The 144,179-nt window shown below is 47.8% G+C and overlaps 2 protein-coding genes and 2 long non-coding RNA genes across 6 annotated transcripts in view; 2 read left to right on the top strand and 2 right to left on the bottom strand.

The window, feature by feature from the left end:
* Positions 1-2,222: 2,222 nt before the first annotated feature.
* LOC140389224 (uncharacterized) lies at positions 2,223-58,793 on the bottom strand. 2 transcript variants are annotated; one of them, XR_011934296.1, is made up of 4 exons: positions 58,309-58,793; positions 56,464-56,608; positions 39,720-39,892; positions 2,223-2,638 (listed from the first exon to the last, which is right to left on the bottom strand). It is a non-coding gene; the product is annotated as an uncharacterized lncRNA (long non-coding RNA). The 2 variants fall into 2 exon arrangements; XR_011934295.1 differs by lacking the exon at positions 56,464-56,608 and having other exon boundaries at positions 58,309-58,783.
* Positions 58,794-59,464: 671 nt separating this feature from the next.
* Positions 59,465-66,427, top strand: LOC140389208 (uncharacterized). The gene is made up of 2 exons (XM_072473383.1): positions 59,465-59,587; positions 61,027-66,427. The coding sequence occupies exon 2, from the start codon at positions 61,424-61,426 to the stop codon at positions 62,609-62,611; it is 1,188 nt and encodes a 395-aa protein (XP_072329484.1). The 5' UTR covers positions 59,465-59,587; positions 61,027-61,423; the 3' UTR covers positions 62,612-66,427.
* A 33,442-nt stretch (positions 66,428-99,869) lies between these two features.
* LOC140389229 (uncharacterized) lies at positions 99,870-106,030 on the top strand. The gene is made up of 2 exons (XR_011934305.1): positions 99,870-100,264; positions 105,563-106,030. It is a non-coding gene; the product is annotated as an uncharacterized lncRNA (long non-coding RNA).
* LOC140389195 (uncharacterized) overlaps positions 103,563-144,179 on the bottom strand; it is a 43,971-nt gene continuing 3,354 nt past the window's right edge. For both annotated transcript variants that reach the window (XM_072473358.1, XM_072473360.1), the window contains exons 3-5: positions 107,190-107,969; positions 106,303-106,459; positions 103,563-106,074 (exon numbers count right to left, since the gene is read on the bottom strand). In XM_072473358.1, the coding sequence (XP_072329459.1) occupies positions 105,401-106,074; positions 106,303-106,459; positions 107,190-107,969 (1,611 nt within the window). In that variant the 3' untranslated portion in view covers positions 103,563-105,400. The remainder of the gene's footprint in view (positions 106,075-106,302; positions 106,460-107,189; positions 107,970-144,179) is intronic.

Raw genomic sequence — 144,179 nt, forward strand, 5'->3', positions numbered from 1 at the left:
GAAATGGCTGAGGAACTGAACAGGTTTTTTGGGTCGGTCTTCACAGTGGAAGACACAAATAACATGCCAGTGACTGATGGAAATGAGGCTATGACAGGTGAGGACCTTGAGAGGATTGTTATCACCAAGGAGGTAGTGATGGGCAAGCTAATGGGGCTAAAGGTAGACAAGTCTCCTGGACCTGATGGAATGCATCCCAGAGTGCTAAGAGAGATGGCTAGGGAAATTGCAATAACACTAGTGATAATTTACCAAAATTCACTAGACTCTGGGGTGGTCCCGGCGGATTGGAAATTAGCAAACGTGATACCACTGTTTAAAAAAGGAGGTAGGCAGAAAGCGGGTAATTATAGGCCAGTGAGCTTAACTTCGGTGGTAGGGAAGATGCTGGAATCTATCATCAAGGAAGAAATAGCGGAATCTATCATCAAGGAAGAAATAGCGAGGCATCTGGATGGAAATTGTCCCATTGGACAGACGCAGCATGGGTTCATAAAGGGCAGGTCGTGCCTAACTAATTTAGTGGAATTTTGTGAGGACATTCACGGGGAGCCAATGGATGTGGTATATCTGGATTTCCAGAAAGCCTTTGACAAGGTGCCACACAAAAGGTTGCTGCATAAGATAAAGATGCATGGCATTAAGGGGAAAGTAGGAGCATGGATAGACGATTGGTTAATTAATAGAAAGCAAAGAGTGGGGATTAATGGGTGTTTCTCTGGTTGGCAATCAGTAGCTAGTGGTGTCCCTCAGGGATCAGTGTTGGGCCCACAACTGTTCACAATTTGCAGAGATGATTTGGAGTTGGGGACCAAGGGCAATGTATCCAAGTTTGCAGACGACACTAAGATAGGTGGTAAAGCAAAAAGTGCAGAGGATACTGGAAGTCTGCAGAGGGATTTGGATAGGCTAAGTGAATGGGCTCGGGTCTGGCAGATGGAATACAATGTTGACAAATGTGAGATTATCCATTTTGGTAGGAATAACAGCAAAAGGGATTATTCTTTAAATGATAAAATATTAAAACATGCTGCTGTGCAGAGAGACCTGGGTGTGCTAGTGCATGAGTCGAAAAAAGTTGGTTTTCAGGTGCAACGGGTGATTAAGAAGGCAAATGGAATTTTGTCCTTCATTGCTAGAGGGATGGAGTTTAAGACTAGGGAGGTTCTGCTGCAATTGTATAAGGTGTTAGTGAGGCCACACCTGGAGTATTGTGTTCAGTTTTGGTCTCCTTACTTGAGAAAGGACGTACTGGCACTGGAGGGTGCGCAGAGGAGATTCACTAGGTTAATCCCAGAGCTGAAGGGGTTGGATTACGAGGAGAGGTTGAGTAGACTGGGACTGTACTCGTTGGAATTTAGAAGGATGAGGGGGGAATCTTATAGAAACATATAAGATTATGAAGGGAATAGATAGGATAGATGCGGGCAGGTTGTTTCCACTGGTGGGTGAAAGCAGAACTAGGGGGCATAGCCTCAAAATAAGGTGAAGTAGATTTAGGACTGAGTTTAGGAGGAACTTCTTCACCCAGAGGGTTGTGAATCTATGGAATTCCTTGCCCAGTGAAGCAGTAGAGGCTCCTTCATTAAATGTTTTTAAGATAAAGATAGATAGTTTTTTGAGGGATTAAGGGTTATGGTGTTCGGGCTGGAAAGTGGAGCTGAGTCCACAAAAGATCAGCCATGATCTAATTGAATGGTGGAGCAGGCTCGAGGGGCCAGATGGCCTATTCCTGCTCCTAGTTCTTATGAAATCATTGTTCGGCCACTGGACCCTTGTCTGCCAGCTGGACCTCTTACCCTCCCTCTTAACCTCTGAAGATCTTCTCCATCTCCTGAATCAACTCCCAGCTTCTGAGCCAGTTTCCCATAACCTTAAACCTCATCCAGACCTTCAGATCAATCTCCACACCACGGAATTTGTGAAATATCCTTAACTGTGAATGGTTAGAGTGCTGACACTGTGGGATCCCTGTCTTATCTCAGGGCCTTTCATGCATCAGTGCAGACTCACCGGGGCCGAAGAGCCTCTTCTTCACTGTAGTATTCTGTGATTCTGAGATCTCAGTCCATTTCTGAATGACTTATTCTGAACTTTCAGTGTTTCCCTGCACTGACCTCCCCATCCCAATTCCAGGAATTCACACATCTGTTCCCTGCTCATTCCACCCTGGCACCTTTTTCACAGACACACTGATCCTAAAGAGAAACAAGACAGGGATATGAAGCTGTGATCAATGCTGTAAGTTTTATTTCTGATTACACCACATTATTCAGAGAGCAGTAATACAGGGTCAGGGGTTAGGGGAGTGAAGCAATCAAACAGAGGCTGTTTCCCAGGAATTAAGCTTTCATTCAGTAAGAATGTGGAGAGTTCGGGCTGCTGACAATTCCTCACTGGATCTTCCACCTTTACCTTCAATTGGGTGATGAATCATCGTCGTTTCTGGCAACAAGAATGTCAGGTTTCTCCTCAGCGACTGACACTTCACTAATGTCAGGTTTCTTCTCAGCGACTGACACTTCACTAATGTCAGGTTTCTTCTCAGCAACTGACACTTCACTAATGTCAGGTTTATTCTCAGCGACTGACACTCCACTGTTTCTCGCCAGGGCATCCAGCTCATTCCTATACCTCGCTAAAAGTAAAAGAAAATATGAAGACAAAATTAATTGTTGGTTCTTCAGCTGGAGGGAGAACAATGAGAAAACATGAAGCAGAGTCTGTCAATGTGACAGGGACAGACTCGGACAACAAAGCAACATTAGATTATTTGTATTTAATAAACTCCCACAGCTCCCTGCCTCCAACTCTCTTGCTCGTACAGCCTCACTCTCTCCCTCCCACTCCCTACCCTGTACAGACTCTCTCCCTCCCTCCCATTCCCTGGGCGAGTACACACTCCCTCCCAGGCCGATACAGACTACCTCCCTTCCATTCCCTGGCCTGTACAGACTCCCTCCCTCCCACTCCCTTGCCTGTACAGACTCCCTCCCTCCCACTCCCTGGCCTGTACAGACTCAGTCCCTCCCTCCCATTCCCTGGCTTGTACACACACACGCCCACTCATTCCCTGGCCTGTACAGACTCACTTCCTCCCTCCCACTCTCTGATCTGTACAGACTCACTCTTTCTCCTCCCACTCCCTGGCTTGTACAGACTCCCTCCCTCCGTCCCACTTGCCGATCAGTACAGACTCACTGTCTCCTTCCCACTCTCTGTACTGTAGAGAGGCTCTGGGGGTTACCTCAGGTTGGAGACCACCACACCCACTATCTGAGACGAGAGACAGGGAGATCAAAGTTTAGATATTTATATAGAACCTTTCCCATCACTTGAAGAATCTGAACAGTTTCACAGACCCAGTTTCTTAAGATCCAATGCTGTTTAATAGGAAACACTGCAGCCAATCATCTCACAGAAAACTCACACGAACAGCCAATGAGATTTGACAGTTGGAGGAGTTTCTGATCACCCTGGTGCAGACAATGATGTTGGTCCAGGTCACTGGGAGAACTCTCAGCCATTTCACAGAATATCCCATATAAAGAACAAAGAATAAAGAAATGTACAGCACAGGAACAGGCCCTTCGGCCCTCCAAGCCCGTGCCGACCATACTGCCCGACTAAACTACAATCTTCTGCACTTCCTGGGTCCGTATCCTTCTATTCCCATCCTATTCATATATTTGTCAAGATGCCCCTTAAATGTCCCTATCGTCCCTGCTTCCACTACCTCCTCCGGTAGCGAGTTCCAGGCACCCACTACCCTCTGCGTAAAAAACTTGCCTCGTACATCTACTCTAAACCTTGCCCCTCTCACCTTAAACGTATGCCCCCTAGTAATTGACCCCTCTACCCTGGGGAAAAGCCTCTGACTATCCACTCTGTCTATGCCCCTCATAATTTTGTATACCTCTATCAGGTCGCCCCTCAACCTCCTTCGTTCCAGTGAGAACAAACCGAGTTTATTCAATCGCTCCTCATAGCTTATGCCCTCCATACCAGGCAACATTCTGGTAAATCTCTTCTTCACCCTCTCTAAAGCCTCCACATCCTTCTGGTAGTGTGGCGACCAGAATTGAACACTATACTCCAAGTGTGGCCTAACTAAGGTTCTATACAGCTGCAACATGACTTGCCAATTCTTATACTCAATGCCCCGGCCAATGAAGGCAAGCATGCCGTATGCCTTCTTGACTACCTTCTCCACCTGTGTTGCCCCTTTCAATGACCTGTGGACCTGTACTCCTAGATCTCTTTGACTTTCAATACTCTTGAGGGTTCTACCATTCACTGTATATTCCCTACCTGCATTAGACCTTCCAAAATGCATTACCTCACATTTGTCCGGATTAAACTCCATCTGCCATCTCTCCGCCCAAGTCTCCAGACAATCTAAATCCTGCTGTATCCTCAGACAGTCCTCATCGCTATCCGCAATTCCACCAACCTTTGTGTCGTCTGCAAACTTACTAATCAGACCAGTTACATTTTCCTCCAAATCATTTATATATACTACAAAGAGCAAAGGTCCCAGCACTGATCCCTGTGGAACACCACTGGTCACAGCCCTCCAATTAGAAAAGCATCCCTCCATTGCTACCCTCTGCCTTCTATGGCCTAGCCAGTTCTGTATCCACCTTGCCAGTTCACCCCTGATCCCGTGTGACTTCACCTTTTGGGATCAGGGGTGAACTGGCAAGGTGGATACAGAACTGGCTAGGCCATAGAAGGCAGAGGGTAGCAATGGAGGGATATATTCCCTATCCAAGGAACATGCGAGGTTTCTGTTTAATGTTTCATCTAAAATATGAACCCCCCCCCCCCCCCAACGATGCAACACTCCTGCAGTGCTGGGCTGTGTGTACTGGAGTGGGACATCAACCCAGAATAGTGCAGCACTCCCACAGTGCTGGGCTCTATGTTCTGCAGTGGAATATCAATCCACAACTTGTTCATTCAACCGCCCCCCCCACCCCCAGTTACTGACAATGAATCAATGCACCCATTGTCACATCTACTGAATCCACCTTCTCACAGCCACATCCCTTTGAAAGCGACCGTGTTAATCCAGTTAAATTAACAGGGTTGAAACTATTTAACTTTCACTTCCCTCTCGTCATCTTTTTCACTTTATTCTTTCATGTGATGTGCGTGTCGTTGGTCAGACCCAACATTTGTTGCCCACTCCCTGAACAGAGTGGTTGCTGAGGGTCTTGGGGGAGGTCGTTTTTCACTAACTTGATAGAGTTTTTCGAGGAAGTCACAAAGATGATTGATGCAGGTAGGGCAATGGATGTTGTCTATATGGACTTCAGTAAGGCCTTTGACAAGGTCCCTCATGGCAGACTGGTACAAAAGGTGAAGCCACACGGGATCAGGGGTGAGCTGGCAAGATGGATACAGAACTGGCTAGGTCATAGAAGGCAGAGAGTAGCAATGAAACGGTGCTTTTCTGATTGGAGGGCTGTGACTAGTGGTATTCCGCAGGGATCAGTGCGGGAACCTTTGCTGTTCGCAGTATATATAAATGATTTGGAGGAAAATAAAACTGGTCTGATTAGTAAGTTTGAACCTATCCAATAGCTGCTTGAAGGTCCCTAATGTTTCCGACTCAACTACTTCCACAGGCAGTGCATTCCATGACCCCACTACTCTCTGGGTAAAGAACCTACCTCTGACATCCCCCCTATATCTTCCACCATTCACCTTAAATTTATGTTCCCTTGTAATGGTTTGTTCCACCCGGGGAAAAAGTCTCTGACTGTCTACTCTATCTATTCCCCTGATCATCTTATAAACCTCTATCAAGTCGCCCCTCATCCTTCTCCGTTCTAATGAGAAAAGGCCGAGCACCCTCAACCTTTCCTCGTAAGACCTACTCTCCATTCCAGGCAACATCCTGGTAAATCTCCTTTGCACCTTTTCCAAAGCTTCCACATCCTTCCTAAAATGAGGCGACCAGAACTGTACACAGTACTCCAAATGTGGCCTTACCAAAGTTTTGTACAGCTGCATCATCACCTCACGGCTCTTAAATTCAATCCCTCTGTTAATGAACGCTAGCACACCATAGGCCTTCTTCACAGTTCTATCCACTTGAGTGGCAACTTTCAAAGATGTATGAACATAGACCCCAAGATCTCTCTGCTCCTGCTCCTCCACATTGCCAAGAACTCTACCGTTAACCCTGTATTCCGCATTCATATTTGTCCTTCCAAAAAGGACAACCTCACACTTTTCAGGGTTAAACTCCATCTGCCACTTCTCAGCCCAGCTCTGCATCCTATCTATGTCTCTTTGCAGCCGACAACAGCCCTCCTCACTATCCACAGCTCCACCAATCTTCGTATCATCTGCAAATTTACTAACCCATCCTTCAACTCCCTCATCCAAGTCATTAATGAAAATCACAAACAGCAGAGGACCCAGAACTGATCCCTGCGGTACGCCACTGGTAACTGGGATCCAGGCTGAATATTTGCCATCCACCACCACTCTCTGACTTCTATAGGTTAGCCAGTTCGTTATCCAACTGGCCAAATTTCCCACTATCCCATGCCTCCTTACTTTCTGCATAAGCCTACCATGGGGAACCTTATCAAATGCCTTACTAAAATCCATGTACACTACATCCACTGCTTTACCTTCATCCACATGCTTGGTCACCTCCTCAAAGAATTCAATAAGACTTGTTAGGCAAGACCTACCCCTCACAAATCTGTGCTGACTATCCCTAACCAAGCAGTGTCTTTCCAGATGCTCAGAAATCCTATCTTTTGTAAGGGCCACGAAGAATCCAGCACGAGTTTTAAGGATACAAAGTAATAACATTTATTCTCAATAACATATATATATATAACAGCAGCAGCAGCAGCAACTTCCCTTGCTGCACACTCCTTCCTGCTGGTCCCAAACTGGCCAGCTTTATTTATACATGGAGTTTACTAATGGTTTCTCCGCCCCCCTCATTGGGGGGGGGCTTCATACTCCCACAGGATTGTGAGATTGTCATTAGTCCCCAGCCAATGGTAAGCAGGCAGGTTGTAACATCCCTCCCCCCCAAAGTCCAAGGAATCCACCGAAGACCCTGGCGAAGGAGGGCGTCGGACTCGTTTTGCCGCAGGCCGGACACCATTTGCACGCGGCGCTGGATCAGGCGGCATGTAACGAGACGGAGACCGGCGTGATGAACGGCGTAACGGTTGTACATCCACGGCCCGTGGACCCGAAGATTCCCCCTCTGATGCGCCCTGTGTCTCCATCTCGGAGTCAGAGTCTGCTGCCTCCGTCATGTCAGCGTCTCTATCTCCATTCGGTTCTGGAACGACCTGCGCAGGCTTTGAGTGAGGCACCAGAGGAAGATTGTGAGGACTACCTTCCATTGTCTCTGGTCTCTGCGGCTGTAGAAATGAGCTCCGGGGCGGGGAATCTTTGGAGGGGATAGTCCTCTGGACCGAACGTGGTCTACATGTTTGCGCTGGAGACGACCCTGGGCTTTCACCTGGTAAGATATAGGGCCCGTTTGGCAAAAGATTACACCAGGAACCCACTGGGCACCACTAGCAAAATTCCGAACGAACACTGGGTCACCGGGCGCAAACTGCCGAATCGGCCGATGCTGAGAAAATCTCTGTCCCTGCCGTTCTTGTGTGCGGCGTACTTTTGCGCCAATGTCCGGGAAAATCATACTAAGGCGGGTGCGAAGTCTCCGGCCCATTAGGAGTTCTGCGGGAGCTACCCCAGTCACTGCATGGGGGGTGGCCCTATATGTAAACAAAAAGCGAGACAGTCTCGTGTCCATTGATCCGGAAGACTGCTTCTTTAGGCCTCTTTTGAATGTCTGCACTGCGCACTCTGCCAACCCATTTGAAGCGCGTGGTAAGGGGCAGTGCGGATATGGCGTATGCGTTCATCTTTATGAACCTCGCAAACTCCTCACTCGTGAATGGAGTGCCGTTATCCATGACCAGCACCTCGTGGAGGCCATGCGTACTAAAAGACAAACGCATCTTTTCAATTGTTGCGCAGGACGTTGTTCCCTGCATCTTATGCACCTCTAGCCATTTAGACTGGGCGTCGATTTATAAAAGGAACATGGATCCCTGAAAAGGGCCGGCGAAATCCGCATGCAAGCGCGCCGAAGGTCGCCCTGGCCATTCCCAGTGATGTAGGGGCGCGGCCGGCGGAAGCTTCTGATGCTCCTGGCAAATGGAGCAGTTTTGGGCCACCTTCTCAATGTCGGTGTCGAGGCCTGGCCACCAGACATAACTCCGGGCCAACATTTTCATTTTGGTCACACCTGGATGCCCATTGTGCAAGTCTCTTAATATCAGCTCCTGGCCTTTTTCTGGGACAATCACACGCGTCCCCCACAAGAGGATGCCGTCTTCCACGCTGAATTCTGACAGCTTGGAGGAAAATGCCCGCATATCGCCTGGGAGCTGTCTATGCTGCCCACCATACAGGACTATGTGCCGAACCTTTGACAGGACTGGCTCCGTCTGGGTCCACTCACAGATCTGTGATGCCGTGACAGGCAAGGTGTCCATAAAATTCAGGGTTGCAACCACCTCACCGGTCGTGGGGGTCGACATGGGGCCGGTCGATAAAGGCAATCGGCTCAGTGCATCGGCATTTGCTATCTGCGTTCCTGGTTTGTGCTCCAGAGAATACTCGTATGCAGCGAGCAACAAAGCCCAGCGCTGGATCCGTGTGGAAGCAATGGGCGGTATTGGCTTATCCTCTCGGAAAAGTCCCAACAGAGGCTTATGATCAGACACGATAGTGAAATGGCGGCCATACACGTACTGGTGGAAGCGTTTCACCGCAAAAACCACTGCCAGGCCCTCCTTCTCGATCTGCGCGTACGTTTTCTCCGCTGCAGTCAATGTGCGGGAGGCGAAAGCTATCGGTCGCTCGGCCCCGTTCTCCATCTTGTGGGACAGGACGGCCCCAATACCATACGGGGATGCATCACATGTGACGAGCAAAGGCTTTCCAGGATCATAGTGGGTTAGTAACCCAGACAACGACAATTGTTGCTTTACCCGCCGGAAAGCAGTTTCTTGCGGCTGACCCCAAACCCAGGTGTGATTTTTCTTTAGCAGAAGGTGCAACGGGGCCAGCGTAGTTGCCAGATTGGGTAGGAACTTCCCCTTAATAGTTTACGAGACCGAGAAAAGAACGAAGATGCGAAGTGTCAGTCGGGGCGGGGGCCTGTTGAATCGCACGCACCTTCTCTGCAACGGGTTGCAAACCTTCGCGGTCCACCCGATAACCTAGGTAGACTACTTCCTTTGCCTGAAAGACGCACTTTGTGCGACGTAAACGGACTCCAGCCTCTGAAAAGCGTCTAAGGACAGCCTCCAGATTTTCCAAATGTTCCTGCTCCGACGTCCCTGTAATCAAAACGTCATCTAAGTAGACACGTGGTAAACCTCTCAAAATGCACTCCATAACACGTTGAAAAATAGTGCAGGCAGAGGATACTCCAAAGGGCAACCGTGTATATTCATACAGGCCCCGGTGTGTATTAATTGTTACATATGGTCGGGGGGCAAGGTCCAGCTCCAACTGTAGGTAGGTGTGACTCATATCTAATTTTGTGGAGAGTCCGCCTGCAAGCTTCGCATAGAGATCCTCTATGCGAGGCATTGGATATCGGTCGAGTCGGGAAGCCGTATTCACTGTAAGTTTATAGTCGCCACACAAGCGAACTGTGGCATCTGGCTTCATTACAGGTACAATTGGTGCTGCCCAGTCAGCAAAACGGACGGGCCTGATAATACCCAAACTCTCCAAACGAGTGAGCTCCCCATCTACCTTCTCGAGCAAGGCGTAAGGCACCGGGCGCGCCCGGAAATAGCGCGGCGTGGCTCCTGGTTCGACTTGGATACGGGCTTTATTTTCCCAAAACCAGGCTGGAATATATCTGGGTATCGTCCTAGCACCTCAGTCAACCCTCCAGAAACTGTTTGGAGGATGTGCTGCCATTGCAACCGCAAATGGCGCAACTAGTCCCGCCCCAACAGGCTGGGCCCCTGGCCGCGCACCACGATAAGTGGGAAACGCCCCTCCTGGCGTCCATAAACAACAGGGGTCATTGAAGTTCCTGCAATGTCCAGTGGTTCCCTCGTGTAGGTGGCCAACCTGGCCTGTGAGTTGGTTAATGTAAGGGTCTGTATACCCTGCTTGATGCGGTCAAATGTCCTCTGGACGATCACAGAGACCGCTGCGCCAGTGTCCAACGCCATCTCAAGCGGGTGACCATTGACCCGTACCGTCACCTTAATGGGGGCCACACGGGGAGCTGCCACACAATGCAGCTGCAGGCAGTCGTCCTCCGTCTCCACGTCCTCAGGAGTAGTCGGCGCAGGTTCATCCACATGGAAAGTACGGCCCCTGGGCTGGACCCAGTTTCGGTCGGAACGACGGCGCCTCTGACGCCCCCAGGACCGGTGTCCGCGACGGGGTCGGCGCCTACAAGTCTGACACGGACATGGCTCCTCATCCATTGGTTCTGGAGAAGGGTCCCTTCGGGGAGGAATGTCCGACGGCCTCCGGCGTCGGTTCGGACGTCGCCTCGCCCAAGGTACCGCAGGAGTGCGGGGGGATGTTTTCGGACGGAAGGGGTTGCGCCCCAAGACATGCAGTTCCATTCCCTGTAGCTCCTGCAATCCTCGTTCTGCGCTCTCTCGGGACAATACTATTTGAATGGCCTGTTGAAAAGTCAATGTTGGCTCAGCTAACAACTTTCACTGGGTGGCCGCATTGTTAATACCGCAAACCAAACGGTCGCGTAACATTTCTGACAAGGTCTCACCATAGTCACAGTACTCCGCAGTCCTGCGTAGCCTGGATAGAAAGTCGGCAAGGGATTCTCCAGGGGTACTCTCAGCGCTATTAAACCGGTAACGCTGGACTATTGTGGATGGGGTTGGGTTAAAATGTTGCCCCACTATATTCACAAGTTCATCAAACGTTTTGGTGTCCGGCGCAGCTGGGTACGTAAGGCTCCTAATCACCCCAAACGTATGCGGGCCGCAAGCGGTGAGCAATATGACCACCTGCCGCTCTTTTTCGGTGATATTGTTTGCCCGGAAATAGTAACGCATCCGTTGTGCATACTGGTTCCAGCTTTCCAGCGCAGCATCAAAAACATCCAAACGTCAGTACAGACGCATGGTATAATAGAAAACAACTTCCAACCTGGATCCAACAAAAATCCAGGGAGGTGGCTTCAGTAGTGGAGACAGCTATTCACTTTAACCCTCGTCGCCAGTTTTGTAAGGGCCACGAAGAATCCAGCACGAGTTTTAAGGATACAAAGTAATAGCATTTATTCTCAATAACATATATATATATAAAACAGCAGCAGCAGCAACTTCCCTTGCTGCACACTTTTTCCTGCTGGTTCCAAACTGGCCAGCTTTATTTATACATGGAGTTTACTAATGGTTTCTCCACCCCCCTCATTGGGGAAGCTCATACTCCCACAGGATTGTGGGATTGTCATTAGTCCCCAGCCAATGGTAAGCAGGCAGGTTGTAACACTATCCTTCAGTACCCTTTCCATTACGTGCCGACCACCGAAGTAAGACTAACTGGCCTGTAATTCCCAGGGTTATCCCAAGTCCCTTTTTTGAACAGGGGCACGACATTTGCCACTCTCCAATCCCCTGGTACCACCCCTGTTGACAGTGAGGACGAAAAGATCATTGCCAAAGGCTCTGCAATTTCATCTCTTGTTTCCCATAGAATCCTTGGATATATCCCGTCAGGCCCGGGGGATTTGTCTATCCTCAAGTTTATCAAAATGCCCAACACATCTTCCTTCCTAACAAGTGTTTCCTTGAGCTTACCAGTCTGTTTCACACTGTCCTCTCCAACAATATGGCCCCTCTCATTTGTAAATACAGAAGAAAAGTACTCTTTCAAGACCTCTCGTATCTCTTCAGACTCAATACACAATCTCCCGTTACTGTCCTTGATCGGACCTACCCTCGCTCTAGTCATTCTCATATTTCTCACATATGTGGAAAAGGCCTTGGGGTTTTCCTTGATCCTACCCGCCAAAGATTGTTCATGCCCTCTCTTAGCTCTCCTAATCCCTTTCTTCAGTTCCCTCCTGGCTATCTTGTATCCCTCCAGCGCCCTGTCTGAACCTTGTTTCCTCAGCCTTACTTAAGTCTCCTTTTTCCTCTTAACAAGACATTCAACCTCTCTTGTCAACCATGGTTCCCTCACTCGACCATCTCTTCCCTGCCTGACAGGGACATACATATCAAGGACACGTAATACCTGTTCCTTGAACAAGTTCCACATTTCACTTGTGTCCTTCCCTGACAGTCTATGTTCCCAACTTATGCACTTCAATTCTTGTCTGACAACATCGTATTTACCCTTTCCCCAATTGTAAACCTTGCCCTGTTGCACGCACCTATCCCTCTCCATTACTAAAGTGAAAGTCACAGAATTGTGGTCACTATCTCCAAAATGCTCCCCCACTAACAAATCTATCACTTGCCCTGGTTCATTACCAAGTACCAAATTCAATATTGCCTCCCCTCTGGTCGGACAATCTACATACTGTGTTAGGAAAGCTTCCTGGACACACTGCACAAACACCACTCCATCCAAACTATTTGATCTAAAGAGTTTCCACTCAATGTTTGGGAAGTTAAAGTCACCCATGACTACTACACTGTGACTTCTGCACCTTTCCAAAATCTGTTTCCCAATCTGTTTCTCCACATCTCTGCTACTATTGGGGGGCCTATAGAAAACTCCGAACAAGGTGACTGCTCCTTTCCTATTTCTGACTTCAACCCATACTACCTCAGTAGGCAGATACTCCTCAAACTGCCTTTCTGCAGCTGTTAAACTATCTCTAATTAACAATGCCACCCCCCTACCTCTTTTACCACCCTCCCTAATCTTATTGAAACATCTATAACCAGGGACCTCCAACAACCATTTCTGCCCCTCTTCTATCCAAGTTTCCGTGATGGCCACCACATCATAGTCCCAAGTACCGATCCATGCCTTAAGTTCACCCACCTTATTCCTGATGCTTCTTGCATTGAAGAATACACACTTCAACCCATCTCCGTGCCTGCAAGTACTCTCCTTTGTCAGTGTTCCCTTCCCCACTGCCTCACTACACGCTTTGGTGTCCTGAATCTCGGCTAGCTTAGTTGCTGGACTACAAATCTGGTTCCCATTCCCCTGCCAAATTAGTTTAAACCCTCCCGAAGAGTACTAGAAAACCTCCCTCCCAGGATATTGGTGCCCCTCTGGTTCAGATGCAACCCGTCCTTCTTGTACAGGTTCCACCTTCCCCAGAATGCACTCCAATTATCCAAATACCTGAAGCCCTCCCTCCTACACCATTCCTGCAGCCACGTGTTCAGCTGCACTCTCTCCCTATTCCTAGCCTCGCGATCACGTGGCACCGGCAACAAACCAGAGATGACAACTCTGTCTGTCCTGGCTTTTAACTTCCAGCCTAACTCCCTAAACTCGTTTATTACCTCCACACCCCTTTTCCTACCTACATCGTTGGTACCGATGTGCACCACAACTTCTGGCTGCTCCCACTCCCCCTTAAGGATTCTGAAGATACGATCCGAGACATCCCTGGCCCTGGCACCCGGGAGGCAACATACCTTCCGGGAGTCTCGCCCGCGACCACAGAATCTCCTACCTATTCCCCTAACCATTGAATCTCCTACTACTATTGCTTTTCTATTCTCCCCCTTCCCTTCTGAGCCCCAGAGCCAGACTCAGTGCCAGAGACCTGGCCGCTAGGGCCTTCCCCAGGTAGGTCATCCCCAACAGCATCCAAAACGGTATACTTGTTTTGAAGGGGAACGGCCACGAGGGATCCCTGCAATGTCTGCCTATTTGTTTTCTTTCCCCTGACTGTAACCCAGCTACTCTTGTCCTGTACCTTGGGTGTGGTTACCTCCCTGTAACTGTTCTCTATCATCCCTCTGCCTCCCGGATGATTCGGAGTTCATCCAGCTTCAGCTCCAGTTCCCCAACACGGTCTTTGAGGAGCTGGAGTTGGGTGCACTTCCCGCAGGCATAGTCAGCGGGAACACCGGTGGTATCCCTCACCACCCACATCCTACAGGAGGAGCATGCAACTGGCCTAGCCTCCATCCCCTCTTACCTTACAGAATATAGCTGCCCTGTGAACCAACTGGACCTCCGCCCTCCGACCCTGCTCCCAGTCAGCTGCATTCTCTGTAAACTCCTGGCTCCCTTCTCGCTCATTGCGGAAATGTAGGAAACAAAATGAAAGGAGCGCCTTACTCCCTCCTCACCTAACTCCCTCAGTCACCAAACTCTCACTATAGCACTCAAATGCACCAAATTCAGCATTCCCTCAGTCACCAAACTCTCACGAGAGCACTCAAATGCACCAAAACAAGTTGGTGAACGGCTTCTACGCCTTCTTCTGATCAGCGGGTGGTGAATTTTATTTACTCCAGTGTGAGGAATTCCACCAGGTCGGACAGCCAGTCAAACAAACAGTTGTCAACTGCCCCAGCAGCCTCAGGCACACCCATACCTACTGTCACAGTCTCCGAAGTTAGCTTGGCCTTCTTGAAAATGAACTCTCGGGAAGCAACAGGTCCTGACGGAGTCCCTGGTCGTGCACTCAGACCCTGCGCGGACCAACTGGCGGGTGTGTTCATGGACATCTTCAACTTCTCCCTACTCCGTTCCGAGGTTTCAACCTGCTTCAAGCAGCCCACCATCATACCAATGCCAAAGAAGAACCAGGCAACGTGCCTCAATGACCACCAACCGGTGGCCCTGACATCTATTGTTATGAAGTGCTTCGAGAGGTTGATCATGAGACGCATCAACTCCATACTCCCAGAATGCCTTGATCCACTGCAATTCACATACCGCCACAACCCACAATGCCAGCCAAGCTTAATCAAAGCTCCAAAACTTAGGACTTGACTCCTCTCTCTGCAACTGGATCCTGGACTTCCTGACCATAGACCACAATCAGTAAGGATAAACAACAATACCTCCTCCACAATAGTCCTCAATACCGGGGCCCCGTAAGGCTGCGTGCTTAACCTCCCCTACTACACTCCCTTTACACACATGAATGTGTGGCAAAATTCAGCTCCAACTCCATCTACAAGTTTGCTGATGACACGACTGCAATGGGTCGGATCCCAAATAACAATGAGTACGAGTACAGGAGGGGGATAGAGATCCTAGTGGCATGGTGTAACAACAATCTCTCCCTCAATGTCAGCAAAACTAAGGAGCTGGTCATTGACTTCAAGAAGTGAAGTGTCGCACACACCCTTGTCTGCATCAACGGTGCTGAGGTGGAGATGATTGAAAGCTTCAAATTCGGCATGTCCACATTGACTCTTATCAACATCTTCCAATGCACCATAGAAAGCATGCCATCTGGCTGCGTCACAGCTTGGTTTGGCAACAGCTTGAACATAGAACATTACAGCGCAGTACAGGCCCTTCAGCCCTCGATTTGCGCCGACCTGTGAAACCACTCTAAAGCCCATCTACACTACTCCCATATCGTCGATATGTCTATCCAATGACCATTTGAATGCCCTGAGTGTTGGCGAGTCCACTACTGTTGCAGGCAGGGCATTCCACGCTCTTACTACTCTGAGTAAAGAACCTACCTCTGACATCTGTCCTCTATCTATCTCCCCTCAACTTAAGCTATGTCCCCTCGTGCTAGACATCACCATCTGAGGAAGAAGGCTTTCACTGTCCACCCTATCCAATCCTCTGATCATCTTGTATGCCTCAATCAAGTCACATCTTAATCTTCTTCTCTCTAACGAAAACAGCCTCAAGTCCCTCAGCCTTTCCTCATAAGATCTTCCCTCCATACCAGGCAACATTCTGGTAAATCTCCTCTGCACCCTTTCCTTTGCTTCCACATCCTTCCTATAATGCAGCAACCAGAATTGCACGCAATACTCCAAATGCGCCCGCACCAGAGTTCTGTACAGCTGCAACATGACCTCATGGCTCCAAAACTCAATCCCTCTACCAATAAAAGCTAACACAATGTACGCCTTCTTAACAACCCTCTCAACCTGGGTGGCAACTTTCAGGGATCTATGTACATGGACACCGAGATCTCTGCTCATCCACACTGCCAAGAATCTTACCATTAGCACAGTACTCTGTCTTCCTGTTATTCCTTCCAAAATGAATCACCTCACACTTTTCTGCATTAAACTCCATTTGCCACCTCTCAGCCCAGCGCTGCAGCTTATCTATGTCCCTCTATAACTTGTAACATCCGTCCGCACTGTCCACAACTCCACCGACTTTAGTGTCATCTGCAAATTTACTCACCCATCCTTCTACGCCCTTCTCCAGGTCATTTATAAAAATGACAAACAGCAGTGTTCCCAAAACAGATCCTTGTGGTACACCACTAGTAACTGGACTCCAGTCTGAACATTTCCCATCAACCACCACCCTTTATCTTCTTCCAGCTAGCCAATATCTGATCCAAACTGCTAAATCACCCTGAATCCCATGCCTCTGTATTTTCTGCAGTAGCCTACCGTGGGGAACCTTATCAAACGCTTTACTGAAATCCATATACACGACATTAACTGCTTTACCCTCATCCACCTGTTTGGTCACCTTCTCAAAGAACTCAAAGGTTTGTGAGGCACGACCTACCCTTCACAAAACCGTGTTGACTATCTCTAATCAAATTATTCCTTTCCAGATGATTATACATCCTATCTCTTATAAGCCTCTCCAATATTTTGCCCACAACAGAAGTAAGGCTCACTGGTCTATAGTTACCAGGGTTGTCTCTACTCCCCTTCTTGAACAAGGGGACAACATTTGTTATCCTCCAGTCTTCTGGCACTATTTCTGCAGACAAAGATGGCTTAAAGATCAAAGCCAAAGGCTCAGCAATCTCCTCCCTAGCTTCCCAGAGAATCCTAAAATAAATCCCATCCGGCCCAGGGGACTTATCTATTTTCACACTTTCCAGAATTTCTAACACCTCCTCCTTATGAACCTCAAGCCCTTCTAGTCTAGTAGCCTGAACCTCAGTATTCTCCTCGACAACACTGTCTTTTTCCTGTGTGAATACTGATGAAAAATATTCATTTAGCACCTCTCCTATCTCCTCGGACACCAAGCACAACTTCCCACTACTGTCCTTGACTGGCCCTACTCTTACTCTAGTCATTTGTTTATTCCTGACATATCTATAGAAAGCTTTGGGGTTATCCTTGATCCTACCTGCCAAAGACTTCTCATGTCCCCTTCTGGCTCTTCTTAGCTCTCTCTTTAGGTCCTTCCTAGCTAACTTGTAACTCTCGAGCGCCCTAACTGAACCTTCATGTCTCATCTTTACATAAGCCTCCTTCTTCCTCTTGACAAGTGTTTCAATTGCTTTAGTAAACCACGGTTCCCTTGCTCGACCACTTCCTCGCTGCCTGACAGGTACATACTTATCAAGGATACGCAGTAGCTGTTCCTTCAACAAGCTCCACATTTCCATTGTGCCCATCCCCTGCAGTTTTCCTCTCCATCTGATGCATCCTAAGTCTTGCCTCACCGCATCATAATTGCCTTTCCCCCAGATATAACTCTTGCCCTGCGGTATATACCTATCCCTTTCCATCACTAAAGTAAACGTAATCGAATTGTGGTCACTATCACCAAAGTGCTCACCTACCTCCAAATCTAACACCTGTCCTGGTTCATTACCCAGTACCAAATCCAATATGACCTCGCCTCTCGTTGGCCTATCTACATACTGTGTCAGGAAACCCTCCTGCACACATTGGACAAAAACGGACCCATCTAAAGTACTCGAACTATCGCGTTTCCAGTCAATATTTGGAATGTTAAAGTCTCCCATAACAACTATCCTGTTGCTTTCGCTCCCATCCAGAATCATCTTTGCAATCCTTTCCTCTACATCACTGGAACTTTTCGGAGGCCTATAGAAAACCCCTAACAGGGTGACCTCTCCTTTCCTGTTTCAAACCTCAGCCCATACTACCTCAGTAGACGAGTCCTCATCAAACGTCCTTTCTGCCACCGTAATACGGTCCTTGACTAATAATGCCACCCCTCCCCCTCTTTTACCACCTTCCCTACGCTTACTGAAATATCTAAACCCGGCACCTGCAACAACCATTCCTGTCCCTGCTCTATCCATGTTTCCGAAATGGCCACAACATCAAAGTCCCAGGTACCAACCCATGCCGCAAGTTTACCCACCTTATTCCGGATGCTCCTGGCATTGAAAAGACACACTTTAAACCACCTTCCTGCCTGCCGGTACACTCCTGCAACTTTGAAACCTTACTCATGACCTCACTACTCTCAACACTGGAGCTACAATTCAGGTTGCCAAGCCCCTGCTGAACTAGTTTAAACCCTCCCGAAGAGCATTAGCAAATTTCCCCCCCAGGATATTGGTACCCCTCTGGCCCAGGTGTAGACCATCCCGTTTGTAGAGGTCCCACATACCCCAGAATGAGCCCCAATTATGCAGAAATCTGAAACCTTCCCTCCTGCACCATCCCTGTAGCCACGTGTTCAACTCCTCTCTCTACCTATTCCTCGTCTCGCTATCACGTGGCACATGTAACAACCCAGAGGTAATAACTCTATTTGTCCGAGTTCTAAGTTTCCACCCTAGCTCCCTGAATTCCTGCCTTACATCCCTATCCCTTTTCCTACCTATGTCGTTGGTACCTATGTGGATCACGACTTGGGGCTGCTCCCCCTCCCCCTTAAGGATCCCGAAAACACGATCCAAGACATCACGCACCCTGGATGGTATGGCAACTGCTCGACCCAAGACTGTAAGAAACTACAGAGAGCCATGAACACAGCCATCATTTTGTCCATCATACAAAACCGTCTCCCATCCATTGACTGTCCCTACCTCCCACTGCCTCGGGAAAGTGGACAGCATAATCAAAGACCCCTCCCATCCGGCATTTTCTTTTTCTTGGATTGGATTTTGTTTATCGTCACGTGTACCAAGGTATAGTGAAAAGTATTTTTCTGCGGGCAGCTCAATAGATCATTAAGTACATGAAAAGAAAAGGAGATAAAAGAAAATACATAACAGGGCAACACAAGGTACACAATGTAACTACATAACACCGACATTGGGTGAAGCATACAGGGGTATAGTTTTAATGAGGTCAGTCCATAAGAGGGTCGTTTAGGAGTCTGGTAACAGCGAGGAAGAAGCTGTTTTTGAGTCCGTTTGTGCGTGTTCTCAGACTTTTGTATCTCCTGCACGATGGAAGAAGTTGGAAGAGTGAGTAAGCTGGGTGGGAGGGGTCTTTGATTATGCTGCCCACTTTCCCCAAGCAGCGGGAGGTGTAGATGGAGTCAATGGATGGGAGGCAGGTTCGGGTGATGAACTGGGCTGTGTTCACGACTCTCTGAAGTTTCTCGCAGAAGTTTTTCTTGGAGCGAGCAGTTGCCATACCAGGCTGTGATGCAGCAAGATAGGATGCTTTCTATGGTGCATCTGTAAAAGTTGGGAAGAGTTAATGTAGATATGCCGAATTTCCTTAGTTTCCTGAGGAAGTATAGGCGCCGTTGTCCTTTCTTGGTGGTAGTGTCGACGTGGGTGGACGAGGACAGATTTTTGGAGATATGTACCCCTAGGAATTTGAAACTGATAACCATCTCCACCTCGGCCCTGTTGATGCTGACAGGGGTGTGTACAGTACTTTGCTTTCAGAAGTCAATGACCAGCTCTTTAGTTTTGCTGGCATTGAGGAATAGATTGTTGTCGCTGCACCACTCCACTAAGTTCTCAATCTCCCTACTGTATTCTGACTCGTCGTTATTCGAGATCCGGCCCACTATGGTCATATCGTCAGCAAACCTGTAGATGGAGTTGGAACCAAATTTTGCCACACAGTCGTGTGTGTACAGGGAGTACAATAGGGGGCTAAGTACGCAGCCTTGTGGGGCCCGGGTATCTGAGTACTATTGTGGAGGAGATGTTGTTGTTTATCTTACTGATTGTGGTCTGTGGGTTGGAAACGCGAGGATCCAGTTGCAGAGTGAGGAACCAAGCCTGAGGTTTTGGAGCTCTTCCAACCTCTTCCATCGGGCAGATGATACAAAAGTCTGAGAACACACAGTAATAGATTCAAAAACAGCTTCTTCCCCACCGTTACCAGACTCCTGAATGACCCTATTATGGACTGAACTGATCTCTCCACGCATCTTCTCTACTGTGTAGCACTACACTCCATATGCTCATCTGATGTCTATGTCTCTGCATTTACATTGCGTATTTATCGTATGTCCTATGTCTTTCATGTATGGAACGATCTGCCTGGACTATACGCAGTAAAATACTTTTCATTGTGCCTGGGGACATGTGACAATAAATCTAAATCTAAAATCTTTAGGTACTGGCCGGAGTGACCTGTGGGCTGTCTATCTCCGTAGGTTTTGGGAAGCTCTCTCTTCAGACCAGGTTACTCAGTATTTGGGCCATATATTCCATGGGGTTTCTGCCCCCGGTGCCCTCCGTTAGGCCCACGATACGGAGATTCAGGTGCCAGTTTTCCTGGTCCTCGACCTTCCCTTCCAGTGCCCCTTGTGTCGCCACCAATCTTGCCACTTCTGTTTCCAGGGAGGCGATTCAGTCACTGATCGGTTGCAGCTTTTTCTAGGTCCCTGACTGCTGCCTTCTGTGCTTCCAGTCAGCGCTGTTTTCTCCAATGCCACCTTGAAGGGGGTCGGCGTGTCCGTGACCACTGCCTGCACTGTCCCATCATTTCCAGCTTGTTGGCATCTCTGTGTTTCTGGAGCTCCTGAGTCATGAGGTGCATCCAATCGCTTTTCGGTGGATAGTCCACCAAGGGTGTCGATGGCCCAACTCGCTCCTCGTGTTCGCTAGCTTATATTCATGACCCTTATTGTGTAACTGTGCCTCCTAGCTTATATACATGGCCGTTATTCTGTAACTTTGCCTGGTACTTCCCAGCTAGCTTACATACACAACCCTTACTCTGCACCTGTGTCTCCTGGTTCCCCAGATAGCTTATATACATGACCCTGAACATAATTTGCAAGGAGCATCCAGGAGGGCTTCCTGAAACAATACGTAATAATAATAATCTTTATTAGTGTCACATTAACACTGCAATGAGCCCCTGTGTAAAGTGTCCAACTAGGGAAGGGCCGAACTGGACCTTGAATTGGGGAATGAGCCCGGCCAGGTGATCGAAGTTTCAGTAAGGGAGCATTTCGGGAACTGTGACCATAATCCAGTAAGTTTTAAGGTACTGTTGGATAAAGATAAGAGTAGTCCTCGGATGAAGGTGCTAAATTGAGGGAAGGCTAATTATAACAATATTAGGCAGGAACTGAAGAATCTAGATTGGGGCCGGATGTTTGAGGGTAAATCAACATCTGGAATGTGGGGAGGCTTTCCAATTATTGAAATTCAGGATCAACATGTTCCTGTGTCAAAGAATGATAAGTATGGCAAGTTTTGGGAAGGTTGGATAATGAGGGATTTTGTGAGCTCAGTCAAAAAGAAAAGGGAAACATTTGTAAGGGTGAGGAGTCAGGGAACAGATGAAGCCCATGAGAAATATTACGGTAGATAAGTCCCCAGAGCCTGATGGGATCTACCCCAGAATACTGAAGGAGGCAAGGGAGGAAATTTCTGGGGTCTTGACAGAAATCTTTGTATCCTCACTGGCTACTGGTGAGGTCCCAGAGGAGTGGAGAATAGCTAATATTCCTCTGTTTAAGAAGGGTAGCAAGGATAATCCAGGAAATTACAGGCTGGTGAGCCTTACATCAGTGGTGGGGAAATTATTGGAAAGGATTGTTCCTGACAGGATTTACTCCCAATTTGAAGCAAGTGGACGTATCAGCGAGAGGCAGCATGGTTTTGTGAAGGGAGGTCGTATCTCACCCACTTGATCGGGTTTTTTGAGGAAAATGATTGATGAAGGTAGGACAGTGGATGTTGTCCACGTGGACTTCAGTAAGGCCTTTGACTAGGTCCCTCATGGCAGGCTGGTACAGAAAGTGAAGTCACATGGGGTCAGAGGTGAGCTGGGAAGATGGATACAGACCTAGCTCGATCATAGAAGACAAGAGTGTAGCAGTAGAAAAGTGCTTTTCTGAATGGAGGGCTGTGACTAGTGGTGTTCCACAGGAATCAGTGCTGGGACATTTGCTGTTTGTAGTATGTATAAATGATTTGGAGGAAAATGTAACTGGTCTTATTTGTAAGTTAGCGGACAACTCAAAGGTTAGTGCAATTGCGGATAGCGATGAGGACTGTCAGAAGATACAGCAGGATATAGATTGGTTAGAGTCTTGGGCAAAGAGATGGCAGTTGGAGTTTAATCCGAACAAATGTGAGATAATGCATTTGAAAGATCTAATACAGGTGGAAAATATAGTAAATAGCAGAACCCTTAAGATTATTGACAGGCAGAGGGATCTGGGTGTACAGGACCACAGGTCACTGAAAGTGGTAACGCAGGTGAAGAAGGTATTCAAGAAGGCATACTGCAGGGCAGCACGGTGGCACAAGTGGTTAGCACAGTTGCCTCATGGTGCCGAGGTCCCAGGTTCGATCCCAGCTCTGGGTCACTGTCCGTGTGGAGTTTGCACATTCTCCCCATGTTTGTGTGGGTTTCACCCCCACAACCCAAAAGATGTGCAGGGTAGGTGGATTGGACATGCTAAATTGCCCCTTAATTGGTAAAGATTAGTTGGATACCCTAAATTTAAAAAGAAAAAAAAAAGAAAGCATTCGGCATGCTTGCCTTCATTGGACGGGGCATTGAGTATAAAAATTGGCACGTCATGCTGCAACTGTACAGAATCTTAGTTACGCCAAACTTGGAATATCGTGTTCAATTCTGGTCGCCACACAGAAGGATGTGGACGCTTTAGAGAGAGTACAGAAGAGGTTTACCAGGATGTTGCCTGATACGAAGGGTATTAGCTATGAGAAGCGTTTGGATAAACACGGTTTGTTCTCAATGGAACGACAGAGGTTGAGGGGTGACCTGAAAGAAGTCTACAAAATTATGAGGGGCATGGACAAAGTGGATAGTCAGAGCCTTTTTCCAGAGTGGAAGAGTCAATTCCGAGGGGGACACAGTTTTAAGTTGCGAGGAGCAAAGTTTAGAGGAAATGCTTAAGGAAAGTTTTTTACACAGAGGGCAGTGGGTGCCTGGAACTCGCTGCCAGAGGAGGTGGTGGAAGCAGGTACGCTAGTGATGTTTAAGGGGCATCTTGACAAATACATGAATCGAATGGGAATAGAGGGATATGGACCCTGGAAGTGTAAAAGGTTTTAGGTTAGATTGGCAACACGGTCGGCGTTAGGCAAATTCGACATTCTGAATTCTCCCTCTGAGTACCCGAACAGGCGCAGGAGTGTGGTGACTAGGGGATTTTTTACAGTAACTTCAGTGCAGTGTTCATGTAAGCCGACTTGTGACACTAATAAAGTTTAGTATTACTATAGAGGTTGATGTGGGAATTGCCCTTGGGCGGGCCAAGTGATGCCTCATTTTCAAATTACGAAGTCTTACAACACCAGGTTAAAGTCCAACAGGTTTGTTTCGATGTCACTAGCTTTCGGAGCGCTGCTCCTTCCTCAGGTGAATGAAGAGGTCTGTTCCAGAAACACATATATAGAGAAATTCAAAGATGCCAAACAATGCTAGGAATGCGAGCATTAGCAGGTGATTAAATCTTTACAGATCCAGAGATGGGGTAACCCCAGGTTAAAGAGGTGTGAATTGTACCAAGCCAGGACAGTTGGTAGGATTTTGCAGGCCAGATGGTGGGGGATGAATGTAATGCGACATGAATCCCAGGTCCCGGTTGAGGCCGCACTCATGTGTGCGGAACTTGGCTATAAGTTTCTGCTCGGCGATTTTGCGTTGTCGCGGGTCCTGAAGGCCGCCTTGGAGAACGCTTACCCGGAGATCAGAGGCTGAATGCCCTTGACTGCTGAAGTGTTCCCCGACTGGAAGGGAACATTCCTGCCTGGTGATTGTTGCGCGATGTCCGTTCATTCGTTGTCGCAGCGTCTGCATGGTCTCGCCAATGTACCACGCTTCGGGACATCCTTTCCTGCAGCGTATGAGGTAGACAACGTTGGCCGAGTCGCACGAGTATGTACCGCGTACCTGGTGGGTGGTGTTCTCACGTGTAATAGTGGTATCCATGTCGATGATCTGGCACGTCTTGCAGAGATTGCCATGACAGGGTTGTGTGGTGTCGTGGTCACTGTTCTGAAGTCTGGGTAGTTTGCTGCAAACAATGGTTCGTTTGAGGTTGCGCGGTTGTTTGAAGGCAAGTAGTGGGGGTGTGGGGATGACCTTGGCAAGATGTTCATCGTCATCAATGACGTGTTGAAGGCTGTGAAGAAGATGACGTAGTTTCTCCGCTCCGGGGAAGTACTGGACGACGAAGAGTATTCTGTCGGTTGTGTCCCATGTTTGTCTTCTGAGGAGGTCGGTCCGGTTTTTCGCTGTGGCGCGTTGGAACTGTCGATCGATGAGTCGAGTGCCATATCCCGTTCGTACGAGGGCATCTTTCAACGTCTGTAGATGTCTGTTACGCTCCTCCTCGTCTGAGCAGATCCTGTGTATACGGAGCGCTTGTCCATAGGGGATGGCTTCTTTAATGTGTTTAGGGTGGAAGCTGGAGAAGTGGAGCATCATGAGGTTATCCATGGGTTTGCGGTAAAGCGAACCGGAACAGCAGACCGAGAGATCTGCAGTGCGGCAACCGAAGAGGAAAGAGTCGAATTGGACCCCTCCGGAAGGCCGCTGCCTCAGACTCGACATGTATGCTCAAGCCGTCAGGAGTCGCGTCAATGCCAGATTCATCAGTCGCATTCACAAGACAGCCCCGAACGTCACCCAAGCACAACGCAATGCCATCCGCGCTCTCAAGACCAACCACAGCATCGTCATCAAACCAGCAGACAAAGGGGGGGCCACTGTCGTACAGAACAGAACGGACTACTGCAAAGAAGTATACCGACAACTGAACAACCAAGAACACTACAGACAGTTACCCGCAGATCCGACCAAGGAACACATCCGCCAACTTAACAGACTGATCAAGACCTTGGATCCAGATCTTCAGAGCACCCTACGTGCTCTCATCCCACGTACTCCCCGCATTGGAGATCTCTACTGCCTCCCGAAAATACATAAGGCCAACACACCAGGCCGCCCTATCGTTTCAGGCAATGGGACCCTGTGTGAGAACCTCTCTGGCTACATCGAGGGCATCTTGAAACCCATCGTACAAGGTACACCCAGCTTCTGTCGCGACACGACGGACTTCCTACAGAAACTCAGCACCCATGGACCAGTTGAACCAGGAACATTCCTCGTCACAATGGACGTCTCGGCACTCTACACCAGCATCCCCCATGATGACGGCATTGCTGCAACAGCCTCAGTACGCAACACCGACAACTGCCAATCTCCAGACGCAATTCTGCAACTCATCCGCTTCATTCTGGATCACAACGTCTTCACCTTCGACAACAAGTTCTTCATCCAGACGCACGGAACAGCCATGGGGACCAAATTCGCACCCCAATACGCCAACATCTTCATGCACAAGTTTGAACAGGACCTACTCACCGCACAGGACCTTCAACCGATGATATACACCAGATACATCGATGACATTTTTTTCCTTTGGACCCACGGCGAAGAATCACTGAAACGACTACACGATGACATTAATAAGTTCCATCCAACCATCAGACTCACCATGGACTACTCTCCAAAATCAGTTGCATTCTTGGACACACTCGTCTCCATCAAGGACAGTCACCTCAGCACTTCGCTTTACCGCAAACCCACGGATAACCTCATGATGCTCCACTTCTCCAGCTTCCACCCTAAACACATTAAAGAAGCCATCCCCTATGGACAAGCGCTCCGTATACACAGGATCTGCTCAGACGAGGAGGAGCGTAACAGACATCTACAGACGTTGAAAGATGCCCTCGTACGAACGGGATATGGCACTCGACTCATCGATCGACAGTTCCAACGCGCCACAGCGAAAAACCGGACCGACCTCCTCAGAAGACAAACATGGGACACAACCGACAGAATACCCTTCGTCATCCAGTACTTCCCCGGAGCGGAGAAACTACGTCATCTTCTTCACAGCCTTCAACACGTCATTGATGACGATGAACATCTTGCCAAGGTCATCCCCACACCCCCACTACTTGCCTTCAAACAACCGCGCAACCTCAAACGAACCATTGTTTGCAGCAAACTACCCAGTCTTCAGAACAGTGACCACGACACCACACAACCCTGTCATGGCAATCTCTGCAAGACGTGCCAGATCATCGACATGGATACCACTATTACACGTGAGAACACCACCCACCAGGTACGCGGTACATACTCGTGCGACTCGGCCAACGTTGTCTACCTCATACGCTGCAGGAAAGGATGTCCCGAAGCGTGGTACATTGGCGAGACCATGCAGACGCTGCGACAACGAATGAACGGACATCGCGCAACAATCACCAGGCAGGAATGTTCCCTTCCAGTCGGGGAACACTTCAGCAGTCAAGGGCATTCAGCCTCTGATCTCCGGGTAAGCGTTCTCCAAGGCGGCCTTCAGGACCCGCGACAACGCAGAATCGCCGAGCAGAAACTTATAGCCAAGTTCAGCACACATGAGTGCGGCCTCAACCGGGACCTGGGATTCATGTCGCATTACATTCATCCCCCACCATCTGGCCTGCAAAATCCTACCAACTGTCCTGGCTTGGTACAATTCACACCTCTTTAACCTGGGGTAACCCCATCTCTGGATCTGTAAAGATTTAATCACCTGCTAATGCTCGCATTCCTAGCATTGTTTGGCATCTTTGAATTTGTCTATATATGTGTTTCTGGAACAGACCTCTTCATTCACCTGAGGAAGGAGCAGTGTTCCGAAAGCTAGTGACATCGAAACAAACCTGTTGGACTTTAACCTGGTGTTGTAAGACTTCGTACTGTGCTCACCCCAGTCCAACGCCGGCATCTCCACATCATTTTCAAATGGCAGCCGATTGTGGGGAGTGGTATGGTGGAGGCTGGGGTGTGGTGTGGTCGGGTGGTGGAGGGTGCGCGGTTGGTGAGATTGGGGCATCCATACAGCCGGTGGCACCCTACAGAACCACGTGCCAAGGAGGGTCGTCAGTGAGGTACGCAGCAAATGGCCACCTTGCAGGCGCGGCAAATGGCTGCCTTGCAGGCTGCGGTCATTGCCTGTGCACTACCCCAGTCCCTTGGGGGGTCACCCTGGCCAAATGGCCCGTCGCCCGTCACCCCTTCCCCCTCTCCTACCCCCACACCCCAGCCAGTGTCAGGAACGGCAGTCCACAGTCACGCCGCTCCTCTCTCTCGTACATCCCCGCTCTCCCTCTCTCCCTCTTCAGCCATGGCTCCTGTTTCTCAATTTTTAAAAGCACAAGTGAACCTCACCACCGGAAACTCCCCCCAATGGAGGCGGAAATCACAGAGGCTCCGGAGAATACCAGGTCATAGAAAACATAGAAAACATAGAAAATACAGCACAGAACAGGCCCTTCGGCCCACGATGTTGTGCCGAACCTTTGTCCTAGATTAATCATAGATTATCATTGATTTTACAGTGCAGAAGGAGGCCATTCGGCCCTTTGAGTCTGCACCGGCTCTTGGAAAGAGCACCCTACCCAAACTCAACACCTCCACCCAACACCAAGGGCAATTTGGACATTAAGGGCAATTTATCATTGGCCAATTCACCTAACCCGCACATCTTTGGACTGTGGGAGGAAACCGGAGCACCCGGAGGAAACCCACGCAGACACGGGGAGGACGTGCAGACTCCGCACAGACAATGACCCAAGCCAGAATCGAACCTGGGACCATGGAGCTGTGAAGCAATTGTGCTATCCACAATGCTACCGTGCTGCCCTTAAGAACAAATAAATCTACACTATATCATTTTACCGTAATCCATGTACCTATCCAATAGCTGCTTGAAGGTCCCTAATGTTTCCGACTCAACTACTTCCACAGGCAGTGCATTCCATGCCCCCACTACTCTCTGGGTAAAGAACCTACCTCTGATATCCCTCCTATATCTTCCACCTTTCACCTTAAATTTATGTCCCCTTGTAATGGTGTGTTCCACCCGGGGAAAAAGTCTCTGACTGTCTACTCTATCTATTCCCCTGATCATCTTATAAACCTCTATCAAGTCGCCCCTCATCCTTCTCCGCTCTAATGAGAAAAGGCCTAGCACCCTCAACCTTTCCTCGTAAGACCTACTCTCCATTCCAGGCAACATCCTGGTAAATCTTCTTTGCACTTTTTCCAGAGCTTCCACATCCTTCCTAAAATGAGACGACCAGAACTGTACACAGTACTCCAAATGTGACCTTACCAAAGTTTTGTACAGCTGCATCATCACCTCACGGCTCTTAAATTCAATCCCTCTGTTAATGAACGCGAGAACACCATAGGCCTTCTTCACAGCTCTATCCACTTGAGTGGCAACGTTCAAAGATGTATGAACATAGACCCCAAGATCTCTCTGCTCCTCCACATTGCCAAGAACTCTACCGTTAACCCTGTATTCCGCATTCATATTTGTCCTTCCAAAATGGACAACCTCACACTTTTCAGGGTTAAACTCCATCTGCCACTTCTCAGCCCAGCTCTGCATCCTATCTATGTCTCTTTGCAGCCGACAACAGCCCTCCTTACTATCCACAACTCCACCAATCTTTGTATCGTCTGCAAATTTACTGACCCACCCTTCAACTCCCTCATCCAAGTCATTAATGAAAATCACAAACAGCAGAGGACCCAGAACTGATCCCTGCGGTATGCCACTGGTAACTGGGATCCAAGCTGAATATTTGCCATCCACCACCACTCTCTGACTTCTATCGGTTAGCCAGTTTGTTATCCAACTGGCCAAATTTCCCACTATCCCATGCCTCCTTACTTTCTGCATAAGTCTACCATGGGGAACTTTATCAAATGCCTTACTAAAATCCATGTACACTACATCCACTGCTTTACCTTCATCCACATGCTTGGTCACCTCCTCAAAGAATTCAATAAGATTTGTTAGGCAAGACCTACCCCTCACAAATCCGTGCTGACTCTCCCTAATCAAGCAGTGTCTTTCCAGATGCTCAGAAATCCTATCCTTCAGTACCCTTTCTATTACTTTGCCTACTACCGAAGTAAGACTAACTGGCCTGTAATTCCCAGGGTTATCCCTCGTTCCTTTTTTGAACAGGGGCACGACATTCGCCACTCTCCAATACCCTGGTACCACCCCTGTTGACAGTGAGGATGAAAAGATAATTGCCAACGGCTCTGCAATTTCATCTCTTGCTTCCCATAGAATCCTTGGATATATCCCGTCAGGCCCGGGGGACTTGTCTATCCTCAAGTTTTTCAAAATGCCCAACACATCTTTCTTCCTAACAAGTATTTCCTCGAGCTTACCAATCTGTTTCACACTGTCCTCTCCAACAATATCGCCCCTCTCATTTGTAAATACAGAAGAAAAGTACTCATTCAAGACCTCTCCTATCTCTTCAGACTCAATACACAATCTCCCGCTACTGTCCTTGATTGGACCTACCCTCGCTCTAGTCATTCTCATATTACTCACATATGTGTAAAAGGCCTTGGGGTTTTCCTTGATCCTACCTGCCAAAGATTGTTCATGCCCTCTCTTAGCTCTCCTAATCCCTTTCTTCAATTCCCTCCTGGCTATCTTGTATCCCTCCAATGCCCTGTCTGAACCTTGTTTCCTCAGCCTGACATAAGTCACCTTTTTCCTCTTAACAAGACATTCAACCTCGCTTGTCAACCATGGTTCCCTCACTCGACCATCTCTTCCCTGCCTGACAGGGACATACATATCAAGGACACGTAGCACCTGTTCCTTGAACAAGTTCCACATTTCACTTGTGTCCTTCCCTGCCAGCCTATGTTCCCAACTTATGCACTTCAATTCTTGTCTGACAACATCGTATTTACCCTTCCCCCAATTGTAAACCTTGCCCTGTTGCACGTACCTATCCCTCTCCATTACTAAAGTGAAAGTCACAGAATTGTGGTCACTATCTCCAAAATGCTCCCCCACTAACAAATCTATCACTTGCCCTGGTTCATTACCAAGTACTAAATCCAATATTGCCCCTCCTCTGGTCGGACAATCTACATACTGTGTTAGAAAAGCTTCCTGGACACACTGCACAAACACCACCCCATCCAAACTATTTGATCTAAAGAGTTTCCACTCAATATTTGGGAAGTTAAAGTCACCCATGACTACTACCCTGTGACTTCTGCACCTTTCCAAAATCTGTTTCCCAATCTGTTCCTCCACATCTCTGCTACTATTGGGGGGCCTATAGAAAACTCCTAACAAGGTGACTGCTCCTTTCCTATTTCTGACTTCAACCCATACTACCTCAATAGGGTGATACTCCTTGAACTGCCTTTCTGCAGCTGTTATACTATCTCTAATTAATAATGCCACCCCCCCCACCTCTTTTACCACCCTCCCTAATCTTATTGAAACATCTATAACCAGGGACCTCCAACAACCATTTCTGCCCCTCTTCTATCCAAGTTTCCGTGATGGCCACCACATCGTAGTCCCAAGTACCGATCCATGCCTTAAGTTCACCCACCTTATTCCTGATGCTTCTTGCGTTGAAGTATACACACTTCAACCCATCTCCGTGCCTGCAAATACTCTCCTTTGTCAGTGTTCCCTTCCCCACTGCCTCATTACACGCTTTGGCGTCCTGAATATCGGCTACCTTAGTTGCTGGACTACAAATCCGGTTCCCATTCCCCTGCCAAATTAGTTTAAACCCTCCCGAAGAGTACTAGCAAACCTCCCTCCCAGGATATTGGTGCCCCTCTGGTTCAGATGCAACCCGTCCTGCTTGTACAGGTCCCACCTTCCCCAGAATGCGCTCCAATTATCCAAATACCTGAAGCCCTCCCTCCTACACCATTCCTGCAGCACGTGTTCAACTGCACTCTCTCCCTATTCCTAGCCTCGCTATCACGTGGCACCGGCAACAAACCAGAGATGACAACTCTGTCTGTCCTGGCTTTCAACTTCCAGCCTAACTCCCTAAACTTGTTTATTAGGTCAGGCACGCTAATGATATTAAATCAGCGATTCCTGTGCTTGCGCAGTAGAATACACTGGGGCCGCTGTCGGGGCATCAGAGAATTGAGATTTGGCATGAACCCGGCTCCTGCCACGATTTCGGCGTCAAAACTGATTCTCCACCCAATCGCCTTTCCCGATTTCAGCGTCGGCCAATGGAGAATGGCGCTCCAGGGGCGAAATTCTCCGTTATCGGCGGAAAGTCCGCCGATCGGCGCAAAAAACGGCGCAAATCCGACTTGCGTCACGTCAGAAAAATGGATCGATAGTCTCCGGCCGGAAATGGGCTAGCAGCGACGTAACGGGTTCCGCGCTTGCGCAGTGGTTCACGCCGTGCAGCGTCATACGCGCCGCACGGCGTGACGGCTCATAAGGCCGCGCTGCTCCCCCCCACCCGACCGGAACACCCGACCGCAACACCCGACTGGATGGCTGGCCGCCGCTCAGCCCCGAGGTTCGAGTCACACGATGTGGAGGCGCTCCTGGACGCGGTGGAGCAGAGGAGGGACGCCCTGTATCCCGGGCACGGCCGCAGAGTTGCCCCACGCCACAGCCGGCGTCTGTGGAGGGAAGTGGCAGAGGCCGTCACCGCTGTGGCCCTGACACCACGGACAGGCACCCAGTGCCACAAGAAGGTGAACGACCTCGTCAGAGCAGGCAGGGTGAGCCTCCCCCATATCCCCCCTCCCCCATATCCCCCCTCCCCCATATCCCCCCCTCCCCCATATCCCCCATATCCCCCCTCCCCCATATCCCCAAGTGAATCCAGCCCTAACCTTAACCTCTGCAATGCACGCGCAACCGATGGCGTGCATTCATATACCTGCCTAACAGTGTTGCCTTTTACCCCTGCCCCCCCCCCCCCTCCACAGGAGAAGCGCGCACACAACAATAGGGAGAATGTGAGGACTGGTGGAGGCCCACTGATGAGAGGCCACTGACCGAACACGAGGTAAGGGCCCTGGAACTAGCTGGCGGACCTGAGGACCGGGAGGTTGCTGATGCAGAGGTCGGGGGCGTAGTAGCAAGTGAGCCACCGACAGCCCGTCCCCATATCCCCCCTCCCCTATCTCCCCCTCCCCCGTATCACCTGATCACTGCCTGATGTCTAACCATGCAGGCTTCATTGTGTATCGCAGGACCAAACGTCCAGGCACCCATCCCCGCAGATGCAGACCGCCCGCAGGATGCCCCTCGGAGGCCACGGGAGACGGAGAGACCCGGACCCTCCAGCATGCGGCGCCCGTAGGATGCCCCTCGGAGACCACGGGAGACGGAGAGACCCGCACCCTCCAGCATGCGATGCCCGCAGGATGCCCCTCGCACACCACGGGAGACGGAGAGACCTGGAGCAACAGGGAGACGACACCCCCGTCACGTGCGGGAGCGACCACCCAGCGATGAGGGGGGCAGCCACAGGCCCCCGTCACATCCGAGCCAGGACACCACTACCCAGGACACCACTACCCAGGACAGCAGTACCCGGGACAGCACTACCCAGGAAGACGAAATACCGGACAGTGACTCAGAGTGGATGGGTGGAGACGAACCCCCACCCCAAAGTGCCATGGACTCAGAGTGGGACGAAGAACACGACACAACGCCACTGCTGTCACCAGCACCCTCCACCATCGCAGAAACACTCACCTCGGTTGGGCACTTTAGTGATGAGGCGTCGGGTGCACTCACTGGTGCGCACAACACAGCCGTCCCGGTACAGCAGGTGGAGGTAGGAGCAGCAGAGGGGCCGGGCGGTCGGAGGGCAGCCCAGCCCAAGCAAATATCTGCCGCCCAGATGGATCCCGGGTTCCTGGAGTTACCACACCCACACATAGATCCGATGCAACCACCAACCTGGAGACAAGCAAAGAGGGTGACGGGCGGCTTGCGGCGGCTGCGGTCGCAGGTGGAGGAGTCCACCCGCGTCCAGGAGCTGGGAGTGGTGCCGGTCATGCGTGCCACCCAGGCCGACACCGCACAGGTGGCGTCCGCGGTGGAGGCAATGGGTGCGACGGTGTCAGACATGGGGAATGGTTTGCGAGGCCTGGGGCTTTCCGTGCAGGCGGCGTCTGTGGCCCAGGAAATGGCTGCCCTCTCACAGGAGGCCATGAGCCAGTGCCAGCGCCAGATGGCAGAGGCGCTCAACGCCATAGCCCAGTCTCAGCAGGCCATGGCCCAGTCTCTGCAGGCCATGTCCCAGTCTCAGCAGGCCATGGCCCAGTCTCTGCAGGCCATCGCTGAGGGCATCGGCGCCAGTGGCCATGTGCGAGCCGGCGTCGCACTGTCACAGACAGGGTTTGCCAACCCCCTGGGCCCCATGGCTGCAAACCTGCAGACCCCTGTCGATACCAGCACGGGCCTCCAGGACTGGTAGCGCCAGATGTCGGGGGGGCATCGGATGGCCAGTCCGTTCGCATCCCCCACCCATGTAGAGGCCTGGGGGCCATCGGGCACCCCGAGGGAGGAGGAGGTGGTGTGGTCCGTCCCGGCTCCCTCTGTAGGGGAGGTCCCGGTACACCGCGACACCTCGGACTCCCCCCCTTCCGTCCCAGGTGCATCGGGTGGGCAACGGGCAGGACAGGCTGGCAGCTCGCCATCCCAGTCGCCCGGGCCGCAGCCTGGCCCATCTAGGCCAGGACGCCCCAGGAAACGGCCGCCAAAGGGATCCAGTGTCAGAGGGCAGGAATCACAGGAGTCCACCTCCAGTTCTGCTGTGCCGTCTGGGGAACCACGTAGACGTAGTCAAAGGGCCCGTAAGGCCAAACAATTAGACACTGAGTAAGTTGGCACGGTTGCAGGGCACAGATGAGTTTTAGGGGCTAGGGCACGTGCATGAACTCCTTTGGTTATTAAAGTCAATGTTACACCTACAGAAGCTGCCTTTGTGCTCTGTCCAAAGTGTGCGGGGGTGTCATGTACGTTGAGCGCAAGTGTGTGTGTGAGGGGTGGTCTTACCTCAGCCCCAGGTGAGTCTGCCCCCTTCCCCCTGGGCCGCCATCAACATCCCCCGGGCAGAGGACGGGACCGTGCGCTGCAGTGTCACAGCCGCATGCAGGGATGGTCCGGGTGGATGGTGGTACTGTGGCCATGGGTCAGACATAGTCCAACGATGTAGAGCCAGGAGCTCACTGCAGGGCGGGTTGTCATCATCCTCCATGGCCTGCGATAGACACGCGTCCACCCGCAACTGTGTGAGCCCGGCCCGTTGTGCCGCAGGTGGATCGGCAATGGGGGGGGGTGTGCTTGCGGGTGGGGTGGGTGGGGTTGGGGAGGGGGGTGAGGGTGCTGGGTGGGTTGATGGGTGGGGGGTGTGGGTGGTCGGCTGTTGCCATGGTGTGCGGTCTGTGGCCATACTACCCGATTCCCACGCCCATCTAGTCAGTGAAGCGGGCGTCTATCAGTCTGTCCCGTGCCCGCTGGGCCAGCCGGTAACGGTGGACAGCCACCCGCCTGTGTCTACCCCGTCTGCCCTGACCATTACCCCCATCCCCCTCATCTGGGGAGGACTGCGCCCTCCACTCCGCCCTCCTCTGCCTGCGGCACATCGCCCCTCTGTTGGGCTATGTTGTGCAGGACGCAGCACACCACAATGATGCGGCCGACCCTATCTGACCGATACTGGAGGGCGCCCCCAGAGAGGTCCAGGCACCTGAAACGCATCTTCAGCACGACAAAGCACCTCTCTATCACTTCCCTTGTCGCTACATGGGCATCATTGTAGCGGTTCTCCGCCTCATTGCGTGGCCTCCGTATAGGCGTCATCAGCCACGATCGCAATGGGTAGCCCCTGTCGCCCAGCAACCAGCCCCTCAGCCGGGGATGGCGTCCCTCGTACATGCCGGGGATGGATGACTGCGACAACACGAATGAGTCGTGTACACTGCCTGGGTGACGGGCGCAGACGTGCAGGATCATCATGCGGTGGTCGCAGACCACCTGTACGTTCATCGAATAGGTCCCCTTCCTATTAGTGAACACGGCCCTGTTATCTGCAGGTGGCCGCACGGCGACATGCATCCCATCGATCGCGCCCTGGACCATGGGGAACCCGGCCACGGCAGAGAAGCCCACGGCCCGGGCACCTTGGCTGGCCCGGTCCACGGGGAAGCGGATGTAGCGGTGCGCCATGGCATATAGGGCATCTGTCACTGCCCGGATGCACCGATGTCTGCGATATGCCGGACAGGTCCCCACTCGGTGCCTGGAATGACCCCGTTGCATAAAAGTTCAGGGCCACCGTAACCTTGACGGACACGGGGAGAGGGTGTCCCCCGCCAGTGCCACGCGGTGACAGGTGTGCCAGCAGGTGGCAGATGTGTGCCACGGTTTCCCGGCTCATCCGGAGTCTCCTCCTGCATTCCCGGTCCGTGAGGTCCTGGTATGACTGCCTGGGCAGGTACACACGGGGCGCCCTCGGGTGCCTCCGTTGCTGTGGGGCCGCGATGTCCTCCTCCCCCTCCTCGTCCTGTCGGTCGGGTGTCCCTCCAGCCTGGGCGGCTGCCGCCTGCCCCTCTGCAGCAGCCTGCGCCGCCTCTCTGGCACGCTCCTCCTCCTCATCCAGGGCAACATAGACATGAGCGGCTGCCGCCACGGCGGCCAACATCGCTGGATGATCTGAAAACATGACGGCCTGGTGGGGGGCGGGGAACGACGACATGTCATCATTGCCCATATCCCCTCCTCCCCCCAGCCAGGTGGCATGGACCGCATGGGTCCAACTGTTGGAGGCTGGCACCTGGCCAGGTGGACCAACTCACTTGCCCTCCCATCCCCCTCCCCAGCAGGGACACCCCCCCCCTCCCAACCTCCACCCCGGCACGGACCCCCCCATCCCCCTCCCCAGCAGGGACCCCCCCCAACCTCCACCCCGGCACGGCCCCCCCCCACCTCCACCCCGGCACAGACCCCCCCATCCCCCACCCCAGCAAGGACCTCCCCCAACCTCCACCCCGGCACGGACCCCCCCATCCCCCTCCCCGGCACGGAACCCCCCCCCAACCTCCACCCTGGCACGGACCCCCCCATCCCCCTCCCCAGCACGGACCCCCCCCCAACCTCCACCCCGGCACGGACCCCCCCATCCCCCTCCCCGGCATGGACCCCCCCCCCAACCTCCACCCCAGCACGGACCCCCCATCCCCCTCCCCGGCACGGAACCCCCCCCCACCTCCACCCCGGCACGGACCCCCCCCCCAACCTCCACCCCGGCACGGACCCCCCCCCAACCTCCACCCCGGCACGGACCCCCCCCCAACCTCCACCCCGGCACGGACCCCCCCACCCCCCTCCCCAGCACGGACCCCCCCCCAACCTCCACCCCGGCACGGACCCCCGCCCCAACCTCCACCCCGGCACGGACCCCCATCCCCCTCCCCGGCACGGACCCCCCCCTCCAACCTCCACCCCGGCACGGACCCCCTCCCGGCACTCCCCCGGAGCCCAGCCTATTCTAACCACCCCCCCCCCGCCGCACACACACACACACACAAGCCGAGACACACCTCTCCTCACGCATTCAGACTGCGGCCACGCCATCGCCTGCCCAGAGCCAACCCCCCAGGCCGTCACTCACCTCCACGCTGGTCGGCGTGAACCTGGAGCACAGGGTCACGCCGATGAAAAGGAGGTTTGATTCACGTCGACGTGAACGGTCATCACGTCGACGGGACTTCGGCCCATCCGGAAGGGAGAATATCGGCAGGCCGAAAATCCGCTGCCTTGCGCAGACCCGTGACATTCTCCGCGGCAGTGGCGACATTAACGCCCCGCCGACTTTTCTCCCTTCGGAGACATCGGCAACCAGCGGGGGCGGGATTCACGGCGGCCAACGGCCATTCTCCGACCCTCTGGGGGGTCGGAGAATGACGCCCCAGATGTTTCAGATTGTGCAACCTTGTTAGTTTATGTTAGGTGTTTGGCACAATGAATTTGTTGATGATTTGCTGCGCTGCCTGACATTACCAACCCACACAACTGGCGCAGAGATTTCTGAAGCATTGAGTAGTTACTTGGTTGGGAAGTGCGGGCTCAACTGGGTTCACTGCAGAAGGAATCACAAGTGAACAAGTGACTGGGCAAAACAGTGGAGTTATAATAAGGATTGAGGAGGCAGCTAGTCAGGACATTATTTGGAATTATTGTTTTATTCACCGTGAGGAACTCAACACCAGGCTTTTTGAGACTCTGTGTTCTGATATAGGGGCTGAGTACATACATTTATTGTTCCACATAGAAGTACGTTGGCTGCCAAGCGGTCAGGAGCTACTCAGAATTTACAAAGTGAAATATCAAATCCATGCTTTCCTTCTTGACACATGGTTCTCGCTGGCTGATTTGTTTGCTGATGAAACTTGGGTGCAAACTATGTCTTATCTTGCAGACATCTTTTCAATTTTAAAGGAACTGAATCTCAAATTGCAAGGGAAGGATGGTGATTGCTTTCGGTACTGTGAAGAAATCGACCTTTTCCAAAAGTCGTTGAAAGTTTTGCAAGTGCAAGTGCAAAGCCAAAACTACCACATGTGTCCCACACTGCTACGACACATCGACGAAAACTGTGTTAGTAAGGAAACTGTCAATAAACTAGCAAGCCTTATTCTGTCACATCTGGCTGCACAGTTTTTGTCGCAACTTTCCAGAGAAGTTTCAGATTTTGAAAGCGAAGCGGTGGGTGAAAAATCCTTTTGAGTTTGAGACCCAGAGGCAATTATTAACTTGCAGCTGACTCCAAATTAAGAAACTGAACTTCTGCATCTCACCTGTACCAGAACATTAAAAACATACCAGGGGCGTCATTCTCCGCCGGCGGGAGTCTCCGTTCTGCCGGCACCGGGGGATTTCCCGACGGCGTGGGGCTGCCCCACAATGGGAAACCCCATTGACCGGCCGGTGTTACGGAGACTCCCGCCGGCCGGTCGACGCAGAAATGTGGCGGGGCGGGTAGGAGAATTTCGCCCCATATGTCAATGAGGCTGTCAGCATTCGAGAGTAGTGTCTCTGATGAGTATTCGGTGCTGTGTAAAACAAACATTTGTTGCTTTTTCTCTTCCCAACGACCAACATGTGCAAGGTTGGATTTTCCGTCCTCACAAAGACAAGGGCAGCGCAAAGGCACCTGATATGGCATTAACCATCTCCTCCTGTGAACCTGATTGGAGTGAGATTGTGAGGACCAAGCAGGCTCATCTGTCACATTAAAGGTAAGAGAAAATGATGGCTCGCGAGTGTTGGCCGGCGTGAGTCCCGAAGGATGGGCAGTTGGTAAAAATGGGTCCCGGTCAAAATGTTTGAAAAACACTGTTGTACATTGATCCTTATTCGGTAGCTCACCAACTAGCTTGTATGCATGATCCTTATTCTGTAACTGTGTCTTCTAGTTCCCCAGCTAGCTTATATACACGGTCCTTATTCTGTAGCCGTGTCTCCTAATTCCCCAGCTAGCTTATATAGATGACCGTTATTGTGCAACTGTTTTCCTAGTTACCCAACTAATTTTTATAGATGAACTTTATTCTGCAATTGTGTCTCCTAGTTCCCCAGCTAGCTTATACACATGCCTCTTATTCTTTAACTGTAGCTTCAAATTCCCAGATGTGGATTTCCCATGATTGTCTTATTTACCTTTTAATTATTTCAGGGGTTCACTAACATATTTACCTCTAAATTATCTCCAATAATTATGCCTAAAAATGTACATGCACACCAAGGTCCCTCTGACCCTCAATGCTTCCTTATTTTCTTCTTGAATGCGTCCCACTGTTATGTCACAGATTTACCTAAAAGTATCTGCTCCCATCCACTCTGGCCAATTCACATCTGATCTTCTTAAAATCGGCCTAAAAATGAATTCGGTACTCTAAATTTATAAAGTTTTTAAAAACAAAATCGGCCTCCCGCAGTTTAGAACTTTGATCTCAGGCCCATCCATGTCCTTTTCCATAACAATCTTGAATCTAACGGAGTTATGATCACTTTCTGCAAAATGCTCCTTCACTGATACTTCAACTACTTGCCCAGTTATGTTACCGAAAATTAAGTCCAGGACCTCTCTTGTAGGACCTTCTGCGTACTGGCTTAAAAAGTTCTTCTGGATGCATTTAAGAATTCCGCTCCCTCTAAACCTTTCACACTATGGTTACCCCAATTAATATTGGGGAAGTTGAAATCCCCCCACTATCACTACTCTATTACTTTAACACTTCTGAAATTTTCTTGTACATCTGCTCTGCTATTTTGGACTGTTAGGGGGCCTATTGAACGCTCCCAGCAATCTGATTGCTCCTTTTGGTTTTTAACTTGTTTAAACTGACTCACAACCTCCCTCATCCGAGGGGTTGATGTCCAACAGGGAAATACACTCAAATTATTCAAATATTTAAGAACCATTTGCAAGTTGACACATCAGTTTCAGTTACAGAGACTGTCAAAAATAATATCCTCACCGGCTGAATATCCACAGCGTTCTGAGATAGAGAATTCCAAAGATCCCAAATCCTCTGAGAGAAATAATATTCCCCTCGTTTCAGTCTTTAGTGGCTGCCCCTTATTCTGAGACTGTGTCTCCTAGTTCCGGACTCTCTGGTTAGTGTGTGTACAGAAACGGGTGGACATGGCACTGGAAGATGAATAGTAAACATATGGGTAAAACATTAGAGCAGAAGGACAGTGTACAGTTTATGTGTAAATCATACAAACACACAAGAGTATGAAGAACAGATTGAATAAAAAACAGCCACAAATTCAACTTGGGGGTTACAACATGGCAGCCATTACAGAGACGTGGCCGCAAGATGCTCACAACTGTAAAGGGTGACAAAGCAGAGAGTAAAATCTACAGAAATGGGGCATGAAAATAAACTCACACTGAGATCAAAATCATCACAGAAAACCTTTACAATTAATTAGGGAAAGGAGAGTGGTCAGAGGGAATTAGGTCCTTTGTAAACTGATAATGGTTCTGTTGTCAATGACAATAAGGAGATGGCAGGCATTCTGCATAATGACTTTGTTTCAGTATTTACAATAGAGGAAGAGGTCAACATGTATGGGCAGCGCGGTAGCACAGTGGTTATCACAGATGCTTCACAGCTCCAGGGTCCCAGGTTCGATTTGCGGCTTGGGTCACTGTCTGTGCGGAGTCTGCACGTCCTCCCCATGTCTGTGGGTTTCTTCCGGGTGCTCCCACAAGTCCAAAGATGTGCAGGTTAGGTGGATTGGCCATGATAAATTGTCCTTAGTGTCCAAAGAAGGTTAGCTGGGGTTACGGGGATAGGGTGGAGGTGTGAGCTTAAGTAGGGTGCTCTTTCCAAGAGCTGGTGCAGACTCGATGGGCCGAATGGCCTCCTTCTGCACTGTAAATTCTATGAAATCTATGAAATGCCAGAGATCCCAAAAAACTATTATTGAATCAGGAGCAGGGACTGAACAAAATCACATAGTCAGGGTGTCAGTAATGGAGAAATTAATAGTGTTAGAGTGTGAGAGATCACCAGGAACAGATGATTCCCATTCCAGGGTCTTCAAGAGAGTAGACAGGCTCATTGCACATTCTCGAACTATAATCTACAAAAGCTCTCTGTATTTGGGAACTATCTCTTTAGAATTGCACGTGTTACTCTGTTATTTAAGGAATGTGACAGAGAGAAAAAGGGGAATTTTTGGCCAGTTATCCTGACATCTGTTGTAGGGAAATGATTGGAGGTCGTGATGAGGGACAGGGAACTGGATTCTCCGCAGCTCCGCGGTGAAATCGAGAAATGCGATCAGCTGGAGAATCGGTTTCGATGCCGCTTTCTCACCGCTTTCCGATTCTATGGACCCCCCAACACAACGGAGTCACGGCGCCTGCCGCGCGGCCTGGAGAATCGTGTTAGGTGCTCCGACAACCGATTCACCAGGGCCTGAGCGATTTTGCAGACTGGATGGGCCGAAGACCCAACGGCGTAGTTCTAACCACCTATAGAAAATCGTGAAGCCGGCATGCTGGCTGATGCGGCTGCAGGAGAGGGTATGGGGGGACCGCGGGCTCCTGAAACGGACACCGGCCGTGATTTCTGCGGGGTGGGGGAGCCAGGCCGAGTAGTCGGGGAACCCCCAACATGACATGGCAGTGCCCTCGCACCGAGCCCTGTTACGACGCCATCGTGTTGCGCGCCCCCCCCCCTTCCCCCCGGCCACCCCACGCCGACATCCACCGGGGGGAACACCCAGGGCCACACCTACAGCAGCCCCCATTGAGGGCAGTGCCATCAAATGGTGGCCATGGCAGCAGGGACAGGCACCAGGAGCGGGGACACTGGCGGGGTGGGGAACATGCGTGGCTGGGGGACGCGGTGCCAACCGGGGCGACCATGGAGCCCATGGTACCTGGTTGTGCACGGGTCCATGCGCCATGTTAACATGTCCCCCTTCATCCCCTGCAAATCATAATGTTTGGTCACCATCCAGTGATGTTGACCGCCGTGGGGGGGGGGGCACTGCCCTGCATGCAGCGCTGTGTCAGCGTGAGTGCATGCGGCTCAGAGACTCGGCGGAGGCTGCAGCAGAGGAGCGGGCTGCAGAGGGGCAGGTGACAGCCGCGCAGGCTGGAAGAGGAGGAGGAGGATGAAAGGGATGAAGGGTAGCAGGAGGGGGAGATACAGTTCCTTGTGGACCGCGGCCACCAGAATACCTGGGCAGCAGGGTTCGCTGCCGTCTCCGCGATGCCCCAGTTCCAGGGGGTAATCAATGGGGTTCATGTCACCTTGCGGCCACCGGCGGATAACAGGCCGATGTTCAAGAACAGGAAGGGATACCACTCCATGAACGTGCAGGTGGTCTGTGACCACCAGATGAAGATTCTGCACATCTGCACCAGGTACCCGGACAGTGTACATGACTCATTCATATTGCCACAATCATTCATCCCCGGCATGTTCGAGGGACGTGCCCCCCCGCCTGTGGGGCTGGTTGCTGGGCGACAAGGGTTACCCGTTGCGGTCGTGGCTGATGACGCCTATACAGAGGCCACAGAGCAACGCGGTAGTCGAGAGGTGCTTTGGGGTCCTGAAAATGCGCTTCAGGTGCCTGGACCGCTCTGGAGTGACCCTCCAGTACGAGTTAAGGAGGGCCGGCCACATCGTTGTGGTCTGCTGCGCCCTGCACAACATAGCCCAGCAGAGGAGTAATGTGCTGGCGGAGGATGAGGAGCAAGGGCAGGCCTCTTGAGACGAAGAGGATGAGGGGGAGGGGGAACAATGAACAGGACATGGGGGCCAGCGTACACGGGAGGCTGCACTACGTCACCGGCAGGGCCAGCGAGCATACGACGATTTAATCGCCGCACGTTTCACCAACTAGGTGGGGGGGGTGATTGCTGACTGGGGCACGGTCACCACAATACCACACCCCTTCACCACCCTCACCTCCCACACCACCTAACACACTCACCTGCCCCACCACCTAACGCCCTCACCTCCCACACCACTGAACACCCGCACCTCCCACACCGCCTAACACCCACACCTCCCACACAGCCAAACCACCTGCATGCACACCACCCCTCCATTATATATCCAGCTGCGGCACAACGAGCTGGGGGCACTGGGTTGCCAGTGACAGCGGGTCTGGTCTGTGGGATGGAGGACGATGACAGCCCGCTCTGCGATGAGCTCCGAGCTCCACATCGTTAGACAATGTCTGACTCATGCCCACAGTAGCACCTTCCACCTGGGTGATCCCTGCATGCGAGCTGGCCAGTCCATCACATGGCCCTGTCGAATCGTTGGGGATGGAGTGATGGGGACATTCGGGAGGATGGGGGAGGCCGGGCTGGGGGGTTGTGTGGTATTATCAGGTATTGCACTACCCGAGAGGCTGAAGTTCCATTGGTTAAACCTAGGGGTTTACCATTGGCTGTTTAGTATGTAGCTCTGCCCTGATAGGCGGGGTATAAGAACCAGTGCCGTCCCAGTAGCCCTCATTCTGTACCTGAGCTGCTGGGGAACAGTTCTAGTCTATTAAAGCCTTTAGTTGCGCTACAACCTCATTTTAGTAGTTATTGATCGTGCATCAATTTAATAGACAACAACTTAAGTAGAAAGGATGGATCTCCGAATGAAGCCGGAGTGTCTCCAACTCAGTCACCACGCGGCGAACCCAGCGGCGATTTTCAAGCACTGGCTGGCGTGTTTCAAAGGCTACCTTGAGACGGCTGGAGGCACACCCTCGGGGGAGCAGAAACTGCATCTCCTGCACCCTGGGATCTACACCCTCATCGAGGAGGCGGAAGACTTTGATGCAGCAATCAAACTTTTAAAAGGACTTTATATCCGCCTGGTAAATCAGGTCTACGCACGTCACCTGCTTGCAATGAGACGACAAAGCCCCGGGGAATCGTTGGGGGAGTTCTACCGCGCGCTACTGGTGCTGGGCAGAAGCTGTGGCTGCCCGCAAGTTTCGGCGAGCGAGCACATGGAACTCCTAGTCCGGGATGCCTTTGTAGCAGGTATGAGCTCCTTAGAGATCAGCCAGCGTCTTTTAGAGAAAGACACCCTGGGACTTAGAGAGGCACGGGCCCTGGACGTTGCCTCCAGGAACGCACAATCCTATGTGCCCGACCGCGCGGCGGCCCCCTGGGCAGCGTGGAATCCCACAGCGGCAGCCCCACAAACTTTCCCCGTGTCCCCGCAGGCCTGCGCTGTAAGGCGGCCCGCCAACTCGCTGTTTCTTCTGCAGGCAGGCAAAGCATCCCGGCCAGCGCTGCCCGGCCCGCACATCCACCTGCAAAGGATGCGGCAAGAAGAGCCATTTTGTGGGGGTCTGCCAGGCACGTGCAGTGGCCGCGGTCTCCAGCGACGACTCTGGACTGCCACAGCGAACTTCTCCTCGGGCCCCAGGCGGCCAGCAGTCACCGCCACCCCCGTATCCTAGGGCCACGTGCGGCCCACGGACACCACGCTGGACGGATGGGCGCCGCCATTTTGTTCATCCCCGACCACCATGTGCGACCCATGGGAGACGCCATCTTGGATGGGGCCCCAGGACCCCAGCTCGGCCAACTACACACTGCCCGATCAAAATTCACAACTCCTGCGTCTGGCCTCGGTGACTCTGGACCAAAATCGACCTCGAACACTCTCAACAGCAACGACGATGGTTTTCATCAACGGCCACGAGACGTCCTGTCTGATCAACTCTGGGAGCACGGAGAGCTTTATACACCCCGTCACGGTAAGGCGCTGTTCACTTTTTACCCACCCTGTAAATCAAAGAATCTCCCTGGCCTCCGGTTTACACTCAGTGGAGATAAAGGGGTTCTGCCTAGCAAACCTCAAAGTCCAAGGGAGGAAATTCAACAATTTCCGCCTTTATGTCCTTCCGCACCTCTGCGCGGCTACACTCCTGGGGTTGGACTTCCGATGTAACTTGCAAAGTCTGACCTTCCAATTCGGCGGCCCTATACCCTCCCTTACTGTCTGCGGCCTCGCGACCCTTAAGGTTGACCCGCCTTCCCTCTTTGCTAACCTCACCCCGGATTGCAAACCCGTCGCCACCAGGAGCAGACGGTACAGTGCCCAGGACCAGACCTTCATTAGGTCGGAGGTCCAAAGGCTACTGAGGGAAGGGGTCATTGAAGCTAGCAACAGTCCCTGGAGAGCCCAAGTAGTGGTGGTAAAGACTGGGGAGAAACATAGAATGGTCATTGACTACAGTCAGACTATCAACAGGTTTACGCAACTCGACGCGTACATTCTCCCATGCATATCCAACCTGGTAAACAGGATCACGCATTATAAGGTCTTCTCCATGGTGGATCTCAAGTCCGCCTACCACCAGCTACCCCTCCGCACTAGTGACTGCAAATACACTGCCTTCGAGGCAGATGGGCGGCTCTATCATTTTTTAAGGATTCCCTTCGGTGTCACTAATGGGGTCTCGGTCTTCCAATGCGAGATGGACCGAATGGTTGACCGGTACGGCTTACGCGCAATGTTTATGTATCTCGATAACGTCACCATCCGCAGCCATGACCAGCAGGACCACGACACCAACCTCTGAAAATTTCTCCAGACCGCTAAAATCCTTAACTTAACATACAATAAGGATAAATGCGTATTTATCACCGACCGTCTAGCCATTCTCGGCTATGTAGTGCGAAATGGAGTTATAGGCCCCGACCCTGAACGCATGCGCCCCTCATGGAGTTCCCCCTCCCTCACTGCCCCAAGGCCCTGAAGCGCTGCCTCGGATTTTTTAGCTACTACGCCCAGTGGGTCCCTAGCTACACAGACAAAGCCCATCCCCTGATCCAGTCCACAACCTTCCCCCTGTTGATGGACGCCCGCCAGGCCTTCAGCCGCATCAAAGCAAACATTGCAAAGGCCACGATGCACACCATCGATGAGTCCCTCCCCTTCCAGGTCGCGAGTGATGCGTCCGACGTTGCTCTGGCCACCACCCTCAACCAAGCGGGCAGACCTGTGGCCTTCTTCTCCTGTACCCTCCATGCTTCCGAAATCTGCCATTCCTCAGTCGAAAAGGAGGCCCAAGCCATAGTAGAAGCTGTTCAACACTGGAGGCATTACCTGGCCGGCAGGAGAGTCACTCTCCTCACTGACCAACGGTCGGTGGCGCCCATGTTCGATAATGCACAGCGGGGTCTTCCGGGTGCGGCTATGCAGAGCTAGGTCGCATATTCGGTAGCTCCCGCTTGGAACGGACTTTTGGGCTCTTTTACAGAGCCCCCACGGCATTTGTTTGACATTTCCCGGTGTGGGAAGACTGCAGCATTCCCCTGACAGTGTCCCCCAGGAATGTTATGTTTTTTGGCTACCAGACCCGGCAGAAACAGTAAAAGATTTGGCTGCAACAGGATAAACAGGGCCTCTTCCAGCATGCAGGCGAGGGAAGGGCAAGCTTAAAGCTGCAATCTGACTTGACTCTATCAAAGGTGAATTCTCGCAGCAGAGGGAACAACTGTGAAAAGATCTACCAAGGCCATTGAAGAAGCAGGGACGAGGCTTCCGGTGGCGGCCATGGAAGAGTAGGTCGCGCATTCGGCAGCTCCCGTCTGGAACGGACTCCCAGACCTTTTTCAGGAGTTTCCATAGACTTTTTGGGGCAGACTGGTGAAGCGAACACTGCCAAAAGGATTCCCGCTCGACTTCCGGTTGCAGCTATGCGGAGCTAAGCCGCACGATTCGGCAGCTCCCGCTACGGACTTTCGGGCTCGTTAGAGGAGCCCCAAAGGAACTTTTTTTATTTATTTTTATTTGACGCAGCCCGTGGGGAAGGGAAGAGAGAGGTCCCCCTCCAACTTCTATGAAACGGACCAGAAGTGTAACGGCCAAAAGAGCGCACTGGAGCAACGGGAGAGGCGAGGGGAAGAAAACAAAATGGCGGCGGCCAGGGACAAAGGGGAGCTGCAGGAGTTCATCAAGTGCTGCTTCAAGGAGCAGTGCGAGGAGATGCGCAAGGAGATGTTGGCGCCCATGCTTTCGGCAATTGAAGGACTCGGGATCACCCAGAAGGCCCACGAAGCTAAGATCCAGGAGGTACAGAAAAGAGTCAGTCAGAACGAGGACAAGCTCGTGGGCCTGGCGGTGAGAGTGGAGCAGAACGAGGCGCTACACAAGAGGTGGGCGGAAAGACTTGAAGACCTGGATAACAGGTCGAGGAGAAAGAATCTGCGAATCCTGGGTCTCCCTGAGGGAGTGGAGGGGGCTGATGCCGGGGCATTCGCGAGCACGATGCTCGAGGCGATGATGGGCACGAAGGCCCCTTCGAGGCCGCTGGAGTTGGACGGGGCACATCGGGTGCTGGCGAAGAAGCCCCAGGCAAATGAGCCGCCAAGGGCGATGGTGGTGAGGTTCCACCGGTTCACGGACAGAGAGTGGGTCCTGAGATGGGCCAAGAAGGAGCGGAGCAGTAAGTGGGACAATGCAGAGATCCGAATATACCCGGACTGGAGCACGGAGGTTGCAATGCGGAGAGCGGGTTTCAACCGGGCCAAAGCGGCGTTGTACCGGAAAGAAGTGAAATTCGGAATGCTGCAGCCAGCGCGACTGTGGGTCACATACAAGGGACAACACTATTACTTCGAAACGCCTGAAGAGGCGTGGACCTTTGTACAAGCCGAAAAGTTGGACTCTAACTGAGGGTTTGTGAGGGCCGGGGGGATGTTTTGGGGTTTGATGTGTGATGGTTGTTGTATATAGGGGGTCAATCGCGCGCAGGAAATGTTAGATGGGCTGGGGGATAGAGACAAGGCCGCGACAGGAGCTGCGCCAGAGGGGGCGGAGCGGGCTTTGGAAAGGGGAACGAAGGAATGCATATGGATTGGGAGACTCCCACGCGGGGAGGTCAATGGGACGGCGGGGGAAGCCGGGGTCAGCAGGCGTCAGCTGACTTACGGGAGTGACATGGGGGGAGCAAAAAAGCTAGATAGGGGTCTAGCGGGGGGGAGGGGAGGGGGGAAGGGGGGGGGGGAAAGGGTTGCTGCTGCACTGTCCGAAAGGGAATGGGACACAGAAGAGGTGGTCGGGACAAGGGTCCCCCTTCTGGGGGACTGGAGGGTGAGGGAGGCATGGACACGGGACTGGCCCAGAAAAGGAGATGGCTAGTCGGTGGGGCGTGGGGGGGGGGGGGGGGTGAGAGCCCCTCCAATCCGGCTGATAACGTGGAATGTGAGGGGCCTGAATGGGTCGGTGAAGAGGGCTCGAGTGTTCGCGCACTTAAAGGGACTGAAGGCAGACGTGGCCATGCTCCAAGAGACACACCTGAAGGTGGAGGACCAGGTCAGGCTAAGAAATGGATGGGTAGGACAGGTATTCCACTCGGGACTGGACGCGAAGAATAGAGGGGTGGCAATATTGGTGGGAAAGCGGGTGTCATTTGAGGCCAAGACTATTGTAGCCGACAATGGAGGGCGATATGTAATGGTGAGCGGTAGGCTGCAAGGGACGTGGGTGGTGTTGGTAAACGTATACGCCCCGAACTGGGATGATGCAGGATTCATGAAGCGCATGTTGGAGTCATTAACTAAACCCCGGTGGGATATTTGACCACACATAATCATGCCAGGTTGTTCTAACGGAATAGCACTCAGATCGTCCCTCATTGTGGTAGTTTCCTGAATCAAGGCTAAATAGTCGTGGCCAGGTGCGTCTTCATGGACAGGAGGACCACTAAGAAAACAGGCTGGATTAATAGTGGTACAGTGTTTAAATGTCACACGTGGATTGTTCAAAAGGTATATCTCATACCTATTCTGACGAGCTGCGGTAAGATGCTGAGTCTGCAGTTGCCTCAGTAGTGCTATGACCGAGTGAGAGCTATACACCGTAATATCCTGTTGGAGAGTGAGAGCATGTAACGGCTGTGCGATGGCATTGATTGAACGTAAATCCTGTACTAATCGGTACTGGTCTGGCTTGGCTGGTTTAGGCACAGCAAGTATGGGGGTGTTACATTCTGATTGGCAAGGGACCAAAATACCCTGTTGCAACAGCTCTCGGATTAATTTGTCTATAGACGAGGCAGCTTGGGGTTTCAGGGGGTATTGCCGAATGGAAGGCAGCTTTACATGGTCCTTAATCGTTACCTTAATAGGTGTAACATTTGTCTTTCCCACTTGTGATGGGTATTCTGCCCAGACCTGTGGATTGACATATTCCAAAACATCACATCCCCGGTGATGCTGCAGTCGAGTGTTAATCGTTTTAGGGACCTCAAAATATTTTAAAGCAGTGCCATCTGGCGTGACTTGAAGTGCGTACTCTGTTGGATCCGAATGATCTACTGCCCTCCTTACCATAGGCCCCAGATCCTTGGCATGGTACTGGTCGTGGACCTGACGTGTAATATGAGGGCTTACCGAAGCTGACTGTGGCCATAAATGTGGTGGTATTGTAACAAAATCGGCTGTACCTTCTTTTCCCGTGACTGTGGCTGTAACCTTGACTGGCCATTCAGTCCCAATTAATGGCCGGTATTTGTCCTCCAACTCCCTGTTTTGTCCGGTTCTGTCATAGGCCAGGGTAACGTGATGCAGTGAATGTTCAATGTCTAACGTCCACCACTGGGGAGTGATAGAAATATAGCACTGTTGTCTCATCCTCCATGATTGAACCGTTACCCCTTCGTCTCCGCACTTTAGCTGTAGCTGGAAGATACACAGTAAATCTCGGGCCAACAAGTTACAGTCCAATCCAGTAGTCACAAACTGATGATCTGCAGACTTATTCTCGTAAGTGACTGTCACAGGTTCAGAAATAGGATACTCACACACCTGTCCTTGGAACCCCGACAAATGCTGCGTGTGGTCAGATAGTGGTAGTTGAAGTTCTGATTGCACTGAAGATATGGCTGCTCCCGTGTCGATTACAAATGGCTGATGTTGATCTCCTATCTGCAGAGAGATAATAGGTTCCCTGTCCGATTGGAGAGTCCTTATGACTAAATTAGCTAGTCAATCCTGTGTTTGGAAAGGGTTTGCCTGGGAGAAGTCAGTGTACCTCGTCTGTCCTCCCCTTGGTGGGTACCCCCTCCTTTGGGTCGGGTAGTCTCCTTCTGCTGCCCGTCTTTTAAAGGGGCATTCCTGTTGCCAGTGATCTGCACGGCCGCAATTCAAACATGCATTGTTCCCTCTATATCTGCCCCGTCCTCTTTTCCCAGACCAATGGCCCCTCAGAGGGGGCGGCAGTTGTAAAGCTGTTGGTGCATACGGTGGGCCATAAAGAGGAGCTGAGGGTCCATTAGGGTGGGTTTGATATCCTCCCCCGTGTTGATCCACCCACCCAAAGTCACAATATTGGGGTTCCAGCTGGTAAGCCACCGTTTCTGCTGCTGGTTGGGGTCTCAGATCATCCTTTTTCATTACATACTCAGTCTTAATCTTTGTAACTGAGCCTCATTCCTGGCCTACCCCCTCCTTCCAATAAAATCTGACTGCCCTGGCCATTCGGGAAGGGTCGTTCTCTGTCCAATTCATGTTATTACATTTCACGGCAGTCGCCACGGAAGGTGGTAGGCAATGCATTAACATAGCACAATATTGAGGGGAATTCTGACCATTTTGATGTGGCAAGTCGCCTGACTGCCGACGGTAGATTTCATTAAAACGTTCCAGAAATTCCTCTGGCTCTTCAGCCTTTTTAGGTTTGAGGTCTAAGATAGCAGAGATGTTTATGGGTTTTGAAATGTCTTATTCAACGCATTCAAGATTTGTGTCCGTTTATCATCGTCCAACGCATGGGCTTGGTGAAGTGCGGTGTGGCTAGAATAATTCAAGTGGTTGAGGTAACTGCGGTGCTCTGCTGGGGTTAAAAGCTGCTGGACTAGGGCCCAGAGGTCCCTATAATCAGCTTGATAAACTGAGATGGTAGTTCTCAGATGATCCACGAAAGCAGCAGGAGATTTTTTCTGTCTGGGATTGCAGCCATAATAGCCATCATCTCACTGGGTCTCCATGGGAAATAAACGTCTATCATGGGCTGGGCCGCCGCCGTAACAGCGTCAGGGTTTGGTATTTTCCTAATCGGCAACTGTCTCAGAGTCTCACCAGGGGCACTCTAGCTGTTTCCTCTGGCTCTTCCAAGACTTCGACGTGCGTCCCTGTCACTAGAGGGAGCTCCAGCTCCTCAGAGTCATCCCTACCCTCTCCCTTTGTTTTCGGACTTTGCTGTCCCTCCTTATCGGTCTGAAGAGATTTAGGTGGTATGCGTGATTGTTTCTGGATAGGATCAGGCCCTTCTCTCACTGTCCGAGATCGGGTCCTAGAGCTAATTGGGCTTCTCTCTCAGACAGTGAAGATGGTACCGAAGGGGCTGGAGGGGCTGGCATGATTTGAATCTGGGGAGCAGTGACTGGATATAAATTATGATACTCTGGTGGTTCTCCGGAATTAGTGCAGACAATGCTACTGGTGCAATCGGGACCCTAGCCGACCTTGTCAAATTTTCAAAATCTTCATCCTCTGTCTCTGTCAATGCAAGGCCAGCCATTGAACTACGTAGCCCATTGGGGTTTTTTCCCCCCACCCTCTCTTTATTTGTGCGGGGTTTTTTTTAAATTCACACTCCTTTGTCAAGATGTCTAGCGTTTGCTTTTTTACCCTCTTCACTAATTGGAAACCCCATTTTAAGGGCATTTTCTTGCCAACTTATTAACATGATCGAATCCCTCTCATGTTGACAATATTGTCTCCATAATCTAATTAACTTTTATGCTTTCATACTTTGGCTCTCTTTTTTATTATTATTTTTTTTTTGCCTATTTATAACCAACGGCAATTTTTGCAACTTGGCAAAATTATTGAAAAGGTTTTAACAGTGTTCTTTTAAAACTTAAAATGTTTGTTAATGCAAATTGAATTACTGCAACCTGCAAGCTCAGCTCTGATCTCAACTCAGAACTAAATTTACGATTTGCTTATCACAAACTTGTATAACTTTTACAATTTAATTAATTCTTTATCTGCATACAAAATGATCAGGGGGTTGGATAGGGTGGACAGTGAGAGCCTTCTCCCGCGGATGGATATGGCTGGCACGAGGGGACATAACTTTAAACTGAGGGGTAATAGATATAGGACAGAGGTCAGAGGTAGGTTCTTTACGCAAAGAGTAGTGAGGCCGTGGAATGCCCTACCTGCTACAGTGGTGAACTCGCCAACATTGAGGGCATTTAAAAGTTTATTGGATAAACATATGGATGATAATGGCATAGTGTAGGTTGGATGGCTTTTGTTTCGGTGCAATATCGTGGGCCGAAGGGCCTGTACTGCGCTGTATTGTTCTATGTTCTATGTTCTATGTAACAATGTTTCTTTTAACAACTGTTTCTTACATTCACAAAAATGTTGGCTGCTATCAATGAGGGAGCAGTTAGCTGCGGTGATTTATACCGGAGCAAAGTCAACTGTCATCTCCAGATTTACACTTTTTAAAATGGTGTCAGTGTGTTTCTTTAAGTTTCTATTAATTCACAAATAAAATGAGATAAACATTATTTCAAGTAATTAAAACTTAAGATTCTGGCAATTTCAATCAATTGCTTACTAAAATAATTAACTTTTATCAAAGAGGTGGAGAAACCCACTGGTTTCCTTTAATTAATTCAAAACGTAACTTTGTTGGAGTTTCACTGACTCGAAAGAAAGGTATCCAATTACACCACAAGCTGCCTGTTATCTCAAGCTGCTGTTAACCCTTTGAAAGACTTCTGCTTTAACTAACATGCAGCATCCAGTTTGTTTTAAAATTTATCGTTTCTCGCCACTACAGTCCAAGGATACAATTTTAGCTTAATCAACTATAGATTTTAAAACACTCATTGAACTGAACCCTCATCCTGAGGTCGCATCATTTCCTCAAAACACTCATTGAACTAAACCCTCATCCTGAGGTCGCATCAGTTCTTCAAAAACACACACATATGGAATTAAACCATCTTTTTGATGTCACATTAATCCCAAAACCAAACCCAAAACCGAATCATAACTCACACATGGAATTAAACCATCTTTTTGATGTCACATTAAACCCAAAACCTAACCCAAAACCGAATCATAACTCACACATGGAATTAAACCATCTTTTTGATGTCACATTAATCCCAAAACCTAACCCAAAACCGAATCATAACTCACACATGGAATTAAACCATGGATCCCCAGACTGACCTTTGATTTCGTCGAGACGATCTTTCCGTACCAACCGCGAGTGACCAGACTAATCAGACCATAAGAGGGGAAAAATCAATGCGCGGTCATTTTCCAGCTATACATTGTGGGCCCTTTTCCACTCTCCTTTGTCCAAAATCAGTCTAATTCTGATTTTGCGGTTGGTCAGAACCATCTTGAGAAATCCCGGGTTTCCAGCACCAAATGACAAAGTCAAATTTCTTTACCCGTCAGTCCGGCCTCAATAAAACTCGAGATGGATTTGTAGGCATAGCATTAGTTATTTTTATTTGACTTGCAAGTCTGACTCGTTTCACATAGACACAGAACACAGAACCAGTCTCCTGGACCCCTGGGAAACGAATGAGGAAGGAGACAAAGGGATCTCTGCCAATACATTCAAATGGCATCAAGTTTCACATATACGATTCCCATAGGTCATCCTATACCCCTCCTGACCTGGCCATACATCCTGATTGGCTCACTTCTCATCATTTTCCCTGGCCTCCTATTACCCAGCATCCTTTTCTCCTCCTCCACTGGACACCCCATCCCCCCTCCTTTGCCATGCATTCTGAAATCCTTTGTCTGTGAACTCACTAGAATTAGACCGGCCTATATCTATATTACAGTAACTAATATCTTTAAAGTAACTATTTTATATCACATTCGTCATCAGCATGGACTTCAAAGGCCCCCTCCCCTCCACCGACCGCAACACGTATTTCTTGAACGTGATTGACAAGTACTCCCGGTTCCCATTCGCCATCCCCTGCCCAGACATGACCGCAACCACCGTCATCAAGGCCCTCCATGGTATCTTTGCACTGTTCGGTTTCCCCGCTTACATACACAGTGATAGGGGGTCCTCCTTTATGAGCGACAAACTGCGTCAATTCCTGCTCAGCAAGGGCATCACCTCAAGCAGGGCGACCAGTTACAACCCCCGGGGAAATGGGCAGGTAGAGAGGGAGAACGGAACAGTCTGAAAGACCGTCCTACTGGCCCTACGGTCCAGGAACCTCCCAGTCTCCCGCTGGCAAGAAGTCCTCCCGGAGGCCCTCCACGCCATCCAGTCACTGCTCTGTACGACCACCAATCAGACACCTCACGAACGTCTCCTGGTTTTCCCCAGGAAGTCCTCCTCTGGGACCTCACTCCCGACTTGGCTAGCATCACCCAGACCCATCCTGCTCCGAAAACACGTGCGGGTGCACAAGTCGGACCCGTTGGTCGAGAGGGTCCATCTGCTGCACGCTAACCCACAGTACGCCTACGTGGCGTTCCCTGACGGCCAACAAGATACGGTCTCCCTACGGGACCTGGCGCCCGCCGGAACCCCACGCGTACCCCAACCACCACCCCCACCCCATCCTCCACAGCATCTCACAGGAGGGTCAATCCTCCTGCCGCCCCTGCCTAGGCCCTCTCACCCACCGACACCCCCTCCAGGTGCCCCCCTCCCAGGTCAACCACCAGCGCCGTCTAGGGGTGACGAAGCTGCCATGGAGGCCGAAGTCACGCTCCCGGAGTCGCAGATGCCCGGACCCCCACCGGAATCACCACCGAGGCTCAGACGATCCCAGAGGACAACCAGGGCACCCGACCGACTGATTGCTTCAGTTTGACCGATCTGTAACTGTAAATAATAAACACTGACTGTATATATCTGCCATGACTGTAAATCTCCGCTAAACACTGTAAGGAGGTATCACGGTAACTCCATATCTGATCATACTATGTTGAATACAGTTGTAGCCGCTGGCCACCACCCCCGCCGGACTCATTTTTAACAGGGGGTCAATGTGGTATTATCAGGTATTGCAGTACCTGAGAGGCTGAAGTTCCATTGGTTAAACCTAGGGGTTTACCATTGGCTGTTTAGTACGTAGCTCCGCCCTGATAGGCGGGGTCTAAAGAACCAGTGCCGTCCCAGCAGCCCTCATTCTGTACCTGAGCTGCTGGGCAACAGTTCTAGTCTATTAAAGCCTTCAGTTGTGCTACAACCTCGTTTTAGTAGTTATTGATCGTGCATCAGGTTGCTGGGCCACCTGACCCATATCCGACACCGTCGCCCCCATTGACTCCACCACGGACGCCACCCTTGCGGTTTCGGCCTGGGTGGCGCGCATCACTGCACCACGCCCTGCTCCTGCACATGGTTGGACTTCTCAACCTGCCTCTGCAGGTGCTGAAAGCCAGCCGTCACCCCCTTCTTTGGTTGAGTAGACTGGGACTGTACTCGTTGGAATTTAGAAGGATGAGGGGGGATCTTATAGAAACATATAAAATTATGAAGGGAATCGATAGGATAGATGTGGGCAGGTTGTTTCCACTGGCGGGTGAAAGCAGAACTAGGGGGCATAGCCTCAAAATAAGGGGAAATAGATTTAGGACTGAGTTTAGGAGGAACTTCTTCACCCAAAGGGTTGTGAATCTATGGAATTCCTTGCCCAGTGAAGCAGTAGAGGCTCCTTCATTAAATGTTTTTAAGATAAAGATAGATAGTTTTTTGAAGAATAAAGGGATTAAGGGTTATGGTGTTCGGGCCGGAAAGTGGAGCTGAGTCCACAAAAGATCAGCCATGATCTCATTGAATGGCGGAGCAGGCTCGAGGGGCCAGATGGCCTACTCCTGCTCCTAGTTCTTATGTTCTTATGTTCTCTGACTGCTCCTGGACTATGGGTGGGAATGGATATTCCAGGAACCTGGGTCCCGTCTGGGCGGCAGCTGGTTGCTGGGGCCGGGCTGTCCTCCGACCATCCGGCCCCTCGGCTGCTCCTACCTCCATCTGCTGTACAGGAGCTGCTGTGTGGTGCACACCAGTAAGAGTCCCAGGAGCCTCCTCACTAAAGAGCCCAACCGATAGTCTCTGAGATGGTGGAGGGTGTAGGAGACGACAGTGACGGGGTCTCCTGTGTCATGTTGTGCTGTATGTCGGTCCCCGAAATGTTAGTCCTGTGTCGTGGTTTCCTGTGTATCGGTCCAGTGTGTTGGTCCCCTGTATCGTGGTGTGCTGTGTGTCGGTCCTCTGTTTCGTGTTGTGCTGTGTGTCGGTCCCCTGTGTTTCTGCCCCGTGTCGTGGTGTCCTGACTTGTCTCGGGCGGAGGGCTGTTGTTATGGCTGCCCTCCCCATCGGTGCTTGGGTTCCTGGGGGGGCACCAGTCCTGGCACTGGCTGGGGGCAGAAGGCGACGGATGGGCCTGGACCATCACCGGTTGGTCCTGCAAGACACAAGGCAGCATGTATGGTTAGACAGACGGGTGGGGGTGAGGCGTGCAGTGGTGAGGGGGTGGGGTGAGGGGGTTGGGGGTGGGGTGAGGAGATTGGGGGGTGGGGTGAGGGGTGGGGTGAGAGGATTGTGGGTTGGAGGTGGTGTGAGGAGGTTGGGGGTGAGGAGATTGGGGGGTGGGGTGAGGGGTTGGGGGTGGTGTGAGGGGGTGGGGTGAGAAGGATGGGCGGAGGGGTGAGGGGGTGGCCACACGTGTGTTGTGAGAGGCCGCATACAGGCAGGGGGTTCTCACTTGGTGGTGTGCCTCCGACATCCGCATTGGTGACCTCCCACTCATCCGTGTTGCGTGCCCTTTGCTCGGACACGGCGAGGGGACGCAGTTCTAGTGATCCTCCCCCGATCTTTTCTCTCTCCCAGCGGTTATGTGCGGACTTCTCCTGGGAGGGGGGGCGGGGGGGTGGAAACACAAACAGCAACGGTGTTAGACAGTCCAACGCATACATCCCAGCGGTTGGGTCTCTGACCATATCCACCCACGCATGAAAGATGGCGCCTGCTGTCCTGCCTCCTCTCCTCCCCTCCAGCGTCCAGGAGGGTGTCCAACTCGCTGTCCCTAAATCGCGGGGATGCTCGTCTGGTGGCCATCTTGCCTGCGACGCTGAGTGTGTGGGGGCGGGAATGTTTATGAGCAGCTGTGGCGTCGCGTCAATGACCCAACCAGTGTATTGGTGATCGCTCCCTCATGCGCTTCATATTCCACCGGTGCTAGCCCCCTGTGGGCTGTTGAATAGCTCCGACTGGGAGCCCGATGACACCGTTGTGAAACGCCACAGTTTTCACAACGGAGTCAACACTTAGCCCGTTTTCGGAGAATCTAGCCCAGGGTGTATGAACAGCTGATCCGAGAGAGTCAGCATAGATTTGGAAAGGGAGCTTGTGTCTGATGCACTTAATGGAATTTTTTTCGAGATGGAAATAAAGGAATGGACAGGGGAACGATTCTGGACGTTATTTATATGGAGTTAAAGAAATAATCTGATAAAGTCCCTCATCAGAGACCTTGAGTTAACATTGTGCTGATGTAATTGAATTAATAAACTTTCCTGTGATTATCATCTTATGGATTTTACTCATTTCACAGGTTTGGTGACATATTTTCCTCCAATTTCCTTCCACCATGAGACAATCTGTACAATGGTCTGTTCCATGTGATTTAACCTGTCTCTGATCCCCCTCCTCTGAGAATTCTGTCCCCTCGATGGAAATACACTCAGCAGATCAGCATAATTTATTTGCCAGTTACTCAAATGTTTCCCGTCAATGTGGAAGTTGATGGAACAGTTGAAAAGGTCAAATTTGAACTGAGGGGAAGGATGGAGGGGTTCTACAATTCATGGGCGTCATTCATTATGCACTTTTGAGAATTGGATCGGGGCTGGGGGGGGGGAAGAGGGACTGTATGTGTTAATGGTGACTGTGGGTGATTCCTGAATCCTTTTTGTCATGTGTTTATGTTAACATGTTGACTAATGTCTGGGGTTTGGTGGGAGGATAGGAACGTTGTTATTGATATTGGGATTGACATTACATTCGTTACTGATTATTTTTTATTGTTGGGTGTAAATTTGGGAGAAAATGTGGGAAAGGAGAATAAAAAATATATTTTTAAAAATTTTTTAAAATACAGAAGCTTGATATCTTTTTTTGATGATGTTTGGTGATTTGGTTAACGGTTAAATTGATTTTCTTGAAACAATTTGACTGATGATGGGAGGTTGGACACAGATCCTGCTGAGACAGACAGTGATTTGGAAGGACAGCTCCCCTGTGAGCACTGGAGGGTAAACACAGACAACTCTCAGTGTAAGGGAAGCAGGTGAGCTTCACACGGCATTAAGTCCGTGTGGAGATGTCGGTGTTTGGCGAGAGAGGAAGAGTAGGCGAAACAATCCTGAGACAAGTCACACTAGAAGGGTTTGTCTTCCCTGTTGGTTCACTGATGTTTCAGGTGGCCCAACAATTGTGTGAAGGCTTCATTACAGAACTCGCACTGATAGGGGTTCTCCCCTGTGTGTGAATGTGTTAATGGACCAGGAGATACACTGACTGTGTGAAAATCTTGCGACACATCTCATACCTGAAGTGTTTCTTCCCCGTGTGAAACCATTGGTGTCCCAGGAGGGTCATCAGCTTCATCAGAACCATCATACTTGAAGGTTTACTCCCTTTGTGACTCTGATGGAGGAGTTTGTGGCAGCTTCATCACATACTTAGCATTTAAACGGTTTCTCCCCTTACATCTGTGGTATCAGGCCCAATGAAGCCCTCATTTAATGGTTCACATCTGAACGGCTTCTCCCCTTTTTGAGTGTGTCGTTGTTTCATGAGTGTCACTGACTGTGTGAAGCCTCGGTCACACACTTCACAAATGAATGATTTCTCCCGTGTGAATCATGGTGTATCAGAAAGGACATCAACCTTGTGAAGCCTTTGTCGCGCAGACACCTCACACTGAAACATTTTCCCTCAGTGTGGATAGTAGGTCAGTGTTTCATGGGTGTTACTGGCTGTGTGAAGCTCAGTCACATCCCTCACTTGGATTCTTCACTGTGAATGTGATGGTGATACAACAGGCTCAATGATTGTCTGAGTTAATTCTTACATGTGAATGGTTCCTTTTCAGTTCCATTTCTTTTTCCCATCTCCAGCATCCGCAGTATTTTGCTTGTGTTTTCATGTTTCCTTCTCCCCTGAGTGAATTCGTCAGACTCGCCAGGTAATTGTGCAAAGTTTTTATTCCACAACTAACACGTGAACGGTTTCTCCCAGTGTGACTGTGTCGGTGAAACACCAGTGACCACGAGTGGTGAACATTTGGTCACCACTGGAACGGCTTCTCCCCAATGCGGACACAAGTTCCCGCCGCCCCAGCCTTAGGCACATCTCCAATTCCAGCCACGCCCACGTGCCAATCAACCGCTCGGGCTCGCGCTTCCAACTGCCGAACGCTGGGCGCCAACCGCCTCTGCGCGCTCCAGAACTACAACTCCCATCAGGCACAGTGGGCTGGCTCTCACCCGATTCCACACCGCCGCTCCTCACTGCGCAGCTCCGTGGCCACAAGCAATATGGGTAATGTAGTTCGGATCGGGTGAGAGGCTGCAAAGCGACTGCGCAGAACAGGACGGAGCCAGTGAGGTCTCCTCCCCCCCCTTCCTAAGCGATTGGCTGCTTGGAGCGATTGGCATGTCCGTTATAGGCGGGTTTACTCTTCCATCTGACTCTATGTGGCTGCGAGAACCGTCAATCACGGAGCTGTTTGATGTGTGTTGAATATTGAATGTGTTTATTGGAAGTATTTTCCTTCTGATTTACAGACTGCGTTTTGTTGATGGGTCATTGCTGAATATGAGAAGGTGAGGTGTAATTATCTGGGAGAGGCAGAGACACATTTATTGAAATGTCTTTTAATGTCTTTAAAGATTTTACCTGAAGGCCCCGGCCTTTCCAAAAGCCTGGGCTTGGATTTGATAGTTTTACCCAGTGCTGTGTCTGAGAGCTGAATTTGGGGTGTGGAGTCTGAGTGAGTGTCCAAAGAAGTGCCTGGCATAGAGAGGGAACTGGTGCGGTAAAACGGTATTGGCCTAGTGTCTGGGTAGTGAGTGAACTGCGGGAGTCATCAGTCTCTTGGTACAAAAACAATCATAGCAGTGAGATTACACACATAACACCAGCCATGTCAGATAAATTTTGGACTAGGGCCTCGAAGGTGACTCACTGTACTTCTGGCAATTAAATTAAATTGGTGTAAGTCCCTAAAGTTTCTATTCTGGAGAGAGGAAGTGGAGGGAGTTACCCCTAGGAGGTTGAAGTGAGTTATGACAGTGTTGGGGGGTTATCCCAAGAGGGTTTATTGAGCTGTGACAGGCAGGGCTAATTTCATAGATTTCATGATCATTTTGTTTCTCCCTGTCGGTGGGTGGAAGTCTCCAAGATTCTTTTTCCCTCTCACCGTACTTGAAGTTTTGTTTAGAGTATGAAAGTAGTTTTAAGTTGTTAAGATAAATGTTTGAAGAGGTGCACTGGATGACATCTAACCAGCTTTGGAATGTTAGCTTGGCATCCTGAATTCAGTGACCTTGCTGTTTCTACATACTGCTTAAAAATTGTTACTTTTACAGGGATTTTTAATTATGCAGACATTTTTTATTAAAGACCTTGAATTTCTTAATCATCCAGGACCAAGCAGTCTCCACCAGTGACACACATAAGAACTAGGAGCAGGAGTAGGCCATCTGGCCCCTCGAGCCTGCTCCACCATTCAATGAGATCATGGCTGATCTTTTGTGGACTCAGCTCCACTTTCCGGCCTGAACACCATAACCCTTGATCCCTTTATTCTTCAAAAAACTATCTATCTTGATCTAACCGTGACAGCAGTGCGCACAATCTACAATATACACTGCAGGAACTCCCCAAGGCTGCTTTGGCAGCACCTTCCAAACCAGCAACCTCTGCCGCCTCGAAGGACAAGGGCACTAAATGCACTGGAAAACTACCACCTGCAATTTTCCCTCCAAGCCACACACCATCCTAACCCACATTCCTTTATTGTTGTTGAGTCAAAATCCTGGAACTCCCTCTGTAACAGCACTGTGTGTGTACCTACATGGACTGCAGCAATTCAGGAAATCACTTCACCATCAAGGGTAATTAGGGATGGGCGATAAATATGGTCCGACTCAGCGACACCCACATCCCATGGACACATCAATTTAAAATTAAAGGTACAGCCCCTGCAACAGAGTAGGAGAGGGAGTTGGAGGAAATCATGTTTCCTTTTCCTATTTTACAGAAGGATTGCACCGTACTATGCCACAGAATACAGAGAGGATAGACACCGCAGATAGATCCTGACCATCACCCAAGGAACAACCGCACATCTGTGAGAAGACATCCAGTCTCTTCACAGCATTGCTCAATGCAGAGAAGGTTGGGCAGTCAAACCATCAACTGGAATTCGGTCGGCTGTGAGTGATCGGTCAGGGTGAGGCTGGGAAGAAGGAAGAGTGGGCTCCAAGTGCGGTGAGAGCTTCAATTGTTCACCACTGAACCACTGACTCATTCCGAAAGGTGAGAGGCTGTTCAAGTGTGAGGTGTGTGTCGGGGGCAGGGGGGGCTCCACAGGTTTGTAAAATCTCCGAACACACAATCTGCATCCGTTGTCCCACCAGCAACACAAGGACAGCCACATGGCAGAGAAACGATTCAAGTGTGAGGTGTGTGATCGAGCTTTCATACATCCATCGACATTCGAGAATCACCGACGCATTCACACTGGGGAGAAGCCATTCGAATGTGGGGTTTGTGATAAATCATTCTCACGATCATCGGATTTCTACGTACACCAACGAATTCACACTGGGGAGAAACTGTTCACGTGTGAGGTGTGCGCGAAATCATTCCCAAAATTATCAGCTTTCCGCAATCATCAACGCATTCACACAGGCGAGAAACCATTCGCGTGTGAGATGTGTGACAAATCATTCTCAACGTCATCATATCTCCATGTACACGAACGCATTCACAAAGGCAAGAAACTTTTTACATGTGATGTGTGTGGAAAATCATTTGCAGTATCAGGGTATCTCCACCAACATAAAAGGACCCACACAGGGGAGAAACCTTTCACATGCGAGGTGTGTGACAAATCATTCTCACAATCTTCTGCCCTCCGACAACACCGACGGACCCACACAGGGGAGAAACCTTTCTCATGTGAGGTGTGTGACAAATCATTCACACACTCATCGTCCCTCCGTGCACATGAACGCATCCACACAGGCGAGAAACGGTTCAAGTGCGAGGTGTGTGACAAATCATTCACACGGGCAGGCAGCCTCCGCTCACACAAACTCATCCATACAGGGGAGAGGCCATTCAGATGCAAGGTGTGCAACCAATCATTCTCACAGGTAGGGCATCTCCATGCACACGAACGCACCCACACAGGGGAGAAACCATTCATCTGCAAGTTGTGTGGCCAATCATTCTCACAGGCAGGGCACCTCCAGTCACACAAACGCAGTCACACCGGGGAGAAACCATTCATCTGCAAGGTGTGTGGCCAATCATTCTCTCAGGCAGGGAGCCTCCACGCACACGAAGGCATCCACACAGGGGAGAAACCATTCACATGTTCAGTGTGCAACAAATCGTTCTTGAGGTCATCAAGCCTTCTGGTCCATCAGAGGTACCACACAGGAGAGAAACCATTCAGGTGTGAAGTGTGTGACAAATCATTCTCGCAGGCAGGGTACCTCCGCATACATGAACGCATCCACACGGGGCAGAAACCGTACATTTGTGAGTTCTGTGACAAATCATTCTCCATGTCAACAAGCCTCCTGCTCCATCAGAGGAGCCATAGCCTGGAGTAACCCTTCAAAGGTGAGGTTTGTAATGAAGTTTTTGTGACTCTTCGACACTCCAAGGGCAACCAGTGGATTCTCACAGGTATGGAAATCATCACGGTCAACATCTCTCCTGATCCCAGAAGGCATCGATCCAGCAACGACATTGAAACTGACAGCGATGCTTCTTGCTCAGAACAAGGAAAACTACACAATGAGATACAACTTTTCAAATTCTACAGAAAATTGTGATGAAAGGGTGACCTGAAACCATCACATCTGTTGCTGTAAGAGAGCATTGGGCGGAAGATCACAAAGGGGGCAACTTGTACAAAGACTAGGGTCATTATCCCTAAAGAGATGAAAAAAGAGATGCTGAAGCACATTTACACAAACCATCACGGAATCTAGTCTAGCCTGAGGAAGGAAAGAGTGGTGATCTACTGGATGAACACGAGCAATGAGATTAAGGACAACATCAGCTAGCACAGTGCTTGTAATGAGCGCATCAAGCTAAGCAAGATAAAGTGCTGCTCATGACCACTCAGACAAACCATTGATGAAGCTTGGATCTGATTATCTCGTCACAGTTGACTGCTACTCAGACCACTGGAGTTAGACCAGCTGATATCCACAACTATCAATGAGATCATAGAACTGAAAGCACACTTCAGTTGTCATAACATTCTTGACATTGTGATGAGTGACAATGGCCCTCAATTCATGAGTGAAGAATTCAGAAACATGATGAATGATTGGGAAATTCAGCACCACACATCATCTCCACACCATCCCCAGTCAAATGGAAAGGCCGAGACAGCAGAAAATTTGCCAAAGGGATTATCAAAAAGTCAACCAGATGCAGCACAGATGTGTACAAATATTGGAGTGGAAAAACACACCTACTGAAAGTCCAGAACGTTGTGCACTATTCTTCCAACAGCTGAAAAACTACTGAGGCCAACAGCAGTGAGTGACAAGATCAAAGTGAAACAACAGAAAAACAAATTTCAGTTTGATAAAGCTGCCAATTGTAGAATTGGAGAACCGGTTAGAGTGCAAACATTCAACACACAACAGTAGTCAGCTCACATGACGTCCAGAGCTATCGTCAAATCTACGTATAACTGGAGAAACAGCAGACAGTCAATGAGACAGGAGAGAGCAGCACAGGAGTGAGGGAGGAATTTACTCTCCTTTGCTCTTTCTTCCCCAGCTCTTAATCTCCTGACGTTCCTCTCTACTATCCTTCACTTTTCTCCTCATCCTCTTTCCTACCTTTTCATTCTCTTCATTCTGTATCTCTCCCTCCCATCCCTTCATTTTCCCCACTTATTCCTTTCTGCTACCTCTCCTCAATTCTCTCCTAGCTCTCATTTTCTTGCCTCTCTTCTATCACTACTCTTCCCTCTCTCTTTTTCTCCTCCAGCATTATACAGATAAGAGATAGAAAGTTCACCATTTTAAACGATCACAAATGGAAAAACAAGGAGAAACCCCATACAATATTATTGATGTAATATTGTGGTGATGATTATATTAAACTATTAGCACAGTGGGCTAAACAGCAGCCTTGTAATGCAGAACAAAGCCAGCAGCGCATGTTCTATTCCCGTACCGACCTCCCCGAACAGGCGCCGGAATGTGGTGACTAGGGGCTTTTCGCAGTAACTTGTGACAAGCGATTATTATTATTACTCTTTCTGTGCCACATCTGTATAAACTATGATCTGTATAGACTTGACTGTTGGCGCCTGAATACCCAAGACCCTTGAGTGTAACCTGAACAGGCACGATCGGCAGACGCTCTCCACTCATTATTCCCATCTGGGCCTGTGGTCATTTCTGTAGTTGATAGTGGCGGCACATGGCACAGTGGTTGCATTGCTGCCTACGGCGCTGAGGACCCGGATTCAAATCCCGGCCCTGGGTCACTGTCCGTGTGGAGTTTGCACATTTTCCCCATATCTGCGTGGGTTTCACCCCCACAACCCAAAGATGTGCAGGGTAGGTGGATTGGCCACACTAAATTGCCCCTTAATTGGAAAAAAAATTAATTGTGTACTCTTAAATTTGTATTTTTAAAAAAAATTCTGCAGTTGGTACAATCTTCCTGGGTGATATTTAATTCCTGAATGCTAAAGATCGCAAAACTTCAGTTTACTTTTGACATCATAACTTACATTTAAAATTTTTGACACAGTCAAATTCAGCCAGATTATGCTGATTAAAGCAACAAGGAATTTTATGAAAGACATTTTTTTAAAGTTGTGACCAATTGAAACATTTTATCTCAGTATTGTGAACTGATCGGCTTCATGATCATGCAGTGTGTGATCGGTTTCATGGTCATGCAGTGTGTGAACATGGAGAATTTCTGCACTCCTTTTCCAATATTCCAATTGCTTCAATAAACAATGATGATGGGAGTGGATGGGATGTTTGTACATGGATTCCATAACTTCCAGAATTCTTAGTGTGGCCTTGACAACAACTTTAACCCATGTTCCTGGAATTATGCACCTGGTGTTGGACATTAAAGATCCAATGACATTAGGGTGTAGAAGAGTTAGGAAGTTATTTCCAACATCCTGGTCAATTGGACAATCAATATCACAACAGATTATTCGGTCATTATCACATTGCTGTTTGTTGGATCTTGCTGTTGCAAAAATCTAGTTCATAATTCATATGTTTTAGAAAATATGGTTTCGTTTTCGGAATTTAAATTTTTAACTGTCGATATCTTTGAGATGTAAATGCAATTTGAACAGGCTTAGAATTAATTCATGTAAAAAGCTAACCTCTGTTAGGTGAAGGGTAGTGGTGTGAAAGTACTCATTACAGAATGTCAATTTGAAGTTTGAAATGGAGCCAAAAGATCGAGCGTTCAATAAATTATTCAAAGAGGGCAGCATGGTGGCTTAGTGGTTAGCACTGTTGCCGAGGTCCCAGTTTCAATCCTGGCTCTGGGTCACTCTCTGTGTGACGTTTGCACATTCTCCCTGCGTTTGTGTGGGTTTCGCCCCCACACCACAAAGATGTGCAGGATAGGTGGTTTGGCCACGCTAAATTGTCCCTTAATTGGACAAAAATTATTTATGTTTTTAGTTATTCAAACGATGTCTAGTTTCCAGATGAAAAGAAGCTGAAAGCAGCTGAGTGAACATTGAGAATTTCTTGATGCACATAGTGAGTTTGGAGAGAGGACAATCACATCTATTTGTATTGTTAATTATTCATATGGGTTACGGAATTAAAGAATTTGGTAGAAGGTTGTTTATTTAATTTAGCTGGGTGTTTGCTCATAGAAGGCAGTTGCAGTTTTGCTTTGTTGTAGACTGCACCTTACTGGATTGAGAGAGCCAATCGGCCATCAGCCCTTCACGTTTTAGTCAAGACAATACTAACCTTACCATTCACCATATGAAATGCAGGCCTGACTCAAGCATAATTTGGGACTTTGTGAAAGGGAAGTAGTTGGAAAAATTGCTCCGTTTGTAGCTGGTAGAAAAGCAATCAGCAGTTAGCTTGGAAGCTGTGTGCAGGCAGTTTGGTTTCTGCCGGAAACCCAAACATGGAGCAGAGGCATTCATAGTTGTGAGGTATCAAGAAAAAAATGTCGGGTTTCTCTGTCAACAAGCTAATGGAAGGAGATTAGCTGAACCACTGAGGAGAATTAAAGATAATTTTTGATTACTGTGGCATGCCTTTGACTAGGTCCCAAAATAAGTGAATGAACCTTCACGATTCTTGTAATGTATAAAGGAATTGTTGTGGAATATGAAGTAGAACTGAGATTCACAGCGCAAGTAATAATAAACTAATGTTATGTTTCTAGTGCTTTCTTTGTTTTATTCACGTGTGTACAATAACATTTTTGATTAAAAACACAATGTGTTAATCATGGGTGTTCACATTTCTCTACAACTGTTAATGATTTTCACACTGTGCATAGATTGGTTGCCATGTTCCTTGTATTGCAATATCAACTACACTTCAAAACATATTTTGAAGAAATTTGACATATAAATTCAAGTATAGCTTTCTTAGGGAAGTATTATACTCCCTGTGAAATGTAAATTATAACCCATTGATGGAAAAAGTATACCAACCACAGTGACATTGACCAATATATTGTGTACAGGACTCTTACTGTAGGCTCCTGAGTGTTTTAGTGAACAGAAACACCCCATACCTACAAATCAGGTGGTTTGGATTAAATTGAAAAAACATGAATTTATGAATTTATACAGAAGATTGACAAAACAGTGGATGGGGGGGGTGGGGGGGGGGGGGGTGGGGGGTGGGGGGGGTGGGGGGTGGGGGGGGGGGGGGAGAACAACAGCATTCAGCTTACACCAAACCTTGAATCAACCAAAATAACACACCATTTGGAAATGACCAAAGATCTTTCTGAGAAAATGAAATTAATCTGAACATATCGCACTGTTATTACATTGAGGTATGATGGACTGAGGGAACTCGGGTCTGCAGAGATTTAGCCCACTCCCTCCCCTTCCATCTCAGGATAGTAGCCCTCCCAGACAGAGGGGACAAACATTACCCATAGTATTAGTCAAACACCTGTCACCTGAAAAGGATCTGTCCGTAATTCACATCACCAACTAAAGCGAAGTCCGATACTACCCACTGCTGAGAGTTGGCTCACTTTGTTAATACACATATTCACATCAGGGGAAACTCTCAGAATACTCCACACAGAAGTTTCTTTAAAATCCCTGTGCTTTAGTCTGGTTCCCAATTCCAATGGTCAGAAATGACACCGAACATCAGTGACACAGGATGAAGCTCTTTCCCATCATACAACCCCATCAATGGTTACAGATATCCAGTTGTCATGTGGGCCCTTGGACCAATTACTTTCCATTCCTGGAAGACACTCTTCCTCCACGTGAGTTGGACAGCGCTTTCTCATTCCCAACTCTGCCACTTGACCCGCCATTCACCACAATGCTTCGGCAGCCATCAATCTGGTTTAATCTCTCCCTCATATCCACCTTCTACACCCTTGTTTCCAAAATTATCTTTACTCTTTTCCTGGTTGATTTCCATCCCTCCCTCCCCGAGCCAAAAAAAGAGAGAGACAGGACTTTAGGAGAGCTCCAGACCTGCAAGGGCACTCTTGAGTATGGCTTTAAGAAGGCAACTGATTGGCGAGGACATCCTTGTAGGTATTTTCAATCTATTAAAGTAATTTAATACTTAACAAAGGGTTCAACATTTTTTAAAAATATTTTTTTATTGGGTTTTTCGCACATAGTATATTTGCAGATGTACACAAAGAAGGAAAAAAAAGAGACGGTGATAAAAACACCAACACTATATAATTAGAAAAATCATGTAAATAAACATCCAAGGGATGGGAAAGTAAAAACTGGGGAAGTGTATATACATCGAGGCACTGGAGAGACAATTACATTATACATGTATATATGTCATTTTGCGCGCTTCTTTTCTTCTGTTTTTTTTTGGAACAAAGACAGTACATACAACACCAGTAATACAAAACAGATGGGAGGAGGTGGGTGTTGCTTGCTTCTCCCGGTCGGTTTTCGCTGTTGTGCGTTTGCTGCCGCTTCGGCTGTCTGTCGTTTCTTCCTCTCTGTTGCCCTGCTGTGTTCATCATGATCGTTGTCATTTCCCGTGCTCTCCTTCCAGTTTGGGTTCCCTCGTCTTCTCCCCCCCTCCTTCCCTGCCCCCTCCCTCTCCCTACAGCTTCTCTTTCTTTTCCATTGTGTTTAGCTAACCTCTTTTGCACTGTCCCCTGCCCCTCCCTCGCCCGGGTCATTCCCTCATTCCTTCTCTTTTCTCATGTTTTGGCTACTTTCCACTGGCTTTTGGCGACTTGATTATTTATCTGCTTGTTCGTTGGCCACAAACTGGTCCCGGAACAGTTGGGTGAATGGCTCCCATGTTCTGAAGAAGCCATCTTCCGACCCCCGGATGGCGAATTTGATTTTCTCCATTTGGAGAGATTCTGATAGTTTGGACAGCCAATCTGCAGCTTTGAGTGGTGCTGCTGACCGCCAGCTGAGCAGGATTCTGTGGTGGGCGATCAGGGAGGCAAAGGCAAGGGCGTCCACCCTCCTCCCATGAAGAGATCTTGCTGGTCTGATACCCCGAAGACCGGCACTTTCGGGCATGGCTCCACTCATCCCCACCACTTTGGACATTGCCTCAAAGAAGGCTATTCAGTACCCAGCAAATCCAGGGCAAGACCAGAACATGTGGGCGTGATTGGCCGGGCATCTGTCCTCCACCTCTGGGAAGAACCTACTGATTCGGGTTCTGGTTAAGTGGGCTCTATGTACCATCTTTAGTTGCGTTAGGTTGAGTCTTGCGTGGTGGAGTTGACCCTAGGCAGTGCTTCACTCCAGAGTCCCCACCCTATTTCGAGCCCCATGTCTTACTCCCATTTCTACCTCGTCGCGTCCAGTTCAGTGTCACCCCCCTCTACCAGTCGTTCGTGCATGTTGCTACAGTTTCCTTTACCTCAAATGTTTACGTCCAGTAACTCCTCTGGTAATGTCATTCGTGGTGTCATGGGTACGTCCTTGTCTCTTTCCGTAGGAAGTTTTTAAGCTGCAGGTACCTTAGTTCTTTGCCCTTAGCTAGCTGAAATCTCTCCGTTAGTTTGTCCAATGTTGTGACCCTGCCCCAGTGTATAGATCCCTGACTATCATTGCCCCCGTCCTGTCTCCACCTTTTAAAGGTGGCGTCGATGAGTGCTGGTACAAACCTATGGTTGTTGCAGATGGGGCCTTTGTCAGACATTTCGGTCAGGCTGAATTGCTTGGTTCCAGGTCTGGAGGGTGGCTACCACCACTGGGCTGCTGGAGTGTTTTTTGGGTGGGGGTGGGAGTGCTGCCGTAGCGAGGGCCCAGAACGAGGTCTCCCTGCAGGAGTCCTCCTCCGCGCACACCCACTCGGCTTCTGGCTCCTTAATTCATCCCCTTACTCGTTCTGCTGTCACCGCCCAGTGGTAGTATTGTAGGTCTGGGAAGGCTAGCCCTCCCCTGGACTTTGTTTTTTGTAGGACCTTCTTTGGGATCCTAGCATAGCATTCACCCCACCCCCTTCCCCCTCCTCCCCGATGCAAACACCATGATTAATTTGTCCAGTGAGTTGAAAAAGACCTTGGGGTTTTAGATCGGGATAGATCTAAGTAGCAAGAGGTACCTGGGCAGCACGTTCATTTTGATCGCCTGCACTCTCCCTGCGAGAGAGAGTGGGAGTGTTTCCATCTCTGCAGGTCTGATTTGACTTCCTCTGTCAGACTGGTCAGGTTCCACTTGTGAATCCCCACCCAGTCGTGAGCGGTTTAGATTCAGATAGCGGAATTTGTGTCGGGCCTGTTTAAATGGCAGGGCCTTCAGCACTGCCCCTCCCCCTTGCGGGTTCACCGGAAAGATCTCACTTTTGCTCATATTGAGTTTGTAGCCCGAGAAGGCACCAAACTCTTTCAGGAGCGCGATGATTCCTTCTATGCTGCTTTGTGGGTCCGAGATGTAGAGAAGCAGGCCATCTGCACAGAGCGAGACTTTGTGCTCTTTGCCACTGCTTTGTATCCCACTCCAGTTTTTTGCTGATCTGAGAGCGATCGCTAGTGGTTTGATCGATAGGGCGAACAGCAGTGGGGACAGCGGGCATCCCTGCCTGGTGTCCCTGTGCAGCTGGAAGTACTGGGAGCTGGTGTTGTTTGTCCGTAAGCTCCCATGGGAGCGTTGTTTAGGAACTTCACCCAGGAGGTGAACCCTGATCCAAGCCCGAATCGCTAAAAAAGGGTTAGTCATGACAGTTGGTAGGGCTTCGTGTTCCACCTGCAAGATGTGGTCATTCATGAATGCTTGACAGCATCCCTGACAATTACATCTGCGGATGTGTATCCAGCTGCGCTTGCTGACTGAACGAATGGATCGGTTTGAGCAGCAGTTGGAGGTAGTAAAGAGCAACCAAATGCGGAGATAGAAGTTATAGAGACATGGTCACAGGAAGATAGATGGCTGACCACTAGACTGGGCAGGCAGTAGGTGCAGGAGTCGCCTGTGGCTGTCTCCCCTCTCTTAACAAGTTTGTCCTTATGGATACTGTAGCCACCTGGGTTGGCCACTTCCCGACTTAAAATGGAGAACCGCAAAGACTGAAGGGAAATTCAGCCAACACAGGCAAAATTGAGCAAGTGCAGAAATCATGTGTATTGGAACTTGCAAAAAACCAGACAGCACTGAAACCAGCAGCCATCTGCATAGTAATGAGCAATTCCAAGGCACAATTGCAACAGTTAAGGTGAATAAAGCCAAGCCAGACTCCTCGGCGCCAGCACGAGCCAAGACTAAGGAAGGCCAACGGACATTTAGGGACCGCCCAGCGATCAGGGAACAACTCCAGTATTGGAGAAATCGATCCAAATGATCGGAACGCAATCCAATCATTTGGAACCAAGTACGGGGTCCACCCCGAAGGGCAGGAGCCCCTGGGGACTATAAAGTAAAGCCCCAAAGTTCAAATTATCCTTCATGGCAGCGTCACTCAATGACGTGAATCAACCCCTGAGAATGAACTGCCCAAGCGGCCACGCCAACCAAGTAAGTCTCCAGTCAACGCTCGCTACGAGATAGGCGCTCCTCGCTAAAAGTCCATACCAGCTTTTGAATCCTGCAGACTCAGGACCTGAACAAAAGGCCATTTGTTCCCCTGACCTGGGCCAGTTCCGAAGCTAAGTATCGGCCTTTTAGTGATAGAGAATAGTCTAGAAAGCAGAGTTTATGCATGAGTAGTGATTTACTGTGTATAATAAATGTGTTTTGATTTGAATCTTACTAATTGGTGTGTTGAGTTATTGATCAGTACTTGAACTTGAACCTCGTGGCGGTATCATAAAGATACCTGGCGACTCTAGAGCAAAGGTTAAACAAACAGAGCAAATTACGAATTAAGAGCCAACCAAAAGTTAGCAACATATTACTGGCGACTCCGCCGGGACCCGACTTAGAAGTGGCTTAAACACTCCGGTAGAACCCAAAAATTTGAATTAGAAATCCAATTGGGAACAGAAAAACCACAAGTGTTCAAGCAGTTCTGATCAATCCTCATAATTCGGAAGTGTGTTAATGTATGCGTAACTAACAGGGCGATAAGGTAAAACTGATAGATTTTGCTGCGAAAAACTGTCTGGAGTTTGTATTCCAGAAAATAGCAAAAGCCGTACCCGTATTTACAGCACCGCCTTAGTACCCCTCGTTCCAAATTTAAGAGAGTATTTAGAGAGGAAAGATGGCAATGCAGGCAATGCAACGCCTCATGAACCCTGAAGAATTCGTGGTCGCAGCGACCAGCAGTAGAGCAGGTCAGTGTCCCGTTTGGGAAGAAGAGATCAGGAAATATCTCAAAGGGAAAGGATGGCCCCTTTGGAGTGAGTTCTGTGACAATGAGGAAACAGGACCTGGGAGTATAGGACATATTTGGTGGGAGAACGTGTCAGAAATTCATAAGAAAAGCTTTGGAAAAGCTCGCAAGCCGATGGCGATCGTGTCCTGTTTGGCACAATTGCGAGGCACAGAGGAGGTCGTTCGGACACTTCGTATAGAGATAGAAGGAGTACATCGAATGAGCAAGGTCGATGTAAGTGAGGTTGAGAAAGAGAACAGAGAGTTGAGAAGGAAGTTAGCAGCAAAGGACGGAGAAGAGGATGATGACAAGGGGGCATACCAGTCTTGTCTGGCGCACCGAAGCAGCTTCCAGACACAGTACGAAAAGGCCTATCAGGACACGCAGCGGGCAGTCCTGGTAAGAGAGGAAACAGAGAAACAGATAGAGGCATTGCAAAGGCAGTGTAGCGACCTGAAAGCAGCATTACGAGCACTCCATGCTACCACCACGGAGCACAGACAAAGCTCATTAGATCACGCAACGTGCCGGAAGCATATTGCAGAACTGCAGTCTTTGCTTTCAGTTCAGATTGGATTCCACAGCACCTTTGGATCCCAGTTAGATACAGAAGACGGCCCGGATTGGGAAGAATTAAATGAGACCGCGCATAGATATGTTCAGGGAACATGTGCGCAAGGAAAGCCCCAGAAGAAAAAAGTGCTCCAACCCCCCACAGAGCAGATCGTTCAGGCACCAATGAATCCAGTAACCACAGGCACATCGGACGGAGATACAGAATTTCTTTATACCACCCCCTTAACCATGACCCAATTACGGGACGCGTGCGCGAAAATCACACCGTTCCTCCCCACCTCAGACCCCCACCACTTTGCTAGAGTAAAGCAGCAGGCGACCATGTACGGCCTGGACGAGCGTGAGCACGTGAAGCTCACAGTTTTGAGTGTAGACCCTACAGTCGTAGCAGCCCTTCCCGACCCACAGAATGTAGGAGGCGGCACCCTTGCAGAAATGTATGCAGCGATCCTAGATGCTACAACAGAGGTGACCCAGTAGAAGGCCTGAATAGGTGCAGGCAGAAAAGGCCTGAATAAGTGCAGGCAGAAAAAGACGGAACACCCCACAGCGTTTGCTGGACGCCTGTGGATTCATTTCACAGCAGTTTTCGGTAATCTAGACCGTGCCCATTTGTCCCAAGACGGTATGGCCAAATGGACCCGCACCCTTATCTCCCATGCCACAGAGGCAGGACAAAAAGCCTGTACGAATTATGACCCCTCAGAGGAAGCCCACAATGAGAAATGGGTTTTAAAAAGATTGTCCCGCGCCTGGTAGCAATATGTACAAAACAAACCTGCAGTTAGGAAACCCGAGGAACAGCAGGCAGAAGCGGTGAAAACGCACCAGAACCCCGCATGGGTAAACGAAGGAAGGAACAGCCCCCCACAGATACCACAGGAGTGTTACAACTGTGGACAGTTAGGACACTTTGCACGAGAATGCAATGCCCCACGAAAGCCACAGAGAGCCCAGCAGGCAGGCACTCTGAATAAGAATAGGACAGAGCCCATACATAGTGTGAGCACCCATTCAGACCAGACGAACCTGAACGGAACAGACTGACGGTGTTCGGGCTTCCCCAGCTGGGTCTGCGACACCCTTTGGGATAGGTCCGGCCGACCAGTAGTTGCAGCAAAGATATGGGGACAGCCCATCGAATTTCTCTGGGACACAGGAGGGTCCCGCACCACAATCAATTCCTCCACCATATTCCAGAAAGACATGTGGTCCACTACAGCCACCATCACCATCAGCGGCTTCACAGGCCACTCACAGCAGGGACACATCACAGCCCCTGTACCCATTCAGATTTGCAATATAACGACAAAACACCCCATAGTTTTAGTCGATCTACCCCACACAGCAGAACACATTTTGGGAATTGACTTTATGAACTCCCACCACCTTTCATTTGATCCGGTAAACCAATGTGTTTGGAGAATGGCAAAATCCGCAAGAGCCCCCTCAACGCTCACAATAGGTGAATACGCTAACCAGATTAGCGCAGTCAGCGAATTTTGGTTTGACCCAACCATGATTAGCACAGACAAGAAGGTTAGGGCAGTTATGCAGAAGCACAGGACAGCATTCGCGACACACAAACACGACTGTGGCCGGATGACTGGTTCCGTTCAAATCACAGGACCTGACCCGAGACCCCAAAAGCAATACGGATTTCCCCAAGAGGCAGAGGGAGAAATCACAAAAGTTATCGACAGCTGATTAGAGCAGGGTGTACTCCGATCAGTAGCCTCCACTAATAATGCCCCGATTTGGCCAGTGAGAAAGCCCGATGGATCATGGTGACTGACCCATCGATTACCGGGAACTCAACAAAGTCACCCCCGCAGCAGCCCCCATGGTAGCCACAAGTCCCGAGACCATGCTCAAACAGGGACTCAACTCACAATACTTTACGGTTTTGGACATCAGTAATGGATTCTGGTCCATTCCATTGGCAAAAGCACGCCAATACAAATTTGCCTTCACTTTTAAAAATCAGCAGTACATGTGGACGTGTCTTCCACAAGGATTCCACAACTCCCCCTCCATTTTCCACCGACAGCTGGCAAATGGATTATCAAAATTTTCTCGCCCCGAATGTCTGGTCCAGTATGTGGACGACCTATTACTGCAGACAGACACCAAGGCACAGCACATCGAGCTTCTGGCCGAACTCCTGGAACTCCGACAGAAAATTGGTTGCAAAGTAAACCCCAAAAAGGCCCAGATTTTGGAAAACAAGGTGATATATTTGGGTACAATTATCACGCACGGTAAACGCGAGATCGAGCACAAAAGAATTGACTCGATTGCCAAATTGCCCCTTCCCCAGAAGGTTTCAGCCCTCCGGTCGTTTTTAGGACTGGTTGGCTGCTGCCGAAACCACATTGACGGTTTCACCAGCAAGGCAGCACCCCTCTCGGAACTCCTAAGGAAAGGAGCGCCTTGGGAATGGCTTCCGCAGCATATGGATGCTGTGGATGCTTTGAAAAGAGCCCTCATTGCAGCCCCCGCACTACAGGGTCCAGACCCGCTTTCCCCCTATGCTATAGAGATAGCTAGCACAGACTGCACCCTTACGGCCGTGCTCCTCCAGGAACGGCACGAACAATTACGACCCGTGGCTTACGCCTCCAGACTTTTAGATCCTGTGGAGCAGGGATTTTCAGCCTGTGAAAGGCACCTGCTCGTAGTTTTCTGGGCAGTTCAGTATTTTTCCTACATAACTGGACTAAACCCCATCACAATCCTCACAGAACACACCCCCACCCAACTTTTACTGGACGGACGACTTAAGGACGGTACAGTTAGCCAAATTAGAGCAGCTAGATGGACCCTTCTTTTGCAGGGACGGGACATCACTGTTAAAAGGACCAAGACCCACACTTTCTAAGCCGATAACCTTCAGTACCCAGGCACCCCCCATGAATGTGAAATCATCTCACCGCACCACAACACAGGCCACTTTATTGCGAAAACACCCCCCAGAAAAATAGGTAGTTCACCCTAGAGCCCCCAGCTACAGACACGTGCGCACCTTTAAGGATATATGTGGATGGTTCTTCCACAGTATTAGATGGGAAGCGCATTACAGGATGCGGCATATATGTCGAGGACGCACCCGAGAAGAGATCTCCTTAAAGCTACCAGGCCACTTAGTCGCACAGGCGTCAGAACTAGCAGCCGCTGCGTACATTGTGAATCACCCAGATTCCTTCCCCAGCCCAGCAGACATATACTCGGACAGCCTCTATGTCTGCAATAGCCTTACAGAATTCCTACCCCTGTGGAATGCAAGAGGATTTGTTTCCGCAAACGGAAAACCCCTCCCTTCAGCCCCATTGCTCCGCCACATTTTACAGAAAGCACAGGACAGGACATTCGGAATTGTTAAAGTTCGCAGTCACCACCGTTCCTCTCCCCCCCCCCTGGAAATGTAAAGGCCGACGCACTGGCCAAAGCATGTTCCAGGCATGGATATTTTTGGACACCCCCCGAAAGCGCACCAGTGAATGCAGTTCAGGTCTCGCAGACAAAGATCGAGGATTTAGTGCAGGCCCAGAAGCAGGATATCAATCTCAGGGAGATTCTAAAAGGAAAATTTACGGCAACTTACAATAGATTTAAAAATGCACTGACCACACATGACGGTGTGGTGTTAAAAGAAACACTTTATGTGGTTCCTGAACAGGACAGGAATCAACTTATTTGTTTATTCCATGACAGTCATGGACATCAGTGAATTGATCCCACTACAGCCCACCTCAGGCAGCTCTGTTGGTGGCCAAGTTTAAAAGAAGACGTAACGCACTACGTTGAGAATTGCCTTATCTGTGCCCAGAACAATCCGGACAGATACGCAAAGAAGGCTCAACTTAGCCACACCCGCCCCGTTAATGGCCCCTGGACTAACCTCCAGATCGATTTTATAAACCATTGCCCCCTTGCAGGAATGGTTACAAATACGTATTAATCGTCATTGACACTTTTATGAAATGGGTAGAGTCATTCCCACCCAGAACGAACACGGCAAAGACCACAGCCAAGATCTTAACCCACTACATCTTTACGAGATGGGGACTCCCATTGAGTCCGACCAAGGTTCCCATTTTACGGGACGTGTCATGAAGAACGTCCTCACAATATTTGGCATTACCCAAAACTTCCACATTGCATACCACCCCCTGTTAAGTGGTATCGTGGAGAGCATGAATCGGACCCTAAAAGCCACCCTCAGAAAAATGGTCCAACAAAACAACACCACTTGGGATTCAGTCCTCCCTTTTGCGCTGATGTTTTTGAGAAATACTATTTCAACATCCACAGGTTACACCCCGCACACTCTCATGACCGGACTCCCCACGAAAGGCACAGAATTTTTATTAGGATTGGACTTGACCAGCCCTGAAGTGACGGCCCTCACACACGAGAACGCAGTCAAACAATTAGTGGAAAATGTAAAAACCGCTCAGCTAGCAGTCGCAGTAAGATTAGGCACAAGTAGGAAACAGAGCAAGGCCTGTTTCGACAAGACAGTGCATGCGACTGAGTTTGAGGTAGGACAGCAGGTCATGCTCTCAATTTACAACCCCAGCACATTCCTGTCACCAAAGTATTCGGGTCCATACTCCATTGCGGACAAAGTAAGCCCCTCCGTCTATAAAATTAAGTACCCCAACGGAAAGACTGCGTGGTTCCATATCAACCAGCTTAAGGCCCACAGTCCAACCACGCACATCACATCATTCTCGACGCAGCAGACCACACCCCGCCCACAGCCAACGTATCCCTTCCCTCCCCCAACACGGCCACCACATCCACGGACTCGTACTCGACTCCACCCCCGACCTCTCGACTCCGCCCCGGAACGCCCACAGACAGCAGCGACTGTGACTCAGACAATAGCCACAGCACGCCTCCCTACTATCCGCAGGCAACAGGACCCACACCCAGCGAATCTGACCACGATTCGAGTGATCCCTTCCTCATCACATTCCTCAACAAACCCCACCAAAGACCACCGGCCTACGATGACGATTCCGTCTCCACAGAACTAGACACCACCTTTTGGCACCGCGATAATTCATTCAGGCTCGTCCGGAACGACGAGATGGACCCCAAATCGCACCATGCAGCCCTATCAGCCCTTATACATTCGAGAGTATGGCATCCGGGAGACGATGATGACTTTGAGTCTGACTACCAAAACGAGAACCTTTGCGACCCTGTTCGCAACTGATAACTTAGGTGTCCAGATGATTTTTTAAAGAGGAACCGCTTGGGAGAAACGGTGTCCTTTCTGATGGAACCTGCAGCATGTTCAATGTTGTTTGTTAGTGTTCTTGTTATGTGTTGTACGCAAGATCCCCCCAAAAAGATTTCCACGGCCACACGCCATATTTTTCGGCAGAAACCTATGAGAACTTGCCAGCACGCTTATCGGCAGAAACCGCTGAGAGCTTGCCAGACCCCCGTTCATAACTGCTCTTCTGGTTCGACGGTAGAACCTTTACAGCAACCCCCCCACGATGACTACATTTTTGCCCGTTCTTGTCGGTTGGTCAGGCAGTAGAGAAACGGTATTGGTCTCCGCCCTGCCTGAGGACCCCCCCTCTGGTCAGCTACGCTCGGGTAGAGCACACACAGCATTGGTCACCGTCCTACCCGGGGATTCCATCCAATTCTTACCCGTCGTGGCCCATACACACCTAATTTCGGCACTCTTGGTTCAAAAAGGTTTTGTTTTCCGGTGACCCTTAGGTTGCCATCTCTATACTATTTACATCCTCAAACATTTGGATGGTAAATCGCACAGCCTGCGAGACGGCTCGCACTGGTTCAGTATTTTTAAGTGTGTCTTGTCCTGAATATTCGGTTTTTTTTTTAAATGAGGGAGTCACACATGGTGACAAATTGTAAAGGGAGAATTGGCACTAAAGGACAGACATACTAACGCACAAAATATTAACCAGATGGTAACAGACACTAAGCTTGATCCATAGAACCCCAGAAGCTCCAGGAAACGAGACGAAACGGAAAGGAAGAGAAGAAAAGAGAAAGAAGAAGAACAGCGAGGACATTCTCCGTGTTAATCACCACCATTACGATGTGTATTCGGTTGCGCGCGAACGCGAACCCCCTGACCCCAACCCCCCCCGGCCGTTAATGATTCACTTCCCCATAGCACCCAGAGCCCAGTAACAGGCAACACCACACCATCATGGTGTGATAAGCTCATAACATGGTACTCCCTTTCCTACGTAGTCGAATCCCTGTTAGTGTTGGCGATACTCTGCGAACCCCTTGATCTACAATAAAGACCATTTGTATTGCATCTTTTGTAAATAAAGAAATGGAAATATTGTACACCCCTGTGTTTGACTGCCAAACCAGGAAAAATGTAAATGTTGCTTTCATTTTGTATTGTTTAGGAAGTTAATATGACTGAATGTTTAGCGAGTGCAGTTTATTGAGGACAGTTAGAGGTACCGTTTTTTAAAATTTTGTAATGCATGTCCCTGTTTTGACATAGCGCCACTTACAATGTTAGTTAAAAATTTTCATTGCATAATTATTGTCAGTGTAGAGGCCATGGAAGAGTACGCGCCGGGTCAGGGAATGAAGACAACGCAGTTATGTGATCCTTCACGCTTCGCGTTAGGGATCACAAGGAGGGTGTGTAGCCACCTGGGTTGGCCACTTCCCGACTTAAAATGGAGAACCGCAAAGACTGAAAGGAAATTCAGCCAGCACAGGCAAAATTGAGCAAGTGCAGAAATCATGTGTATTGGAACTTGCAAAAAACCAGACAGCATTGAAACCAGCAGCCATCTGCATAGTAATGAGCAATTCCAAGGCACAATTGCAATAGTTAAGGTGAATAAAGCCAAGCCAGACTCAGTGCCAGCAGGAGCCAAGGCAAAGGAAGGCCAACGGACATTTAGGGACCGCCCAGCGATCAGGGAACAACTCCAATGTTGGAGAAATCGATCCAAATGATCGGAACGCAGTCCAATTATTTGGAACCAGGTACGGGGTCCGCCCCAAAGGGCGGGAAGCCCCAGGGGACTATAAAGTAAAGCCTCCAAGTTCAAATCGTCCTTCTTGGCAGGGTCACTCAACAACGCGAATCGACCCCTGAGAGTGAACTGCCCAAGCGGCCACGCCAACCAAGTAAGTCTCCAGTCAGTTTATGCATGAGTAGTGATTTACTGTGTATTGATAAATGTGTTTTGATTTGAATCTTACTAATTGGTGCGTTGAGTTATTGATCAGTACTTGAACTTGAACCTCGTGGCGGTATAAAGATACCTTGCGACTCTAGAGCAAAGGTTAAACAAACAGAGCAAATTACGAATTAAGAGCCAACCGAAAGCTAGCAACAATACTGATGAGGGGGATAGCCCATCAAGTGACGGCAGTAGCCAGAATGGTGGTACCAGAGCTGGCCCTGCTGTACAGAGGAAGGGCAAATATAATAATAGAGCAATACTAATTGGGGATTTGATGGGTGGCATGGTAGCACAGTGGTTAGCACTGTTGCTTCACAGCGTCAGGGACCCGGGTTCGATTCCGGCTTGGGTCACTATCTGTGCAGAGTCTGCATTTTCTCCCCGTGTCTGCGTGGGTTTCCCCCGGGTTCTCTGGTTCCTCTCACAAAGTCCCGAAAGACGTATTTGTTCGCTGAATTGGACATTCTGAATTCTCCCTCAGTGTACCCAAACAGGCGTCGGGAGTATGGCAACTAGGGGATTTTCACAGTAACTTCATTGCAGTGTTAATGTAAGCCTACTTGCGACAATAATAACGATTATCATTATTATGATAGTCAGGGGCATGGATAGGTGCTTCTGTAGTCATGAAAGTGACTCCAGGATAGTATTTTATCCCCCTGGTACCAGGATCATGGATGTCTCTGAGCAGAGAATCCTAAAACGGGAGGACAAACAAACATGTTATTGTCCACATTGGTACTAATGACAAAGGCAGGAAGAGCAGCAAGGTCCTGCAAAGACATTACTGGGAGGTAGTAAGCTAAAAAGCAGGACCTCAAGAACGGTAATTTTAGGATTACTCCCTATGCTTGGTGCTAGTGAAGCTAGGAACAGAGAGGTACTACAGTTTAACATGTGGCCATTGAGCTGGTATAGGGGGACTGGGCTTCAGATATGTAGATCATTGGGATGTCTTCCAGAGCAGGTTGGATCTGTACAAGAAGCATTGCGCAGGTCAAGGAGACACAGCCTGAGTGAGAGAGATACAGACCGAGTGAGAATTTGGTGCAGTGAGGTAATTCGGTGAAGAGTGGGAGAAGGTGCTTTTTCCCTACTGTTTTGTTCTCTCTCTTTCTTCGGGCCAAATTTTGGGAGCCGTTCGGAGGAGGAGGAGCAGTCTCTGTGAGTATAAAAACCTAATGGAAACTTCCTGTTTTCCAGTTTTTTTTTCCAAAAGTGACGTCAGAGGGAAGCTGTGATCTGAGTGGTTGATAGCAAATCTGCCCCAAATTTAAAAAAAAAACACAGCTAAACTCATAAACTTAAATTAAACTAATTAATTAATTAGTGATGGCTGGTCAGGTGATGTGCTTGAGCTGCTTGATGTGGGAGCTGGCAGATCCCATTGCGAGCTGCAGCGACCACATCTGCAGTAAGTGTTGGCTGCTCGAAGAGCTCCGGCTCGGAGTTGATGAGCTGGAGTCTGAGCTTCAAACACTGAGGCACATCCGGGAGGGGGAGACTTACCTGGATACTGTGTTTCAGGAGGCAGTCACACCTGTCAGAGTAAGTAGTTTAAATCCTGCCAGTGGCCAGGGACAGCAGGGTGTGACTGCAAGTCAGGCAGGTAAAGGGAACCAGCAGTCAGGAACCCAGGAGCCTCAGCCCTTGACTCTGTCCAACAGGTATGAGGCATTTGCTCCCTGTGTGGATAGCGAACAGGGCTGCAGGAAGGATGAGTCAGCTGACCAAGGCACCATGGTTCAGCAGGCCATTCAAGGGGAGGGAGTAAATAGGCAAGTTGTAGTTGTAGGGGATTCTATTATCAGGGGGATAGATAGTATCCTTTGTGAGCAGGATAAAGAGTCCCGCATGGTATGTTGCCTGCCTGGTGCTAGGGTGCGGGAGATCTCTGACCGGGTTGAAAGGATACTGGAGAGGGAGGGGGAGGATCCAGTTGTTGTGGTCCATGTCGGTACCAACAACATAGGCAAGTCTAGGAAAGAGGACCTGTTTAGAGATTATAAAGAGCTAGGATTCAAATTAAAAAACAGGTCCTCAAGGGTCATAATCTCCGGATTACTGCCCGAGCCACGTGCAGATTGGCATAGGGAGGCAAGAATAAGGGAAGTTAACACGTGGCTGAAAGAGTGGTGTGGGAAAGAGGGGTTCCTTTTCATGGGACACTGGCATCAGTTTTGGGACAGGGGGACCGAGACCGTTGGGATGGTCTCCACCTGAACTGTAAGAGGGACTGGGAAAAAACAGTCAGTGCAGGGATCCCCTGCGGTCGTTCCCCTGAGAAACAAGTATACCGCTTTGGATACTTGTGGGGGGGACGACTTACCAGGGGTAAGCCATGGGGTACGGGCCTCTGGCACGGAGTCTGTCCCTGTTGCTCAGAAGGGAAGGGGGGAGAGGAGCAGAGCATTAGTAATTGGGGACTCTATAGTCAGGGGCACAGATAGGAGATTTTGTGGGAGCGTGAGAGACTCACGTTTGGTATGTTGCCTCCCAGGTGCAAGGGTACGTGATGTCTCGGATCGTGTTTTCCGGGTCCTTAGGGGGAGGGGGAGCAGCCCCAAGTCGTGGTCCACATTGGCACCAACGACATAGGTAGGAAAGGGGACAAGGATGTCAGGCAGGCTTTCAGGGAGCTAGGATGGAAGCTCAGAACTAGAACAAACAGAGTTGTTATCTCTGGGTTGTTGCCCGTGCCACGTGATAGTGAGATGAGGAATAGGGAGAGAGAGCATTTAAACACGTGGCTACAGGGATGGTGCAGGCGGGAGGGTTTCAGATTTTTGGATAACTGGGGCTCTTTCTGGGGAAGGTGGGACCTCTACAGACAGGATGGTCTACATCTGAACCTGAGGGGCACAAATATCCTGGGGGGGAGATTTGTTAGTGCTCTTTGGGGGGGGTTTAAACTAATGCAGCAGGGGCATGGGAACCTGGATTGTAGTTTTAGGGTAAGGGAGAATGAGAGTATAGAGGTCAGGAGCACAGATTTGACGTCGCAGGAGGGGGCCAGCGTTCAGGTAGGTGGTTTGAAGTGTGTCTACTTCAATGCCAGGAGTATACGAAACAAGGTAGGGGAACTGGCAGCGTGGGTTGGTACCTGGGACTTCGATGTTGTGGCCATTTCGGAGACATGGATAGAGCAGGGACAGGAATGGATGTTGCAGGTTCCGGGGTTTAGGTGTTTTAGTAAGCTCAGAGAAGGAGGCAAAAGAGGGGGAGGTGTGGCGCTGCTAGTCAAGAGCAGTATTACGGTGGCGGAGAGGATGCTAGATGGGGACTCTTCTTCCGAGGTAGTATTGGCTGAAGTTAGAAACAGGAAAGGAGAGGTCACCCTGTTGGGAGTTTTTTATAGGCCTCCTAATAGTTCTAGGGATGTAGAGGAAAGGATGGCGAAGATGATTCTGGATATGAGCGAAAGTAACAGGGTAGTTATTATGGGAGACTTTAACTTTCCAAATATTGACTGGAAAATATATAGTTCGAGTACAATAGATGGGTCGTTTTTTGTACAGTGTGTGCAGGAGGGTTTCCTGAAACAATATGTTGACAGGCCAACAAGAGGCGAGGCCACGTTGGATTTGGTTTTGGGTAATGAACCAGGCCAGGTGTTGGATTTGGAGGTAGGAGAGCACTTTGGGGACAGTGACCACAATTCGGTGACGTTTACGTTAATGATGGAAAGGGATAAGTATACACCGCAGGGCAAGAGTTATAGCTGGGGGAAGGGCAATTATGATGCCATTAGACGTGACTTGGGGGGGATAAGGTGGAGAAGTAGGCTGCAAGTGTTGGGCACACTGGATAAGTGGGGCTTGTTCAAGGATCAGCTACTGCGTGTTCTTGATAAGTATGTACCGGTCAGACAGGGAGGAAGGCGTCGAGCGAGGGAACCGTGGTTTACCAAGGAAGTGGAATCTCTTGTTAAGAGGAAGAAGAAGGCCTATGTGAAGATGAAGTGTGAAGTTTCGGTTGGGGCGATGGATAGTTACAAGGTAGCGAGGAAGGATCTAAAGAGAGAGCTAAGACGAGCAAGGAGGGGACATGAGAAGTATTTGGCAGGAAGGATCAAGGAAAACCCAAAAGCTTTCTATAGGTATGTCAGGAATAAGCGAATGACTAGGGAAAGAGTAGGACCAGTCAAGGACAGGGATGGGAAATTGTGTGTGGAGTCTGAAGAGATAGGCGAGATACTAAATGAATATTTTTCGTCAGTATTCACTCAGGAAAAAGATAATGTTGTGGAGGAGAATGCTGAGCCCCAGGCTAATAGAATAGATGGCATTGAGGTACGTAGGGAAGAGGTGTTGGCAATTCTGGACAGGCTGAAAATAGATAAGTCCCCGGGACCTGATGGGATTTATCCTAGGATTCTATGGGAGGCCAGGGAAGAGATTGCTGGACCTTTGGCTTTGATTTTTATGTCATCATTGGCTACAGGAATAGTGCCAGAGGACTGGAGGACAGCAAATGTGGTCCCTTTGTTCAAAAAGGGGAGCAGAGACAACCCCGGCAACTATAGACCGGTGAGCCTCACGTCTGTAGTGGGTAAAGTCTTGGAGGGGATTATAAGGGACAAGATTTATAATCATCTAGATAGGAATAATATGATCAGGGATAGTCAGCATGGCTTTGTGAAGGGTAGGTCATGCCTCACAAACCTTATTGAGTTCTTTGAGAAGGTGACTGAACAGGTAGACGAGGGTAGAGCAGTTGATGTGGTGTATATGGATTTCAGCAAAGCGTTTGATAAGGTTCCCCACGGTAGGCTATTGCAAAAAATACGGAGGCTGGGGATTGAGGGTGATTTAGAGATGTGGATCAGAAATTGGCTAGCTGAAAGAAGACAGAGGGTGGTGGTTGATGGGAAATGTTCAGAATGGAGTACAGTCACAAGTGGAGTACCACAAGGATCTGTTCTGGGGCCGTTGCTGTTTGTCATTTTTATCAATGACCTAGAGGAAGGCGCAGAAGGGTGGGTGAGTAAATTTGCAGACGATACTAAAGTCGGTGGTGTTGTCGATAGTGTGGAAGGATGTAGCAGGTTACAGAGGGATATAGATAAGCTGCAGAGCTGGGCTGAGAGGTGGCAAATGGAGTTTAATGTAGAGAAGTGTGAGGTGATTCACTTTGGAAGGAATAACAGGAATGCGGAATATTTGGCTAATGGTAAAGTTCTTGAAAGTGTGGCTGAGCAGAGGGATCTAGGTGTCCATGTACATAGATCCCTGAAAGTTGCCACCCAGGTTGATAGGGTTGTGAAGAAGGCCTATGGAGTGTTGGCCTTTATTGGTAGAGGGATTGAGTTCCGGAGTCGGGAGGTCATGTTGCAGCTGTACAGAACTCTGGTCCGGCCGCATTTGGAGTATTGCGTACAGTTCTGGTCACCGCATTATAGGAAGGACGTGGAGGCTTTGGAGCGGGTGCAGAGGAGATTTACCAGGATGTTGCCTGGTATGGAGGGAAAATCTTATGAGGAAAGGCTGACGGACTTGAGGTTGTTTTCGTTGGAGAGAAGAAGGTTAAGAGGAGACTTAATAGAGGCATACAAAATGATCAGGGGGTTGGATAGGGTGGACAGTGAGAGCCTTCTCCCGCGGATGGATATGGCTGGCACGAGGGGACATAACTTTAAACTGAGGGGTAATAGATATAGGACAGAGGTCAAAGGTAGGTTCTTTACGCAAAGAGTAGTGAGGCCGTGGAATGCCCTACCTGCTACAGTAGTGAACTCGCCAACATTGAGGGCATTTAAAAGTTTATTGGATAAACATATGGATGATAATGGCATAGTGTAGGTTAGATGGCTTTTGTTTCGGTGCAACATCGTGGGCCGAAGGGCCTGTACTGCGCTGTATTGTTCTATGTTCTATGTTTCTATGTTCTATGAACCGAGCTGGGACCAGTGTTCTAGCGAAAAGAATAAATAGGGTGGTCAATAGGACTTTAAACTAAAGATTGGGGGGGAAGGGAAAGTCAGGGAACCAAGAGGTGAAGTAATCAGTGGGAAGCGTAACTGCTTAGGAATACAAAAAAGCACGAAAAGACAAAACTCAGGAGAGGTTACGATAGTCCCCATCCCACAAAATATGACACAGTGTATGGAAAGGCTCAGTAAACCAAGGTCCACCACACTAAGAAAACAAAAAGGGACGGTCAATAGAGAATTAAAGGTGCTATATTTAAATGCGCGCAGTGTACGGAACAAGGTAGATGAGCTTGTGGCCCAGATTGTGACTGGCAGGTATGATGTGGTAGGCATCACAGAGACGTGGTTGCAGGGGGTTCAGGACTGGCATTTCAACATCCAGGGATTCACAACCTATCAAAAAGACAGGGAGGTGGGCAGAGGGGGTGGGGTTGCCTTGTTAATTAGGAATGAAATTAAATCAATACCACTAAATGACATAGGGTCAGATGATGTGGAGTCTGTGTGGGTAGAGTTGAGGAACCACAAAGGCAAAAAAAACCATAATGGGAGTTATGTACAGGCCTCCTAACAGTGGCCAGGACCGGGGGCACAAAATGCACCACAAAATAGAAAGTGCATGTCAGAAAGGCAAGGTCACAGTGATCATGGGGGACTTCAATATGCAGGTGGACTGGGTAAATAATGCTGCCAGTGGACCCAAGGAAAGGGAATTCATTTAATGTTTACAGGAGGGCTTTTTGGAACAGCTTGTGATGGAGCCCACGAGGGAACAGGCCATTCTGGACTTAGTGTTATGTAATGAGCCAGACTTGATTAAAGATCTTAAAGTAAGGGAGCACTTAGGAGGCAGTGATCATAATATGGCAGAATTCAATCTCCAATTTGAAAGAAAGAAGGTAGAATCAGATGTAAAGGTGTTACAGTTAAATAAAGGTAACTACAGGGGCATGAGGGAGGAACTGACGAAAATCGACTGGGAGCAGAGCCTAGTGGGAAAGACAGTAGAACAGCAATGGCAGGAGTTTCTGGGAGTAATTGAGGACACAGTGCAGAGGTTCATCCCAAAGAAAAGAAAGGTTATCAGAGGGGGGATTAGGCAGCCATGGCTGACGAAGTTAGGGAATGCATCAAAGCAAAAGAGAACGCCTATAATGTGGCAAAGAGTAGTGGGAAGTCAGAAGATTGGGAAGGCTACAAAAACAAACAGAGGATAACAAAGAGAGGATCAAATGTGAAGGTAGGCTAGCCAGTAACATTAGGAATGATAGTAAAAGTTTATTTAAATACATTAAAAACAAACGGGAGGCAAAAGTTGACATTGGGCCGCTCCAAAATGACGCTGGTAATTTTGTGATGGGAGACAAGGAAATAGCTGAGGAACTAAGTGAGTACTTTGCTTCAGTCTTCACAGTAGAAGACATGAGTAATATCCCAACAATTCCGGAGAGTCAGGGGACAGAGTTGAATACAGTAGCCATCACAAAGGAGAAAGTACTAGAGAAACTAAGAGGTCTAAAAATTGATAAATCTCCGGGCCCAGATGGACTACATCCTAGAGTTCTAAAGGAGATAGCTGAAGAAATAGTGGAGGCGTTAGTTATGATCTTTCAAAAGTCACTGGAGTCCGGGAAAGTCCCAGAGGATTGGAAAATCGCTGTTGTAGCCCCCCTGTTCAAGAAGGGAACAAGGAAAAAGATGGAAAATTATAGGCCAATTAGCCTAACCTTGGTTGTTGGCAAGATTCTAGAATCCATTGTTAAGGATGAGATTTCTAAATTCTTGGAAGTGCAGGGTCAGATTAGGACAAGTCAGCATGGATTTAGTAAGGGGAGGTCGTGCCTGACAAACCTGTTAGAATTCTTTGAAGAGATAACAAATAGGTTAGACCAAGGAGAGCCAATGGATGTTATCTATCTTGACTTCCAAAAGGCCTTTGATAAGGTGCCTCACGGGAGACTGCTGAGTAAAATAAGGGCCCATGGTATTCGAGGCAAGGTACTAACATGGATTGACGATTGGCTGTCAGGCAGAAGGCAGAGAGTTGGGATAAAAGGTTCTTTTTCGGAATGGCAACCGGTGACGAGTGGTGTCCCGCAGGGTTCAGTGTTGGGGCCACAGCTGTTCTCTTTAAAAATTAACGATCTAGATGACGGGACTGGGGGCATTCTGGCTAAGTTTGCCGATGATACAAAGATAGGTGATGGGGCAGGTAGTATGGAGGAGGTGGGGAGGCTGCAGAAAGATTTAGACAGTTTAGGAGAGTGGTCCAAGAAATGGCTGATGAAATTCAACGTGGGCAAGTGCGAGGTCTTGCACTTTGGAAAAAAGAATAGAGGCATGGACTATTTTCTAAACGGTGACAAAATTCATAATGCTGAAGTGCAAAGGGACTTGGGAGTCCTAGTCCAGGACTCTCTAAAGGTAAACTTGCAGGTTGAGTCCGTAATTAAGAAAGCAAATGCAATGTTGTCATTCATCTCAAGAGGCTTGGAATATAAAAGCAGGGATGTACTTCTGAAGCTTTATAAAGCATTAGTTAGGCCCCATTTAGAATACTGTGAGCAATTTTGGGCCCCACACCTCAGGAAGGACATACTGGCACTGGAGCGGGTCCAGCGGAGATTCACACGGATGATCCCAGGAATGGTAGGCCTAACATACGATGAACGTCTGAAGATCCTGGGATTATATTCATTGGAGTTTAGGAGGTTCAGGGGAGATCTAATAGAAACTTACAAGATAATGAATGGCTTAGATAGGGTGGATGTAGGGAAGTTGTTTCCATTAGCAGGAGAGACTAGGACCTGGGGGCACAGCCTTAGAATAAAAGGGAGTCACTTTAGAACAGAGATGAGGAGAAATTTCTTCAGCCAGAGAGTGGTGGGTCTGTGGAATTCATTGCCACAGAGGGCGGTGGAGGCCGGGATGTTGAGTGTCTTTAAGACAGAAGTTGATAAATTCTTGATTTCTCGAGGAATTAAGGGCTATGGAGAGAGAGCGGGTAAATGGAGTTGAAATCAGCCATGATTGAATGGCGGAGTGGACTCGATGGGCCGAATGGCCTTACTTCCGCTCCTATGTCTTATGGTCTTATGGACAGGTTGCACCTAAACTGGAGGAGCACCAATATCCTGGCCGTGAGGTTTGCTAATGTAGTTCAAGAGTGTTTAAACTAGTGTGGCACGGGGTGGGAACTAAAGCAGCAGGCCAGCCAGTGTAGAGATTGGAACAGAGCTTGAGACTAAGACATATAGCTGAGAGGGAGAGCAGGCACGGGGTGGTCGCTGAACTCTGGAGGTCTGGAGTGCTTTTGCTTCAATGCAAGAAGAATAACAGATAAGACGGATGAACTTAGAGGCTGGATTAATGTGGGGAATTATGATATTGGTGCTCTTATGGAGACATGGTTAAAGGAGGGACAGGACTGGCAGTTTAATGTTCCAGAATATTGATGTTTTTAGACAAGACAGAGGGGGTAACAGAAAGGGTAGGGAGTTGCATTACTGGTTAATGCATAGCACAGCTGTGATGAGGGAGGACATGTTGGAGGGATCCTGCAGTGAGACATTATGGTTAGAAATCACAAATCGGAAGGGTGTGATCACAATGTTGGGGTTGTACTATAAGCCTCCCAACAGCCAGTGGGATGCAGAGGAACAGTTATGTAGTCAGATTCTGGAAAGATGTGAAAATAGCAGGGTTGTTGTGGGTGATTTGAATTTCCCCCATAGTGGCTGGGACTCCCTTAGTGCCAGGGATTCAGATGGAGAGCAATTTGTTAGGTGTGGCAAGGAGGGTTTTTTGAAACAGTATGTTGATAGTCCAACCAGGGAGGAGCCTTACTGGACCTGGTATTAGGGAATGAGTCTGGCCAGGTGACCAGAAGTTACAATAGGAGAACATTTTGGGAAAAGTGATCATAATTGCATAAGTTTTCAAATACTCATGGATAAGGACAAGAGTGGTCCTCAAGTGAGGGTGCTAAACTGGAGGAAAGCCAACTACTACAGAATACGGCAAGAGCTGGAGAATGTGAATTGGGAGCGCCTGAGGGTAAATCCAAATTGATATGTTGGAGTCTGTTAAAGATTAGAGTGCAGGTCAGGCATGTCTCTGCAAAAATGAAGGACAAATGGCAGGAGTAGGGAACCATGGATGACGGGAAATTGTGAGACTAGTCAACAAGAAAAATGAAACATACATGAGGTCTAGGCAACTAAAAACAGACAAAGCTTTTGAAGAATATAGGGAAAGTAGGAACAAACTCAAAAGGGGAGTTAGGAGGGCTAAAAGTGGCCATAAAATGTCGTTGGCAAGCAGGGCCAAGGAAAACCCAAGGAATTGGGATATATAGTGAGCAAGAGAGTAGCTGGGGAATGTGTAGGCCCACTCAAGGACAAAGGATGTAAGTTATGCGTGGTGTCAGAGAAAGTGGCTGAGATTCTTAATGAGTACTTTACATCAGTATTTGCCAAGGAAAGGGACATGACAGATATTGAGGATAGGGATGGGTGTGTGACATGTCAGCATAATGAAGGAGGATGTTGGATATCTTAAATGCATTAAGGTTGACAAGTCCACTGGGCCAGATGGGATATAGCCCAGGTTACTGTGTGAGGCAGGAGAGGAAATAGCTGGGGCCTTGACAGATATCTTTGCATCATCTTTGACCACAGGCGAGGTTCCAGAGGACAGGAGAATAGCCAATTTTGTCCCTTTATTTAAGAAGGGAAGCAGGGATAATCCAGGTAACTATAGGCCGGTGACCCTGACGTCAGTGGTGGTGAAGCTGTTGGAAAAGATACTGAGGGACAGGATTTATTCACATTTGGAAGAAAATGGACTTGTTAGTGATAGGCAACATGTTTGTGCGTGGAAGGTCATGTCTTACCAACTTGATAAGACATTTTTGAGGAGGTGACAAAATTGATATGGGAAAGGCTGTATCTACATGGGCTTTAGTAAGGCTTTTGACAAGGTCCCTCATGGCAGACAGATACAAAAGGTAAAGTCGCATGGGATTCAGGATGTGCTAGCGAGATGGATAAAGAACTTGCTTGACAACTGGAAACAGTAGCAGTAGAAGGGAGTTTTTCAGAACGGAGATCTGTAACTGATGGTGTTCCACAGGGACCACTGTTTGTAATATATTTAAATGTTCTGGAGGAAAATACAGATGGTCTGATTAGCAAGTTTGCAGATGACACTAAATAGGTGGAGTTGAAGATAGTGAAGAAGACTCAGAGAATACAGTAGAATATAGGTAGATTGGAGAGTTAGGTAGAGAAATTGCAGATGGAGTTCAGTCCGGACAAATGTGAGATGATGAATTTTGGAAGATCAAATTCAGGTGTGAATTATACAGTAAATGGCAGAACCCTCATTGACATACAGAGGGATCTGAGCGTTCAGATCCATAGTTCCATGAAAGTGGCAATGCAGGTGGATGAGGTGGTCGAGAAGACATATGGCATGCTTGCCTTCACCTGCCCGGGGCATTGGGTCCAAGAGTTGGCAGGTCATGTTACAGTTGTATAAAACTTTAGTTAGGCCACGTTTGTAATCTTGCATGCAGTTCTGGTCGCCACACTATCAGAAGGACATGGATGCTTTGGAGAGAGCGTAAAGAAGGTTTACTGGGATATTGCCTGATCTGGAGGATGTGAGCTATGAAAACATAGAACATTACTGCGCAGTACATGCCCTTCGGCCCTCGATGTTGCGCCGACCTGTGAAACCACTCTAAAGCCATCTACACTATTCCCTTATCGTCCATATGTCTATCCAATGACCATTTGAATGCCCTTAGTGTTGGCGAGTCCACTACTGTTGCAGGCAGGGCATTCCACTCTCTTACTACTCTCTGAGTAAAGAACCTACCTCTGACATCTGTCCTATAATATCCTATCTCTTCTCAATTTAAAGCTATGACCCCTCGTGCTAGACATCACCATCCGAGGAAGAAGGTTCTCACTGTCCACCCTATCCAATCCTCTGATTATCTTGTATGCCTCAATTAAGTCACCTCTTAAACTCCATTTGCCACCTCTCAGCCCAGCGCTGCAGCTTATCTGTGTCCCTCTGTAACTTGTAACATCCTTCCGCACTGTCCACAACTCCACCAACTTTATTGTCATCTTCAAATTTACTTCTACGCCCTCCTCCAGGTCAATAAAAATGACAAACAGCAGGGGCCCCAAAACAGATCCTTGTGGTACACCACTAGTAACTGGACTCCAGTCTGAACATTTCCCATCAACCACCACCCTTTGTCTTCTTCCAGCTAGCCAATTTCTGATCCAAACTGCTAAATCACCCTGAATCTCATGTCTCCGTATTTTCTGCAGTAGCCTACCGTGGGGAACCTTATCAAACGCTTTACTGAAATCCATATACACCACATCAACTGCTTTGCCCTCATCCACCTGTTTGGTCACCTTCTCAAAGAACTCATTAAGGTTTGTGAGGCACAACCTACCCTTCACAAAACCGTGTTGACTATCTCTAATCAAATTATTCCTTTCCAGATGATTTTCCATCCTATCTCTTATAAACCTTTCCAAGATTTTGCCCACAACAGAAGTAAGGCTTACTGGTCTATCGTTACAGGGGTTGTCTCTACTCCCCTTCTTGAACAAGGGGACAACATTTGCTATCCTCCAGTCTTCTGCCACTATTCCTGTAGACAAAGATGACTTAAAGATCAAAGCCAAAGGCTCAGCAATCTCCTCCCTAGCTTCCCAGAGAATCCTAGGATAAATCCCATCCGGCCCAGGGGACTTATCTATTGTCACACTTTCCAGAATTGCTAACACCTTCTCCTTATGAACCTCAAGCCCTTCTGGTCTAGTAGCCTGAATCTCAGTATTCTCCTCGACAACATTGTCTTTTTCCTGTGTGAATACTGACAAAAAATATTCATTTAGCACCTCTCCTATCTCCTCGGACTCCACGCACAACTTTCCACTACTGTCCTTGACTGGCCCTACTCTTACCCTAGTCATTCTTTTATTCCTGACATATCTACAGAAAGCTTTAGGGTTATCCTTGATCTTACCTGCCAAAGACTTCTCATGTCCCCTCCTGGCTCTTCTTAGCTCTGTCTTTAGGTCCTTCCTAGCTAACTTGTAACTCTCGAGCGCCCTAACTGAACCTTCATGTCTCATCTTTACATAAGCCTCCTTCTTCCTCTTGACAAGTGTTTTGACTGCTTTAGTAAACCACGGTTCCCTTGCTCGACCACTTCCTCCCTGCCTGACAGGTACATACTTATCAAGGACACACAGTAGCTGTTCCTTGAACAAGCTCCACATTTCTATTGTGCCCATCCCCTGCAGTTTTCCTCTCCATCCGATGTATCCTAAGTCTTGCCTCATCGCATCATAATTGCCTTTCCCCAGATATAACTCTTGCCCTGCAGTATATACCTATCCCTTTCCATCACTAAAGTAAACGTAATCGAATTGTGGTCACTATCACCAAAGTGCTCACCTACCTCCAAATCTAACACCGGTCCTGGTTCATTAGCCAGTACCAAATCCAATGTGGCCTCGCTTCTCGTTGGCCTATCTACATACTGTGTCAGGAAACCCTCCTGCACACATTGGATAAAGATGGACCCATCTAAAGTACTCAAACTACAGATTTTCCAGTCAATATTTGGAAAGTTAAAGTCCCCCATAACAACTACCCTGTTGCTTTCGCTCCTATCCAGAATCATCTTTGCAATCCTTTCCTCTATATCTCTGGAACTTTTCGGAGGCCTATAGAAAACCACTAACAGGGTGACCTCTCCTTTCCTGTTTCTAACTTCAGCCCATACTACCTCAGTAGACGAGTCCTCATCAGACGTCCTTTCTGCCACCGTAATACTGTCCTTGACTAACAATGCCACCCCTCCCCCTCTTTTACCACCTTCCCTGAGCTTACTGAAATATCTAAACCCCGGCACCTGCCGGGTGGGTTGAATAGACTCAAATTGTTTTATTTGGAAAGACGGAGGCTGAGGGGAGACCTGATTGAGGTCTACAAAATTATGAGAGGTATAGACAGGGTGAATAGCCAGAAACTTTTTCCCAGGGTAGAAGATTCAATTACAAGGGGGCACCAGTTCAAGGTGAGATGGAGAAAGTTTAGGAGAGATATGCAGGGAAAGTTTTTCACGCAGAGGGTGCTGGGTGCCTGAATAGCATTGCCAGTGAAGGTGGTGGAGACAGGTATGAGAGCCACGTTTAAGGTGTTTCTTGATAGACATTTGAATGGGTGGGGAATGGAGGGATGCAGATCATTTGTGTAATAAGTAGTAGGTCTAAATAAGGAATCTGGATCGGCACATGCTTGGTGGGCCAAAGGGCCTGTTCCAGTGCTGGAATGTTCTTTGTTGTTTGATTTCCTTGCTTCTCAAGTCCAAGGTGTGAAGATTTGGTATCTGGTACACAACTGTTCTATCCATTCATTGTTCTAACAATAATAATCTTTATTATTGTCACAAGTAGGCTTATATTAACATGGCGCGTGTTCGGGTACACAAAGGGAGAATTCAGAATGTCCAATTCACCTAACAGCACGTCTTTGGGGACTTGTGGGAGGAAACCGGAGCACCCGGAGGAAACCCACACAGACATGGGGAGAATGTGCAGACGCTGCACAGAGAGTGACCCAAGCGGGAATCAAACCTAGGACATTGGCGCTGTGAAGCAACAGTGCTAACCACTGTGCTACCGTGCAGATCTGACTGGACCACATCAAGCACTAGTGGTCCTGCTTTCCTCTATCAAAACTGCTCCTTAACTCCAGGACCAACCTGAAGAGAAAAGATAATCCACGACTTCTCCCAATCACGCGTAATGAAGGGGTGCCACATTCAGATCTTCGATCTTGTTCAATTTGGACACTTTGTTACTGAGTTCTCCTTCATAAAGTGGGAATTGTGCTCCAAAGATGTTCACAGAAGCTCACATGACCTACCCTGTGTACTCAAGAACTGATTCAAGAACAAAGAAGAGTACAGCACAGGAACAGGCCCTTAGGCCCTCCAAGCCCGTGCCGACCATGCTGCCCGACTAAACTACAATCTTCTCCACTTCCTGGATCCGTATCCCTCTATTCCCATCCTATTCATGTATTTGTCAAGATGCCCCTTAAATGTCACTATTGTCCCTGCTTCCACCACCTCCTCCGGCAGCGAGTTCCAGGCACCCACTACCCTCTGTGCAAAAAACTTGCCTCGTGCATCTACTCTAAACCTTGCCCCTCGCACCTTAAACCTATGCCCCCTTGTAGTTGACCCCTCTACCCTGGGGAAAAGCCTCTGACTCTGTCTATGCCCCTCATAATTTTGTAGACCGCTATCAGGTCGCCCCTCAACCTCCGTCGTTCCATTGAGAACAAATGGAGTTTATTCACCCGCTCCTCATAGCTAATGCCCTCCATACCAGGCAACATTCTGGTAAATCTCTTCTGCACCCTCTCTAAAGCCTCCACATCCTTCTGGTAGTGTGGCGACCAGAATTGAACACTATACTCCAAGTGTAGCCTAACTAAGGTTCTATACAGCTGCAACATGACTTGCCAATTCTTATACTCAATGCCCCGGCCAATGAAGGCAAGCATGCCGTATGCCTTCTTGACTACCTTCTCCACCAGTGTTGCCCCTTTCAGTGACCTGTGAACCTGCACACCTAGATCTCTCTGACTTTCAATACTCTTGAGGGTTCTACCATTCACTGTATATTCCCTACCTGCATTAGACCTTCCAAAATGCATTACCTCACATTTGTCCAGAATTCCCCGCCCAAGTTTCCAAACAATCTAAATCCTGCTGTATCCTCTGACAGTCCTCATCGCTATCCGCAATTCCACCAACCTTTGTGTCGTCTGCAAACTTACTAATCAGACCAGTTACATTTCCGTCCAAATCATTTACATATACTACAAACAGCAAAGGTCCCAGCACTAATCCCTGCAGAACACCACTGGTCACAGCTCTCCAATTAGAAAAGCATCCTTCCATTGCTACACTCTGCCTTCTATGACCTAGCCTGTTCTGCATCCACCTTGCCAGCTCGCCCTGATCCCGTGTGACTTCACCTTTTGTACTAGTCTACCATGAGGGACCTTGTCAAAGGCCTTATTGAAGTCCATATAGACAACATCCACTGCCCTACCTGCATCAATCATCTTTCTGACCTCCTCGAAAAACTCTATCAAGTTAGTGAGACACGACCTCCCCTTCACAAAACCATGCTGCCTCTCACTAATACGTCCATTTCCTTCCAAATGGGAGTAGATCCTGTCTCTAAGAATTCTCTCCAGTAATTTCCCTACCACTGACGTAAGGCTCACCGGCCTGTAGTTCCCTCGATTATCCTTGCTACCCTTCTTAAACAGAGGAACAACATTGGTTATTCTCCAGTCATCCGGGACATCACCTGAAGACTGAGGATCCAAAGATTTCTGTCAAGGCCTCAGCAATTTCCTCTCTAGCCTCCTTCAGTATTCTGGGGTAGATCCCATCAGGCCCTGGGGACTTATCTACCTTAATATTTTTCAAGACGCCCAACACCTCGTCTTTTTGGATCTCAATGTGACCCAGGCTATGTACACACTCTTCTCCATCTACCAATTCCTTCTCTTTGGTCAATACTGATGCAAAGTATTCATTTAGTACCTCGCCCATTTCCTCTGGCTCCACACATAGATTCCCTTGCCTATCCTTCAGTGAGCCAACCCTTTCCCTGGCTACCCTCTTGCTTTTTATGTACGTGTAAAAAGCCTTGGGATTTTCCTTAACCCTATTTGCCAATGACTTTTCGTGACCCCTTCTAGCCCTCCTGACCCCTTACTTAAGTTCCTTCCTACTTTCCATATATTCCACACAGGCTTCGTCTGTTCCCAGCCTTTTAGCCCTGACAAATGCCTCCTTTTTCTTTTTGACGAGGCCGACAATATCTCTCGTTATCCAAGGTTCCCGAAAATTGCCGTATTTATCCTTCTTCCTCACAGGAACATGCCGGTCCTGAATTCCTTTCAACTGACACTTGAAAGCCTCCCACATGTCAGATGTTGATTTACCCTCAAACATCCGCCCCCGATCTAGGTTCTTCAGTTACCGCCTAATATTGTTATAATTAGCCTTCCCCCCAATTTAGCACATTCACCCTAGGACCACTCTTATCCTTGTCCACCGGTACTTTAAAACTTACTGAATTGTGATCACTGTTCCCAAAATGCTCCCCTACTGAAACTTCTACCACCTGGCCAGGCTCATTCCCCAATACCAGGTCCAGTACAGCCCCTTCCCTAATTGGACTGTCTACATATTGTTTTAAGAAGCCCTCCTGGATACTCCTTACAAACTCTGCCCGTCTAAGCCCCTGGCACTAAGTGAGTCCCAGTTAATATTGGGGAAGTTGAAGTTTCCCATCACAACAACCCTGTTGTTTTTACTCTTTTCCAAAATCTGTCTACCTATCTGCTCCTCTATCTCTGGCTGGCTGTTGCGAGGCCTGTAGTAAACCCCCAACATTGTGACTGCACCCTTCTTGTTCCTGATCTCTACCCATATAGCCTCACTGCCCTCTGAGGTGTCCTCCCGTAGTACAGCTGTGATATTTTCCCTAACCAGTAGCGCAACTCCGCCACCCCTTTTACATCCCCCTCTCTCCCACCTGAAACATCTAAATCCTGGAACGTTTAGCTGCCAATCCTGCCCTTCCCTCAACCAAGTCTCTGTAATGGCAACAACATCATAGTTCCAAGGACTAATCAAAGCTTGCCTTACCCGTAATACTTCACTGTCAAACAGAAATGAAAGTATATTCCTTTTTTTTTAAAGTAAGTGGGCTCACTTAACTGGAGAAATGATGTATGTGCTTCTTGTAAAGAAGTGCAATCCAGAGAATTGTTTATTTTGGGAGTGAGAATTAAATTAATTTAAAGTCTTCAGTGAACCATTTATTATTTATTTAGAGCACCCAATTCTTGCTTCCCAATTAAGGGGCAATTTAGCATGGCCAACCTACCTACCCTGCACATCTTTGGGTTTGTGGGGGTGAGACCCACGCAGACAATATGCAAACTCCAAATCAAACTCGGGTCCTTGGCGGCGTGAGGCAGCAGTGCTCCCCAAAGAAGTCAATTAATGTTTGCCACCTCTGGGCGAACCCTAACATCAATCCCCTCAGGGCAAACTTGTTCTCCAGTCTGAGAAACCTGGCCATGTCACTTACCCAAACCCCCGATTTTGGGGAGTTCCGAGTCCCTCTGCGCCAATAAGATCCGTCTCTGTGCTATCAGGGAGGCAAATGCCAAAACATCAGCCTCTCTCACCCCCTGGACTCCCGGGTCTTCCGACACACCAGAAATCGCCACCTCTGGACTCTGAACCACCCTTACCTTCAATACCATGGACATGACATTGGCAAATCCATGCCAAAATTCCCTAAACTTCGGACATGCCCAAAACATGTGGACATGATTTGTGGGCCCTCCCACACACCGCCCACACCTATCCTTCACCCCTTCAAACAACCTCAAACAAGGGCCACAATCATATGCGCCCTGTAGACCACCTTGAATTGTATCAGGCTAAGCCTGGCACACAACGAGGCCGCTTTAACCCCTCAGGACATCCTCTCACAATCCCACCTCTAATTCCTTGCCTAATTCTACCTCTCATTTTCACTTCTTCTCACCTATTGGGGTTCCCTCCCATTCCACGAGTTCTTTATAAATTTCCGAGATCTTCCCCTCCCCCACTCCTGTTTTCGACACTACCTTATCCTGTATCCCCTGGAGCAGTAGGTATGGAAAGGTCAAGACTTGTCTCCGCACAAAGTCCCTCGCCTGCAGGTATCTGAACCCATTTCCCCGGGTCAGCTCAAACTCCTCCTCCAAGCACGGAAAGTTGCCGTCAACAAACAGAGCCTTGAATACGTATTTCAAAGGCTTATCTGAATGCTTCAGAAATATTGTGAGGGTTCCGATCTCAAGCACCCTTTCAGACAGTGAGCTCCAGTTAGATTTTAAGACAGACATTGTGAATTGCTTCACTTTTCTGACTTTTAAAGGTTACTTTCTTGAGTATATTTGTGTGAGAGAGTTTGTGTGTGAGAGAGACTGGGTGCCATAGTATTCGATTGTGGCGTGAGTCCTGAAATTAAAAAATAATGTATTTGTTTAAATCAGTAAAAAGCTTGCTGCTGATTTTTTAAAATTGCCCACAAAATTAAGGTTCAAAAACACGGGCACATCTTTCTCACAGAAACTGACTGACTATAGACAGTTGGGATGGAACAGGAACTTCAGTAATTCCCTCTCCCCTGAACATTTTCTCCCTGTAAACCAACAGTGTCATCGAGTCATACAACAGCATAGGCACAGGCCCTCCCACCATGATATTGTGGAAGCTCTGTTCCAGCTGTAGGGTCGATTTTGACCCTATCTGGAGAACTGTGTTCAGTTTTGGGCACTGCACCTCTGGAAGGATATAGTGCCCCTGGAGGGAGAGCAGCATAGATTCACCAGAATGCTTCTGGGTTAAAAGAGTTACATTTTGAGGAGAGGCTGTACAGGCTGAGCTTGTATTCCCTTAAACGTAAAAAATTAAGGAGTAATTTAATTGAGGTGTTTTATAATTTAATGATTTGATGAGAGTAGTGTTAGAACCCCTGTGAGACCCACGGGGATGACCCGATTAATCTCCCCATGAGCCTCATGGAGAACGAACTTCCCCGTTTAGGGGGAATTAATTTGAGTATTGTGACTATGGGCCATTTCTGCCCAAAATCCTATGGCACTACCTTGTATGTGGGATAAATAATATGGTGATCCAGCGGAAATTTCTGGCTGAGCCGTTACTGTGCCTAAAAAGGCTGTTGAGATCTCCCTCTCATGAGCGAGTGCAGAACAAGGAGTTCAGGAACTCCTGGGGCTGCCAGGAGTGGAGGTCAACAGGCTTGGATGCACCCCTCCCCATTCCCCCCCCCCCCCCCCACGCACCCATTCAGGAACACAGCGGCCCCTAGGGCTGGGACCCATGGAACTCCACCCTGGCCCAAACATTGCCGAAGGCCGATAGTCACAATACTCTGCAAGTTTGTGCAATTGCAACAGAAATTCGGTAATGAATTCCCCTGAGGTTCTCTCGGCCATGTTAAATCGGTATCTTTGCACAGTGACCGATGGCTTGAGGTCGTAGTGGTTTGTCACAAGTGTCACGAGCTCTTTGAATGCCCTGGTGTCTGGGGCTGCGGGGTAGGTTAGCTCTTTATGACAGCATAGGTGGGGCCCCACAGGTGATCAGCAGAATTAACATCTGGCTTCCGCTCCATGACCAGCCAGTACACCTCCCCAGAACCAATGGAGAATGATCCGAGGCTATGCCGCACTTGCAATTGGCGAAGCCACAGAGATTGGAAATTAACGGTCACCAGCCAGAGCCAGGAGCCTCCATCTGGAACTGTCTGCTGAAGACGAGTGCATGCAATTAAATTGCACTGCTGTGCCGCTGGTTGCTCAATCCGAATAACTGTCCAGGTAAACGGCCACCCGTTAGGTATGGAGCTGGATTCAGGGGCCGCGGTTAGGGAGACAGATATTCGAGAAAATTAGTACGGGGATTCAACAGCTGAGCTTGCAGGACATTGAGGCAAGACGAGCGGCCTACATGGGGGAATCCCCAAGCCATAGCAGGCACGACTATGGCCCCAGTCACCTATTGACAGCAGTCCATTTGTATGAGTACATTCTAGAGTAATGGACTCCCCTCCCCCCAGGGTATCCCGAAGGGAATGGTCCCTGGGAAATGCGGACAGGCGGAGTGAGGGGAAGATGTGTTTGGTGGTGGAATCATGTTGGAGTTGGCGGAACTGGCAGAGGATGATTCTTTGAATGCAGGGACTGGTGGGGTGAAAAGGGAGGACAAGAGTGACTCTATCCTGTTTCTGGGAGGGAGGAGAGGGGGGTGAGGATAGAGGTGCGGGAGATGGGTCAGACACGGTTGAGAGCCCTGTCACCCACAGTGTGTGGGAAGCCACGATTAAGGAAGAATGAAGACATGTCAGCAGCACAGTTTTGGGAAGTGCCATCATCAGAACAGATGCAACAGAGGCGAAGGAAATGAGAGAATGAGATGGTGCGTGAAGAGCTGTAGTCAAGATGAAAAGGTCAAGGAAGGTAAGGGAAGTGTCGGAGATGGACCATGTTGCGGTGATAGAGGGGTGGAAATTGGAAGCGAAATGAATACATTTTTCCAGGTCCAGACGGGAACATAAAGTGGCACTGAAACACTCGGCGATGAACCGATAAAAGAGTTCTGGGATGGGGCCAGAGTAGGACTAGAACAAGAATGTTCCACATACCCATGAAGAGACAGGCAAACTGGGACCAATGCAGGTACCCATAGCCACACCTTTGGTTTGGAGGAAATGAAACATGTTAAAGGAGAAATTATTGAGTGTGAAGACGTTCAGTCAGACGGAGGAGAGTGTTGGTGGATGGTGATTGTTTGGGCCTTTGTTTGAGGAAGAAGCAGAGAGCCCTCAGGCCATCCTGATGGGGAATTGAGGTATAGTGCAATTGGACATCCATGGTAAAGAGCAGGCGGTGAGGGCCAGGAACTGGGAGTTGTTGATCTGGTGTAGTGCATCGGAGGAATTGCGAATGTAGGTTGGAAGGGACTGGACAAGAGGAAAGAGTATGGAGTCAAGATAGGAAGAAATGAGTTTGGTCGGGCAGGAACAGGCTGATACAATGGTCCTACAGGGTCCGGTTTGTGGATTTTGGGGAGGAAGTAAAAGAGGGCTGTCCGGGATTGGGAGATTATGAGGTGGGGCATTGTGGAGGGAAGATCTCTAGAGGAGATGAGTTCAGTGACAGAGAAGTGATACTGAACTTGTCTAGAACCTTGTTTAGACCACACTTGGAGAGCTGTGCACAGTTCAGATCAACATATTGAAAAAGAACTGGAGTGCAGCAAAAAGATTGATAAGGATATTGAGCATTCAGACATTGTCACTATCAGAAAAGACTGAACAGGCTAGCACTCTTCCCTAGAAAGGAGGGCCATCATAGAAATCTTTAAAATTATGAATTCTAAAATAAAGAATTTGGGGGTAAATGAATAGATGGCCCCACTTGTTTGGGGAAATCCAAAGCATGGGTCCAGAAATATAAGATGGTCAATAATAAATCCAATCAGGAATGCAGGAGAAACTTCTTTCCCAAGGGAATGATTAGAATGTGGAACTTGTTCCCACAGAGAATGGTTGAGGCAGATAGTTTTCACGTATTTGATGGAAAGCCACGTAAGTAGATGTTCGAGGAAATACAAGGATCTGCTGATAGGGTGAGATAAAATAGGACTGTCATGTGGAGCATAAGCACCGGTAAAAAGCAGATGGGCCAAATGATCTGTCTTTGTTGATGGGGCAAGATAAAATGCTGCATTTGTTGCCAACACAGCTTTAGTGTTTTATTCCTTGCCACTGATGAATCAGGTAGCAGTCAGGCACAAAGATGGCACTGCTCAAGAAGTCACTGCTGTGTTTTAGGAGGTACTGTTTAGTTCCCAATTGAAGCATTTGTGCCAGAGCACCTGTTACTAATGGAGAGGGAGTCAGTTTTCCAGGTTGGAACCACAGCCAGACTCAGGCCTCAGGCAGTGTTTTGGTCCGAGAGGGAGTCAGGCATTTGTTTATCCGGAATGAGATTTTATGGATATAAGATTGTTCAGCACAAGAGATTTATATTGACTCATGGACAGCGTGGTAGCTCAGTGGTCAGCACTGCTGCCTCACAGCACCAGGGACCCAGGTTCGATGCCGACCTTGGGTGATTGTCTGTGTGGAGTTGTCACACAGAATCACTACAGTTCAGAAGGAGGCCGTTTGGCCCATTGAGTCTGTACCGACCCTCTGATAGAACACCCTACCTATCCCAGTAACTCCACCTAATCCTTTTGGATACTAAGGAGCAATTTAGCATGGCCAATCCACCTAATCCGCACATCTTTAAACTGTGGAAAGAAACCGGAGAACCCGGAGGGAACTCACGTAGACACAGGAAGAAAGTGCAAACTCCACAGTCACCCAAGATGGGAATTGAACCTGGGTCCTGGATAAACATACTCCTGAGTCTGTGTGGGTTTCCTCTGGGTTTCCGGTCCACAGTCTAAAGATGTGCAGGTTTGATGGATTTGCCATGCTAAATTACCCCCAAGTGTTCAAAGGTTAGATGGGGTTATGGGAATAAGGTGAGGGATTGGGCCTAGGTCGGGTGCTCTTTTGGAGTGTCGGTGCAGACTCAACGGGCCATGTGGCCCCTTTATGCACTGTAGAGATTCTATGTTCTGAACTGTGAAAATGCTTCTTAAAACCCCAAGTTTATAACCGATAACTTGGCTGCAACTTCAATGTGCCAATGATTGTGACAGAATGATTCACATATTGACCTTTCAGTGTTGCTTCTTTCAGTCTGATGGGTTGTACAGCAACTCTCATTCCATTCAGCTTGTCTACCTCCAGCAGTTTCAGCATCTATGACTCAGAATAGTACTTACCTTGCCGCATGGCCCTTCATAACCTCTATGGCATCCTATGCCCCTCTGACCATGACTCACTCCATACTTTCCAATTCAACTTCTGCATTCAACCACTTCCATGGTTCCTCATACCCTCCATGCCAACCGGTGTTCCCCACCCAATCCACATGGCTCTTTCATGGTGTAATTGCCATTACACCACCCTTGCCAGCTCACCCATTATCCACAATGGGCAGACCTCAGGACCTCATGCTGAGATTAAATAAAATGAAGTTTCAAGTGTCTTTTGCAGACTGTTTTTAAAACCATGAATTTATTATTTTTAAAAAGCAATTAGTACATCTACATTCCTTATAGCAAATATTTAATTGAATTGCATCATCCTGTCTAAAAAAAAAACATTGAAATTCATAATTCCACTTGAAGTGTCCATAACCACTTGGAGTCAATCAAATTAATATGGCAGGCACTCTACTGTGACAATGGAGGGCTGTGAAATGTGTCATGTAACATTAATTCAATCAATCACTGAGGCAATAATTTGTAATCCTCCAGTTTCTTCGGAGTTAAAGTCAGGAGGTTTAAATGCCTCGATAGCTTGACAGCTCATTTTGACAGTTCATGTTGACACCTCTGACAATTATTTTTGACAGTTCTTTGAGTTCTCAGTTCCAATGGTTTTTGCACTTTTCATGCGCATTCATTTCTACTTACAGTAATGTCAAAAGGCAGCTTACCACCAACAAAGATGTCTGGGATCATATACTCTACAAAAGCGTACCCTAACTATCCAAACAAATCCACAGAGTTCAAACTTGCTCCTATTGGGTATTACAATACTAGACCAGACCCCAAAAGTGGCTAGGATACTGGACAGAACCCCAATATTTTATTTTAATTTTGTAAGACTATGAGAAAGGATACCTCACTCCGGGAGTGATTACACAAAGAAACAGTGATTATGGTATATTATATCAAACCTTATTACTAACACAGTATTAAAATCTTTAACATCACCCCAGAAAATAACTTACAATTACCACTTAAACAATACTCCTCAATGCAATGAATCAAATACCCTGAATTGCTATCTTTCTTTATTCCTACTTGAACAAGAAGAAAACCATTTCAGCTCTCAAGCCACTGTAACTACCAATGGCACATAGGATACTTGCTTCACAGAGATGTTCTTTAAGAAAGAGAGATCCTTTGACACTGCTTTAAATCTGTCAGACCCTGTCAGACCCATGCAGAAACTCTGTCTGTATGTCTTCAGAAGCTGTTTCTCAGCTTGTTTCAGCTCCCTAGTTTGCACTGTTTTAAAGACCTAATCTCTTTTTAAACTGCAGAGTAAAACCTGACTTGTGGTCACTGCTTCATCCAGAACTGCACTGACCTGCTTTTCCTACAAAATGCCTGATACCGTAGCTCCACCCAGTAATGACATCATCTTATCAAGCTGAAATCTAATTAACTTCACAGGTAATCCCATTAATCAAGAGAAAATTCGATTAACCAAAGCCTTTTACAATGGTTTAATTGCTCTCCATGCTCCCAAAATATACTTGCCTTTCAAACTAGGATTTCTTTTAAAACATGATTGCTGCAGCCTAACCCAGGCTTTTAACCCTAATTGCACCAAATAGCTATAGTACAATACATCTCAAATTCCTATATTGATCACATGGGTCAAACCTGCACAAATTGGTTTTCAGACATCTCTCACTGAGAAATACACAGTGGAGGCAGCTGCTGATTTCTATGGATAGTTGCCTCTGTGCAACAAGCAAATCCCAGCCAAACCCATTCCTGATCTCATGAAAATGGGAAATTCTGTAATTGGGGCTGGGTGGGGACTGGTGGTGGGGAGATACAGGACTCATGGATTTGGCCTTCTTCTGCCATTGTCCTCACGATGGAGAGATTCTCTGCACTGGAAAAAATCCAGACAGAAACATATCCCACAGAAGGAGAAGATAATGGGGTCAAGGAGGCAATGGTGGGAGGGACAGACCCTAATCCCGCTGTGTCTCCCCGGCTCCATGAGGCATGTCCAGCAGACATGTCTCTGGACTGGGCTGCTGCTGGCCAGAAGGTGCAGGCGCTACAATCTGCTCATTTCATTCAAAGTTTCATTGCAGAATATGACAAAAAAACTCATTCTGCTGCTGAAGAATCGCTTTGTTTCTTTGTAGATGCTGCTGAAGAATCGCATTATTTCTTTGTAGATGCTGCTTAAGAATCTGATTGTCATTTTGTAGATACCGCTCAAGAATCTCATTGTTTCTTTGCAGATGCTGCTGAAGAATCTCATTGTCCCTTTGCAGATTCTGGCGAATGTCCGTCTTAAATTCAACCAAGGTTTGCTGAAGCAAGTTAGAAGTGGCCTTATAGTTTTCCGTACTTTCAACCTGTTCCTGATGGAAGCGCTCAAGAGGTTTCAGATCATCTTCATTTTCTTTACTGGCAGCATAAGCGTGATGTTGTCCGCGTGCTTGTGAAGCCAGTGGAGCTTCTGCTCCCAAAGCCGCAGATTCCTCATTTCTGGAAGGTTCCAAGCGCCCTCCCTCCATCACAGCAGCGAGATCATCACAGGGCTCCTCCTTCACACAGGTCACAATATTTAAATTTAACTCATCAACACTACCCTCCAGATACTCCTCTCCGTCCTCCACTGCAGCTGCCATGCCATATTGCTGTGAGGTATTCACCTCCATCCATTCCTCATCAGCCCTTCCTGGAATCTGGAATGCTGCTGCCAACTCTCCTCCATCACCATCTGATGTGCTCATGGACACCTGTGTATCTGTCAAAGGAATAAATCACAATTATTATCTTTTGTCACATAAATTGTGTCTATATATTTTCATTGTGTATTTATTTATGTCCTATGTTTTTATTTCATATACGGAATGGGCTGTCTGCACTGTACGCAAAAAAATAGTTTTCACTGTACCTCGGTACACGTGGCAATAAAACAAAAACAAAATTAACTCTCCTCCTGATGGTTTAAACAATGAGCTGCTGACATCACCTTCATTCATCCCCATATCTGATCCACCATTGGTTATCGTGGGGTTGGAGAGGTAAAACAGCTTCCTCGTGAACTCCTCCTGTTCCGTCAGCTCCTTCATGTACGGAACCCACCCTCCAGTCAACGAGAGCTCCTGGACATTATAGGCCAGATTTACCTGATGGAGGAAACAAAAATGAAAAACGAATCACGGTCCAGACTTTGCTTGTGACACAATTTCCAAGTGCTGGAGATAGTTTTCAGCCTGCACCCAGGGGGACTTCTGATTAGAGATCAATCTTATGACAAAGTCAGAGCCATCTCCAAAACAACTGCATTTTATCAAAACCTCATAAAATTAGTTAAGAATCATCATGTCACTTTCTGTACTTCCAACTCAAAAATTAGGATTTAAATATTCAAAAATTAACAAATTTATGTTTAATATTCAGATATTGCCCTCTTTTCCATCACAGGGAAATTTGTGCATAAGCAGCAGCTTTTATACTACTAATGTCGGCTTTTGGTGATGTTTGATGATCTGATCAAAGGTTAAATTGACCTTTTTGAGATAGTTTAACTGATGGTGGAAGTTGTTGGGAGACAAACACTGCTGAGACAGATTGTGCTTTGGGAGGACAGCTTCACTGTGAGCACTGGAGGGTAAACAACACAGACAATTCTGTGTAAGGTGAGGCGCAGTGTGAATGTGCTGGTAATTTGTGGAGGTCTAATGACCGTGAGAATTATTTTTTGCACAAGTCACATGTGAATGGTTTGTCTCCTGTGTGAATATGTTGCTGTGTACAGAGGGAAGGTGACTCAGGGAATGATTTGCCACATACCGTACATGTGAATATTGTGGTGTATGCGGAAGTCAGTGAGTCCGAAAGTAATTAGTCACGTACCTTGCATGGTAAGGGTTTCTCTTCTGTGTAATTGCGTTGACGCTGATGGAGGGTCGATGAACACGAGAATGAATTGTCATACACCTCGTACATGAACGATTTCTTCCCTGTGTGAGTGCGTTGATGTTTGTAGAGGTGCGATGACTGCGAGAATGATTTGTCACACACCTCACAACTGAAGGGCTTCTCTCCTGTGTGAACGTGTTGGTGCGCACGGAAGGTCGATGAATCTGAGAATGATTTGTCACACACCTTGCATATGAAGGGCTTCTCTCCTGTGTGAACACGTTGATGGACACGGAGGGTCGATGACACTGAGAATGATTTGTCACACACCTCGCACCTGAAGGGCTTCTCTCCTGTGTGAGTGCGTTGGTGTTCACGGAGGGTTGATAACTTGGAGAATGATTTCTCACACACCGTGCAACGGAAGGGCCTCTCTCCTGTGTGAATGCGGTGGTGTGCACGCAGGGCCGATGACTGTGAAAATGATTTATTACACACCATGCACATGAAGGGCTTCTCTCCTGTGTGAACACGTTGATGAACACGGAGGGTCGATGACACTGAGAATGATTTGTCACACACCTCGCATCTGAAGGGCTTCTCTCCTGTGTGAATACGTTGATGGACACGGAGGTTCCATGACTGTGAGAACGATTTGTCACACACTTCACACCTGAAGGGTGTCTCTCCTGTGTGAGTGCGCTGGTGTTCACGGAGGGTTGATAACCTGGAGAATGATTTGTCACACACCTCGCACGTGAAGGATTGTTTTATCTAAAGGAAGAAATTAAAAACAAATCATGGTCCAGACTTTGCTGTGCTTTCTTGTGACACATGTTCCGAGTGCTGGAGACAGCTTTCATCCTGCACCCAGGGAACTTCTGATTAGAGGAAACAATCGAACAAAGTCAGTGCCATCTCCAAGACAACTTTTACAATATCTTGTTATCTTTTTGTATTTTCAGCTCAAAAACTAAGATTTAAAGTTTTGAAAATTAACATCTAAATATTCAGATCTTGCACTCTTGTCCATCACAGGGAAACTTGTACTTAAGCAGCAACTGCTGCACAGATTGATGTCTTATTCTGGTGATGTTCGGCAATCTGGACAAAGGTTCAATTGACCTTGAAATGATTGGACTGATGGTGGGAGAGTTTGGAGACAGACACTGCTGAGACAGATAATGCTTTGGAAGGACAGTTGCCCTGTGTGAGCACTGGAGGGTAAACAACACAGAAAACTCTCAGTGTAAAGGAAGCAAGTGAGCCGCAGTGTGAATGTGCTGGTGAAAGCCGCAGGTGTGAATGTGCTGGTGTCTGTGGAGGTCTGATGACCGTGAGAATGATTTGTTGCAAACGTTACATGTGAATAGTTTGTCTCCTGAATGATTGTGTTGGTGTTCACGGAGGCCTGTTTTCTGTGTGAATAACGTGTCAAACACCTCACACATGAAAGGTTTCTCGCCCCTGTGAATGCATTGATATTCACGGAGGTCTGCTGACTGTGAATTATTTTATTTTTCTTCATTCATGAGATGTAAGCGTTGCTGGTTGGGCCAGCATTTGTTGCCCATCCCTGAGGGCATTTAAGAGTCAACCATATAGCTGTGGGTCTGGAGTCACATGTAAGCCAGACCAGGTAAGGATGACAGATTTCCTTCCCTGAAGGACATTAGTTACCAGATGTTTTTTTTCACAGCAATCGACAATGGTTTCATAGTCGTCATTGGACTTTTAATTCCAGATTTTTATTGAATTCAAATTCCATCATCTGCCTTTCCGGAATTCAAACCCATGTCCCCAAAGCATTACCCTGGGTCTCTGGGTTACTAGTCCAGTAACAATACCACAACACCACTGCCTTCCCATTTGTCACATTTTGTACATGAAGGCTTTCTCACATGTGAGAAGTGCTTGTGTTTACGAATGGTCGATAAGTACCAGAATGATCTTTTACACACCTCACATATAAAAGGTTTCTCCCGTGTGAAGACGTTAGTGGTGATCACAGAGGGTTCATGATTGTGAGAAGGACACCACAATTGAATGGTTTCTCCCAAGTGAATCATCTGGTGCCTTGGGTATTGTAGACGTCACAAAACCTTTATCACAATTATCACATCTCAATCGTTTCCTTTCCATGAGGTTGCCCTTGTGTTAACAGTAGTTGCAACAGATGCACCTTAGAATATCCTACCAACCTGTGGAGTGGAGTCCCCAACACACCTCACACTTGAACAGCCTCCCAACTGTAGGAACGGGTCAGTGATTCATGAGCCTCAATCAATGATTGAAGCTTTTACCACACCTCTTCCCAGTCTCACCATGACCCATCACCCACAGCCGAATATTCAGAAAGGTTGATTCTGAGGGAAGGTTCCACACCATTGACCAGTTTCAGATCTTCCTTGACCCGACCGATTTCCAGTTGATGGTTTCACTGCCCAATCTTCTCTGTGATGAGCAAAGCTTTGAAGGAACTTGATGTCTTCCCACAGTTGTGTAGTTGTTCCTTGGGTGATGGTCAGGTGATCTGCTGTGTCTATCCTCTCTGTATTCTCTGCTATAGTACGGTGCAATTCTTGAGTAAAATATGAAAAGGAAATCTGATTTCCTCCAACTTCCTCTCCTCCTTTGCTGAAGCGACTGACTCCTCAGTTAGAGACTGTTCCAGTGAGTGGCAGTCTGCTAGTCCCCTGTGTGGGGCATCAGATGCAAGTCCTTTCTTTTTCCTCACTTGACTGTCAGACACCCTCTATTTCCAACAGGAACACTGGATAGTGACCAGGAGCAGAGAGTGTGGCTACTTTCTTTCCTCCACCCAGACCCCATCCTTCCAGGCAGCATGAGGGCAAAGGAAAAGACAGTCGGACAGAGTGTAAAACATGCTATCAATTCACTGTGAGCCCCTGTTGAACTGACAACGACCAGTTTAACCCTCTGAGCATGTGGTTAATATAAAACACTCAGGAGAAATATTAATTCAATGGAGATTTTGAAATTTCTTCCCTTGTTTTCCAAAATTATTTGAAAAAAACACTCTGGGCATGAAGTGTTGAAAGCTAAGGAAAATATTGCTTCATGTAGCTGATTGAAGGGTTCTGGTTTATCCTGGGAATTTTTTTAAAAAATTATTTTATTACAGACATGCATCAAAACAGGTTGCAACCCATAAACACCATGGGAAACAACAGCAATCAACTATACAGTCTGTACAAATGTTTTCCCCTTTTTCACACTCCCCTCCTCTCCTGTCCCCCCCCCCACCCCCTCCCCCTCCTGCGACGAACAGTTCCTCAAACACGGTCACAAACATCCCCCACCTTTTCTCAAACTCTTCTGCAGAGCCCCTAAACTCATACTTTATCTTCTCCAACCACAGGAAGTTGTACAGGTCACCCAACCAGGCCACTACCCCCGGTGGCAATGCTGACCGCCACTCCAATAAAATTTGCCACCGTGCAATCAGAGAGGCGAAGGCCACAACATCAGCCTTCCTCATCTCCATGAGCTCCGGCTTCTCTGAAACCCCAAATATCGCCACCAAAGGGTCCGGGTCCACCTCCAGTATCCTGGCTAAGACCGCGAACACGCCCGCCCAGAACCTTCATAATTTTTTTGCAACCGCAAAATATGTGCGCGTGATTCGCTGGCCCCTGCTCACACCTCTCACACTCCTCTGCTACCACCTGGAAGAACCAACTCATTCTTGCCCGAGTCATATACACCCTGTGCACCACCTTAAACTGTACCAGGCTCATCCTTGCACAGGAGGAGGTCTCGTTTACCCTACAGAGCGCCTCACTCCATACTCCACAATGATCTCCCCACCCAACCTCCTTTCGCATTTCTCCTTGATCTTTATCACCTGCTCACCTCCCTAGCCCGCCCCAAGCATTCTGGGAAATTAGATACACTGCACTCACTCAGACTGCGCATCTCAAATTCAGCTCTCAGACACAGCACTGGGCTAAACTATCAAATCCAAGTCAGCGGATCAACTCTCTTGTTATTTTCAAAGCTCCATCAAATCAGCCCATCACTTTCTTAAAGTGCACACAGCCAGCTCTTGGAATCCAATGGTGCAAAATACTGTTGATGCTGGAAATCTGATAGAGATTCAGAAAATGCTGGAAATGCTCAGGTCAGGAAACATCTGTGGAGAGAAAAGAGCAGCACCTAGAGGAAAGTGTGAGAGGACAACACCGGGACAGACAGTCAGCAACACCAAGAGCTTAACATCACAGGAGAAACATAATTTCATTGGGGAGGGGGTGAGCTGCTGGTGAGTATGAATATTTGGAAAGGCTGGAGATCTGGGAGATAAGCCACAGGAGTCCTGCAACATAGGACCATTAGACGTAGTAGCAGAAGTACGCCACTCCCCCCATCAAATCTGCTCTGCCATTCTTTTAGATCATGCCTCATCTGGTAATCCTCAACTCCATTTTCCTGCCTGATTCTCATTACCCTTAATTTCCTTACTGATTAATTATCTGTTTTTCTCAGCTTTGAAAATACTTACCGACTCTGCAGCTCTCTGCGGTAAAGGATTCTATCGATTTACTATATCCGAGAGAAGCAAATCACCCTCATCTCTGTCTTAAATGGACCACCCCTTACTCTGAGGTTATACCCTTTGGTCCTAAACTCTCCCACAAGAGAAACATCCTCTCAGCATCTACCCTGTCAAGTATTCTAAGAATAGCATATAGCTCAACAAGGTCACCTCTCATTCTTCTAAATTCCAATGAATACAGGCCCAATCTACTCACCCTCCCATAAGAAAATCACTCCATACCCGGGATCAACCAAGTGAACCTTCTCGGGAATGCCTCCAATGCCAGTATATCTTTCCTTCAATAAGGAGACCAAGACTGTTCACAGTATCCCAGGTAGGTCTAACTACTGCCTTATGTAGTTTTAGCTAGACTTCCCTATGTAATAAAGGCCAACATTCTAATTGCCTTCCCAGTTATGCCAGCTTTTTGTGATTTAGCACGAGGACCTCTATGCTGCAGTTTCCTGCAGTCCTTCTCCGTTCACATAATATTCAGCTCCTTTATTCTTCCTTTGAAGGATTTGGGATCTGGGCTTCCTCCATTTTGGGCTGCTCAGAACAGATCACACTCCATGGGCAGGCTTCTCCATCCCGCCGTACCAGATTTCTGGTGTGGCACGCCATAGGGATACTCCGTTTCGCTGGCTGTTCAATGAGATTTCCCATTGTGGGGCAGCCCCATGCCGTCAGGAAACCCCCTTGCTGCCGGCAAAATGGAGAATCCCCACGGCGGAGAATTCAGCCCCATATTGGACACCACATGAGACCAGACACAGTATGAAGAGCTTTCCTCCTTATCTACCCTGCACATTCCCAGTCAGAACTCATGGCCATTTGACAATGCTTCTGGTTTTATGAACATTCATCCCATTCACCTTCAGAAATAATTCATGGCCTCTTTGACAGAAATTTCATCAACTTCTGCTTCATTAACAGTTGCTCTGTGGGCCAGTAAATACCACCCACAGATAACAGATATGGGCCTCCATATTTAATAACTGAACTCTATGCCAGCAGAAACAGCCTCTCTCTCTGAAGAGATTGGAGCCAGAAAGGTATCCTTTAAAATTAAATGCTGGCTGTGATAATTATTAATTTAAGACCTGAGACCAGGCTAACCTAACATGAAGGACAAAGCAATCACCAACCAGAGGTTCATTCCTTCAAGGGAATAGGACCATTCATATCTGTTATCAGCAGGAGGAGCAATTAACAGAAGACTGGTGGTGCCAGAGAGAAGGAAGCATAACCACAGATGTTCAATATAATGATCTATCTTATATGTGTTACGAAGAAGTAGTTACTTTCAGCTTTATAATAGGCTAAACTTTGTAACAGTCTGTGGTTAATTTGAAATAATATAAGTCTTTAGATTATTATTCAACATTATGTATTAACTAAAGATATATAGAGACTGGTGTTGAATGTCATATTATAATCTGTGATGTCATATATTATATTGTGTATTCATTCTGTCTCACCTTTAGAAATTGTGATTATGGCAACACACTTATATTAAGAACTCACTTTGCATAACCTTAAGTATAATTTCTATTGTAATTTTCCTGTACTAATTATTATGAAACATTCTGTGAATTAGGAGCCGTGTCCATATTATCCTTTGTACTAAAAGACTCGTAGTAAAAGGCCAGCTGAGGCCTCATGGCCAATTAGCTGATAAAGAAGGCTAAAGCTTTAAAAGTTTCTTTTGGAATTCAAGCTGCTGTATCAGCCGTTATCGGGAGGAAGGATTTGGGAGCCATAAATTCTTTCGCTATAGGATGAAGGAGTCTCCGGCTAGCAAATATCCAGAGGTATGACTTATTATCAATTTTAAAGGTCACATGAGACTTCTTGAACATCTGGGATAATAGCGTCACCATGTAAACCTTGAGGGTCTTGAATAAATATTATCAGGAAAGGGCCAGATTACAGAATAGTGGGAGGAGTAAAGAAGAGTGGTAGAGAAGATCTAAAATGTATATAACCTCTGCTCTTGTGTCTATAAGCCAAGATGAGTGTGACTGACTCCTTGCGTGAAGGATAAGGCAGACTTTTCTCCCAGCCGTTTTTGAGATCTTTAATAAAGCCTATGAACAGAATTTGACACACTTGATCCTTGTTTACTTTTTCGAGTCCAAAACTACCAAAGTTCAGAACCTCATATTTACCTACGTTAAAATCCATCTGCCAAGTTTTTGCCCACTCAACTGTCAAGGGAGTGTCCCTTTAAGAAATGTTTTTGTATTATCACAGGACTTCAGTGATGTCATTGTGAGGGTGGAGCTGGGCTGTGGCTCTGAGTTTTTACTTTCGTTTTGAGCTTTTACTTTTGTTTTGAATTTGGACTGGTTTGTAATGCACAGGTTAGAACATAGAACATTCAGTGCAGAAGGAGACCATTCAGCCCATCGAGTCTGCATTAACCCACTTAAGCCCTCACTTCCACCCTATCCCCGTAACCCAATAACCCCTCCTAACCTTTTTTTGGTCACTAAGGGCAATTTAGCATGGCCAGTCCACCTAACCTGCACGTCTTTGGACTGTGGGAGGAAACCAGAGCACCCGGAGGAAACCCACGCAGACACAGGGAGAACATGCAGACTCCGCACAGACAGTGACCCAGCGGGGAATCGAACCTGGGACCCTGGTGCTGTGAAGCCACAGTGCTATCCACTTGTGCTAACGTGCTGCCCTCTGCGGTTGAAAGAAGTGTCTATCTTCATTTTAAAAGCTGTTTCCAGACTACTTGATAACTTAAAAGAGATAACTGCTTTCCGGAAGGAATTCAAACCTGCTGTTTGAAAAGGGGTAACAGAGTATCAGTAACAAGTCTTAACGACAGTCAGAGTGCCTTGTGCTGGGTCACACCTTTGAAAAGGGTTTCTGGTTTATGGGATCTTGTGATTAAATTGGAACAGTTAAGGGGAATTCATTAAGGGTTATAAATAGATTACTGTAGCTGTGTGGGGCTATTTATGTTTATAGTTGATAAAAATTCTTGCATGTTTGTAGTTATACAAATGTTAACTGATAACATGGAATAAAGTGTGTTTTTTTGATTAAAAGCGCCGAAGAGCTCTGTTGAATAACACCTGAAAGGCAGTCTTTTGAGCTCATCCTAGTCAAATTCGATAAACAGGCGTAGGTCAGGTGAACTCCATAATATACTTTGGAATTTTCTAAATGCTGGCCCATGACACACTTAACCTATATTGTGCTGTAGACACTTTGTGTCAACCTCACTATTGGCCTTCCCACCCATTTTTGTGTCATGCGCAAACTTGACAATGGTGCATTCACTTTCCTTGTCCAAATCATTAATGTATATTGTGAATAATTGTGGCCCCAGCACGGATCCCTGTGACACTCCGTAAGTTACAGATTGCCATTCTGAAAAAGCTCCTGCTCTGCCAACTCCATCTTCTTTCAGTTAGTCAATCCAGTATCCATGCTAATGTACTACTGACACCATGGGCTCTTATCGAATTAGGTACCTCTCTCTTCCTTTTGTGCAGTAACTTATCAAACACGTTTTGCAAATTCAAGTATATTATATCTACTGGTTCCCCTTCATCTATCATCGAGTGAACAAGCCTATTTGATATCACAGGTAAATGGTTGGTAGGTGAGTATTCCTTTCTTCTATCCTTTATGACTTGTCTTAAGATTGAAGGCGAAGTACGAAAAATTAGAGTGAAAACTAAAGATCAGTAGGAACATTTAAAACAAATTGAAAATTTGATTTAAAAAGACTGGATGCTGTGGTAGGTGATGTGTTATGACTGGAGCTGGTGAACCCCATTGTGGTTTACCGTGACTACATCTGTGGCAAGTGTTAATTGCTTGAGGAGCTTTGGCTCAGAGCTAAGGGGCTGGAGTCTGAGCTTTGGACACTGCAACATATCAGGGAGGGGGAGTGTTACCTGGATGTTGTGTTTCAGGAGAGTCACACCCATAAATTAACTACCTTGAATTTGATCAGGAAGAGGAGGGTGTGACCACAAATGAGGCAGGTAGAGGTATCCAGGATGTAGGGTTGCAGCAACCACAAGACCTGTTCTTGTACAACATGTTTGAGACTCTGCTCCCTGGGTGGAGGGCAGGGACAGAAGGATGAGCAAACTGACCATAGCACCGTGGTGTAGGGAGTCATTCAAATGGGCGAGGCGAAGGAAGGGGGGTAGGGCAGTGGATGTTGTCTACATGGACTTCAGTAAGGCCTTTGTCAAGGCCCCTACATAAGGTGAAGTTGCACGGGATCAGAGGTGAGCTGGCAAGATGGATACAGAACTGGTTTGTTCATAGAGTAAAGAGGGTACCAGTGGAAGGGTGCGCTTCTGAATCGAGGGCTGTGACTACTGGTGTTCCTCAGGGATCAGTGCTGGGACATTTGCTCTTTGTAATATATAAAAATGATTTGGATGAAAGCGTAACTGGTTTGATTAGTAAGTTTGCGTATGACACAAAGGTTGGTGGAATTGCGGATAGTGATGAGGACCGTCAGAAGATACAGCAGGATTTAGATTGGTTGGAGACTTGGGTGGGGAGAGGCAGATGTAGTTTAATCCAGACAAATGTGAGGTAATGCATTTTGGAAGGTCTAATACAGATGGGAAATATACATTAAATGGCAGAACCCTTAAGAGTATTGGTAGGCAGAGGGATCTGTGTGTACAAGTACTGAAAGTGGCAACGCAGGTAGAGAAGATAGGCAAGAAGGCATACGGCATGCCTGCCTCTATCGGACGGGGCACTGAGTTTAAAAATTCGCAAGTTATGTTGCAGCTTTATAGAATCTTAGTTAGGCTGCACTTGGAATATAGTGTTCAATTCTGGTCGGTGCACTACCAGAAGGATGTGGAGGCATTGGAGAGGGTACAGAAAAGATTTACCAGGATATTACCTGGTATGGAGGTCATTAGCTATGATGAGACGTTAGAGTGACGGACGTTGAGCGACAACCTGAAGTCTACAAGATCATGAGGGGCATGGATAGAGTGGATAGTCAGAAGCTTTTTCCCAGGGTGGAAGAATCAATTACTAGGGGGCATAAGTTTACGGTGTGAGGGGCAAAGTTTAAAGGAGATGTATGAGGCAAATGTTTTTACACAGAGGGTGGTGAGAGCCTGGAACCCGCTGCTAGGGGAGGTAGTGGAAGCAGATACGATGCTGACTTTTAAAGGGTGTCTTGACAAATACATGAATAGGATGGGAACAGAGTGATATGGTCCCCAGAAGGGTAAGGGTTTAGTTAAGACGGGCAGCATGGTCGGTGCGGGTTTGGAGAGTCATAGGGCCTGTTTCTGTGCTATAATCTTCTTTGTTCTAGTCAGGGATGCTGTCGTTAGGGAAATAGACACTGTTCTCTTTAGCCAGGATCGATATTCCCAAAAGCTGTGTTGCCAACCTGGTACCAGGGTTTCCTCTTCCTGCCTCACTTGTGGTCACACACACCCATTCCCTGACCGAATTCAAGGTAGTTAATCTGTGGGTGTGACCGCCTCCTGAAACACAGCATCAGGTATAATATGTCAGACTTGCTGAGATTGTCCAGAATTTCTGTTTTAATGATATCTCATCTGGGCTGCAAAAAACTGATTTGTGTAGGTGAAATGGGTTATGGGGAACAGGCAAGAAGTTGGAGATGAGGCCGAGATGAGATCAGCCTCGATTTTATTGAATGGTAGAGCAAGTTCAAGGGGCTGAATTACCAACCCCGGTTCTTGTGTCACCTCTCTTCAGCCTTTGACATGTCCGACCACAATATCCTCCTCCTGCAACTCTTCTGTGTTGTCCAGTTAGTGGGACTGCTCTGACTTGTGGCACTTTTTCCTCTTCAGTTGTATGCAGAGAATCTGCTGCAATAGTGAATCTTCCCACCGCCATCGCTCTGGTTCCTACCAAGGGCCAATCTCTGCTTTTCAATTCGATTCAGCCGCTTGGGTCGCGCTTCCTCACATTCCAACTCCCGAACGCTGGGCGCCAACTGCCACTGCACACGACAGACCTATACTTCCCATCAGGCACCGCGAGGTGGCTGTGCCCTGATCCCATACTGCCACTCCTCACTGCGCAGGCTCCGGGAACAAATGCAGCGTGCAGTAATGTAGTTCCGAAAGGATGAGAGTCTGTCTGGAAAGCGGCTGCGCAGAACTGGACAGAGCATGGAGTAACAATGTCCCGCCTCTTATACGATTTGTTGCATGGGGTGACTGACACGTTTGTTTCTGGCAGGACATATGGTCCCTCTATCCCGATTGGCTGTCGCAGCCATCAATCAGAGAGCTGAGCCAGCAGATACTCATGAATAGAGGTTGCATACCACACTTCCATAGTTGGCTAAGAAGGTGGAGAATGCAGTGGTACTGCAGGAAATGCAAAACATTAAAGCAAAACAAAAGCAGTTCTGTGAGAGAGTCTTCATAGAATTTACAGTGCAAAGGAGGCCATTCGGCCCATCGAGTCTGCACCGGCTCCCGGAAAGAGCACCCTACCCAAGGTCAACATCTCCACCCTATCCCCATAACCCAGTAACCCCACCCAACACTAAGGGCAATTTTGGACACTAAGGGCAATTTATCATGGCCAATCCACCTAACCTGCACATCTTTAGACTGTGGGAGGAAACCGGAGCACCCGGAGGAAACCCACGCACACACGGGGAGGATGTGCAGACTCCGCACAGACAGTGACCCACGCCAGAATCGAACCTGGGACCCTGGAGCTGTGAAGCAATTGTGCTATCCACAATGCTACCGTGCTGCCCCGTGTTACACTCGCAATGTCATCACTACTCAGAGTGTGGCACTTTTTCCTCTTCAGGAAACCTCTGAGTAGTGATGACATTGTGAGTAGAAGATTCAGGCAATTAGTCTAAAAAAGCCATTGTACTTGAAGAAGTAGCACCTCATTGCTACAATGTACAGGGGTTGGGTTGGTTTTCAGAAGAAATCGCCTCGCACTCTTGAAAACCAGAGAAGACTTTCACAACAACGTGATGGATGACGAATATACATCAGAATCAACGTCTGCTGCAGTGTCAGATAGTTCAGCAGTTCCTAAGCAGGACAATATCACGGAGAACATTGAATCTACAAGTTCCGAGCAGCAAGGTCAAACTTTGAGAAGTTCAAGCAGAGTCAGAAGAAAACCTGATCAACTCTATTTGTAGATTTGGACTATTTGCATATATATATATATATATATATATATGCTAAACCAGTTTTAAAAAATGCAAAATAAAATTAATACTGTTAGACTCATGATTTCACATGTAAATATACTGAGGTACACAGAGGGAGAATTCAGAATGTCCAAATTACCTAAAGAGGTGCTGTCAGGTTATTTGGGCATTCTGAATTCTCCCTCTGTGTACCCGAACAGGCACCGGAATGTGGCGACTAAGGGCTTTTCACAGTAACCATTGCAATGTAAGCCTACTTGTGACAATAAAGTTATTATATTATATGATGATTATGTATTCGGCACGGTAGCACAGTGGTTAGCACTGTTGCTTCACAGTGCCAGGGTCCCATGTTTTTTTCCCGCTTGTGGCACTGTGCGAAGTGTGTACGTTCTTCCTGTGTGGATTTCCTCCAGGTGCTCCGGTTAACTCCCACAAGTCCCGAAAGACATGCTGTTAGGTGAATTGGACATTCTGAATTCTCCGTGTCCCCGAACAGGCGCCGGAATGTGGCAGGTAGGGGATTTTCACAGTAACTCTATTGCACTGTTAATGTAAGCCAACTTGTGACAATAATAAAGATTCCTATTAATTTATTCTTTCAAAGGAAAGTATGTAGCGATATCATGGTTGTGTTGTAATTCACCGAATGACCACTAGGAGTCTCACTAGTATTTAAGTGAATGTCTTATGGTCAGCTGACCTCAGACTGGCGAGAGAAAGTCGGAGAGGCTGCATGTGCATGATTCTCCTGTTATTCATCTGTTCTCTTATATATAGTTTACCCACAGTTAATGTTAATAAACTGTTTATAGCTTTAACTACAAGTGTTCTCGTAATAAATAAGGCCATCCAACAAGAACAATGCAATGAGGTGAGGTGTACTTTTCTGGGAGGAGCAGAGTGTCTGAGTATTCTGACATGATTTCCTATTGTTGAGTTGTGTGTGTGTTGGGAGCTGGTTACTATCCTGTGGATTGTGAATGGTCAGTTCTGTCTGTGTGTTGGGATTGGGATGTTTTTTGTCTTTTCAAATCCCAAGACCACCCTCGCTTTCTCTCTCTCCACTGCCCCCCCACCCCCCACCCCCCTCCCCTGGGTAACATCGTCAGGAAAGTAAAAATATAAACACTTGTATTTATAAAGACCGCCAACTACAAGATGTTCCAAAGCTCTTTACAGCCAATGGTGTCTGTCCCAGTGCTCTGGACTTTGTTTTCAGCTGTTGATCACTTTACATTTTGCTCAGCAAATGCCGACCTGTTCCTGTGGTTACAAAGTCTCCTGCCCTGTTGCCAGGCAGAGTTGTACAAACTTCGACTAATCATCCTTTTCAAGCTATTTTATTTTACCTTAAATTACAAAGAATGTTAAACACAAAATAGTCTTCACAATGATAATACATTCCTGACTCGAGCCTTCGTGACAGTGAACAGGATTTGAGTGGTCTGGAGGGGAGTTCTCCCAGCACCTCAGGAGCAGGCTGGGTTTGAATATCCACTCACTATATTTGGCTGCAGACACTTTAACGTTGTGTCTTGTACTCGTGTTCTGGACTCTAACATTGCTGGGAATGGAAGTGTTCACAGAGCTGCCTCCTCTTGTTACTGAACTGATGTCCACAACTCTCGACAAGCTGAGGTAAGTCGACAGAGTCTCGCTCTGATCTGTTGGTTGTGGGGGGTTTAACTCTGTTTATTACCAGCCACTCTTGGTATGCATGCCTGCATGTAGCGTTCTGTAGACCAATTGGTTCAAACCTGGACTTACCCACAGATGCTCCTGACATGTGCAGCTACTGTTTTGATGATGATCGATGAATGAGTGCTGTGCCGTGCTGAGATTGCAGTGGATACAATCCTGCTGCAATTGATGGCTCACTGCACCTCACTACCCAGTTTTGGGATATGTCCTCAGTCTACTTCCCCAGTAATGATTAAGACCATAAGACATAGGAGCAGAATTAGGCCACTCAGCCCATCGAGTCTGCTCTGCCATTCAATCATGGCTGATATTTTCTCATCCCCATTCGCCTGCCATCTTCTCATAACCCCTTATCTCCTTATTAATCAAGAACCTATCTATCTCTGTCTTCAAGCCACACAGTGATTTGGCCTCCACAGTCTTCTGCGGCAAAGAGTTCCACAGATTCACCACCCTCTGGCTGAAGAAATTCCTCCTCATCTCTGTTTTAAAGGATCGTCCCTTCAGTCTGAGATGGTGTTCTCTGGTTCCAGTTTTCCCTAAAAAGTGGAAATATCATCTCCACGTCCACTCTCTCCAGGCCTCGCAGTATCCTGCAAGTTTCAATATGATCCCCCCCCTCATCCTTCTAAACTCCAACGAGAACAGACCCAGAGTCCTCAAACGTTCCTCATACGACAGGTTCTTCCAGGGATCATTCTTGTGAATCTCGTCTGGACCCTGTCCAAGGCCAGCATATCCTTCCTTAAATACGGGGCCCAAAACTGTTCACAATACTCCAAATGCGGTTTGACCAGAGCCTCATACAGTCTCAGAAGTACATCCCTGGTCTTGTATTCTAGCCCTCTTGACATGAATAATAACATTGCATTTGCCTACTGATGCACGATCAATGACCACTAAAGCAAGGTTGTAGTCCAACTGAAGGCTTTAATAAGCTATTTGTTTCCCCCAGCAGCTCAGGTACAGAAAGAAGGCTGTTGGGGCGGCACGGGCTCTTATACCCCGCCTTGCAGGGCGGAGCTACCATACAGCTTGACCAACAGGAAACGTACAATATCTACCAATGGTGTTCCAGCATTACCAGGTACCATAGTACCTCTACACAGACTACCACATTCACCCCCTGTTAAAAAAGAATCTGGTGGGGTTGGTGGATTGATATTACAACATGGTAACGTGGTAGAAATTATAGTTATGGAGGTATCGTAATACCTCCATACAGCGTTTTGTCTTATTGCCGTAACTATTTATAGATTCACAATTAACAATTAACACACTTTAAAACAAAGCAATCAGTCAATCAGGGGCCCTGGTCGTCCTCTGTGATCGTCGAAGCTCTGGTGGTGACACAGGTGGAGGCTCGGGCGTCTGTGACTCCGGGAGCGTAGCCTCGATCTCTGTGGCAGCTTCAACACCCCTAGACAGCGCTGGTGGGGAAGCCGGTTGACCTGGGAAGGGAGCGTCTGCGGGGTACGTCGGTGGGCGGGGGGGCCTAGACGCGGCCGGCGGAAGGACCGATCCTCCTGGGAAGGGGGCGGCTGTAATGTGCACCGGTGGGATGGAGGGTGGAACTGGTGGCTGGAGTGTGCGTGGGGATCCGGCGGGTGCCAGGTCTCGTAGGGAGACCGTATCTTGCCGGCCGTCGGGGTACGCGGGCGTACTGGGGGTTAGCATGGAGAAGATAGACCCTCTCAACCAACGGGTCCGACTTGTGCGCCCGCACGTGTTTTCGGAGCAGGATGGGTCCAGCAGCTGCCAGTCAGGTCGGGAGCGAGGTCCCAGAGTAGGACTTCCTGGGGAAGACCAGGAGACGTTTGTGAGGTGTTTGGTTGGTCGTGGTACAAAGCAGTGACTGGATGGAGTGGAGGGCATCCGGGAGGTCTTCCAGACCGTTCCTTTCTCCCTCTCTACCTGTCCGTTACCCCAGGGGTTGTAACTGGTCGTCCTGCTCGAGGCAATGCCCTTGCTGAGCAGGAATAAAGGAGGACCCCCTATCACTATGTATGTAAGCGGGGAACCCGAACAGCGTAAAGATGCTATGAAGGGCCTTGATGACCGCAACCACCGTCATGTCGGGGCAGGGGATGGCGAATGGGAACCGGGAGTTCTCGTCAATCACGTTCAGGAAGTATGTGTTGCGGTCGGTGGAGGGGAGGGGGCCTTTGAAGTCCATACTGAGTCGTTCAAAGAGACGGGAAGCCTTTATCAGGTGCGCTTCCTCTGGCCTGTAGAAGTGCGGTTTGCACTCCGCGCAGATTTGGCAATTCCTGGTGACTGTCCTGACCTCCTCGATGGAGTAGGGCAGGTTGCGGGTCTTGATAAAGTGGAAGAAGCGAGTGACCCCCCGGGTGGCAGAGGTCCTCGTGGAGGGCTCGGAGGCGGTCCTCTTGTGCGTTGGCAGATGTGCCGTGGGACAGGGCATCAGGAGGCTCGTTAAGCTTCCCGGGACGATACAAGATCTCGTAGTTATAAGTGGAGTGTTCGATCCTCCGCCGCAAGATCTTATTGTTTTTTATCTTGCCCCGCTGTGCATTATCGAACATGAAAGCAACCGATCGTTGGTCAGTGAGGAGAGTGTATCTCCTGCCGGCCAGGTAATGCCTCCAATGTCGCACAGCTTCTACGATGGCCTGGGCCTCCTTTTCGACTGAGGAGTGGCAGATTTCAGATGGAGGGTACGTGAGAAGACGGCCACGGGTCTGCCCGCTTGGTTCCCTCTCGACCTGGAAGGGGAGGGACTCGTCGATGGCGTGCATCGTGGCCTTTGCAATGTCTGCTTTGATGCGGCTGAAGGTCTGCCGGGCCTCTATCGACAGGGGGAAAACTGTGGAATGGATCAGGGGACGGGCCTTGTCCGCATAGTTGGGGACCCACTGGGCATAGTAAGAGAAAAACCCTAGGCAGCGCTTCAGGGCCTTGGAGCAGTGAGGGAGGGGAAACTCCATAAGGGGGCGCATGCGTTCAGGGTCGGAGCCTATAACTCCATTTCGCACTACGTAGCCGAGGATGGCTAGGCAGTCGGTGCTAAACATGCATTTATCCTTGTTATACGTAAGGTTAAGGATCTTTGATGTCTGGAGGAATTTTTGGAGGTTGGTGTCGTGGTCCTGCTCATCGTGGCCGCAGATGGTGACATTATCGAGATACTGGAATGTTACCCGTAAACTGTACCTGTCAACCATTCGGTCCATCTCGCGCTGGAAGACCGAGACCCAGTTAGTGATACCGAAGGGAACCCTTAAGAAATGGTAGAGCTGCCCATCTGCCTCGAAGGCAGTGTACTTGCGGTCACTAGTGCGGATGGGGAGCTGGTGGTAGGCAGACTTAAGATCCACCGTGGAGAAGACCTTGTAATGCGCGATCCTGTTTACCAGGTCGGATATGCGGGCGAGAGGGTACGCGTCCAGCTGCGTAAACCTGTTGATGGTCTGACTGTAGTCGATGACCATCCTATGCTTCTCCCCGGTCTTTACCACCACTACTTGAGCTCTCCAGGGACTGTTGCTAGCTTCAATGACTCCTTCCCTCAGTAGCCTTTGGACCTGTGACCTAATAAAGATCCGATCCTGGGCACTGTACCGTCTGCTCCTGGTGGCGACGGGTTTGCAATCCGGGGTGAGGTTCGCAAACAGGGAGGGCGGATTGACCTTGAGGGTCGCGAGGCTGCAGACAGTGAAAGGGGGTATAGGGCCACCAAATTTGAAAGTTACACTTTGGAGATTGCACTGAAAATGAAAGGAAATGAAAATCGCTTATTGTCACAAGTCGGCTTCAAATTAAGTTACTGTGAAAAGCCCCTAGTCGCCACATTCCGGCGTCTGTTCGGGGAGGCTGTTACGGGAATTTAACCGTGCTGCTGGCCTGCCTTGGTCTGCTTTCAAAGCCAGCGATTTAGCCCTGTGCTAAACAGCCTGGAAGTCTAACCCTAGGAGTGTGGCCGCGCAGAGGTAGGGAAGGACGTAGAGCCGGTAATTTCTAAACTCCCTTCCCTGGACCGTGAGGTTCGCTACACAAAACCCCTTTATCTCTACTGAGTGGGAACCGGAAGCCAGGGTGATTTTTTGATTAACGGGGTTGATGGGGAGAGAACAGCGCCTTACCATGTCGGGGTGTATGAAGCTCTCCGTTCTCCCAGAGTCGATTAAGCAGGACGTCCCGTGCCCGTTGATTAGTACTGTTGTTGTAGCAGTTGAGAGTGTTCGAGGCCAGGACTGGCCCAGGGTCACCGAGGCTAATCGCGGCAGCAGTTGAGTGTTCTCTTCGGGCGGTGTGTGGTGAGCCGAGCTAGGGTCCTGGGAGTCCATCCATGGCAGCGCCCATTGGTCGCACATTGCTGGGGGTGCACACAATGGCGGCGCCCATCCATCGCACGTGGCATCCGCGGGACAAGATGGCGGCACCCGGGGGCCGCACGTGACCCTGGAGGAAGATGGCGGTGCCCGCTGGCCGCACGGGGACCATGGAGAGGATTGTTGTGGCAGTCCGCATTCGCCACCGGAGACCGCAGCGACCGCCCGGGCCTGGCATACCATCACGAAGTGGCCCTTTTTACCGCATCCCTTTCAGGTGGATGCGCGGGCCTGACAGCGCTGCCAGGGTGCTTGGCCTGCCCGCAAAAGTAGCAGCGGGGCCCCCCGGGGTTGCCAGGCTGCCTTGCAGCCAAAGCTTGTGGGGGAATGGGAGATGTCTCGGGGTCGGCTACGGAGGGGTTCCACGCTGCCCAGGGGACGTAAGCGCGGCGTTTCGGGTGACCACATCCAGGGAGCCTGCAAGGGCCCTTGCCTCCTTGAGGCCCAGGGTGTTTTTCTCCAGCAATCGCTGGTGGATTTGGGAGGACAGCATACCTGCAACGAAAGCGTCCCGGATCAAAGGTTCTGTGTGGTCGCTCGCCAAAACTTGCGGGCAGCTGCAATTTCTCCCCAACACCAGGAGCGCACGGTCGAATTCTTCCAGCGATTCCCCAGGGTTTGTCGCCTCGTTGCTAGCAGATGTCGGGTGTAGACCTGGTTTACCGGGCGAATATAATGTCCTTTTAGCAGCTCCATTGCTGCATCAAAATCCTCCGCGTCCTCGATGAGGGTGTAAATTTCCGGGCTCACCCTCGGGTGCAGGACTTGCAATTTCTGTTCTCCCATGGGTGTGTTTTCGGCCGTTCCGAGATATCCGTTAAAACACGCCAGCCAGTGCTTGAAGGTTGCCGCTGAGTTTGCCACGTGGGGGCTGAGTTGCAGACACTCCGGCTTGATTCGGAGCTCCATCCTTTTAAATCTAGCTTATTAAATTGATGCAAGATGAATGACCACTAAAGCGAGGTTGTAGTCCAACTGAAGGCTTTAATAAGCTAGATGTTTCCCCCAGCAGCTCAGGTACAGAAAGAAGGCTGCTGTGGTGGCACGGGCTCTTATACCCCACCTTGCAGGGCGGAGCTACCATACAGCTTGACCAATAGGAAACATACACTATCTGCCAATGGTGTTCCAGCATTACCAGGTACCGTAATACCTCTACACAGACCACCACACCTTCTTAACTGCCGACTGAACCTGTACATTAACCTTAAGAGAATAGTGAACAAGGACTCCCAAGTCCCTTTGTGCGTTTGATTTCCTAAGCAGTTCTCCATTTAGAAAATAGTCCATGTCTAAATTCCTCCTTCCAAAGTGCATAACCTCACATTTTTCCACATTATATTTCATTTGCCACTTCATTGCTTGTCCAAATCCTTCTGCAGCCCCCTTGCTTCCTCAATACTACCTGTCCCTCTACAAATCTTTGTGTCATCTGCAAACTTAGCAACAGTGCTTTCAGTTCCTTCTTCCAGATCATTAATACACGTTGTGAAAAATTGTGGCCCCAGCACAGACCCCTGAGACACACTACTTGTCACCAGCTGCCATCCTGAAAAAGACCCCTTTATTCCCACTCTCTGCCTTCTGCCAGTCAGCCAATCCTCTATCCATGCCAGGATCTCACCCTTAACACAATGGGCTTTTAACTTATTTAACAGTCACCTATGCGACACCTTGTCAAAGGCCTTCTGGGAATCTAAATAAATCCCGTCCACTGGTTCTCCTTTATCTAACTTCCTTGTTACCTCCTCAAAGAACTCTTAACAGATTTGTCAGACACGACCTCCCTTTGACAAAGCCATGCTGACTCAGTCCTATTTTACCATGCACTTCCAAGTACTTTGCGATCTCATCTTTAATAACAGACTCTAAAATTTTACCAATGACCAAAGTCATTAACATGGTGCAATACTCATTCATCAGTTGGGAGGGGAGTGGTAGTTTTGAATTTATTTGACCTGAAGCTATGAGACTCCAGGGAGTCAATATTGAGGATTTCCCCACCTACCAGTGGGAAAAGACAACCCAAGGATGGTGAGGGAGGAGTCTGGATGTTTCCGGATTGATACCATTCAGTGAATATCACTGCTACTTGACCATTCTGTGGGGCAGCCCTCTTCACTTGGGTACTTGTCCTCATACCTTGGTAAGAGAGACTTTAGGGCTTTCACTGAATGAGAACACGTTAACCTTATTCAGAAACAATGTCAGGAATTTCCAGATCTGATTTCCCTTTTATTATTGCACTTTGTACTGATTGTATATTATTGTTTGCTGGGCTACTTCAGAGGGCAATTCAGAGTCAACCATGTAGTGTGGGACGGGAGTCACATGCAAACCAGACTAGGCATTTGGAACAGGTTCCCTTCCCTGAAGGGCAATATTTTGTTTTTTATTTTTCTCTGCTCCTAGTCACTCGCCTGTGTCCCTACAGGAAACAGAGGGTGTGTAACAGTTACGTGATAAAAAGGACTTGCATCTGATCCCCCACACAGGGGAATAGCAGACTGGCACTCACTGTGGAACAGTATCGAACAGAGAAGCCAACCCCTTCAGCAAAGGAGGAGGGGTTCGGGAGGGTCAAAGGTCATATATCTATTGTGCAAGGACAGAACTACAGATTCATCAATCATTAAAAGTCGCTAGGCAGCTCAACAAGGACATTTTTCTATAAAATCGAACAATTTCACTGGGGTCATTTGTTTGAGGAATAGAATTGACAAGCAGAGAAGTGATGTTGAACTTGTCCAGAACATTGTTTGGACCATACTTGGAGAGCTGTGCAGTTAGAACAAATATTGAAAAAGGAAGGAAAGGAACTTGAGAAGATGCCAAAAAAATTGAGATGGATGATATTGAGAATTGAAAAATTGTAACCATCAGGAAAGACTGAACAGCCTAGCACTGTTTTCCTTAGAAAATAGAAGACTGAAGGGGATATCATATAAATCTTTAAATGATGAACTATAAAATTAAGAATGTGTGTGTAAATGGAGAGAAGATGTTTCCACTTGTTTGAGGGAGTCCAAAACTGGGGACCAGAAATATAAGATGGTCAATAATCAATCCAATGAGGAATTCAGGAGAAACGTCTTTCCCAAGAGAATTTGAATGTGGAACTTGCCCCCATAGGGAATGTTTGAGACAAATTGTTTCATGGGAAGCTAGGCAAGTAGATGAGGGAGAAAGGAATAGGAGGATCTGCTGATAGTGCGAGATAAAATAGGGGTTGGGAAAAAGCTCATGTGGAGCGTAAGCACCTGTAGAAAGCAGATGGGCCGAACTGTCTGTCTCTGTGGTGATGGGGTGAGATAAAAAACTGCATATTTTGCCAACAGTTTGTGTTTTACTCTGTTATTGCATTGCCACTGATGGATTAGCAGCAGCCAGGAACAAAGATGGCACTGTTCAAATCATCACAGCTGTGGTTTAGGCAGCATTGTTTATTTTCTAATTGAAGCAGTTTGGCCAGATCGCCTGTCACTGATGGAAAGGGAGCCAGTTTTCCGGGTTGTGACCACAGTCAGACTTGGGCCTTGGGCAATGAATTTGATCTGAGCGGGGAGTTAGGGATTTTGTGGACGTGAGAGACTGTTCAGCAGAAGAGATTTATATTGATTCATTGTCTGAAGCAGTGGCAATGTAATAACGGAATGAAACGCAAACTGTGTTTGGGTGGCACGGTAGCACAGGTTAGAAACTTGGGAGTTTTAAGAGGCATTTTCACAATTCAATTCTGGCCTTGAGTCACTGTGTGTGTGGTGTTTGCACGTTCTCCCCGTGTCTGCGTATGTTTTAATAATCTTTATTGTCACAAGTAGGCTTACATTAACACTGCAATGACGTTACTGTGAAAAGCCCCTAGTCGACACATTCCGGTGTCTGTTCGGGTACACAGATGGCGAATTCAGAATGTCCAAATTATCTAACAGCATGTCTTTCAGGACTTGTGGGAGGAAACCGGAGCACCCAGAGGAAACCCACGCAGACACAGGGAGAACGTGCAGAGTCTACACAGACAGTGACCCAAGCCGGAATCGAACCTGGGACCCTGGAGCTGTGATGCAACAGTGCTAACCACTGTGCTACTGGTGTTCCGGTTTCCTCCCACAGTCCAAAGGTGTGCAGGTTAGGTGGATTAGCCATGTTAAATTGCCTCTTAGTGTCAAAAAAAAGATATGTAGGTTAGATGAAGGGGTTATTAGGAAAGGGTGAATGAGTGGGCTTGGGTGGAGTGCTGATTCAGAGGGTTGGTGCAGACCCGATGGGAAAATGGCCACCTTCTGCACTGTAGGGATGCTATGAAATGTGAATGCCTCTTAAAACCCCAAGTTTCTAACCTGTGCCCTGGCGACAACTTCAATGTGACAAGAATTGTGGCAGAATAATTCACATATTGACCTTTCATTGCTGCTTCTTTCAGTCTGATGTGTTGTACAGCATCTCTCATTCCACTCAGCTTGTCTACCTCCAGCAGTTCCAGCATCTATTACTCAGAATAGTATTCATGTCCTGTCAAATGTTCACTTCTTCCTTCAGATTGTTTACAATCAAATTGACCCCAGATGCTATAATTCAGACTTTCTTTTTTACATTTTATTTTGACTTTCAGCAGCATACAGGCAGTTTCTAGAAGCAGAGGCTGGCTCCTGTGAGATGGAACTTGCCACTTCCATAGGTGTTTAGTTGTTTCTCTTCCTGCACCGAGTGGTGCCAAAGGTAGATTCACCTGTTCCGAAAGCAAGGTTTTTCCTGGAATAGGTCACTATCCTGACACCAGAGGCTTACAGCTTGAGATGCACCACTCCGCACTAAGCATGTCTGACCAGAGGTCTCTCCCACTCTGTATTGGAAGGATTTTCCCGGTTGATACTCAAACTGTTTGGCTGTGTTATAAATGCACCTTCCTTGATAAAGGGAAGAACTCAGGAGATGTTATTAATGGAGGCATTAGGTTTCAAAAAGGAGGTATTAAAACAAGCATAAAGGCACTTTACCTGAATGCTCGTAGTGTTCGAAAATAGATAAATGAGTTGAAGGCACAAATAATCGCAAACGAGTATGATTTAATGGCAATTACAGAGACATGGTTGCAGGATGGTCACGACTGGGAGTTAAATATCCAGGGCTATCTGACTGTTCAGAAAGACAGGCAGGAAAGGGAGGTGGTGTAGCACTGATATTTAAGGACGACATCAGGGCGGTAGTGTGAGATGATATAGGTTCTATGGAGAAGAAGGCTGAATCCATTTGGGTGGAAATTAGAAATAGTAAGGAGAAAGGGTCACTGGTAGGTGTATTCTATAGGCCATCAAATAATAACAACACGGTGGGTCGGGCAATAAACAAAGAAATAACTGAGACATACGGCAATTATCATGGGGGATTTTAATCTACATGTCGATTGTTCAAACCAGGTCGGTCACAGCAGCCTTGAGGAGGAGTTCAGAGAATGTATCCGCAATAGTTTTCTCGAACAGTATGTAATGGAACCTACGAGGGAGCAAGCTATCCTAGATCTGGTTCTGTGTAATGAGACAGGAATAATTAATGATCTCATAGTTAGGGATCCTCCAGGAAGGAGCGATCATAGTATGGTTGAATTTAAAGTACAGATGGAATGTGAGAACGTAAAATCCAATACCAGTGTCTTGTGCTTAAACAAAGGAGACTACAATGGGATGAGGGAGATGTTCATAAGGGTATATTAGGAGCAAAGACTTTGTGGTGGGACAATAGAGGACTTTAAAGGAGATTTTTCACAGTGCTCAGAAAAAGTATATACCAGTGAAAAGGAAGGACTATAGGAAAAAGGATAATCAGCCATGGATATGAGGAAATAAAGGAGGGTATCAAATTGAAAGAAAAAACATACAAAGTGGCAAAGATTAGTGGGTAGCTAGAGGATTGGGAAATCTTTAAAGGTCAATAGAGAGCCACAAAAAAAGCTATGAAGAAAAGTAAGATAGATTAGGAGAGTAAACGAGCTCAGAATATAATAACATAGCAAAAGTTTCATCAACTATATAAAACGAAAAAGAGTAGCTCAGGTAAACACTGGTTCTTTAGACGATGAGAAGTGGGATTTAATAATGGGAAATGAGGAAATGGCTGAGGCATTGAACAGGTATTTTCAGTCGGTTTTCACAGTGGAAATGACAAATAACATGCAATAATTGTTGGCAAGGAGGCTATGGCAGGTGAGGACCTACAAACGATCATTATCACTGAGGAGGTAATATTGGACAAGCTAATGGGGCTAAAGGTAGACACGTCTCCTGGTCCTGATAGAATGCAATGCATCCCAGAGGGACTAAAAGAGGTGGTATGGAAAATAGCAAATGCGCTCATCGTAATTTATCAACATTCGCTGGACTCTGGGGCGGTTCGGCAGATTGGAAAACAGCAAATGTGATGCCAGCATTTAAAAAAGGAGGTAGACAAAAGGCGGGTAACTATAGGCTGGTTAGCTTAACTTCTGTAGTGGGGAAAATGCTTGAATCTGTCATTAAAAAAATAGCGAGACATCTGGATAGAAATTGTCCCATTGTGCAGACACAGCATTGGTTCATGAAAGGCAGGTCATGCTTGACTAATTTAGTGGAATTCTTTAAGGATATTACGAGCATGATGGACAACGAGGAACCGGTGGATGTGGTGTGTCTGGATTTCCAAAAGGCAGTCAACAAGGTACTGCCTTCTGCAGTACCAAAAGACTCCTGCATAATATAACGGTGCACAGCATTATGGGTAATGTATTAGCATGGATAGAGGATTGGTTAACTAACATAAAACAAAGAGTGGGGATAAATGGGTGTTTTTCTGGTTGGTGATCAGTGGCTAGTGGTGTGCCTCAGGGATTAGTGTTGGGTCTGCAGTTGTTTACAATTTACATAGATGATCTGGATTTAGGACCAAGTGTAATGTGTCAAAGTTCGCAGATGACACTAAGGGCAGCATGGTAGCATTGTGGATAGCATAATTGCTTCACAGCTCCAGGGTCCCAGGTTCGATTCCCGGCTTGGGTCACTTGTCTGTGCGGCGTCTGCACATTCTCCACGTGTGTGCGTGGGTTTCCTCCGGGTACTCCAGTTTCCTCCCACAGTCCAAAGATGTGCGGGTTAGGTGGATTGGCCATGCTAAATTGCCCATAGTGTCCAAAAATTGCCCTTAGTGTTGGGTGGGGTTACTGCGTTATGGGGATTAGGTGGGGTTACTGGGTTATGGGGACAGGATGGAGGTGTGGACCTTGGGTAGGGTGCTCTTTCCAAGAGCCGGTGCAGACTCGATGGCCTCCTTCTGCACTGTAAACTCTATGTAATCTATGTAAAGATAAGTGGTAGAGCCAAGTGTGCAGAGGACACTGAAAGTCTTCAGAGGGATATAAATAGTTTAAGTGAGTGGGCAAGGGTCAGACACATGGGAGTTCAATGTTGATAAATGTGAGGCTACCCATTTTTGTAAGAATAAACAGCAAAATGGACTATTATTTAAATGGTAACAAATTGCAGCATGCTGCTATGCAGAGATGCCTGGTTTCCTTGTGAATGAATCGCAAAAAGCTGGTTTGCAAGTGCACCAAGTAATTAAGAAGGCAAATGAAAGTGTGTCCTTCATTGTGTTATGGGCCAGGGCTTAGAAACTCCAAAGTGTGTTATGAAGTTCACCTTTATGTTGAATTTAGCTAGGATGAGCAAAAAAGCCTTCCCTTCAGGCGTGATTCATCAGACTTCTTAGGCACTTCAATCAAAACAAAGTTTATTCTAAGAATGTATTTTATATATATATATATATATTTATATATATATATATATATATTATATATATACACACATATACATACAACACAACAGCTACCGTAATCTATTATTGGACCACTTCATGAATCCCCCCTTAGCTGTTCCAATTCAATAACAAAATCCAATAAACAAAAACCCTTTCAAGGGCGTGGCCCAGCACACAGATTCTCACTTGACTGGGACTGGTCCCTTCCCTGCAATTCTGATCCAGTTCTAACCACCAGATTCAAACTCCTTCCAGAAAGCAACTCTATCTTTAAAGTTACCAAGTCAGTTTGCCACATCCAATATGCTTTTTCACTGGAACAGCTTTTAAAATAAAAACAGAGAAAAACTTCTTTCTTCTTCTGCAGTCCAAAGCAACCAACCAAAAACTGAAACCAAAAAAAAAAACCTCTCACCTGACAGCCACAGCCCAGCTCCAGCCACAAATGACATCATTGAAGCCATGCTACAAATCACATGATAAGAGACCAAACCTTTCTTAAAGAAACACTCACATGACACCTCCCCCCCAAGAAAAAAAAAAACATCAACTTCAAAGATGGTTTGTGTAATTTGTGGGAAACAGAAACAGTGGTTAACTCAGCCTTCAGGTCGTCAAATGCCGGTCTGCTGTCTACTGAAATTTGTTACGTTTCTTCAGCAAGTCCGTCGAGGAGCAACCATGCTGTTAAAATTCGGCACAAATTTACAGTTAAAACCACTCATGCCAAGAAATCTCATTATTTCCCTTCGTGTCAAAGGTATTGGGAACTCCCCAATAACTTTTGTTTTCACATTCCCTGGGACCATTTGTCCATGTCCAATTGTATGGCCAAGGAACGTGACATGGGCTTTTCCAAACCACTTTTGGCTAGGTTTACCACCAAATCTGCCTCCTGAAGTCGATTGAATAACTTAATCAGATGCTTCAAATGTTCTTTCCATGTCGGACTAAAAATCACCAGATCATCTATGTACACCGCACAATTGGGTAACCCTGAAATGACTTTGTTAGTTAACGGTTGGAAATATGGCTGTTTTTCAAGCCAAATGGCATAACTTTGAATTGGTATACACCATTTGGAGTCACAAAAGCTGAAATCTCCTTCGCCCTTCCAGTAACCTGTGAGTAAATCCAGTTTGGAGATAAAAGCTGATTGTCGCACCTTCTCAGTGCAGTCCTCCAACCATGGGATAGGATAAGAGTCTGTCTTTGTAACTGCATTTACCTTTCTATAGCTCGCACACAATCGTTGGGCACCCTCCGGTTTCGATACCATCACTAAGGGTGATCTCCATTCGCTGCAACCCACTTAAATTATGCCATTTTCAAGCATACTTTCAATTTCCTTTTGAACCTGTGCCAATTTTAGAGGGTTAAATCTATATGGATGTTGTTTAATTGGAACAGCATTTTCCACATCTGCATCATGTATAACCATTTAGTACTGTAGCCACCTAAAATGGCTGATTCCTGATTAATTTGGCCAAAACCCCGATCCAAAATGGCGAACGGCAGAGGCTGATGGGAAAATCAGCCAACAGGACTCAAACGGAAGGCTGCAGGTAAAACAGTGTATTCGCCTCTGGGGGAAGCCAGACTGATCAAATCATGCAGCCATTAACATCACAACAATCCAGCCATCTGCATAGTGAACAGCCATCCCCGGGAACAATTGCTTTACATTAGCATTTGTAAAGCTACTCCAGACCTCTCGGCACCAAGAGAGGCTAACACAAAGAAAGGTGGGCAACCACCCCCCCATCAAGGGATGCCCCATTATTGGAGCATATCGAACCGAGTGATTGGGACCAAGTCCAATCACTTGGAACCAGGGTCAAGGTCCGCCCCGAGAGGCGGGAAGACCCTAGCTAACCATAAGAATAGGGGCCAAGTTCAGATCGAACCTTCTCTTCCTGCTCGCAACCTTCGCAAGAACCTTCGACAAAGAAACAAGTAAGCTTGACTCCAGCGATCGCTACCAGATAGAGACTCCTAGCCATCGACCTGTATCAGCCTTTGAATCCCGCAGGCTCAGACCAATTCGAAAGACCATTCGTTTCCCTGACCTGCTGGGCCATTCCCAAAGTTAAGTATTGGCCTGTAGTGGTAGGTGTTAGTCTAGAAGTAGGATTATTGTATAAGTATTTATTGCTGTATATATAATAAATGATCATTGTTTTAACTCTTACTAAGTGGTGTGCTGTATTATTAATCATAACTTGAGCTTGAACCACGTGGCGGTATCAGAAAGATACCTGGCGACTCGTGAGCAAAGGTGACAGAAATAGAGCTAATAAAACTAAGGCTAATAAGAGCAACAGTACTTCCCAACTTATTTCCACAAACATGCCCATGTGATATTAATAACTCTTTCAGGTAAGTTTATTTTTCCTCTGGAAGACAACTCAATAATTTATCCCAATATTTAATAACATCCTCATTATCCAATTTAATTTGAGGAATGTCAAATTCAGAGTTATCAGGATTCGGTTCTTCACTTTGAGTCATAATCACTAAAACCTCCTCCTTTTGCTCTCCTTCCCTTTAAAATACCCTTTAAGCATATTCACATGACACACTTGGTGAATATTCCTTCTATCTGGTGTTCTTACCAAATAATTCACCTCACTCAATTTCCTTTCAATCTGATACGGTTCACAAAACCTTGATTTTAAAGGTTCACCTACCACTGGTAACAATACTAAAACTTTATCTCTGGGTCACTGTCTGAGTGGAGTTTGCATATTCTCCCAGTGTTTGCGTGAGTTTCGCCCCCACAACCGAAAGATGTGTAGGTTAGGTGGATCAACCATGTTAAATTGCCCCTTTGGAAAAAATGATTTGGGGACTCTAAATTTATTTTATAAAATACAAAAACTTTATCTCCACTGGCAAAACTACGTACTTTGGCTTTCTTGTCCACTTCCTGTTTCATCACATGCAACGTTTAATGTTGTCTAGCCAATTCACCTGCTCTATTTAATATTTGACACGTAATCCAATAATGTAATTTCAGACTGCTCACTCACCAATTTCTCCTCCATCAATTTAAGTGGCACTCTTACCTCATGACAAAAATTAGTTCAAAGGGACCGAATTTGGTTGACATTAGAGCATCCCTAATTACAAACAGTACGAATGGAATTCCTTTCCTAATCCTCTGGATAATCTTGACAAAAGCCCTCAACATTGTCTTTAATGTCTGATGCCACTTTTCTAAAGCTCCCTGCGATTCTGGATGGTACGCAGTTGATTTGAATTGTTTTACTCCCAAGCTATCCATAACCTCCTTGAATAACCTCAAAGTAAAATTTGATTCTTGATCCGATTGAATTTCTGTGGGTAATCCATATCTAGTAAGGAATTTAAGGAACTCCTCCACAATTATTTTAGCTGCAATACTACATAATGGAATAGCCTCTGGAAACCTAGTAGACACATCCATTATAGTCAAAAGATATTGATTCCCACTTTTCATTTTAGAAAGCGGTCCTATGCAATCAATTAAGATCTTTGTAAAAGGTTCCTCAAATGCTGGAATGGGAATCAAGGGCACTAGTTTTATCACTGCTTGAGGTCTCTCTATCAATGGACGTGTGATTGACAAAATTTAATGACATCTTTATGTAGTGCAGGCCAATAATAAAATTTTTTGTATTTTAGCTTGAGTTTTCCTTACTCCCAAATAACCTCCGACTGGTACCTCATGTGCTACTCGCAGTACCTCCTTTCTATACCCTACCGGCAATACCACTTGATGAAATTCTGCCCACTTTTCAACGGCCTGCATCTGTAAAGGTCTCCATTTTCTCATTAAGCCATCATTGTTAAGGTAATAACATTCTAGCGTACACTCAGATTCCTCTACAGTGTATGGTTTCTGATATTTTATTTCTATATCTTTCTGTTGTAACTCTGCCAACTTTCCTGAACTAAAAATCTCCACCTCATCCTCCACCCGTTCTTGTTCTTTTCTAACCATCTGATCAAAAATCATTTCTGATAATTGAACTTCAACTTCATCTTCACTCTTTGATTTCTCCTCTTGTCTTAACCTGTGACTTTGCAACCTTGTTACGACACAATCAGGAAAAATCCCAGGATATTCGTCCATCAACAATTCAGTTGTTTGATTTTCCACTGGCTTATCAACCACAGTAGGCATCATTCCCACCTGAGATCCAGCTATATCATTACCCAAAATAAACTGTATTCCTGGACAAAATAGTTTCTCTATTATCCTACTACCACTTCATCACTCTTCACTGGACTTTCCAATCTCATCTTATATAACGGAACAATGCTCGTCTCACCCTGAATTCCACATATCACCACGTTTTCTGGCAATAGTCCTCCCAAACTACATAACTCCTCATCTCTTACCATCAAAGATCGACTAGCTCCCGTATGTCTTAAAATTTTGACTTCTTTACCTATTCCACCTGGTACACGAGTAAACTTTACGCACACAAGTAAATTCTTTAAAGAGATCTGGCACCTTCCTATCAATCACCTTTTGATCAGGCTGTACATTCTTTCGCACCTCCATCGCTTCAATTGGGCTTTCCTTTACCATTTTAACAAACCCCATTGGCTTATCCTGTTTTACCACATCAGCCTTTCCGGTGCTTTTCTTAAACCCCCAATACTGTGACTTTACATGACCTACTTTATTACAGTAAAAACATCTGAAACTTTTCATTTCTCTTCTATCGTCCTGGATTTCTTTTTCAATCTGAGGTACAATATCCTTATTATCTCCCATCAGATCTCCTTTTTCTTTACCACTTGAGTATTTCTCTTTTCCCCAATTTCTATCCCTCACAGACTGAAACTGATATTGGAAACCAAACTTTGATTTCTGAACTAATTCATAATCATCTGCCATTTCTACTGCTAATCTCGCAGTTTTAACCCTCTGCTCTTCAGCATGAATTCTCACTACATCAGGAATTGAACTTTTAGAAGCCTCCAAAATTATAATTTCTCTATGTACTTCATACGTTTGGTCTATTTTTAAAGCCTGTATTCACCTATCAAAATTACTCTGTTTAATCCTTTCAAACTCTATGTATGTTTGACCAGGTTCTTTCTTTAAATTTCTAAACCTTTGTCTGTCGGCTTCAGGCACTAGTTCATATGCACTTAAGATGGGTGTTTTCACCTCATCATTCGTCCCAGATACCTCCTCTGATAGTTATGCAGTTCACTATCTCTACCTACCAACTTTGTTCGAATCAGTCCTGTGGCCATTTCATTTGTTTAGCCACCTTCTCAAATGAAATGAAAAAGGCTTCTACATCCTTCTCATCAAACATTGGCAATGCTTGGACATATTTAAATAGATCCCCACCAAGCCTTAGACTATGAAGCTCTTGCTTTTTCTCACTATCCTCAGACTGTACTCTTCTCTTTACCTCTGCCAATTTTACCTGACGTTCACTTTTCATGGCCAGCTTCCGAAGTTCAAAGTCTCAATCTCTCTTTCTTTTTCCCCTTTGCTCGCTCTCCTTTTCTTTTTCCCTGATCTGCAATTCAAGCAGTTTCATTTCTTGTGCTTTTTGTTCCTCCCTTTCTCTTGCTTTTTGTTCTGCGAGGGCTATTCTTTGCTTTTCCTCTCTCTCCTTTTCTTGTGCCCTGATCTGTAATTCAAGCAGCTTTAATTCTTTTTCATGTTCAAACTGTTTCATCTGTAATTGAATTCTTGCCAGTTCCAATGATTTTGACTGTGTCTCAGGCAATTTTAAATGCTCAGCTAATGCCGCAATTACCTCTTCTTTCTGTACTTCGTCAGGCAATGTTAACTGCAATGTTTTTGCCAATTCTAAAAGCCTTGTTTTAGTCACCGTTTGTAAGGTACCGCGCGTGACCCTCTACACCCCCAAAAATGTCCAAGCCACTGAAAGAGCCATTGTCCACAACACACTCCCTATTTAAATTGGAATACAACACCTGAAAAGCAAACACAACTATGCTCACCCCTCATTGTCTGCAAGTTCACTGAGCCAACCCAATTACAAAGGATAGATTTTTATCAGACGAGCACGAGTGCCCAAGGGCCACAGCTTACAAACTCCATATATGTGTGTGTATGTAAACACAGCAAGATTTTTTAATCAATTGCAAACATAAAGACAACATAACAGCTACAGTAATCTATGTATACAACACTTAATGTACCTCCCCTTAGCTGTTCCAATTCAATAACAAAATCCAATAAATCAAAACCCTTTCAAGGGCGTGGCCCAGTACACTGATTCTCATTTGACTGGGACTGGTCCCTTCCCTGAAATTCTGATCCAGTTCCAACCAGCAGATTCAAACTCCTTCCGGAAAGCAACTCTATCTTTAAAGTTACCAAGGCAGTTTTGCCACACCTAATGTGCTTTTTCGTTGGAACAGCTTTTAAAATGAAAACAGAGAAAAACAGGGAAATACTTCTTTCTCCTTCTGCAGTCCAAAGCAACCGACCAAAAACTGAAACAAAAAAAAAAACCCTCTCACCTGACAGCCACAGCCCTGCTCCACCCACAAATGACATCATTGAAGCCATGCTACAAATCACATGATAAGAGACCAAACCTTTCTCAAAGGGGCACTCACATGACAATTGGTAGAAGGATGGAGTTTAAAAGCAGGGAAGTTATGTTGCAGCTATATAGGGTGCTGGTGAGGCCACACATGGGAGTACGGTGTACAGTTTTGGTCTCCTTACTTGAGAAAGGATATTCTGGCATTGGAGGGGGTGCAGAGGAGGTTCACTGGGTTGATTCCAGAGTTGACAGGATTAGCTTATGAGGAGAGACTAAGTAGACTGGGACTAACTCATTGGAATTTAGAAGAATGTATGGAATCTTATAGAAACATGTTTCCATTGGTGGGTGAAACTAGAACTAGGGGGCATAGCCTCAAAATAAGGGATCGTGATTTCGGACTGACCAGAGGAGGAACTTCTTCACCCAAAGGGTCGTGAATCTGTGGAATTCCCTGTTGAAGCAGTTGAGGCTACCCTGTTAAAAGCTTTTAAGGCAAAGATAGACAGATTTTTGAACAGTAAAGGAATAAAAAGTTACAGTGAGGGACGGGTAAGTGGAGCTGAGTCCACAAAAAGATCTGCCATGATCTTAGTGAATGGCGGAGCAGGCTCAAGGGGCCAGATGGCCTACTTCTTATGTTCTTGGTCATCATGTCCTGGGGTGGGACTCGAAACCAGAGCTTCTGGCTCAGAGTTAGGAAAGCTACTCACTGCACCACAAGACCACCTCCATCGGTGCTTCGCAGGATGGACCCATCAATAATGACTTTATAATGCCCCAGAGACCACATACGTGGGTTGCCTCTCACTTTCCCGTCTCATTTTAAAAGTAGTAAATGCCACACCGTCAAACTATTACAAACAAACTAAAATGAATATATTTATTAAGGTGAAACACTGCCAGAAACAAATGGAACTAAATAAACATTCCAGGGTATTTATAACACAGAATCAGGAAGGTGGTGTATGTCCACGGTGACGTCATTGACACATGTGCAGAGGGTACCGGCAGGTTGGGCGCAGAGTTGTGACATCATTGGATTTCTGCAAAATCGCAGACCTGTGCACCTGTGCAGATGGGTATCAATCACCATTTCATGAGAAAGCTCATGTGGAGCATAAGTAAAGTAGAACCCGGGTTCGATCCCGGCCCCGGGTCACTATCAATGTGGCGTTTGCATGTTCTCGCTGTGTTTGAGTGGGTCTCACCCCCACAACCCAAAAATATGTTCAGGGTAGGTGAACTGGTCATGCTAAATTCCCCCATAATTGGAAAAAAGAATTAGGTATTCTAAATTATTGTTTTTTAAATTCAGGAGGTGCAAAGTAGAAAGGATATGGACCAAATGATCTGTTTGTGCTTCAAAACGAGAATAAAATTTAAAAATGATAGCAATGGAGAGGGATAGAAACATACGGCAGGGCAAGGTTTATAACTGGGGGAAGGGTAATTACGATGCGATTAGGCAAGAATTGGGGAGCATAAGATGGAAACAGGAACTGTCAGGAATAGGGACAACTGAGATGTGGAGCTTGTTCAAGGAACAAATACTGTGTGTCCTTGATATGTATGTCCCTGTCAGGCAGGGAGGAAATGGTGAGTGAGGGAACCATGGTTTACAAAAGAGGTTGAATGTCTTGTCAAGAGGAAGAAGGAGGCTTATGTAAGGATGAGAAAACAAGGTTCAGTTAGGGCACTTGAGGGATACAAGATAGCTAGGAAGGAGCTCAAGAAAGGGCTTAGGAGAGCTAGGAGGGGGCATGAGAAGTCCTTGGCGGGTAGGATTAAGGAAAACCCCAAGGCTTTTTACACTTGTGAGGAATAAAAGAATGACCAAGGTGAAGTTAGGGCCAATCAAGGACAGTAGTCGGAACGTGTGCATGGAGTCTAAAGGTATAGGAGAAGCCCTAAATGAATACTTTTCTTCAGTGTTCACAAAGGAGAGGGGCCATGTTGTTGAGGAAGATAGTGCGATACAGGCTGGTAGGCTGGAGGAGGTAGAAATTCGGAAGGAAGATGTGTTAGAAATTTTGAGATATCTGAGGATAGATAAGTCCCCTGGGCCTGATGGGACATATCCTAGGATTCTTTGGGAGGCGAGGGATGAGATTACAGAGCCTTTGGCTTTGATCTTTATGTCCTCACGGTCTATAGGAATAGTGCCAGAAGACTGGAGAGAGGCGAATGTTGTCCCCTTGTTCAAGAAAGGGAATAGGCCAGTTAGTCTCACTTCGGTCACAGGTAAATTATTGGAAAGGGTCCTGAGGGATCGGATTTATGATCATTTGGAAAGATACAGTTTAATCCAGGATAGTCAGCACGGATTTGTGAGGGGTAAGTCTTGCCTCACAAGTTTGATTGTATTCTTTGAGGAGGTAACTAAGTACATAGATGAAGGTAGAGCAGTTGATGTCGTATACATGGGTTTTAGTAAGGCATTTGATAAGGTGCCCCATGGTCGGCTCATGCAGAAAGTAAGGAGGCATGGCATAGAGGGAATTTTGGCCAATTGGATCAGTAACTGGCTATCACATAGAACACAGAAGATGGTAAATTTTCAGCCTGGAGCCCAGTCACCAGCGGTGTACCACAGGGATCAGTGCTGGGTCCTCTGCTATTTGTGATTTTTATCAATGACTTGGATAATAGAGTTGAAGGTTGGGTTAGTAAATTTGCTGATGACACCAAGATTGGTGGAGTAGTGGATAATGTGGAGGGCTGTTGTAGGCTGCAAAGAGACATTGATAGGATGCAGAGCTGGGCTGAAAAGTGGCAGATGGAGTTCAACCCTGATAAGTGTGAGCTGATTCATTTTGTTAGGACAAATTTGAATGCGGATTACAGGGTTAACAGCAGGGTTCTGAAGAATGTAGAGGAGCAGAGAGATCTCGGAATTCATGTCCGTAGATCTCTGAAAGTTGCCACCCAAGTGGATAGAGCCGTGAAGAAAGCTTATAGTGTGTTAGCATTTATTAACAGGGGGATTGAGTTTAAGAGCCGTGAGATTATGCTGCAACTGTACAAGACCTTGGTTAGACCACATTTGGGGTATTGCAGTTCTGGTCACCTCATTATAGGAAGGATGTGGAAGTATTGGAAAGGGTGCGAAGGAGATTTACCAGGATGCTGCCTGGATTGGAGGGTAGGTCTTATGAGGAAAGGTTGAGGGAGCTCGGGCTTTTCTCATTGGAGGGAAGGAGGTGAGAGGTGACTTAATTGAGGTGTATAAAATGATGAGAGGGATAGATGAGTGGACGTTCAGCGACTTTTTCCGCGGTTGGATGTAGCTGTTACAAGGGTGCATAACTATAAGGTTCATGGTGGAAAATATAGGAGATTTGTCAGAGGTAGGTTCTTTACTCAGAGAGTGGTTGGGGCGTGGAACACACTCTCAGCTATGGTAGTGGTGTTGTACACTTTAAGAACTTTCAAGCGGTTATTGGACAGGCATATGGAGTGCACTAGAATGATTGGGAGTAGGTTGATTTGATCTTAGTTTCAGACTAGTTTGGCACAACATCGTGGGCCGAAGGGCCTGTACTGTGCTGCACAGTTCTATGTATGTTCTATATTCACCAATTAATGACCCCCTGTCCCTACCCCGTCACATCCGTCCACACACACACATCTTCCCTGCCGAGATCAAATGTCCCTTATTTCCTCAGAAATCATCACTTTGGCATCAATCTCTGAGTCATTGTCACTTTCTAAGCAAGAGTAGAGCTCCCACAAAGATGTCTTGGGAGCTTATTCTCTGCAAAAGGGCATCTTATCCATCCAAACAATCCTCAGAGTTCTGACTTGCTCCTACTGGGACTATTCTGCATACATTTGGTTTCAGACACCTCTCACCCAAAACCACATTGGTGGAGTCATCTGCTGATTTCTACGGAGTTGCCCGTGTGGAATGGAAAATTCCGATTCGGCCCACACCTGTTCCCACAGAAATGGGAACTGCTGTAATGGGTGCCAGGAACCACGGATTAGGGCTTCTTCTGCCATGTTCTTCATGATAGTGAGGCTCTATCATAGCAAAAATCCAGAGAGAAAAATATCCCTCAGAAGGGGTGGGGGAGGAGATAAATGGGTCGAGGAGGCAGTGGAGGGAGGAATCCTAACAAGGTCTGTGTCTTCCCTGTCCCCATGGCGTGACCTCGCCAGTACCAAAGGCATGTCCCGCAGCAGATGTCTCTGCACTGGGCTTCTGCTGTCCAGATGGAGCAGTTGCTACAATCGGAGAAAGATTTGGCCTCATTACATTCAAAGTCTCATTGCTTCTTTGCAGAAGATGACAAAGAGCCACCTTCTGCTGCTGAAAAATCTCATTGTTTCTTTGTAGATGCTTGTTTTGAATTTCATCCTGCTGCCTTAGAAACGCATTCTGCTGTCTCAGAACTTCATTCTGCTGCTGAAAAATCTCAATGTTTCTTTGCAAATGCCGTTGAATAATTTCAGTGTTTCTTTGTAGATGGCGCTGAAGAATCTCATTGCTTCTTTGCAGATTCTGGCTAACATCCATCTTAAATTCAGTCAAAGTTTCCTGAAGTAATATAGAAGTGGCCTGATAACTCTCTGTACTTTTAACCTGTTCCTGATGTAAGTGCTCAAGAGATTTCAGATCATCTTCATTTTCTTCACCAGCAGTATGGACCGGATGTTGTCCGTGTGCTCGTGGAGGCGGCGGAGCTTCTGCTCCCAAAGCCACATGTTCGGCACCTGCGGAAGGTTCTGAGCGCCCTCCCTCCACCATAGCAGCCAGAGCATCACAGGCCTCCTCCTTTACACAAGCCACAATATTTAACTTGAACTCATCAACACTAGCCTCCAAATCAGATATCTGATGCTTCTGATACTCCT

Source organism: Scyliorhinus torazame, chromosome 14, assembly GCF_047496885.1.
Source record: "Scyliorhinus torazame isolate Kashiwa2021f chromosome 14, sScyTor2.1, whole genome shotgun sequence".
In the NCBI taxonomy this organism is placed as follows: Eukaryota; Metazoa; Chordata; class Chondrichthyes; order Carcharhiniformes; family Scyliorhinidae; genus Scyliorhinus; species Scyliorhinus torazame.

What these genes read in the sequence shown, in the direction of transcription:
- LOC140389208 (XM_072473383.1), top strand. Translation starts at nt 61,424, where the DNA reads ATGGCAGAGAAACGATTCAAGTGTGAGGTGTGTGATCGAGCTTTCATA.